Genomic DNA, 131,875 nt, shown 5'->3' with positions numbered 1-131,875 from the left:
CTTTTTTGCGACCGTTGGTAGCTGAGTTGCATTCACGTTTCCAGCGAAAGGTATGCTTCTCAGCAATTCGATATCAGCAATAAGCCCAGACGGAATCTTGTTAGGCCTTGGAAGGACAAACTGAATATATTCTGAGGTTTCATCACAATTCGAACATGTTCCTCAGGCGACTTGCTCAGGATACACCTGGGTCATTCTCTCATCGATCGTTGACCGTCTCCGATGTGACTTGAACGTCGAACCCCAAATCTTCGAACAATTTGGTTGACTTTGCCACCTGTTCCAGACTGTATGCTTCCGGATCTGTGCCTGCTCGACGCATTACACGCATCAAAGATCCCCAATACTGAAACACGAGATGGACGTGAATGGTGCACTTGAACTTGTTCTTCTGCTCGCCTTTGCCTCCATAGCCATAACCCAGTAATATTTCCGCCAAGTCCTGCCACTCTGAGTCGCCATCAAGACAACAATCAGAGTACTCCCCGCACACGATAAGCAAGTTTCGAATAGCTGCGCGGTTCTTCTCGGTTGAACATTCTAGCCATCGCTCAATCTCACACGATCGGTCGGTGATGTCGCATTCGGGGTCTCCCCAGCATTCCGCGGAAACAACCTCGAAGACAAAGTCGTTGCAGTGATAGAAAATTCCCAGACTCTCGTCGCGAATCTGGCGGCAAACGCGGGTAATCGGTGGTTGAATAGCTTTGTGGTATCCAGGGGACTGAGCGCAGACTGTGAGAGGTTTGTCGGCTGAGACTACTAATCGGTAGATCTCGTTTCGTAGCTCGGCGGGGAGCTTCTCGGGTGGTGAGTTTTCCATCGTGTTCGGAGGCAGTAGAAGTGACCGAGGAGGGAGAGGGTAGCGGAAGGATCGTGGGACTCGACTTGGTGTGCTGAGGCTCGAGAACGAGACGAATGACCCCTTGGACCTTTGCTCAGGATTAGCCCGTGGAGTACGAAGGTGTCAGTCGAAATGAAGTACAAGAAGAATTTTCGTGAATGTCTCTGTTTGATTTGGAAGATTCATGTCGCTAAAGGTGAATGGCCAGATAAGGCAGCACGATTCACTCACGTGCCTCAAGCAATTCTGCCGTGCCATGGCAGCTCCCTTTCTTGTGTCTGAATCGTCTTATACAGAATTTCAAGTCACCTCGTCCGAACCCCCAAGCCAAGCTATTCATAACTCCGCGTTGTAACAGTTGGCGAGGTCTCACATATGGAAGACGGCTCAATTCTCGTTCGCATTTCTGACACCCGTGGAACGTGAATGTTCAATATCATTCATATGATCGCTCCAGGTGCCTGAGCTGTCTGTTTGGGATGATTTTGGCGAGTTCATGATTGTATCATTCGCCTTCTGAGTTGCTCAGCTCTTCCACCATACCTTGGCAACTCAGGCAGTGCCCGAAGCGTAGAGTATGCAGCCAGGTCAGATTGACCTTGACATTCAGTCCTGATGCGTCAAAAAGCTCGCTCGCTTCATCTTTCATCTCTTGAATGAACTCGCGAACGCGACCATAAGTGACTCGATCGTAGGAATACGCGAAATTCTCACAGTTAGCCTCGTCGGAGATGATATGCACAGTGACCTTGAGCTTCTGCTCTTCCTCGCTGTTCCGACCGTAGCCACATGCCTTCAGCGCCTTCATTAGTGGCTCCCAGTCAACGTACTTGAGCCTTTCGCACACATGCACACAAATCATCAGTACTGGATGTTTGGTACTGTCGTGATTCTTCTGATTTGTACATTGCAGCCATGCCGTGACTTCCTTCGTTCTCTCGTGGATGTCGTCCCAGTCCGGGTGATGGCCCCAAAACGTGGTTGAGATGAGTTCCATGATGAAGATGTTGCCGTGATAGAACATTCCAAGCGATTCTTCGCGAATCTGGCGACAGACTCGAGTAATTGGTGGCTGTGTGGCGCTTGATTCGGGCGTGGAGTGGTTCTTGCAGACCGCGAGGGGCTTGTCGGCTAGCACTAGCAATTGGTAGATCTCGTTTCGCAGTTCGGCGGAGAGCCTTCCCAGGGGCGACTTGTCCATGCTGTCGAGCGGCCATAGGTTGGTTGGGGCAAGGAGAGGTTGATGGGGTGTGATTCGACGTGCTCAAAGCTGAGAGCAGCCGGGATGGTGTCTATAGTCTTTGCTGATACCTGTGGCGAGCTGTGGCGACAGTGATCTGGAGTTGTACTCGGCGATGAGGTTTGAAAGGCATGGTGTTGTTGCTGTTGTGGTGACGATGCGAAAGTGAAAAGGAAAGAGTTCAGTGCGAGAGAAAGTGCGCCCAAGCTTCGATATTTCATGTGACTAGAACTGCAGATACTCGCTACATGTCTCACTTCTCCTATCACGGCTTCGTCTATCTTTCCCATCACTGCAGTTTATCGAGACATGGTCTAAAAAGTTGTCTTCATCCTCTAACTAATCAAGACTCCCAATCAAACAACGATTGCCAAGACGCCTGGAGAACTACCAACCACCCCTGTCCGGCGCTGAGAATGTTAAAGCCAGGCTCAGTCACACTTGTCAAGTACACGACGACTTTCATGTTCCCTTTAACTATGATGCCCACCTTCGCACCAGCCCCAACGAGTCCCAGTTATCATACTGTTTGAATTGATAACATCCAGTTACTTCTACTGTGCGAATGATTCCAATCATTGGGCGAGACTGTCACGGGGCCCATATTTTGGTCAGTAAGTTCGAATCCATGCGGTGAGATCATTCTCCAATTGCACCGGGCTTGGGAGAGAACATCGATGTTACAACCACCGAACATGCTATCATTCAGCACCAGGTCCCGTCCATTTTCTCCCAAACGACCTCGACCTCAAACTCAAGGCTATCGAAGAACGCCTTCGTCTCCCTCTTGCGCCTCTCACGGAAGTCTTTGAAGTCACGGGATGTTGCGCGCAGGCATGCGATCACTTTCATCTTAGGGTTCGCGCCACCTCCAACCAGACCGAGTCGTGTCAGCTCCTGGTTCAAGCCTTCCCAATCATCCTCGGCGTCTTCGAAGTAGCAGTAGTCAGGTAGGGTCATCACAAGCCGCAGATCTTGGACATTGGCGAGGTTCTGGGCAGTCGTGCACTGGAGCCAATGCTCGATTTTGTCGATTTTGTCAATGACCCATCTGTCGGGGTCGGGAGTCCAGTTCGTGTGCGCCGATATTTCTGCGACAAAGGTGTTGCAGTGGTAGAACATTTGTAGGGTTTCTTCACGGATCTGGCTGCAGACTCGAGTTATTGGTGGCTGCCTGGCTTTACGGAGCTCGGAGGGCCCGGAGCAAATCGCCAGTGATCTGTCGGCTGAGAGTACGCGCTTGTAGATGTCGTTCCGTAGTTCTGCGGAGAGCTTGCCGAAGAGTGAGTTCTCCATGGCGGCGAGAAAAGCCGGCTTGATGAGGAGAGGTCTGCTGAGCTGGGTCGGATGGCTTGAACGCCTTTTCCTTAGATTGAGTGTTGATGGGCAGTGCTGCGATGGGTCGATACTATTGAGATGTTAGTGCGAAGGTATGCAAAGTGGAAGAGTAGTATTGAAGAAGGATATCAGTGCCTGGTGAAGCCTCAGAGCAAGTGATGTGCGAAAGTGAACGACCTTTCTTCGGCTGCATAATCTCTTTGTTACGACTTGGTGCAGTGTTCTGTAGAGAAGGTTTTCGTCTCTCAGTCGTTGACTCCACCAGCATGATCATCCACACAGCTCATCCAACCAGTCCTGGGGCCTACCTCTTTGACAGACCATACATTGTATTCGTGACACATTCATTGTGCCTCCTGCAAAGGGGCACGACAGTGTTTGCAGTTACTCACTTCGTGAGACCACATCTTCTTCCAAGTCACCTCGACCTCTAGACCCAGATCTTCGAAGAACTTTCTCGCCTTTGCCTTCATTTCGTCGGCAGACCCTCCGTATACCCATACCAGCTCATCATCAGTGGTATACTCAGAGACCAGGTGTACGGTCGCTTTGAGTTCCTGCTGCCCTTCAATTCCACCATAATCACATTCTCTCAACTTCTTCACCAGAGGTTCGATGCTGTATGTTCCGATGTCTTCCCCCTCATAGTTTCCCCAATCTTCTGCGTATGTAGAGACCATGACTTCTACGTTCTTGATGATGTCGTGGTGCTTTTGGGTGGTACATTCTAACCATTCTGAGACCTCATACGTTCTTCTTTCGAGTATTTCGCACTGGCTGCAAGGTACCGGCATGTGATATTCGCCCTGGGTCTCGTATTCGGGTTCTTAGGGAAAGTTCCACGATGTATAGTCGCTCCAGTCCCATAACCGGGACGAAATCATTTTCATCACAAAGGTGTTGCAGTGATAAAACATGCCGAGGGCTTCGTCGCGGATTTGCCGACAAACGCGGGTGAGTGGTGGTTGTACAGCCGTTGAGTCAGGATCTGGGTGTCCTTTACAGACTACTAGAGGATTTTCCTGTTGAAGCGCGAGTTCGTAGATCTTGTTACGCAGTTCGGCGGAAAGCTTGTTAAGTGGCGAGTTCTCCATTTCGCGAGACTCAGGCGCTGCGGCCGAGGAGGTTGTTCCAGGCGCGATTGAACGTGATGGTGGGGTGGCGTGGTGATGCCGGCTTGATGATGCGAGCGCGCATGCACGACGATCAGCTTCTGATGGGGCGGTGTTGTGTTGTGTTGGTAATGTCGAGGTACTGGCGAGAAGTCAAGTAGGGAGCTCAGCGACAAAGTGCGCACAAGCTTGAAATCTAGGAACTGCGACTCGCCACTGCAAACGCCCCCTCAATACAAACGCTTATTTTACTCAATAAAGTCAACAGTCGATCGAATGCGTAGAAGCACCTCGAGATCACCTCTCAGGATGCAGTCCTCTCGCGAAGCCCACGGCTATCCACTTCCCCATTTCTCGCCGTCCCTACGACTATTCGCCAATTGCACACCTTCAAGTCGTCATGCCCGATGCCCAAAACACATCAATCTCCAGACCTTCAGCTTCGAAGAACTCGAACGCATCCTTCTCCATTTGCTCAGCGTGCGCAGCAGCCTCATCCGCTGCACCCAAGCGTGACTTCCAATCAACTCCGTCTTTGTTCAAGCGCACAGTCACTCTCATTTTCTGCTCCTCCATATGCTTGCCATGATAGTGGAAGCTTTCCAGTACACCCATCAAACCTCGCCAGTCCGGCGAGTACCTGCTTGCGATCAAGGACATGTCGATTGTCAAATGCAGATTGCGAATCGATGCATGATGCTTGCGCTCCAGCCCAAAAAGCCAAGCCACTACTTCCTTCTGCTCGCGCGCGAGGTTTGGGCTTGCCCCGGTTGCGCGAGGTCCGCAGGCCTCGATGAGGAAAGTGTTGGTATGATAGAACATCGTGAGCGTTTCTTTGCGAACCTGACGGCAGACTTTGGTGAGAGCTGGTTGGACTCCTGTTGGCGCATGTCGAATTTCACCTGGGTGTGAAATCTTGGAGCAAATGGTGAGTGGCCCGTCAGCCGTGAGGGCTAACTCGTAGATCTCGTTGCGCAATTCGGACGAGAGTCTATCGAGGGGCGAGTTCTCCATTGGAACGGCTGCGTGCTGGAAGTGATCTGGTCGAGTCTGGTCTAGTGCGCTGGTGCTTATGCGAATGCTGATGTATGCCGAATTCTTTGTTCGGGTGAAGTGATAAATGGTTGACCGGTTGCCAGAACTTTGCTGTCGAGTATTGCCTGTGAATCAGCAAGGCAGTGTGTGACCAAGAGCGGAAAGTAGTGCACTGGTGAACAATAAGAAAAACACTTTTCCGAAAACCTGCCGCCGCACTTTAGTCTTGGCAGTGAGGCACGAAGTGAAGCAGACGCCGTAGCACTTCACGATCTACATGACTGTCGCTCAAAATTGCGTATCATTTGCTCACGGGCTGTGTCCAAGACACGTTTCCGACGACATACTGATTTCCCATGTGGTTGTACAGCACATCCTAGCTTTTCCAGGCGAACGCCAAAACTCCATCGCTAATCCCACACAGCGAGATTGTATCATCTCTTCAGCTATCCGTCTATTGTCCGAGCACAGTCTTATCTTCTGTTCCATTGTCAGCAGCGTCCTTTGTTGCTCCATCTCCTTTATTACTCACTCTGCTGGGTGAGGAGCAGACCGTATCGCTTCTTCAAAGTGACTCTGTGTCTATTTGATCGCATTAGCATCGCGTTCTATCCCATTGTTCTCGCACTCAAGCGCTTTCTTCATACCTCGAGTACTTGTCATCTGGCGAAAATCTGGCTGGGTGGGCAGACTTGGTGACTTCGCTGCCGACGACCTTCTTCAAGGTGTAGACGCGCTTGCCATTGGCATCGAGGGTGTACATAAGATGCATGGTGACTGATGTCGTAGATTTGTCCCGTGGAAATGTTCGTTCGGTCTGCGATTGTGAGGTGCTGTCGCCGTTGCTGTCGTCGCAAAAAGTCAGAAGTGAAGCTCAAGAAATCTCGAGGAGAGCTAGGATCTTGGCTCTGCATGTCGGCCCGACTATTCCTCCGGCGCTCATGAACAGCTCGCAACTACGCAACTTCACCCTGCGTTCGTTCCATTGCGCTGCACACGACACGCGCCGCTGAACAAGATGCACTTTCAATCGATCCTTGGAGCTCTCTTGCTCCTCGTTGCTCCGGGAATGTCGCAATTCTTCAACTTCGGCAACATGTTCGGCCAGCAACAACAACATCAAGAGCCACAGAATATGGGGAGCGACAGCGACTGGTACCAGCAGAACTATGAAGGAGGTAAGCGCATTCGAGACTGCACAGTTCGTTGTCGTCTCGCGGATTTTGAAAGCTGACCCCTTTCTGCCAGCCCGCTGCGACAAATACCTCTGCCCACACACCCTCTCTTGCGTCCACTTCCCACACCACTGTCCCTGCGCATTCCCCAAAACCGAAGACAAAATCGAGTTCGGAGAAGGCAGCATGGCGTGCGTTAGCAAAGGCGGATTCAAGGAAGGCGAGTCGCTGAGGAAGATCGAATTGGCGAGGAAAGGACTGTTATAATAGCGTGATTGAGCGAAGGCGTTTTGGAGAGCACTAGATGGGGAAGCATTGTGTCACGATACCCAGAATCTGAAATGATACGAGATTTTTGAATCTTTCGTCTCCAGCCAGCGCTGTGGTTCCAGGGGAAACCCACCTTACGCACATCATTCGCTTATGTGGCCGTACCGATACTGGGACATCCGCTGCGAACAAGGCTAGGAAGGGCATGAGTGACGTGCTAGTCGCATTCAACACTCTGGCGCAGGACGATATGGTCGTCCGCGGCTCGCTGGGCCTCTCGCGAGTCCACGCCGCTCTGGAAGTCAGGTGCAACAGCTAAGCCCAACTCGGCTTCCCACTGGACTGAAATACGTGCTTCTACCTGCATCATGAAAATGAATGTCATTACTGTGAATGACCGACCGATATTTCCCGACCCTTACGCCATGCTAGAACGCTCCTTATTCTCATTCAGACTCCATGTCTGCATCGACTTCGTGCCAAATGCAATTATTTTTGCCGTCCTTGCCTTCCTCACAACACGCGTTCAACCCCATCCGAAGCATTTCTTCGATGCCTTCAGAAGGCTGTTCGTTGCCGATTGGTACTCCGCCTTCGTGTTGCTCCTACTTCCACGGCTTGGCCTCCATACCATCGGGCGGAGTAGTCTCGACTGGGCCTTTGGACACTTCTTCCCAGTTAGTGGACAGCGCAGTGCCGTTGGACTCGGTGTATGACTTCATCATGGCACGCTGTGCCTCCGGACTGGCTCCCTTGAAGAGCTTCTTGAAGAAGTGGTTGGCCTCGTCTCCGCCTTCATAGTCGTCATCATCTTCGACCGCGCCAGGCTTCTCACTCTTCGGCATCGCCTCTTTCGCAACCTTGTCCCAGTCTTTCGGTCCTCTCTTTGACGAGGTCGGGTACGAAGGGCCCTTCGGAGGTTCCGACAAGACTGCGTGCCTAACTGCATCGTCGGCGTTATTATCGCCACCAGCGACACTGTCAGCCTTAGGAGCGTCCTTTTGTGGCTCATCGCTTTCCAGCTTCCGCCATTTAACACCGGGCTGTGCTTTGGTGAGAATGATTTCGACCTTGCTAGGGAGGACACGCGTTATGCACCTCTCTGGATCGACTGGTGCGAACAGTGGCTCAATATGAAGGTCATAGCTTGAATTCGAGCCTGTAGGGAAGGTCACACTGAAGGAGCGCTCCTCAAAATGAACGACACATTGATTTTTTGGGACACCCTTTGCCATAAGGGTGAAGTAGATGTTCTCCGTATTCTGATACCAGTCGTAGCGAATTTTGTCTGCTGGCGTCTGCTGGGGTGCGACAGCGGCTGCAGGAGGTACGGGTAGGCCAGCCGGTCTTGCTGCTGGCTTGCTAGGTATTTCAGCAATGGTAAGCTTCCGCTTGTCGTCGTGTTGGTCGAGCTTGGCCAGATCCATCTTGGTCTTGTTAATCCACATTTCGGCTTGCTTGTGCTTCTCATCACGCTGCTTGACCAGATCGAGGATGAACTGAGCGTCGCCGAGGCGCCCGAGTTTGTAGAGCGCTACTCCACGACGAAATTGAGCTTCTGTTATGAGCTCTTTCCTCGCACGTTCCACTGCGTTCAGTACTCCCTGCTCGGCATCCGCAAGAGCCGCGTCGAAGTTTCCCGCTCTCTGATAGGCCATGGAGCGTTGGATGTAGAAGTCTGGCGAAGTTGGGGATTCGTCGATCGCGGCAGTATAGTCCTTGATAGCTTCTTCATACTTTCCAGCTTCCAGGGCCTTTTTGCCACGCGCAGCACTGGCTGCCATGATTGCGCAAGTCTCTGCAAGGTCGATGAGGTATTCTCTCTCGAATGCAGCTTGATACTCCCTCTCCTCTTGTCTTAGTGCTTCAGCTTGCTCTCTGCGTTGCTGGTCTAGCTGGAACCGGTATCTTGCTCTGACCTTGCGTGCCTGCTGAAGCCAAGGCACAGGATTGATAAATAGATGTGCCCTAGGTGCGAGATTACACCTGATGCCCGCGTGTATGATTGCGAGCTGGTAGTCCTGCCGCTCTCGTTGCTGTCGAGCTCGCGTGACTGCGTAAATCCAGAGAGGGTGCTTTTCCGATCGCTCAGCCAGAGGATGCTCCTACGAAAACTCTATCTTGGCGTTGGAATTCTCTTTTGGATAAACGATGACTGAAAATGAATTGATCGTGAGGTGTGGGTCGTGAAAGATGTAGGTTAGGAAGATGGAATCGAAGTTGGACTTCTAGAAGCTAGAAGGTGCAGCCACAGGCGCCACTTCACAATCCCTGCAGGCGGCGCAGCTGCTGCCTCAGGTTTCACGTGCAACCAGTCACCTCACTTGCCAAATTCGTTCACATTCAATCGAGACAAGCCTTCAGCATGTCTCGCATGTCAATACGGACCTTTCTGGTCACAGCCAAGAGATGTTTACAGCAAGCAATCAAGGATCAAACGCCCACCTCATTCGTCATCGGCAATGAATCCGCAGATCTCGACTCCATCACCTCTGCCCTTGTATACGGTTACATACAATCAAGTCAACTCGAATCGAAACGCACTGGAAGGCTATGGATACCCGTGACCAACATTCCAGCCTCAGACCTCGCTCTCAGACCCGAGCTCACTGCTCTTCTCAAGCACGCAGACATCAAGCCATCCGAGCTTATCACTCTCGATGATCTAGGGCCTGAGCCACTCCCAGCAGAGAAGACCGAATGGACACTCGTCGACCACAATTCGTTCCTGGGTGATTTGGGCAAAATCTACTCTTCTCGCGTAGTCGCCGTAATCGACCACCACGAAGATGAGAGCAAAGTCCCGGCCAGCGCTTCCCCACGCGTGATAAACAAATCCGCCAGCTGCAATAGCCTCGTCATTAATCATCTCCGTCCCAGCTGGCAAAGTCTCGACTCCATGGTCTCATCCACGATCGGCTCCGCACAAGCAGACTCGCGCCTCATCGACGACTTTCCCTACGCCTCAACCTGGGACGCTCAAGTCGCCAAATTGGCTCTTGGCTCCATTCTCATCGACAGCATCAACATAAAAGCTAAAGAAAAGATTACTGAGCATGATACCAAAGCTGTGAGATTTCTGGAAGCGAAGATCAATATCTCGCATAAGTTTGGGAAGGACTATGATCGAGATCGGTTCTTTAATGAGATCAATGACGCCAAGTCGAATATTGATGAGCTGTCGCTGCGAGATATCCTTAGGAAGGATTATAAGCAGTGGCGAGAAGGTGATCTGGAGTTGGGTATCAGCAGTGTTGTACAAAACGTGCAGTATCTGTGGAAGCGAGACGAGGAGCTTGATGAGGTTGTGGAGAAGTGGGCGCAGGAAAGAAAACTCAATCTTTTCGCGATCATGACTGCATACAATAATGACGAAGGCTTCCATCGACAATTAGTCCTGTATGCGCTAGACGAGAAGGGAAAGGAGGCTGCTGAGAAGTTTGCGGACAGTGCGAAGGACCTGCAACTAGAGGACGCGAAGGATGGCGATGGGAAGCAGCCTAAGGAAGGCTTCGTGCACTGCCACCTTTGGGATCAGCACAATCTTGCAGCGAGCAGAAAGCAAGTCGCGCCGTTGCTACGACAGACTATGAGCTAGTTGGAGAAAAGCCAATGCTCAGACTAATTATTGCCACGCCTATCGATGGACATCGGCGGTATCAGAACACACAGTGTAGCTTGGGCGAAACAACAGCTGTGAATTTGATAGTTGATCAGTTTGTCCGATGTTTCCATCCACGCTCTCCCGCAAAGCTGATCGCGACATAGCCCGTCTTAGCCCTTGGGAGCATCGCTTTGAAGCGGCGAAGCAGCCTCGTCATCAATCTTGATCAGCACAGTCTTATGCTCCAAATGTTCTTCAATGCTGTAGCCATATCCTTCTCTACCTTGACCAGAGCCCTTGTAACCACCGAAAGGCATATCCATCGCCATTGTGGGGCTCGAACAGTTGATGCCAACGGTACCAGACTCGAAAGCTTTGGCCACGCGGAGTGCACGATTGATGTCTTTCGTGAACACTGCAGCATATAAACCGTACTCTGTCGCGTTGGCCTTCTCGAGAGCCTCGGACTCGGTCTTGAATGTGTTGATATTGACGAAGGGGCCGAAGACTTCTTCCTGCTGCATGTGTTAATTTTGAAACGGTTTGAGCTTTGTGTGGTAATGCTTACTTTTTGAGTCTTCTCGTTCTCGTCCACATTGGAGTAGACGGTGGGCTCAATGAAGTAGCCCTTCCCATCAACCTGTGCAGGTTTGCCTCCAGACTCCAGCTTACCCTTGCCCTCAGTCGCAGCCTGCAAGAATGTTTGTATCCTCTCATGTTGAAGCTGATCGGCTTGAGGACCTTGCTGAGTCTCCGGCAGGAGAGGGTCACCTTTCTTTGCAGCTTTGAACATGGCGATGAAAGCCTCCTTGAACTTATCTGCGACAGACTCTTGCACGTAAATTCTGCTGTTTGCGACACAAGCTTGGCCCATGAGCATTTGCATCGAAGCTGAAGTCGCCGTGGCGGCCTTAACGATGTCGGCATCTTCGAAGATGATGGCTGGTGACTTGCCACCCAGTTCGAGCACCACCTTCTTGAGGTTGCTACCTGCAGCCATTTGCTGAATCTTCTTGCCAGTCATGGTCGACCCTGTGAAGTTCACCATGCGGATGTCCATGTGGCTGGCCAGAGTGGCGCCGGAAGGTGTTCCGTGGCCGTTGAGAACATTGATCACGCCAGGTGGGAATCCAACCTCATGAGCGAACTTGGCGCACAGTGTGGGCTGTACACACGTTAACACTAACAAGTCATATTGGAAATAACGAGCCTACTGTAAGGGGAGCCTTCTCCGACGTCTTGAGCACAATTGTACAGCCTGCTGCTACAGCTGGTGCGATCTTCATGGCGAAAGACAGTGTTCTGTTGGAGGCATTAGAAGGCAGGTATGTCTTGTAAGAGCTTTCGAGTGCATTCTGATCAAGCAGCCGGAGAGAAAGTCTTACGGGATGTTCCATGGTATGATTGCCGCTACAGGACCGATTGGCTGCCTGAAGGTCATGTTGATATAGCCAGGCGAGTTCAGACTTGTCTCTCCCTTGGCCGTATAGGCTGACTCCGCGTAGTGCTCAAACAGTGACGCTGCAAAGTAGCCGTCGAAGTAGGTAGAAATCTGGCGAACTCCAGTCAGGCGTGTGCAACGATTCCCAAGTCAGTGAATTTACCGGACGTCCCATATCCATAGCATTGAGTTGTGCGAGCTCGTTGTGTGCTTCTCTGATCTTGCCAGCCAGTGCTTTCATAAGAGCGCCACGTTCGGCGGGGCTCTTTGCAGACCATGCTGGGAATGCTTCCTTGGCTGCTGCTACAGCACGATTTGTATCATCGACAGATGCCTCACAAATGTCGGTGATCTTTTCGTGGCTGTATGGCGACTTCAGCTCGAATTTGCCGCTGTCGGATGATTCGACAAATTCGCCATTGATGTAATGCCTGTATTCGATCTTTTCCGAGGGAATTGGGAAGCCCATGATGTGCGATGAGTAATACAGTGTTCAAAGGAGATTGATGATGAGATGGATGGGGAGCAAGGGTGGAAGTCGACGGGAAGAACATATACTTATGGATTGCTTATAATGGATGCGAGCTTCTGCAATCTTCAGGCCTGCCACTGCATGTAACATCAGCCCAGACTGGCATCCGGTACGACATATTCCTGCTAGCTTATGCACAAAGCCAGACCATCGGAGTTTCTGGTCAGCTAAAGGATCAATAGCCTCCGCTTTGCAATTGGTGTCGAGACCTGCCAGCCATACAGGCAGCAAATGCATGTACGCGTATTTGGCACTGCTAAGCTCGCTCATTGTTCCAGCGTTCAGACGTCCCATTCTGGGTTTGTTGTATCACATTGGCGTAGGCGAGGCCCTGCAGTGGTGCATTTCTTTAACCGTGAGTTCTCTCATTGCCCGCAGACGACAGCTGAAGGATTTTGCCTGGAGCTGAGTGGATCTTGCTTGTCACTTTGGAGGGGAACGGCCTTGCGAGATGCGTATATGCGGAGCCGGAAGATATGAAGTGCATGTGCTTGCGAGCTTGCCTGCTCGCAGCAGGATGAACGCACAGTTGCATTACCGATGGTGGGCACATTGTTTGAAAGAGAGGAGAAAGATCTTGGCTGGCGATGGAGTTGCAGGCGAGTGCCACGACTTTAGGCAACAATAGTTCACATCGACCTCGTCTGTACATCCACCGCCTTTGATCATTGTCACGACCCCGAGGTGTATTTCTTCCCAATGGCGAATGCATGCGGCCGCTTACATCGAGCGATTGGACCTGAGCCAGTATGACGGGCGCCAGCGGCCGAGCCTGGAACGCTCTCATCCGCACGCACCACATTCGATCTCAGAAGAAAGTTGCCAAACTCCGGCAGGCTGCATCAGCTGAAGATGTCTACGCCTTGATTCGCCCAGGCGCGCCTGGGATCATGTACGTGGAAGGCCATAGAGCCGGAGTCGAGAACTGGACAAGCGCTGTGTCTGTAGGTCAGACTCCTTCGCGTGGCTCCGGCTAGCTGCTCATCAATGCTGACTGATGTTTGTGCGTAGCGCCTTCGTTACAAAGACTTCCACTACGTTGCGAAACCTGCCGAGATGCGACATGAGAACGACGCTCCTGGCAGCATTTCCGGATCAACTGGTCTGCATGAAGCCGAGACGGTGAAAGAGTTCGCTGCTGAAATGCAAGCCCGTGGTGTGTTAAAGTGGTTCAGGAAGGGCATGGGCTATGATGAGGATCCCGATCGCTTATAAGAGCTTGGTTCCTGGCGCTTTCGACTCTGGCAAAAGTCTGGCCCGGCTTGAACATGTCGACATCCAGACAGCAAGAATTTCCCGCAACACAGCTCGATATCGACACCTGACGACAACCCAAAATATCCGCTGGTCCATATCCTCGAAGAGCCTTGCAGCGAAGGAGATATCGGGGCCTGAATTGATCGACGCCACGACCTGTCTACCTTGCGGTACGAACGCCCGGTAAAAAGAAGAAAAGAGAATACCCAGGGACAGAATCGAACTGTCGACCTACAGCTTATCAGACTGTCGCTCTTCCGCTGAGCTACCAAGGCTTGATGAGATTGATGGAGTGGTAGAGATATAATGGTATATGACTGTTGTGTTTGTCGAGGTGAGTCATATTGTGATGGGCCGCATGTCTGAGGCCACACAGCTCGCGCCAAGGGACCAATCCAGTATTACGCTGAATGACTACGGCCGGGCGACTTGCGGATCTGGATGAAAACGACTGGCCATGGCCAAGCGTATCCTTCACACAGGCCCCATGGTCGTCATCTGGACCTCGGTCCGTAAACGCGGAGACATGAACTGTCCCTTGCGAATGTTGACCTACCGTAATATAACGGCACTCCAATCGTCAGGATTGATTTCACGAAGTTGCCAGACTGCGATGATGCCAGAGTGCGACAATCCTTCAATGCTATCGATGACCAAAAATCCAGCATGTCGCTGCTGACATATTTGCGAAAGAGACGGCAAAAGAAATGGCAAAAGAAATGGCAAAAAATGAAGGCCACTTTAGCATCGGTAGGTTTCGATCCTACGCCCTCCGGGTTTCATTTTATTGCATTTGCAACGATATGAGCCCGGCGATCTTCCGCTGATCTACGAAGCTTTGTTTCTATTGGATGGCAGAAGACTGTCGCTGAAGCTTTATGAGTGTTCAAGTGAAGGATCCGTGAGTCACATGCGGTTCGCACGGTCTCTAGCCGGCACTCCACTATTCACGGCGGCGTATGCGGCATCCTATGAACAACGATGGCGTGGATTGGCCTTGTCGCAGGCCTCTTGAAAGCCGTTATGAAACTCATGAGCTGCGGGAGCATTGCCTGGCCAGCGGCTTTGTTCACTACAGCACTTGTAGGTACTCGACCTTCTAATTGATCATGTTCATACCGAGCTATCGATGACTCCCGAAGTCCCAGAACATCGTGAAGTGTCTCGATGGTATCCTTTCAGGAGTCCGGAGGACTTCATCCTGGACATATCGCTCCATTTGGTAAATTTATTAGAGCCTTGGGCTTGCAGCATGCAGCATGCAGCATACGCAATGGGCACTATATACATTTTCTGCATGCACTTCTTCTTCGCGTGCCATTTCCCAGCTTTCAATGTAGAACCAATTATTTTCTTCGCAGCACCTCCTGACGTCCCTTCGCCTTTCATGACGTGCATGTAAGCTCGGCATAAGCTTGCAGCTCATTGGCTGAAAAAGATGGCAGCTCTTCAAGCTCAAGATCTTCCTTGCTTGGAAAGATCGCGTGGCAGACATTGTCGCAGTAGGTAGAATAGCATTGTATCACGCGAATAGTCGTAAATAACACTCATCAACACATCGCCGTCGTGTTGTCGGCGACGTGCAATCAAAAGGCCGGAATCTAGCCGAGCGCCTTGGCAAGGACCAGCGGGAAGGTTAGGAGCAAGCTGGATTGAGAACGACGACACAGACTTTTGGTTGCCAGCGCCAGCAACATCACCACCACCACCGCCGTCAACACACTCAATCCCCTCTCCACTCCTCGCCGATACAATGTCTTCCGCCGTCCTCGCTCGTGTAGCGCGGGCATCGCGCTTCAGTGCGCAGTCCTGCCGCGTCCGCCCAATGCGCAGCTTCCAGGTCTCACAGTTCCGCCCTACCACCTCTGCCTTTTCCACCGCGACCACAAAATTCGCCGATCACGACGCGCATGACCCACACCACGAGGAGAGCTTCGAGGAGTTCACCGCCAGGTAAGATGCAGAGTTGCGGCCGGGGCCATTCCGGATGTCAATGGCTGGAGGGGAGTGGACAGAGCGTGGAAAACGCCCGCAAACTGCCTCATCCATCGGACCAGGTCATGAGATGCGATAGTTTGGGATACACACGTGCTAACCATGCATCTAATGCAGGTACGAGAAGGAGTTCGAGCAAGTCCAGGATGTTTTCGAGCTGCAGCGCAACCTCAACAATGCTTTCGCCTACGATTTGGTCCCATCGCCTTCCGTCATCACCGCTGCATTGAGGGCTGCGCGGAGGGTTGATGACTACCCAACTGCCGTGAGAATATTTGAGGGTAAATCATACCATATGCCGAGGGAATGCGAGGCGTGGAGCTGACTATGTTCGCTACAGGAATCAAGGCCAAGGTTGAGAACAAGGGACAGTATGATGAGTACATTCAGGAGCTCAGTGGTATCCGGGAAGAGCTTGGAATCAACCTTAAGGAGACCATGTACCCAGAGAGCTCGTGAAGAACACGATAAGATGAGAACTGGATAGAGTGGTGAGGATCACAGGATGGGGTGTGATGTGTGGAGAAAGCAATACAGAAGGGTGTTGGAGAGACGGAGGCGTGGTTCAGCGCGCTCTGGTATGCTACAATAGCCTCGCTCAGCAGATTTGTACAGGTTTTGCTCTACTCGGGTCTCGTTCACACGCGCAGGGGAGTGGTAAGCGGGTGGTACGAGGATTGTGAGAGAGTATGGCGTTTTCACTAATGATTGAGTACTGATCCATTCTGCGACTTACATTTTTAGCTGAAGGTCTCCGGACACGACCAACGCAGAGCGACCCTCGGAAGCACTTGGAAACCCCGTACACCTGAGATGCGGACCACGCCTTGAGAGAACCACTCCAGCGGACAGTACCGAGCAAGACGTGAATCACCAAGACGAATCGACAAGTGCAAGTAAAGCTTCAGGCAGCAACTCCGATACCTAGCGAACGTTTGCCCTTAGTCAAGTGGGGTTCTTCTAGGTCTTTTCGAATTCCTTCTTTCTGTTCTCAGCAATGATCGCTACCAGCTTCCAGAATCATCGCTTTTCGACCTAGTTAGTGAAGGTCGGCAGGTTCACGCAACGTCGAGAGGTGCAAACAGCCAATATCACCAGACTTCGCAGACCACGAGACAACTTACCCAGACTAACTCGCAGCCCACGTTCGTGGCCTGTTGACACAGCTCTCCTGATCGACCTGGCGAAGGCCAACTGCGCAACAAACCTCCCCAGAAACATCAAGGTGTACACTCCCTCGATTTGTCGCGCAACGATTGAATTTGAACGCCAGAAAGTACATCTTTCTCCAGAGGCTTACTTCCGCACAGCAAACAGAGACTCCGAGATCCTCCTCGCTGTGTGGTTTCTCGTCGCAAGCTTCGTGCTACGCTTGCGTCGCTTCTCGAGGCAGGGTGCCCCAGAGACGCTGCTCGAACCAGAGATACGAGGATCGGAAGAGCGTATCCCAGGCAGAGCACGGAGCGCACATCCATCTCAGACCCACGAAGCGAAGGCGAGACTATCATCATCCGGGAAAGACGCGCAGATATCCAGCCTCTAGCTCAGCGAAACGGCACGACACAGCGATACCTGGGCCACTCGTCCACGGAGCATCTGTCGACAACTCTGAGTGAAGTTCGCGAGAAGGAAAGGAACTTGCCACCAGGTGCATCAAGCCCTCATCCATGTCTTCCACTGCTGAACGCACTGTCCCATATGTTGTGGCGATGCACCTGGCGAATTGTGCTATGCAGCTACGAACGGACCATCAAAAAGCGAAAGATGCTTGGCAGCAAGAAAGAGAGGAATTGTTACACGAGCGAGCACGCCTCTTATCTGAGAACGTCGATCTCAAAGTAGAGCAAGTGCGCTTTCATAACTCTAGCGAGGAGTTGAAGATGGTTAACGGCGATCTCCAAGCTATTATCGAAGACCTGCAAGCGGAAATCAGATTTTTGCACCTTGAACGACCTCTGTGCAAAGAGCCTCTGCATACTTCAGCGGCTCATCGCGTATTCGCCATTCCGGAGCTGCTGGAACACATCCTGTTGCAGGTAACTCATACCTTGACGTTGCAAGACCAGACCGCTTACACCAATTTTCTCATCCCTGAACGGCCGGTCACGCAGCTTTTCCAACTACAACGAGTGAACCATGCATTTGCCGCGATGATCGCGACGTCGCCAGCATTGCAGAGGCGCATGGGACTGCTAGAACTTACCGAAAGAGATGACATTCTGGTCGCAACCCAAGCTGTCCCGCTCTTCGACGTTACTGGCTTCATATATGCGGAATCCTTGGGGTTCCTCGTTGATAGAGCCATTGAGAAGCCTTTAAGGAAGCTCGATATTCTATTGCACCATCGCAAATTGTGGCCGGGTAACATCGAAGTGGTCGGCTCTTGGACTCAGATCAAGGTGGCGTTGCAGGCGGATCGCTTGCCTTCTCGGCTCACAGAAGAACTTACCTTCATGGAATTCGGCAGCGCGTTCTTTCACCGCCCATTAAGGATTGCCGCCTTTCGCCGGGCATATGACTATGAGACTGGGCGAGAGACCACATGGGGAGAGCTGGTTCAGTGGATGTTGTTGGCGAGGAAAGATTTTCGGGAGCGTCGTATGTGCTGGCAGGCACTGAAGTCGATCTCGCCCGATGTCTTTGCTTGAAAGATGGCGCAAAGGGGAAAACATATGGTGAGGCTTGGTTGCCCCGAGAATGCAGCGCTCAGACTGACACATTTGCATAGCGCTTGAACAAGGACATGCTTTCAATGCTGAGATCGGACTCCAACATCAAGACCTCTACAGGCTGCACTCCATAGTGGCGACACGCATTTCCATTTTCGAGCAGCATCGGAACTCTGCAGTCGGAAAACAAGTTATCGGACGAATAGTCCGAACAGCAGCCTAGAGCAAGCACGAGAGGGCATCGTAGTGCTTTTTCTCGTCAATGACAATTTCGGAGCGATAGAAGATAGCATTTCCAGAAGTTCGCCTGAGCTCGTTGCAAACTACCCCTTTATCGACTGCCTTACAACAAGTCATTACCGCAGAGATACAGCACGCATGCAGTATGTCTCGGGCCGTCCGCTTGAGCCCAGTCCAGGCTATCGTTACGATGACTGCCTCGGAATCAGCTATTATTGCAGAGATACAGGAAGCACAGAGTGAGTCGTTGCATCTTCATTGTTCCGTTCCGTAGCTTACGTCACCCATACTTCGGAGGTGCAGTCTGAGAAGGAGAAAGGATTGAGCATAGCAATGCAGAGCGTCAGATACATGTATTGACAGCGAGGGCTCCAATTTCTACCAAAGCATGGAGGGTATCAGCACGCCGGCCTGGTCACGAACAAGAGCGCAACGCGGATAACCGCTTGAGACATAAGCACCTTCCGCCACCGACCATCACAGTATACGAAAAAAGAGAACGAAACAATCGCGCCAAATCACACCTATCTCCGGAGATTGGCTCTCGGCTCACTTGAGTGGCCCTGGGCGAGACGTTGCCTCGAAGAGTCGTCTTGAGGTGCACCCGAACTTTGCTATTAACGTTGGACAAGAGAAGAGCAATCGCACAGATATACCACAGTCTCCGAAGCCAAAGATGAGTCTCAGCTCGTCCACTTTCTTTTGGGCAAGAGTGTGCTGCAGGTGACCAGCTGGAGCAAGACTGTTGAGCGTCAGGTTAGTCAGCTGTCATGCAGTGTTTCTGGTGATCTTGCTGGACACTGTTCATATATCACACTGCCAGTACGTTCCTCGGTGAACGATCAAGATTATTGATTCCAATATGCTACAAGTCGCTTGTTGAAGCCACGTGCAGAGAAACGAGAATACAGCTTCATCCACGAGTTTCACAATGAGGATGTCGCACCGTTCTCTTCGAAAAGGAACGCAAGTCGAGGAGCGACCCTACAAAACCTTGCCGTGCTCCTCACTCACCACTGCTCACTGCGGTAACGCTGCTTCCTTGTTTGAAAGCATGATGAAGCCAACGAATGTCAACCAGCTGGAGAGTGTCCACACGTGGGCCATCGGAGAGCACATATAGTTCGACTCGGTCAAGACAGTGTCGAACCACGTGCACGAGGTTTCCAAACTACACACAGAAGAGCTTGCTCATAGTTTATCGGTGCACGAACGCCTCCGGCCGACCATTATTCCAACAGCCTCGCTTGACGAAAGTTGCTAAGGCACGGAAGCCGGACGAGAATTTGGAGTGGTATTATGTGCGTTGTTCTCTTCGAGCTCGAGGACCACTCACTGACGCACAAGCAGGTTGCAGTTGACGGAAACAACGCATTCAAAGACAACCTAGAACTGGCTCGACGCATCCGCGAGAAGATCGTGGAGATTACGGCGACTGAGGAAATCCCGAGGGATCGATCGAGCACGAGACCAGCCACGGAGTAGGATCCATGCAAGTTCATCCACAACGACCATTCTGCGTTTCAGGAAGCTGACCTTTCATCCAGCTTCTGCGTACCAGCCGGCCCAGATGTGCAGATGAGCGAGAACTGCGGCGACTTCGCCGGTCGCATCCTGCTCAAGAAACTCGTGCCCAGCACCACGATTCGCCCCGAGCCCCTGAAGCGCGATCGCCCAGCTGGCACGAGGAATAGAGGAGGTCTGGGCCGCGCACGCGACTGCCACATGCCTGCCTTTTCTCACCTGGGCACTGTGCTCGTTCCGGACCATTGTTACCCTTGTTGCCTTGCATTTGACAGATTGAAGAGAGATACAAGACATACCATGTACCTCTCGAATGTTTTGCTTGACCCCATTCCAGGCCATTGTCACTGGGATTGCCTCACAGATTTATTCGATGTTACAGAGATGCAGGAGGCACGCTACATATCTCCAGCGGGTCGTCCGAGTCTGTTCCAGACCATTCTTATACTGACCGCCTCGCATCCGGCCGGTGCTGTGGAGGTACAGGAGGAATACTGCTTGTCTCCGACACTTGGAATCAGCGCCGTCCAGCTTCATCGTCATTCTGACTGCCTTGCTACCAGCCAATGTGGCAGAGATACCAGCAGTCGATGGGTTTGGGAGCTGATCGATGAGGCCTTGGAGGTATCCATTTGCGATACGGATCGGAATCTCTTCGTAGTCTGTATTCGGTACGATTCAAGTGCGGTAGGCTACGTCCATGCCGTACGCCCAGTACTTCTTCACGAAGCGATATGGCAAATTACTGTTGTCTACGTTGTTTTCTTGGACCATGACGAGCATCGGGTCGACTGCCGGTCTCGACGGCGCCAGAACTGGTACCACATGTCTTCGAATTTCTCGTTCATGATGTCCTCACGCTCGTTTGGGTGTAGGTACTTCTATGGGAGCTTGATCGCACCAGGCTGCTCCCCAGCGGCAAGATGGCGGCAAGAGTCCGGTCGTGTGGAAAATCTGTCTTGAAGGAGCTGCAAGCGTGCCATCTCCTTGTTCGCGTGGATCTGGAATCTGTTGAAGTTGCCATCGAGGCGCGGTCGGTAGACAGCCACCGCTGCTCCGCCTTGTCGGTAGCTCTCAATGATGGCCTCAAACTTCGTGACCATGCGCTCAGTGCAATCGTCTATCGCGGCAAGCAACTGGGTGCTCTCAACCTCGAGTGCTGCTCGCTCGGCTTGGCTCTCGCCTTGGATTTGGAGGCCCTTGCGGGCAGCTTCACACCCGATATTCCAGACGTGCACATCATAGTCGTATACTTCCACATGCTCTCGGATCGCGCTGTAGGTAATGGAGTCTGGGTTGGTCACCTCCCACAACTGTCCAGAAAGTCGCGACGCCGTGTTCTCCATCTTGAGGAGGTCTTCCGCTTCCAGAGCCTAAGTCGCGAACTTGAACGGGACATCACGAGGGCCAGCATTGCTGTGAGTAACAGTAAGAGCTTTGATCTGGTTCATTATTTCGTCTGTAGATTGCTTCGTGCGCGGCAACCTGCTCCCATTGTACTGTCCACCTGCTTGCTGGTCGGTAGCGCGAACGCCGAGCACTGTTGGACGCACGAAGTTTAGGTCTGCGGTATGGTACCATGATCTCTGTGCGATGTGGGGCACTTCTTGGCTACGAAGCCCGTTCTGTGTGATTGCTCGGTTGTTCATGTTGACCCTTGGTGGTGTTGTGCAACTTGTCGGATATGGGGAAATCGAAAGCTCTCGTCCTGTCTCCACCTCAGACGCACCTTCCAAAGCCAATCGAATGCGTGGAAGGAGCAATGTAGGTAGCTACGTCTGAAAGGAGACAGTTCTTGCCGCGACAAATTCGTGAGGCACGTTCAGGTGAGAACGTCCTCCAGACATGGCGAAAACTTCTTCATGTCATTCTCATCGATCGTCGACTGTTCCTGTATATTAGCTGCTCGAACACTGCCACTCAACCTGAGTTATGGTCTGAAGCAGCGGAGAACTCCTATAGGTTAGTAGAACAACAAGGCGCACGTACATCACATCGAAACAACACTGACATCAACATAACACCAGACTCACACTTATGACAGGGACGGAGTCTCAAGACGACAGGATTTTCGAAGTTTTCATTTTCATTACTACTAGGAGGCTCACTGGCCTCGTCTGCGGTCGGAAGCTGGCGGTATCATCTGTCCTCGAAGGTCTGTGAATCCTCTTATCTAGTTGCTGCTGAGCATGTTCTCAAGCCAACTCTGGCATGCACAAGCTCAGATTATTCCGGCCCGTTGCCACTGATATCCCCTACTTGGTGGGGCGACTGTGTGGACCCTACGAAGTCTTGGTGGTGCATCTTGTCTCTTTACTGCAGCCTCTTCCGCACTCATTCCTCAAAACCTCTCTTTGCGCCCTGCTTGAATGGATGGGTACTCATGCCGTCAGATGACTTGCGCTGCTCTTGCTCTGGACGGGCACCGGTTCCTTGTGCCTGATACTTGGGCTCAGCCGCGAAAGACTCTGGAAATCGGCCAGTCTCCCGACGTGAGACCGGTTTGAGCATGTGTCGAGGTGGTAGTGGTCCATCAGTAGAATGATCAGCTCCCTAAGCTGCTACTCTACCAATCGGAGCACCCTGGAGAGCTGGAAGTTGAGACTGAGAAGCTGCACTTGCCACCGGCGATTGGCTGACATTTGACCCGCGATTTGCGGATGCATGTGCACGAGCGACAATAGGGGCCATGAACGCAGGCACTGAAGCGGGACCACGATCTGTTTGATAGGCTCGAGATGGAGGGAGAGGCTCAAGATCTGGGCCCTCGGTCAGGTCTTGCGGGACCGGAATCTGCAATTCTTCCATTTGCTCAACGATCTTGGAGACCACAGTCTTGTCATCAATCTCGATGTGTCCGTTATCATATGGTACTTGTCGCTCCCAGGTCCTCAACATCGTCCAGACTTCTCCATTCTTCTCTCCTGTGCCCGCTCGCGACACGGCACGAAACCACTTCTGCACTCTTGCCGTACCAGGTTCCTCTTGTGTCGTGATAGGCAGCTCTAGGCAGCAGATGTTCGGGTTGTTCACGAATTGGATGGCCGACGACATGTAGGTTGCGACTAGGGTACAGCACGGGTTGTCTGGATCTTGGAACTTCCTGAACCCATTGTCGCGAGGTGATTTGCCCTCCTCCGTGCCAGACACTAGGACGCCATACATTCTAGCCACAAAAGTTGCTGCATAGTTCTTGCTGTTCTTATGCTCCTGTAGAAGCTGTTTCAGCTCCCATGCGACGCTGTCGACCTGATTGTTGTTGGCGACGTATATGACCAGTTTCTTATTGCCGTGGTCGCTGAATGGGCCGGTCGCCATCCACTGGTCAAAGAATCGCTTCAAGGTAGCGGAGCCCTTCGTGTTTGGCGGCACATGGTCGAAATGGAAATTGATTCGGCGCAGTGCATGTTGCACGTTGACGGTTTGCGCGAGACGAAGACACTGATAGGGAATCATGTGCGTGGTGACAGTGTCTCTGAGAGCTTCGGTTGCTTCTCCCATCGTACATATCATGAAGCGCATCTCAGCTTCGTGCAAGCTTTGGGCGTCACCGACAAGAGGCCACAGCCCAGCTTGAAGGAGATCGTCGAATTTGTTTGTATTCAACATGCTGCCAGAGTCGTCTACGAAGACATACTTGAGCTGCGACCCCGAGACCACCCCTCTCTCGACAGCTCGCATTAGCCCGCGAGGAGTCGCGACGCAAAATTTGCCGCTCATTTTCTCCTCATCAGCTCTGGTGATCTCTTCGTGCAGGACTTCGAGGAGCTCTTCCTTATCGTCGAGCAGTGTGCGCAGCGTGGTGTTGATGTGACGAGTGAGGTCGCGCGTGTGCACAAGGATAAGAGCGTATGGAGTGTAGGGAGATGGCCGACCGTCTGCCGCAGTGATCGAGGTTGGATTTGCGAATGGCAAAAGGCCATTGCGAACATCACTCAGCACACGATGGGCAATGACTATGAGAGCGCCAGTGGTACGGCCTGCGGAATACACCGCTTTGTTGGCGCAAATGTTCACATTACCATCATTGAGACCAAGATCGATGATCTGTGCCTGAAGCGTCGTTGCTTTGGACCATCCGAGCTTCTCCACGAGCACAGAGCGCATCTTGTCACTCAACGCGTCAGGCCACTCACCGTTCGCAGCCATGGTCACGTCGAGCGCGACTTTGAATGTTTGAAAATGCTTGACGCGTGTCAAAGCATCAATGTTGGATTGGTTTTGAGAACTGCGGGACTGAGGTCCGACGCAGTGGGTGGTGGAGAGAATAAACCGTGGCACACGCCGCCGGCGAAGTGTAGTGATGAGGGAAGTGGTTGGAACCGCGGGACTTATCGTCGCCGGGCTTGGTTGGGAGTGCAGATAGCAGGGCGGCCTGCTTCGTTGAAAGTTTGGAAATTCGAGGGAACAATCGCCTCGTTGGTTTGGTTTGAAATCGCAGCGAGCGTTCACTTACGTTTGGTTGACATTGGGCAGAAGGTGTGGAGAGAAAGTGCACTGTGTTGTAGGGGATGAATTTCGGGATGCGCTAGTCAGCGGGCCGTACCGTGGTCTTGGCTTGACTTCGCACTCCATCCCGTCCACCCCTCCACGAAGTCGAGGTCACTGAAGGAGATCGGAGATCGGACCAGGAGGTTCATGCTTCGACCACACATGCTCGTCGCTTCGGCAAGCGGCAAGAAGAGACCAGGGATGTGACCTTGCATTCGAAGAAGCTCAGCCATACTCCACAGGACGTACTGCGACCTCTCTGCGAACGAAGTCCATTTCAGCGGGTCTGGAATGAAAATCGGGCGTTTTGAGGCCAGAGGCTGGACTGAGCAAAAGGCGATGCCGAGAAAAGGACTTTTTTTTGCATTGTGGAATGTTGGAGCTTCCAGGTGCAAGACCAAAGTGCTTGCTTCTATGGAGTTGACGTCTTGATCCTGGCCCGTACCCATCAAGATTAGGACCATTCGGTATGCGCTAAAGTGATGGACACCGATCAAGCATCTATTGCATCCCGGAGAAGCGAAACGGCAATCGTTGGCAACTACGTTTCCCAAGATAGGGATTGCTCGCAACTCCTTCAGCTCGTGATCCCCAAACATGAATGCTACAGGTGTCAGGGCATCGGCACTATCTGTAGAGCTGAGTTGTGACAAATCTTCGAATCGCAAACATGCTGGAATCAGAATTGCTCCAGGCGAACTCTTTCACCGCAGGTGGCACAGGGGCTGCAAGTGGTCACTTGCGCTCTGCCGCATGAACCTGTTTGCTGGAGCGTGCGTTCAGGACCGTTGTTGCCGCACTTGTTATAAGGTGTGCCTCATCTTCCGAGCGTTCTATTTATTCACTGGTGAATCGATGAACCGCTCCCTTAATGCAGGGACACCCATTCACTCCTTGGCAGGACCAGAAGCTGAAAGTCATCAGTACTTCAATCACTCGATCCCTTGCACTACTTGATAGCAGTCTACCACGACAGCAAAGCTCGAGTCGAGCTTCAAAGCCTCTAATCGGCAACTTACTGTGACAGGTATACTGCTCTGGTATCGAGTTCAGCGAGCAAGTCACCCCAAACAACCAAAACTGCCAACAAAGCTTGACGAACACAATGGCCGGAATCAGACCTGGTGCAGTCGTTGCAGCGAAAGCTGCCGTCGCCGCTATTCTTGCCTTGTTGCTTTCTCAGTCTCGGCCGACAACGGGCCCACGCTTCAAGCCCACGCCCCAGCCACGACCTTTGAAGGATGAAGTTGAAGAGCTAGTGCGACCATGGCGCCAAAGCAAGAATGAGCCGCCATTTACCACACAGGAGTTGATTGTCATCATTCTCGTCCTGAACGACCTCAAGCCTCAATATCTTTCGACGATCCATGACGAAATTCTGTCGGTCTTTCCATACTACAACCGCCAAGCTCTAATGGCATTCGTAGAGTGGCACGACGATCAAGCAAACCCGTACTTTGATTGGACTACCCTCACGCAAGTCCTTCCTGGCTTGTATGAGGCTGCGAGAGATTTCGAACATCCGTTGACGTGCATTCGGAGCTTTGATCCGTCTGATGACATAAACATCTGCGAAAACGAGTACACGGTTTGTGCCAAGGCTGCACACATCTATTTACGTGACAAACTCGAACGCCCGAGGCGAGGATCCTTCAATTTTATGGACTTGCCTGCTGAATTGCGCGAAAAGATCTACAAGATGCTCTTGGTGTATCCGAAACCCGGTCTGACACTTGCCAAGCGCGATCGCCAACCGGATGAATTCAAGGTTCGTTTTGGAGTCTGGTCTCGCACGGACCTGGAGGTTCCCACGTACAGCGAGGCTCAGGAGGTGCCGGAGAATGAGTTCGCCGTGGATAGCCTTACCAAGCTACTCGCGATCTTGAGTGTCTCGAAGCAGGTCCGTCACGAGGCACTCCCTGTGTTCTACGGCCGCAATGCCCTCAACTTCGGCTCGCTAGATGTCCTCGCTCGCGCTCTCGGACAGATCTCGTACGGGACTGCTCAACAAATACAAGTTCTTCGAGTCGTTGTGGACCGCAGCGACTCAAAGCTGGTAGGGAGCCCATTACCTGCACTGGCAAAATTGCGGGCCCTTGAGGCTCCCAGAAAGCTCATTCTGACTCTGCCACGCCACTCGGCCTTCTGGAGGCATTTCCGCTCCGACGACATCGAGAATCAGGCTTTGAAACCCAGCGAGCTGAGCAGAATCAACGACTTCCGCGAGCTGAGCGGGATCGTCTCTCTGGCGAAACGCGCGAAACATGTCGAGTTCGTGGGTAATGGGTTCTTGGGAGACTACATCCGCCAGCAGACCGAACAGACGAAGAAAGCGAAGTGAGTGGTCGAACATTATGGCAGAGGGAATAATGATGAACGCGGAGGCAATGAGACTATGGTTGCTGCGTTCATCGCAAGAAATATAATGCGTTATGGGATGCGAAAGCATGCCTCGTGCGTATGCTGTGTTTCCCGGATAACGTGTGCGCCCTCCATGGCAAATCACGATCCTCAAATACAACGGAGAAAGATGCTCCTTCTGTCATCAACAGTCTACTTGGATCCTGATACCACTATCAGATCTCACGCCCCCAGTCCTACGGTCTAAGTCGTTCGCTTTCACATCTCCTTGTGCCTGCTACCTTTTGCAAGACCAACATATCGCTTCCAGTGATCATTCGACTTCGAACCACTCCCAATCGTGACGTCCGGATCAATATTACCTCCTGTGTATCCAGTCTGTGGACCTCGATCAACGCCGCCATGTGGTCTTGGCGGATGGGGACGAGGATGTTTGCGGTAAGGCGAGGGATTGGCTCCGCCTCTCAGCCGAGGACGTCCTGGAGGCCCTTCTGGAGCATCTCTGTTGATTGGTCGAGCATTGGCTGCGACGGCGCAGACGCAAAAGACAAGGAGGGTGATGACGCCCGTTGTGAGGTGGGCGAGGACGGTGCTGGTGCTAGACATGATCAGTGCGTGATAGTGACTTCTTTACTGTGATACTGCGAAAACTACTGCTACTACTTCTTTTCTACTTCTGATGGTGAAGATTGATCGCAGAGGATCGCAAAGGATCTCGGATCTTGATCGGTGACCAGTTCATTCACGACGTGATCATCTACGAGGATCACAACCGATCGCCAATCCATCTTTAGGCCCGGTACCCGCCGTTCTAGCGAAGCGCGATCTTGCCTTTTGCAAGCAATTTCGTCGGTAATTCATCGACATTCGTCTTTGCGCAAACTGCCCTCGGAAGAGAAATCACGCGAACAGGTCAGGCGATATCTCTGAAAGTGCTTGCAGGGCCATCCATCGCTCGAAATAGTCCTTTCTGATCGATACCATCCACTGAACAACTTCTGCCCATGTGGTCTTTCGCTCTGTCCAAAACTCGTACCTACGGGTGATGTCCCATCGCCCGTCAAAGAAGCAAGTATCCCACAACACCTTCGGCGCTGCAGTTACCTTCAGATTGACCTTGGTGCGAGTCCAAGAGCCGAGCAAGCTGAGACGATCATGAGGCCATGTCTCAAGACTGGGCAGTCCGCTGTCGAGCTTCTGGAAAGGATCTGTAGCAGCCGATTTGAGTCTGAGACCAGAGCGATCAGCTTGGTAGCTGGGATGTTCAAGATAAGCATCATAGGAGTATTCAGCATCACGGCCGTTCAAAACCTCGATTAGACCCACGCGCCTCTGTACTGCGGATGAACCTTGGATCGTGGCCGCAAATTGATGATTGACGCGTTGCATTTCGAAAAGCTGTGGCACCGGTCTTTCCAAGAAATACCAGAGGTCGTCCGGCGCACAGTAGTGGTTCTCCTCTTGTAATGGATGCGGCACCTGCAACAAAATCTGCTCTAGCAGCTCGGGAACCGCAAAAACTCTGTGCGCGGCTGAAATGTGCAGCGGCTCTTTGCAGAGAGGTTCTTTGGTGCGTAAGTATATATTCTCTGCTCGCAGCTTCTCAACGATAGCTCGGAGGTCTGCTTTCTCCTTCTTGAGCTTCTCGTTAGCAGTATAGAGTACTGCTTTGTCGATCCCGAGATCGACTTTCTCGCACAGCAGACGTGTCCTCTCGTTAAGAAAATCTGATCTCTCCATTTCCCAGGCGGCCTCGGCACGATCTCTGTCGTTCAGGAAGTCCGACTTCTCTGTTGCCCAGGCGGCCTCCGCTCTCTGATGCTCCGCTTGCAGCTGAATGGCACGGTCCGCAAGCTGGACAGCAGCGAGATAAGGAACACTGTGCGCTGGAGTGGAAGTCATATTTGATGACTCTGTGCGCGTTGGCCAGGTGTGTCGATGTCCGCGGAGCTCTGGAAACTCAGGCGTTTGAGGACGGCCCTCGAGAGTGCGCCCCTGAACTTTTCGGAGGCAGTGGCGCCGCACCTCGAAGGCGGTATCACTAGAGGCGGAGGCGGAGGCGGAGGCGGAGACTGGTGAGGTCTTGAGGCGAGTCGCCTCGCGGATTGAAATTTTTTGATAATCAGGCGTCGCGTGACGGCTTGACAAAGTGCGCACTCAAGTGCACGCCAGTGAGGTGCGTGGGGAATGTCTCGCTTTGCGCGGACTTTGGTTCTAGCAGAGACCACACGGCGCTCTGGAGATGTGCACCTTTAGATGCGTCTTGCAAGGTGCAAGTTGATGTTGAGAAAAGGAAAAGGAGTTCGGTGGGGTTCGGAAGACTTCTGAGCGTTGCACAGCAAACAGTGCCAAGCTTTGCTGCCTCCCTCTCCCTATGCGGCCCGACATTATCCTCTGCATACTGTAACGATTGATCAAGCGGTCTTGCGGGCCTGTCCGCGAGTTAATAATCCTCCTGCTACTCCTCCTCCGCCGCCTCTACAGGAGGTGGTGGGTTGAAAGGCAAGCTCGTACGCGATTTCTACGTGTAAACACGGTGGTGAAAGTGGAAGTGACATCAAAAGTTTGGAATCAACGAACCTTTTTTTCCGAAGGAGCCTGAGAGGCAGCTCAATACATGTATCTCACGCTCTGCGTTGCTATGCTCAGACGTGCCAACCAAGTATGTGGTGCCTCAAGTTCTGATCTCTGCTCCTCTTGTCGCTCAGGACTGTCCAGAAGTTCTTCCTGCGGCTCCTCCTCCACTCGCACTCCAGAGTTCCCGTGCTGCTGCAATTGCGCGCTCTCAATCGCAACTTCGTCGCTAACAACCGCCTGTGGCTTCTCCAAGGTCATGCGGAGAGCCATCAGTGCATCTGGCTCCTTGCTGCGGTCACGTCGCTCGTCCTCAGAGTCCCACTCGTCACATGCGGCATGGTACTGGTCCTCCTCCATGCACTCCTCATCATCCTCATCATCGTATGGCCAGAGATCATGCTCCTCTCCTTCCTGGACTTCGTACTCTTGTTCTTCACTCTTCGGAGGTGGATTGCATTTCTCACGCTGCTGCTCCTGGTCTTCTTTCAGTCTCTCGAAACTGGAGCGGCAAGATGGTGGCCATTTGTCGATTTCTTCGCCAAGTTCAGCGCGAGCGGCCTCCCACAACTCCTCGGTGATATCAATGTAGGTCTGTCTGTCCGTCAGCGTCCTGCCATTCAAGTAGTAAGCGGCTCCAATAGCGCTCTTGAGCGCCCATACGTACCTGCGCCTCATTCCAATTATCCTCACTGCTGATGATGATGATGCAGTTCTTGATCTGCCAGAGGCGAGGCAACCAAAGGTCCATGAGATTGAGCTTTGCTTGGTATCCCGCTCGCGCCCATTTTTTCTCTCGCAGAAGATCTGCTGCCAAGCCAAACCTGCCACTGTACGTCTTAGGCTCTGGCGGGCCATCGAATTCCACGTCGTAGATCTCCAATTCTTCCGCCATGATTTTTAGTGGTCGAGTTCGGGTTGCAGGAGTTCGAATTCGCGGTGTTGGGTGGAAGAGCGGCGATAGCAGCGGATGCTCGCCTCGGAGCTTCACGCAAACACTGGCCTTGGCAAGCACTGGCCGGCCCTCACCAACACTGGCCCCACAGTAGAGGTACGTCCCAGCTCGATCACCTCTGCTCTCGTGCGCTCCGATCCCCTGCAGGATCTTTCAAATCTCGTTTCTCCTTCTACTTGCCCGTCTGCCGAAACGGGCAAGTCAGAAAATGCTTGTCGTACAACAACGCTCTTCCGGGGCGACATCGAGCGCTTGCGTATGCCTGTCTTGTGCAGCGCGGGAATACTCCCAGCGGAAGAGGAATCGCTTCATATGGCTTGCGTACAAGCAGTGTTCGACCTCTCATTTCGACCGAGGGCCACATATGGAGATCTCCTCGACATGCTGCACCAACAGCACGCTCTGCAGCAAGCGGTCACCATCATCGAATCCTGGCATGTTGAAGGACACCTACTCGTGCCATGTGCAGAGCGCCAGCCCTACTTTCTTCTTGACTCGACGTCTTCGTCATATGGATCCATGTCGTCCTCCGCGGTGTGCACTTGTCAAGCTGGTGGTATGAGGTTGGGGTGGGCCTGGTTGGGTCAGGTGTAAGTGCGCTGGTCCTCACAAACACCGGCGCTGCGGCATCAGCATTCACTCGATCGCTCATTCAGTCTCAGACTCACTGGCCTATTCCCTCACTTGCTCACACAATTGTTTGCAGCGACCTTCATTTGAAGGCTCCTATTTCCCGAGCCACGCAAAGTGGCCTCGCACGTCTCCCACGTACGCCATAGTAAGTCCTTCACAGTTGCTTCATTATGCTTCCGCGCCACCGGCCTTCGCCTTCCTATTTTGTTGGCATTGCACACAGATGGACACTGTCCATATATTGCACTGCCAAAACGTTACTCGCTAGCGGTCATTATCATTGCTCCTGGCATCCTCACAAGTGGTCTGCTGAAGCCATGTGTAGATGACTAAGGCCACTCTTCGAAAAGCATCCCAATTCTGGAAGGTCACGGAAGTTTTCAGCTCGTAGGCCTGTCTCCGGGCATGCTAACAACATCCGGCAGCATGCTTCCCATGTCCAGTTTCGTGCTTGGTAACATTATTGTATGGCTCTCGCAAAGAGTCTATTAGATAGGAGCATATCTTTCGTAGCCAAGTAGAGGTTCGGTATTTGTTTTGTGGTGATGCAAGTAGAATAGAACAAAAGTAGTCGTGGGTATGCGGTATGCGAATAGATGCAAATAGAGCGTGTAGTCAAGCCGAGAATGGCAATGCTAGGTAGTATTTCGGATGTTGTAGTGAAATTTGTCGTGAGTCGTATTGGTGCTGTGGCCAGAGTTCTCTAATGTCGACCGTACTGCTAGACGCAGGTGGGTCGTACTTCCACAGGCGAAGACACACGGCCTTACTCTCCAATATCTGGCTTCGTCGTCGTCGGAGTCATCCTCCACAACGGCACCTCGGGTGTGGAGGTTCTCGTTGAGTGTCTTGACACTACCAACGCCCTTATCACGGCTGAAGGGACGGACGTAGAGCCATCCCTCGTCTTGCACATCCCTGAGGGGCGTTGCTGGGTTGCTTTCGCGAAATTTGGCGATCTTCGAGTTGTATCTGTCGCGGAACAATTTAATGGACTTGCGGAACGCATCCGTAGATGGTTTGGGGAGCTGGCCGACGAGGCCTGGACGCAGCCGCTCACAATGAGGATCGGGATCTCCTTGTATTCCGTATCGGGCAAGCCACGTCCACCGGAGAATCAATCGTCTTGACATGCGACCAGAAAATTCTCAGCCGCGTTTCTGACCAGTCATCTGTGGCGAAATCTTGCCGGCTCCAAGTAAAGGAGCTGACAACCATCCTCGTCCTCGGAGCTAGTGCTGGGTGGAACTGGTTGCTCTATATCTCTTTCAATGTTGGCAAGTAAAAGATCGCCGTGCCTCAAGCCGAATCTCTGTCGGTCAGGTCTTGCTCATGGCCACAATCATGAGCTGGGAGGCCTTCCATGCTTTCGGAAATACAGACGCTGTGCCATTATTCAAAGAATTATCGTTCTTTCAGCTCTTTCAGCTGGTATGCATCAAACTGCGAACTCAGGCGATATTTGGCAGATCGGTAGGTACCAACCAAGTTAGAGTGTTGACGAGATGAGGTCAAAGCAGAATGCAAAGCCAAGATTTTGCGGCAAAAAAAGCCAAACTTCGAACCTTCGACCCGCGGACAACTTACAATCGCGAAATCTTGGCTTTGCATTCTGCTTTGACCTCAGAAAGTCCAAAAAATTTGAAGCACTCTTTGTTTGCATGTGTCATCCTTAGTCTGTTGATTTGTTAGTTGTTGTGATGATATCAAGGTGTAGGAAGATGCTTACGCAGGGGCCACTGTTGTATGTTAGTGGTGGTCGATTTGACGGAACGTCGATGAAGCTTACTGCTAATCTTCTCTGTATTGTTTCAAACTGTTGCGAATTAGTGGGAGCCACCAGTCAAATGTTAGAGTACACTTACTTGACCAAATGCCCCCTTGCGGGGGCGAAGGATAATATTTTGGAATACATTATATTCCTTCACCGACTTTCGGGCCACTCCCGCAGCATTGCCGAGGGCGACGACGTTGACCGCTGGTCCCCACTGTCCGTGTGCATGCTCTTTCATCATGGTACAATACATGATAGTCTTTGCATCTCGTTCCAGACGGCGATGAGCTCTTTGGTGATGACCTTTGAAATTCTTGGTGGCATCGAGTGTGTTCCAGCCAAGACTGGTGGACGACGATGAGATGGGTAAGATCAGGTGCGCAGGGCAAAGCCTCCAGCGTACAATCCGGAATGGTATGCCATTCGCCTGCATGTTTCGTGCATCTCACAGGCCTGAGAATGATTCAGCCGGCGACGATGGTGGCAGCAGCAGTATGGACCGAGTCCTTCAAGCGACGGCGACGAGGACGACCACGAGTTTGACATGATCCGGATCTGCCACAAGAGAGACTGCCGCCGAACACAGATAAGTCCGCAACCTCGACTATGGCTTGTCTTGTTTCCCAGTACGGCAATGCAAGGCCCGGACCTTGCACCATTCGAACCGGCTGCAGCGCGACGACCATGACTCCAGAACAGATCCCTCCAGACGTCCAGAAGAGGCGCTACAGTCAACAACGTATCAAGAACCTCACTCACGTTCAACAGGCATCAACAGCGCAATGCGACAGCAACACGCCCTTGCAAACCGACAGCATAACGGTATAGGACTCATACTTGAATCGCGACGAGAACAGGAAACTACCAATTGAAGCTGAGCATTTGCATACAAGTGGCTATATGTTCATACATGATCAACTTACTCTGTATCGCATCGCGACGACAGTCCAGCCGCGCAATGCCGTCCAAATATTGTAGGCGTAGCCGTGAGAGTGACGAAGTGGGATGTGAATTCAAAGTGCGCAACAAAGAGAGATGAGGGGTGAAATTGGGTAAGTCGCAATGCGAAAAGCCAACCCCACCATCCCAGTCCTAGAGCTCAATACAACGACGAGAGGAAAGAACCGGCACAAGTCAAAAATTCACATATTCTCATGCTCAATAGAATTCATACACAGCGTAAACATCGTAACAAGAAGCAGTCTCCCGCTCACAATGACCCAGCAAAGAAACGCGGGCCCTCAAAGTAGTGAAATCCTGACTGGCACAGAATCAAAAACAGAAAACCCGCCATCCAAGTCGACAACAACATCTCTCAAACAACATCCTCATTCTCCCACACAATGATCTCCCCCTTGACATCCCCCTTGACATCGACGACCGGTACGTCAACAACCTCCTCAGCCTCCACAGCAGCAGCAGCAACAACAGCCACCGTCTTCTCCTCATCAACAACCACAAAAGACTCCTTACTCAGCCCCTCCGGAAAGAAACCCTCCGTCTCCAAGTCCGAAAGCGGCGACCTCGACCCATCATCCATTTCATCCTTCGCCAGAACCTTCTTCCTCACAATCTCCGTCGTCGTCGTGACAGCAGCACGTGGCGAAGAAGAAGAAGCAGTAGGAGCATCATACCCCTCCGGCGGCGTATTCTCTTTCCCACGATAAACTTCCTTCTTCCCCATTTCCCCTTCATCATCACTCGACAAGTCCAAGGTAAGAGTACTGTGCTCCATCAAATTCGCGGCTTCTTCTTCGGGAGTATCTTCGTAGATTTCGAAGAACCAGTTTTTGGGCATGCTTTCTGCGATGGTCGCGCCTGTGGAAGGAGGTGCCGCGACAGACATTTTCGAACTCGAGTTTGGAAGTGATCCACTGAGCGCCGCGTCGAGACTGAAAGGTAGTGCAGAAGCCGAAGAACTTCCAAAAGAAGGCGGATCAATACGAGTAAAAGGCGCAGAAATCCGTCGTGAAGCACCGCCGACACCGAGAAGTTTCCTCTTCGGGGATCTTCCAGCAGGTGCAGTCAGAGGCGCGCGCGGCGAGGACATTTTCCGGCGGAGAGGAGTTGAGAGTGCGCGCGGTGAAGGAGAAGCTGAAGGTGGGGCCATAATTGTCGTCGCCGGCATGGGTTTAGAAGTAGTCAAGCTGAAAGTGAATGACTTCTGCTGCTTAAGATCAAACGCGTTTCCTTTCGTCTTCTTTGATGGCGAATCAAACATTGCCGGGTCGACATTTTCGCTGTCGAATTCATCGAATGTGCAAGGTTCGTATGCACGTTTGTTGCTTGTGCTGCTGATGGTTGTCTTCATGTTGTTCATGTTTGTTTTGCCCGACTTTTGCGCCGCAGCGAGGTTGACGCCTTTGTTCACACAGCCCTGTCAGCGACTCGAACGCGTCGCGTAGCTTCACCGTACACATACCATTTTGACGGTTCTTCGCGCTCGCGAGATGTTGTAGACGCGGGTTGTCGAGTGGTGCAAAAGGCACTCTTGCCATTGGGACGTGAGCCGTCATTTTGCCAGGTCTTCCAGTAGACGATGAAATACGCGTCTCGGTCGGATTGCTGAGGTGCGACAAGCGCGGAGCGAGCACCCTGGACTAGTTCGCGGGCACGGTAGTCAAGGACAACAGTGAGCTGCGACTTCACGTCTTCTCTGCTTTGCTCTTGCACACAATAATGAACGTAAAAGAATGTGTGCAGTGTGAGAAGAGAAGTGCAAACGCGAAGGAGATTCAGCTGCGCTCTCATTCCCTTAGGTTACACACAGACGCTGCGCTCCGCGTGAGAGAAGAGGGGCTAATGCAAGGTGTGCGTGCTCAAGTCGTGTGAAGTTCGCGAGGAGCCTGAACGTGTCCGACGTGTTGCGCCAATCAAACCGTGATTGTGGCGTTGGCTGTGCCTCGATGCAACTCCACTTTCCATCGGATGGACCAGGTTCTCGACGGCGCTATATGACGTTGAAACGGCAGCACGTTGTGCGACTGCGAGCAATATACCATGTTGAGATGGACAGCTATTCGCATGGAGAGATGCTACGCATGCTGATACCTTCTTCGACCATGTCGAGCAGAGCAAACGCGTAGCATGCCCAGACGCGTCTCCCAGTTCAGCTTCAGCCTTCGCCTATCTTTGGCACATCGTCCCGCGCCTCCGATCCGGAGCCAGATTGAGCAAGAGCACAGGCGTCGTTTCAAGACGCGTGCAGAGTGCTCCGAACGGCGAAGATCAGTGCTTTTCGCGTCAACGATGATGCGATTCTCGTCGAAGCACAGCACAAGCATTAAAGAGATGGCTGTACACTGCGTCTCATCCATCTATCAGCTGTCTAATCCCTGCCTGCCTCCGTTTCAAGCGTTCGGGGTCACGTGCGCGTCACTTCCACTGCCGCTGCGACTTCCGCTGCTACTTCCGCTGCGACGACATCACCTTCCACGCATGGCATTCAACGGCCTCGGTGTATTTCAGGCAGGCAGTGACTCTCTTGTGCATCGCCTGACGGCATCTCAGGACATTCGTCGATTCTTGCAGCCAGCAAAACTAGCACCAGCGAATACCACTACCATTCTCCGGCACATATGCACACAAGCGCTACGTAGGATCCTGAAAACTAGGAGCAAACACCAAATGATCTTCTCGCATCGTCGCGACAGGCACAGTCGCGAATGTCATCGTCGTCCAAAGGCCTCGATGAATAGTCGATCCTTGCACGCGATCAGACTGATCTACGACCACCCCTCTGGAATGGGTAAAAGCCTACATGTTCAGAACATCCCAACTTTACGCTGAGGATCAGAACCGCATCCTCCGACTCCTCCAAAGTGTCGCGAAAATCGTGCGTTGTGCTTGAGAGCCATCTTGGCGCTGTGAAAGCAAATCACGACAAGCCAGCGCCACAGCGACAGCGACAGCGACAGCGACACCCTCTGGTTATGTCGAATTCGCTGTCTCTCAATCACCCAAGACAATCGCTCGAAATTTGTGGCTTCTTCTTGGCCTCTTCTTGGCCAGCAGTCTCGCTGCCTTGCTGTGTGGCTTGTTGCAATTTGGACCGCGTCCAGGCCACAGTGCGACAACGCAATGTCGCATACAGTTGATTCTTGATTCTTCAAACTTAGAAATAACCGCTCCATCTCAGTCACAACATGCTCATACAGAGGGCCATCCTGAGAATGCTCCAAACCCGACCGATCAGCTGATGTCTCAATCAGGTAGAGTTCACTAACATGTGCGCCACATGCGGGCAATCGATCATCTACCAAATCAAGGCAAAGACGAGAGAAATCCCCCTACGGCCTGGCGGCGGCGGCGGATCATTCCTCCTCACAACGCCCCTGCGGCGCATCACACCACCTACAAAATAAAAGCCCCCCAAGTACAGTCGCGCCATTCTCCTTCCACTTTCCTCCCCTCCCACCCTTCGCCCAACATGCAGAATCGCATCCTGCAAGCATTGCTATTACTTGGCATCGCCGCTGCACAAACCCCGGTGCAGCCTTGCGACGTGCAACAGTACTCTTTCGCTTATTGGTATTTGCACTTTCACGAGCAATGACCAACAACCAACGTGCCCCACTGACAGCAGTATAGTCTATCCGCTCAAGATCTTGGTCCTGGCAACATTGGTGGCGGGGCAAACTCCTTGGAAGAGTGTGCAAACAGGTGTCGCTTCCTAGGTATCTTTGTTGATGGCATGGATCGATATTTCTGGATTGGATCGCCCGCTGGCTCCTTCAATTGCGAATGCTCTCCAACTATTCGAGCAGGAGCTGATCCGGTGGATCCTGCACTCTGCAACAGGCCTTGCCCGGGCAATCATAATCAGATCTGCGGCGGCGTGGGTGTCGGTGTAGGTGACGACCCTATCGTTGCGTCGATCGTCTTTGCTAATCGAGGGTACAGTCGCTTTACGTGCAAAATTGCTTCAATCCCAACCCAAACCAAGCCCAAGTTCGTGGTGTTGGAGTCATATAGTGAGTCCGACTGAGTGTGGTTGAGGCAGCACTAACGTATCTGCACTAGCAACTATGCTGGCTGCTTTGAGGGACAATCCATTCCAGGACTCCAAAGACCGGAAACTGCATCAACACTGGAAGAATGTGCTAGCTTTTGCGGAAATTTCGGAGCCCCAGTATTCGGGATGGCCGTCGGGTCTACTGGTCCAGGTGTCTGCTCGTGCGGAGGTGTTCCCGGAGATAGGTATCAGGCTGCAGACGTACGATGCACAGCTCCGTGCACCAGCAATGACGAGCAGAGATGTGGAGGTACAAACGGCCTCAACTTGTACGCGCTACCCGGCGTGGCCGTTTCGACGGCAAGTCGGGTGTGTACGAGTGTAACCACCACGAGCACTACAACGGTCACGGACACCGCCACTGCCACGGCTACTGTACCAGAACGTACAGTCACCAGCGTCTGCACACAATCGACAATCACGGCCACTGGCAAAGCATCGACTACTACTATCACTGTCGTCCCTACGAAGCGTTATACTTCAACTTGCTACCGAACAACAACCAAGACCGTCTTATCGAAATGCCGTCCTCCAAAATCCCGCTACGCTCGGGAAACAGGACCTTTGGTGGCTCGCCAGGATCCTGAAACATGCACAGTACGTTAACCATATCCCTTCCCTGCTGAAAACATTCTAACTTTACCTACCATAGATTTCAAACGGTCAGGTCACTGTCACAACCACCACTACTACTGTGACTCCAATCACAGTAACTGCAACACCTCCTGATGTTACAGTGTGCTCTACTTCAACTGTGACTGTGACGAAGACGCCGACATCGACTGTGACGAAGACGAATACAAAAAGTCCGGTGAAGAAGTATTATACTACGACTTCTATGAAGACTGTTACGACGACGAAGTATCCGAAATATGCGCCGACGTGTAAGAAGAAGAGGTATTAAGCCGGCAGGAAACGCAGAACTGCGGAATGAGGTTCTTCTTTCTTGGCGCTAAGCATCGCATGTTATCGATGGGCCTAGATGATTCGGTGAACTACTGGCGGGAGGTTACAGTATCGTATCCTCCTCTCGAGCTACGCAACTGGTAGCTTCAGTGCTGTTTCCGACGGGAATGCCTACTGCTACGTACGTATGCTCTCTGATACGCTGATCAAATGCTAATGAGAGCTAAATAGTATCAGAGAGCTTGCTAGACAACGAGATCAAATCGCCAATGACCATTTCTTCCTACGCAAGGACTTTCTCGTCCGTATCTGCCGGACAGGCAGCTTCGAGCGATGCGCACTGAAGTCGTATCGATTTCCGGATCCGTTTAGCTGCTTGGTGTGCTAAAAAGCTCCTGTCGGCAGCTGTTTCTCGCCTTGGACTTCATGCTGCTAAGCTAAGACGTGGGCGCGTAGTGGGTTGTTGTCGGGAAATGGATGCCGGACAGTGTAGGTTAGCTGCTACTTGTTGCTGCTCGACCTGAGTTGAAGTTCTAGTTCGCTCGCTACTTCCTTTCGCTGGTTCTTTTTCTTGTCGTTGCTCTACGGATACTTAGCAAAGGATTCAAGGACAATCGTAGCAGTAGTAGGGAGATGTAGGCGGAAGAAAGGCTCTTGAACATCCTACAGACGAGATGGTGCGTCAATGTAATGACTTCAATCCGCCCAGTTCCTTAAGTGAATATGGAATAGATGAATTATGCGCTCTTCCGGGTCACATAGAGCCAAGATTTTCTATTTGGTGGGATACGATTGTGCAGCCCTCAAAGCGTCTCACTCATATGCCTCGCAATCCACTGCCCAGAAACAGGTTTCACCCAGCGTCTACACCACTTGACACAACCTTTCTTCGGATCCATAACACACGCGAAATGCGTTTCTTCATTCGTGGTGGGATACTTTTGCACTAATTCGACAATTTCTTCTTCTGTTACGAGGGGTTGGAAGGCTGCTTCCTCTGCTGTTGATGACCACCATCCACCTTTTTTCATTCGTATTCGTTGATAGTTGTCTTCTGCGCATTGTTGACGTTCGGTTGCTTCTTTTAAGAGTGCTGCCATGCCGGTTTGATCTGGGGGATGGCCGGGAGAGTTAGGTTTCTCTGTTGATACTTCTTGAGTTGTTGTTGTGCTGTTTTGGTGATTTCCAGCTCCGTTCAGTGGAGCTGTACTGTTCTGAGAGTCTGTACTGTCGGGCCTGTTCTGATCTGTATTCGTCACCACGATGATCTCTCTGCTGCTTCTCGAAACTGATGTCCTGTAGTCCTTCTCGATCACTGTTGTCTCGGTTCCATTACTGAAGCATAAATAACATGCCGTCGTCCTTTTCGGTTTCTGCTTCTTATCCATACATGACATCGTCCTCACAGTATCCTCATACGTCCATGATTCCCACTCTTCTCGCAGATTCGACCGCCAGCGATGCTTCTTCTTCCTCGGCAGCAGGAACTGTCGCAACTCACTCGATATGCTTCTCCTCTGCCCAATCAACACCATGAACAAATGCCAATAATACCTCGTATCCGGCCATAACTGCCCTTTCTCAACGCGATACGGCCGAAAATTCAAACTCATACTCAGCTCCTTCTTCACACCAGTCAACACACCCACATACCCAGCATACGTCAAACTCGAAGCCACAATCGGCCCACCCTTCTCCTTCTGAAAATCCAACTGCACAACAACTTTCCTCAAAGAAGGCATTCCCCAATCTAGTGTCCGAAAATGCAACATCTTACTTCCATCCCCGCTCTTCACCGCCGCTCCTCCACTACTACAACCCATGAACAAATCCAACAGCACATTGAAGCATACGAGCAAGTACATCGGCACACCAGCCGCCTGACTGATACCTTTTAATTCTCGATTCTCATCTTTCTCGTAGACTTTTCGCATTAATGTCCGGGAGACGAAGTGTACCCATTTCAGCGGTACACCGTAGAGGAAACCGCTAACTACTTCATCGAAAAGCGGTACGAGACCTTTCACTTCCTCTTCGAAAACTGCGCAGACTTCGAGATAGCGTTGTTCAGGCGGGAGCGATAAGTCGATGATGAATTTCGGGGGAGTATCCGGGTATCGTATTCGTAGCATGCGAATTGATTCGGTGCTCGATTTCGCACGACTTGTTTGAGAGGAAGTAGTTCGTTCGCGGATTGTGTCGTTGAGCTGTTGTGGGTCGGCGAGGTTGTGCTGTGGGAGATCAGTGCTTGTGGCGGCCGCTTCTCGCAGCGTTTGGCTGCGAGTTGCTGGCGCCATCGCGAGGCGAAGGTGAGAGTAGGAGAGAGAGTGAAGAGAGTGACGAAATCAGGATTGATGGTACTTGACCTGCGGGCCTGCAGAGGTGGATACCGATTGCTTTAGGCCCTGTTTACCTCGCGGGCATTATCGCAAGAATTATCAGAATTCTTGTCGTCTTGGCGATAATGGCATTCGATAATTCTGCTACTTACCTCGTAATAAGGCATTATTCGAAGGATTATTAAATTATCGCTAAGCGTAGCCGGAAGGCTTAAAAGAGTAAAGGAATCTATAATAATTATAAATTCCTATATTATAAGAATTATATCCGTATATAGCGGCTTAAACCGCTATTAAGCGCGTGTCGTAGAGTATAGCTATTCTAGTCGATTAGAGGTATATTCGCTATATATATTATTTATAATTAAAAAGTATTTCTCGTTTACTAATTAGCTACTATAGATATACTAGAAAAGATAGAGGAGGTAATTTTAACGGCCTACGAGATACTAGTTTATTAGGTAGTAGTAGAGTAGTAGTTAGTAGTAGCGAGTAATAATAACTATATTAAACGTATTCTTTATATATTTCTAAGTGTCGAATTATATTCTCGTAGGCACTCGTCGGATAGGTATAACGTAGTAGAAGTAGAGATAATAAGTAGGAACTAACCGAGTTAATTATATTAGTTAGTTATAGGTTGCATCTTACTCCTAAGATAGGCATCAGCTGGGTCATGTGACCTAGTGTCACATGACCTATGTCACCTGATCCTGATCCCTAAAGTGTCTCTTAGAATGTCTAACTAGACTGCACTTTCTAATACTAAGTATATTAATAACTTACTTAGATATCGGCCGAAGTAAATATATAACTACTAAACTACTAGAAAGCTATAATTAGTACTACCTCTATATATTATAAATAAACTAAGTTATCTTTAGAGCTTTAATCGATAAACTTATAGAAGTTAGCTTTAAGTATAGTAATATTAGAACTAGCTAGAAAGTATTAATATTCCTCTAGTAGATAGCTTAGAGGTCTTCTTATAGAGTAATAGAGTTCTAGTTTAGCTACTTTATTCGCTTAATTAGTTACTAGATCCGAGATATAACTATATATTTTTATTAACTATACTTATAGTATATTTGCTAGCTAGAAGTAGTAGCTAGTACTACTATATTACTAGAATATATAGATTAGAATCCGAAGATAGAACTATTCCTTTATAGTTACCTAGAAGCTCTTAATAGTATATATATACTAATTAAAGTAAAGAATAAAGTACTAGATTACTATTAGAATCGGAAGAGTAGTATTACTTAGAATATACTAGTAGCTATAGACTTTAACCTAAATATCGTATACGCGCTAGCTAGATTCGAAGATAGTACTAATAATAGTATAGTACTAAAGGTAGTACTAAAGAGTAAATTAAAAGTACTAGTAGAAAGATACTACTTTACTAATAGTAGTTACTTATAGAAAGTTCGAGAAGTATTAGTACTATTAGAAAGTATAGTCTAGTTTGTCGAATTATATTCTCGTAGGCACTCGTCGGATAGGTATAACGTAGTAGAAGTAGAGATAATAAGTAGGAACTAACCGAGTTAATTATATTAGTTAGTTATAGGTTATATCTTACTCCTAAGATAGGTATTAGCTAGGTTATATAACCTAGTATTATATAACCTATATTACCTAATTCTAATCCCTAAAGTATCTCTTAGAATATCTAACTAGACTATACTTTCTAATACTCCTACTTAGGCTAGATAGTCTTCTGCCTATATTCCTATATTCAAATCTATCTCTAAATTATAATAAGCTATTAGGTACTATAGTTATATAGTTAGAGCTATATACCTAATCTATCTTAGTTTAACTCCTTAGCCTAGTATCGTAGGTACTATAGTAACGTTAATACTAGAGTATATACCTTTTGTTTCTTCTCTAGGCTTTTCTTTTTTTAGACTATATATAAATTTCTAGATCCTAATTACTTATTATATATAGCAAGCTACTTCTCCTATAGTATAACTCCTAGGCTTAGTTTTATACTTACTATAATATCTCTAATATTATAGTACGTATCTTTTGTTAATTATCCTAAGGTCTAGAGTTTAATCTATAGTTAGAGTATAAATCTTTTGCTTTTCTCTATATAAGCTAGAGTTGTCTTATAAACTCCTAAAACTATAGCCTATTCTTTAGTTTAGTTAGGCTATTAGCAACTATCTCTTTTATTAGAATATATTCTACTATAACCTTTCTCTACTACTAGAGATATCTAATATAGTTATATATAATATTAATATATTTAGATCTCTTATAGATATATATATCCTTAATAAGAGTTAAAGCTACCTAATTATTTCCTATAATTTATACTAGGCTTAGTTCTCTTACTATATTAGGATATACTTTTATAGTTAGTTAGAATAGGTATTCTCCTACTAACTCTATATAGTCTATCTCTTTTAAGAGTACTACTAGGAACTAAGATTGCTTTATATATATATTTATAGCTATATACTTAGCTTCTATTATTAATATTATAATAGACTTTTACTTCCTACTTATCTAAGAAACTAGAGCTCTATAAAGGAAGAAGATACTCCTATAGATTAAAACTCTATCTACTTTGTCTATTATATAGTTAGAGTCTAAATATCCTATTAGGCTTCCTCTATTTCTTCTAAATATTAGTTCTAAGTCTTAGGATAACCTTAGGTATCTTACTAGTTTCTTTAGAGCTTATATATACTTCTTAGTTAGGTCTAAGATATATAAGCTTAACTTTCTAAGAAAGAAAGCAATATCTAGTCTTATTATAACTATAGGCTATATCTAGATACTAGTTTAGCTTTAGTACTCTATCTTATTCCCTCTCTTATTATATAAGCCTATTAGTTTTAGGCTATTATAACTATCTATTAGTAAGAGAGTTAGGTTAGCTATCTTCTTAGTTATTTCTAGTATTATAAGGTTCTCCTAGATAAAGTATTCTTAATTAAGCTTTAAAGTTCTAGCTTATCTATCTCTTATTAACTTTATTCTAAGAATCTTCTCTAGTTCTCTAAAATCTTTAATTTTAAATATCTTACCTAGCTATTCCTTAAACTAAAGTATATCTTCTAGCTTTAGTACTATAATTAGAATATTATCTATATAAGTTAGAATTAGAATATTCCTTTCTTAGTAGATAAGAAGGTATAGGTCTACTTCTAATTATATAAACCTAATCTATTTTAACTTTAAGATATAGAGTTTATTCTAGTCTCTTACTACTTACTTTAGTCTATATAAGCTTCTTAGGATTTATAGGATATAATAGCGAAATCCTAGAGCTTTGTTTCGTTACCTCTTAGCTAAAAAGGTATAATATCCGAGCTTAGTAAGTACGGACAGCTCTAGGTTATAAATCTTTAGTATATTACTACGTAACCTAGGCATCACGTGACCACCCACGTGACCCCGCTCTTATATAGGACTATATTAGAGAGAATCTTAACTCCTAGTAGTAGAATTATAAAGATTTCTTCTTAAAGTTTACTCTTAGTAAATATATTATTTATATCTACTTAGTAGAGTTCTAGATCCTTCTTATAAACTATAGCTATAAATACTCTTAAGGTATTATACCTAACTATTAGTATAAAGGTCTTTTAGAAATTAACTCTAAACTTCTAAAAGAAACTTTTTATAACTAGTTTTGTTTTAAACTTCTTAATAGCTCTACTAATTAATCTCTTTATATTAAATATCTACTTAGATATAATAAGGTTTGCTCTTTTAAGTAGAATAACTTTTATCTAGGTATTATTACTTCTTAATATAGTTAGTTCCTTTTAGACTATATTCTCCTATATATATTCCTATTTAGAATTCTAAATTGCCTCTTTATAGGACTTTAGAATAGGTATCTCTTATCTCTATATAGAGACTTAAGGAGCAATTACTATAAATATAGACTTCTAAATCTCTAATAGAGCTTCCTAAATCTACTTCTATTCTTAGCTTTAGACTTAGCTTAGGAATACTTTATAATACTTAGTACTAGGCTCCTCCTTCTATCTATATTCTCTCTATCTCTTCTAAAGTACTTATCTTATTACTATACTATAAGCTTTTAGTTCTAGGCCTAGTCCTTTATTTAAGATAGATCTCCTTCTCTTTTAGCTATAGGTTTAGTCTTAGTTCCCCTCCTAATCTCTATTTTCTTATAGGTCCTACTATATAATATTTAATCCTTTTGCTTTAGAATATAGTCTCCTACTAGTACTAGGATTAGCTTATCTATTAACTTCCTAGCTTAGCTTAGGTAGTTTAGTAGTTCTACTTTTCTCTTACTAGAGTTATAGTTCCTTAGAGTTTTCTTCTTCTAGATCCTCTATTCTCTAGTACTCCTTCTTATTCTTTAGTAGAGATAGTAACTATATAAAGAGTATTTAGCTAGGACCTATAGGTTTAGTTACTATAGCTATAAGTATAGTAGCTATAGAAGGTATAACTACTATTAGCTTCTTTAGAGATCTACTAACTAGGTTTCTAATAGGTATACTACTTACTTAATTAAGCTTAGGAATATTTAGCTCTATATCTCCTCCTTTCTTATACTTAAACTAAGTAGTAGTATTATAGGCTTTAATAGCTCTTATATTAGGCTCCTAGAAGAGCTATATTTTAGTAGTATTAGGAATATACCTAATAAATATAGTATCTTTGCTTCTATTTATTAGTTTATCTAATCTTATCTCTATTAGCTAGAACTTAGGATCTATATAGACTACTACTTTATAACTCTAAACTCTAAAGTATAATACTAAGAGTTAAATACCTAAAAAGGCTTTCTTAGGTAATACTTTAAATCTATTAATTTCTAGACTATTAGGAAGAGAATTTCTAATAACTATATAGGCTACTAAAGCTTCTAGCTAGAATTTAATAGGTATATAGGTATCTTCTAGTATTACTTTTATATAGTCTTTAGAGGTTTAGATTAACCTTTTAACTACTCTATTCTAGATAGAGTTATATACTTTAGTTATATAGAAGGAAATTCTATATTCCTTCTTCTACTACTTTAGTATAGTAAGAAGCTCTCTTACTCTATTACTCCTTATACTCTAGAGAGAGTTTTCTAATTATAGCTTAGCTTTTACTTTCTAGTTTTTAAGAATACTTAGTATATCTTCTCTAGACTTTATTAGGAAAGTCTATTTCTTTCTTAAGAAGTTATTAATAATCTTAAGCTACTATTTATATCCTAATCTTAAGATAGGTAAAGGACTATAGATATTAATAGAAACTAGAGATAACTTTTAGAGTTTCCTTTTAGTTTCTTTCCTTCTATATTTCTTTATTTTTACTAAGGAATATACTCTATAAGATTAGTATTTCTTTAGAATAGGAATCTAAGCCTTTAAGTTAGATACTTTATATAGGTTTCTAAGAAGACTCTTTTTAAAATATATAAGTCTCCTATACTAAAGCTCCTACTATTCTTAGATCTTTTCTTAGACTTTAAAAGTATAGACTTTATTCTCTTATTTTTAATTAAAATATAATATTATAAGCTCCTATAATATATTATTAATCTCTATTAGAAAGTGCAGTCTAGTTAGACATTCTAAGAGACACTTTAGGAATTAGGATTAGGTAATATAGGTTATATAATACTAGGTTATATAACCTAGCTAATGCCTATCTTAGGAGTAAGATATAACCTATAACTAACTAATATAATCAACTCGGTTAGTTCCTACTTATTATCTCTACTTCTACTATATTATACCTATCCGACGAGTGCCTACGAGAATATAATTCGACAGGTTATAAGCCCGGGTTTATAGAGAGGCCCTAAGTAGTAAGAGTTAGCCTTCTTATCCTTAAAGTAACACGTGTTACCTCTTATAGGACCTATAGTATTAATTAGGCAGAGAAGCAGGAAAAGAGTATAAGGGAGACTAGAGGCATATCCTATCTATACTACCTAGAAGCTTTAGAAGATCCTAGTTATAAGCTAGAAGTCTCTAAAGGGCAGGTAAGATAGAGAAAAGCCTAGTAAGGCATACTCTGCTTTAAAAGAGAGGCATACTAAAGGAGTATAAAAAGGAAAGGATTAGCCTTAGACTATAGTACCTAAGTAGATAAGACTAGGCCTAAGTACTAAGTACTACTAATACTTTAGAACTAGCTAGTAGTACCCTTCTAAGAAGGTAGATCTTTTAGAGGTTCTCTATCTAAGAACCTAACTAACTCCTATAAGAGAGAAGAGTCCTTAGATACCTTAGCTAAGAGAGAAGAGTCTTAGTAACTAGGGAAGGCAGAAATCTAGAAGCTGCTAATTAGATTAAAAGAGCTTATATTTCTAGAGTTTAGATTTGTTTATTTAATTTTATAGAAATAGATTTAATAAGTAAATTAGATAGGAGGAGAATACTAATCCTAATAAGGGAGAACTAGAAACTATAGTTTAAGCTATAGGAGAATATACTTAGAGAAAAAGAAATCTTCTAGATAATCTTAGACTTAAAGGGATTATTAGTACCTACCCTAGCTAAATCTAAAGCGTCTAAGGCTTTATTAAGTAAAGAGAAAGGCACTGCATTTTTAGAGTTTAGCCTAAAATAGTAGAAGGACAATATAAAGGTAATCTATATCCTAATAGAAAGTCTTTATATAGATAACTAAGATAAGGTAATAGATAAGACAAGAGTATATAATATCTAGACAAAGCTATATAGGAAATATAGCAAAGTCTAATAGGTATATATAATAGCTATTATCTAAGAATTTGTAACTTTTAAGATAGAACTAGGGGATATAATTAGGAAATTATAGGTCTACCTTAGCAATCTTAGAAGAAGGATTATAGAGATTAACTAGAGGGAGTTATACTATAAGACTCCTAATATAAGGATTAAGTATCTACTCTTTATACTTCTAGCTAAGTATAAGAGTATAAGGCAGACTATCTAAGCTTAGAAGGACTTAGACTCTAAAGAAATCCTCTAACTCCTTAAAGTAGAGGAGTTAATATAGTATAGACACTAGTTATAAGAAATAGCAATATTTGCTAAAGGAAGAGGGATCTAAAGTATAAAGCTAAAATACTATCTCTATAAGGAGGAGCATTTTAGAGGTATTACTAAGTATCTATACTTTAATAAAGCTAAGAGAACTATTAACTTAAGATAGGCTAGTAGAGTAGAGAAGAGAAGAATACTACCTAGAGAGAGCATATTTAGGAGGAGATCTTTACTAGATAGAGAAGTATTAAAAGAAATAGTAAAGAAACTTAACTTAAAAGTCTAATCTCTTAAGAAGAGACAAACCTTAAGGAAGTTTTCTAAGAAGGCATATACTACCTAAGAAGATATAGAACCTTCTATAGTATCTAATATATCTTAATCCCTATTAGAGGATAATAATATTAATAAAGTTATATACTTAACTATAGAAGCAAAAGGCAAGTATATACTATTAAGATAGCTACTTAACTCCTATACTTTATTATATATAACTAACTAAGAATTACTTTTTAGAGAACTAAAACCTCTTTAGAGGAAAAAGTAGATTAAGGTTAGGAGTAGCTATCTAATAGCTATATATATAGGAGATATAGTAATAGATAGGAAAAGAGGAAAACAGATTGTTCTTAAGAATATTCTCTTCGTACCTAGTCTAGGAGTAAATCTTGTTTCTTAGAGCTAATTTAGCTAGTAGTATAGTATTTAACTACTAAAATTTATACTTGTTTTATTATCTAGGAAACTAGTTATCTAGACAAAACTATTAGGAGGAGTACTATTTATTAAGGAGATTAATAATATATTATAGGAGCTTATAATGTTATACTTTAATCAAAAATAAGAGAATAAAGCCTATACCTTTAAAGCCTAGGAAAAGACCTAAGAATAGTAGGAGCTTTAGTATAGGAGACTTATATATTTTAGAGAGAGTCTTCTTAGAAACCTATATAAGGTATCTAACTTAAAGGCTTAGATTCCTATTCTAAAGGAATACTAACCTTATAGAGTATATTCCTTAGCAAAGATAAAGAAATATAGAGAGAAAGAAACCGAGAAGAAACTATAAAAGTTGTCTCTAGTTTCTATTAATATCTATAGTCCTTTGCCTATCTTAAGATTAGGATATAAATAGTAGCTTAAGATTATTAATAACTTCTTAAGAAAGAAATAGACTTTCCTAATAAAGTCTAGAGAAGATATACTAAGTATCCTTAGAGACTAGAAGGTAAAAGCTAAGCTATAATTAGGAAATCCCCTCTAGATTATAAGGAGTAATAGAGTAAGAGAGCTTCTTACTATACTAAAGTAGTAGAAGAAGGACTATAGAATTTCCTTCTATATAACTAAAGTATATAACTCTATCTAGAATAGAGTAGTTAAGAGGTTAATCTAAACCTCTAAAGACTATATAAGAGCAATACTAGAAGATGCCTATATACCTATTAAATTCTAGCTAGAAGCCTTAGCAGCCTATATAGTTATTAGAAATTCCCTTCCTAATAGCCTAGAAATTAATAGGTTTAAGGTATTACCTAAGGAAGCCTTTTTAAGCATTTAACTCTTAGTATTATACTTTAGAGTTTAGAGTTGCAAAGCAGTAGTCTATATAGATCCTAAGTCCTAGCTAGTAGAGATAAGATTAGATAAACTAATAAATAGAGGCAAAAATGCCGTATTTATTAGGTATATTCCTAATACTACTAAAATGTAGCTCTTCTAGGAGCCTAATATAAGGGCTATTAAAGCCTATAATACTGCTACTTAGTTTAAGTATAAGAAAGGAGGAGATATAGAGCTAAATGTTCCTAAGCTTAATTAAGCAAGTAGTATACCTATTAGAAACCTAGTTAGTAGACCTCTAAAGAAGCTAATAGTAGTTATACCTTCTATAGCTACTATATCTATAGCTATAGTAACTAAACCTATAGGTCCTAGCTAAACACTCTTTATATAGTTACTACCTCTACTAAAGGATAAGAAGGAGTACTAGAGGATAGAGGATCTAGAAGAAGAAAACTCTAGGGAACTATAACTCTAGTAGGAGAAAAGTAGAACTACTAAACTACCTAAGCTAAGCTAGGAAGTTAATAGACAAGCTAGTCCTAGTACTAGTAGGAGACTATATTCTAAAGTAAGAGTATTAAATATTATATAGCAGGACCTATAAGGAAACAGAGATTAGGAGAGGAACTAAAACTAAACCTATAGCTAAAAGAGAAGGAGATCTATCTTAGATAAAGGACTAGGCCTAGAGCTAAAAGCTTATAGTATAGTAATAAGATAAGTACTTTAGAAGAGACAGAGAGAATATAGATAGGAGGAGGAGCCTAGTACTAAGTATTATAAGGCATTCCTAAGCTAAGTCTAAGGCTAAGAATAGGAGTAGATTTAGGAAGCCCTATTAGAGGTCTAGGAGTCTATATTTGCAGCAATTGCTCCTTAAGTCTCTATATAGAGATAAGAGGTACCTATTCTAAAGTCCTATAAAGAGGCAATTTAGGATCCTAAATAGAGATATATATAGGAGGATATAGTCTAAAAGGAACTAACTATATTAAGAAGCAACAATACCTAGATAAAGGTTATTCTACCTAAAGGAGCAAACCTTATTATATCTAAGTAGGTATTTAATATAAAGAGATTAATTAGTAGAGCTATTAAGAAGTTTAAAGTAAGACTAGTTATAAGAGGTTTCTCTTAGAAGTTTAGAGTTAATTTCTAGGAGACCTTTATACTAATAGTTAGGTATAATACCTTAAGAGTATTTATAGCTATAGTTTATAAGAAGAATCTAGAACTCTACTAAGTAGATATAAACAATACATTTACTAAGAGTAAACTTTAAGAGGAAATCTTTATAATTCTATAACTAGGAGTTAAGATTCTACCTAATATAGTCCTACAAATCCTAAGAAGCTTATATAGACTAAAGTAAGTAGTAAGAGACTAGAACAAACTCTATATCTTAAAGTTGAAACAGATTAGGTTTATATAATTAGAAGTAGACCTATACCTTCTTATCTACTAGGAAAGGAACATTCTAATCCTAACCTATATAGATAATATTCTAATTATAGTACTAAAGCTAGAAGATATGCTTTAGTTTAAGGAATAGCTAGGTAAGGTATTCAAAATTAAAGATCTTAGAGAACTAGAGAAAATCCTTAGGATAAGGTTAATAAGAGATAGACAAGCTAGAACTCTAAAGCTTAATTAAGAATACTTTATCTAGGAGAACCTTATAAAGCTAGGAATAACTAAGGAGATAGCTAACCTAACTCTCTTACTAATAGACAGTTATAATAGCCTAAAACTAATAGGCTTATATAATAAGAGAGGGAACAAGACAGAGTACTAAAGCTAAACTAGTACCTAGATATAGCCTATAGTTATAATAAGACTAGACATTGCTTTCTCTCTTAGAAGGTTAAGCTTATACGTCTTAGACCTAACTAAGAGGTATATATAAGCTCTAAAGAAACTAGCAAGATACCTAAGGTTATCCTAAGACTTAGGACTAATATTTAGGAGAAATAGAGGAAGCCTAATAGGATATTTAGACTCTAACTATATAATAGACAAAGTAGATAGAGTCTTAATCCTTAGGAGCATCTTCTTCCTTTATAGAGCCCTAGTTTCTTAGATAAGCAGAAAGCAAAAGTCTATTATAATATTAATAATAGAAGCTAAGTATATAGCTATAAATGTATATATAAAGCAATCTTAGTTCCTAGTAGCACTCTTAAGGGAGATAGACTATATAGAGTTAGTAGGAGAATACCTATTCTAACTAACTATAAAAGTATATCCTAATATAGTAAGAGAACTAAGGCTAGTATAAATTATAGGAGACAATTAGGTAGCTTTAACTCTTATTAAGGATATATATACCTATAAGAGATCTAAACATATTAATATTATATACAACTATATTAGATATCTCTAGTAGCAGAGGAAGGTTATAGTAGAATATATTCTAATAAAAGAGATAGTTGCTAATAGCCTAACTAAACTAAAGAGTAGGCTATAGTTTTAGGAGTTTATAAGACAACTCTAGCTTATATAGAAAAGGGCAAAAGATTCTAGCTCTAACTATAGATTAAACCCTAGACCTAGAATTAACAAAAGAGGACACTTAATTAAGAGATATATAATATCCTTAATTAGGTAATATTAAGCCTAGGAGTTGCACTATAGGAGAAGTAGCTTGCTATACTTAATAAGTAATTAGGATCTAGGAATCTATATATAGTCTAAAAGGAAAAGCCTAGTAGAGAAGCAAAAACGAAGCTATCCCTCTTATAGTATATACTAGAAGAAGGCTTTGTCGATACTAAGCTAAGGAGTTAAACTAAGATAGATTAGGTATATAGCTCTAACTATATAACTATAGTACCTAATAACTTATTATAATTTAGGGATAGATTTGAATATAGGAATATAGGCAGAAGACTATCTAGCCTAAGTAGGAGTATTAGAAAGTATAGTCTAGTTAGTTATTCTAAGAGACACTTTAGGAATTAGGATTAGGTAATATAGGTTATATAATACTAGGTTACATAACCTAGCTAATGCCTATCTTAGGAGTAAGATGCAACCTATAACTAACTAATATAATTAACTCGGTTAGTTCCTACTTATTATCTCTACTTCTACTACATTATACCTATCCGACGAGTGCCTACGAGAATACAATTCGACAGAGCTAAGTATATATACTATCTAGGTACGACTAGAAGCTACCTATTATCTTAAGGTTTGTTTATACTATATACGTAATAGTAAGTAATAATAGTCGCTTTCCTCTCTACTTTTCTACTTTACTATAAGTAACTATAATATTACTAACTAAGTCCTATTAAAACTCTAGCGTATCTAAAACGCCTAAGACGTAATAGACGCTAGCGAGCAGAAATAAGAGACTTACGAGCGCGAGCGCTACGAGCGTATATTATAGTAATACTCGTAGACGTATACCGAAAGCCGAACCTAGTTATAGCTATAGCTGCTACCTAAAGTTACTACTATACTACTTATAGCTACTAATCTCGAGTCGTTCGTAACTCCCTCTAAGAACTATCTCGGTACGAACTAGCTACTAACGCTAGGTATAGGAGCGTACTTTATACTATAAGTACCTCTAGGTACGTTTAGTATAGGCCTTCTTAGTTAGCGTCGTATACTACCGAGATCGATCTATAGCTCTAATAACGCGATCTACGACTTACTATATAAGTATAATTATACTACGTTCGAGCTTCTAAAGAAGGCGCCGGAGTTTATCTCTATATCTCTAAAGCGAAAAGCCTCGATCTTAGAGGTCTTATTAGGTAGTTTATCTAAGCTACGCGATAACCTACTCTCTCGACTAATTAAAGAAGTAATAGCTAATACTCTTATCTCGATTAATATTCTACGTACCTAAGACAATAGCGCGATCGTCGACTTTAGAGGCTATATTAACTCTACGTTACTTCCTTCTAAGTTAGATACTATTAATTAAGATACTAGCGCTATAGACTTCGACGACTAATAGCTTTATATTTATAGCTCTAAGGAGTTTAAGGAAGCTATTAAGAAGAGACCTAAGCTTTTCTAGCTTATAGTTAAGCAGAACTTTAAAGCTAATAAAGCCTTACGTTACGAGCGTAATAGCCTATATAAGGAGATTAAGAAAGCCGAGAAGCGTTTAAGTAAGAAGACTAAGTACGCTACTAGTATTAAAGGTAACTTCGAGAAAGTATAAGTAGAAATTAAGGAGCTTTATAATAAACTCGTAAAGCTAGAAAATAAATAGAACGATAATATCTATACTAACTATCTTAATAAAGAAGCTATTAACGAGGAACTTATAAAGATAATATAGTAAGTCGACGCGACTAACCTCGAAAAGGATAAGGTTCGTAATAAGCTAAACTCGCGTATCGTATAGCTTAATAAAGATCTTAACTAAGTAGAAAGTAAGATTAGTAAGGTCTAAGAATAGCTCTCTGCTACTAATATATAACTTAACTTACTTCGTTAAACTTAGACGACTATAATACTTATAGCTTAACTAGGTTATAATAAAGAAGGCAACGTAGTACTATACTTATAATATACCGGCTCTACTATAGAAGTATACTATAATATAAATTAGTACGTAGTAGGTACCGGTACGTAAGTACTAATAGGTTAGTTTATAGTACCTCGCGTATCGGCTACCTCTACTACTTACTCGCAATATTCTATCTACTTCTACTCTAAAGTCGATAAGAAGTAGAAGGATCCTAATAAGTTTAAGAGTCGTACTAACTTCGGTAATACTATTAAGGATAGCTCTATCTATAAGATCTAGCGTAGCGATATAATAGCAAAATTAGCTACTAGCTTCTACTTCTAAACTCCTTTCTAAGAGATCGCCTCGTACGTTAAGAGCCGTACCGAAGGCTAGCCTTAGGACTATATTAACTAGTATATTAACCTACTTAACCCGATCGCCTAGTAGTTAACCGAAGATCTATAGTAAGGCCTCGATAGCGCCTACGCTAACGCAAACGATTAGTTTAAAGCTCGAGTCGAACTTAAGTCTCTAATATAGGCCTCTAACTAGCTCTTTAGCGACTTCTACTTAAAATACCTAGAATTAAGTACCTATGCTAGCGTCCTTAACTATACCTCTCTCGAGCTATAGAATATACTTACTATATAATATCGTAAGGTACTCGAAGACTTTATTAATACTCTATATAAAGAGTTCGTTTATAGAGCTCGTTATAAGTAGAATACTTAGGAAGCTAGCTATATAATTACCGGCTAACGCAAAGATTAATATAGTAGTAATAATAAGAATAGTTAGAACTAGAGTAGTAACGGCTACGCTAATAACGGGAACTAGAACTATAACTACGCCGGTTAGAATTCGAACTCGAATCGTAGCGATCGATACGACTATAGTAACCTCGCTACTATAACTATCGAGGAAGCTACTCGTATTATACCTATAAAGTATAAGAGCCTCTATAAACTCGATAAAGCTACCTATACCTAGGTCGCTATAAGTAACCTCTATACTCGCTACTACGACCTATAGTATATATACTTCTAAGACTATATCTTCGAGAAATTAAAAGGTAAGTTCCTATTCGGCTCTATCGATCGAGATACTCTAATAGCTAATTTCCTATATAATAGTAGTTAAGCTACTTAGCTTAGTATAATAAGTTAATAGGCTTAACTACTACCTAATAACCTACCTCTTATAATTACTACTACGCTAGAGTAAGGAAATAAGTAGCCTTAGAACTAAGTTACGTATCTAAGGCTCTAAACTTAATAAATAAAGGATATATAAATAAGGAAAGTATCTACGATAAATATCTCTATACTCTCGAGGACTTAAAGTATAGTAACTATATAGTGCTTACTAGCTATATTAGTAACGCTATAGTAATAAGTAGGACGAAACTAAAAGCAAAGACTCTTCTTAATACTAGTACTTTATTCTTATTCGTCTTACTCTCTTTTATTAAAGCGTATAAAATTAAAGATATATTCGCCCTATAGGCTCTAAAGCGACTCTGCCTCGCTAATAGCTATATTAAGATAATAATATATATAGCTCGCTTTAGCCTAACTATAGATACTTATATAGACGAAGAATACTACTATATTATAGAACTTAGAACCTATAATATAGTCCTAGGTATAATATAGTTCTATAATTATAACTCGGAACTAAAGTTCGGCGAGGATACGATAGCCTTTAACTCGTTAAACTATTATCTTAACTATAACTAAGGAGGTATAGTCTATAAACTCCTTATTAAAAATAGGAAGCTATACGACCTGCCTAACGTCTCTAGTATATTTACGAGTAATATTAAGCGAGTTAGCGTATAGGCCTTTCTTAAGATAGCAAAGCGTATACCTACTAACGAAGATATCTTCGTAATATAGCTATACGAGTTTCGAAGAAGAGAAGAATACCTCTTAGTAATAATAGTAGTACTACTAGAGGAGTTAAGAACTATAAACTCCGACGATATAGAGAAATTTATAAATAATAGTAGCAAAACCGATCCGAAGGACAAGCTATTGCCTATATATTACTAGTTCGTATACGTCTTCTACTATAAAGCAGACTTTAAGATACTAGAATATAGACCTTCTAACTACGCTATTTAATTATAAGAGAGTTCTAACCTACTATATAAGAAGGCTTACGCGATAAGCCTAGAATAGCTCGTAGTTATAAAGAAATATATTAATAACGAGCTAGCTAAAGGAATAATTAAAGAATTATTATCTAGTACCTCGTCGCCTCTACTAATCGTCCGTAAGCTAGGTAGAGGACTAAGAGTATACGTTAACTATAGAGCTCTTAACGCTCTAATAATTAAGAATAGATACCCGATACTATTAATCTACGAAATACTAGACCGATTAGTAAAGGCGCGTTAGTTTACTAAGCTCGATATTATTATAGTATTTAATAATATCTATATAAAGAAAGGAGATAAATAGATAATAGTATTTATTATACGATATAGTCTATACTAGTATAAGGTCCTACTATTCGGTTTATATAACGGCTCTAGTACTTTCTAGCGATACCTAAATAGTATCTTAAAGACGTTCCTAGACGAATTCGTTATTATATACCTCGATAATATCCTTATCTACTCTAAGGATAAGGAATTATATAAGTAATATATATCTAAGATACTTTAGGCTCTAAGTAATATAGGTCTACCTATCGATATTAATAAATACGAATTCTACGTATATTACGTTAAGTTCCTCGAGTTAATTATTACTACTAAGAGGATCGAGATAGACCTAGCTAAAGTAGAAGCTATTCTAAACTAGGAATAACTAAAGAACGCTAAAAACATCCTAGTATTCCTAGGATTTATAGGCTTCTACCGGAAATTTATCTATAACTTTATAGGTACTATTAAATACCTTATAGAGTTAACTAGGAAAGAAGTATTATAGATATAGATAGACGCTTACGCTACTACGTTTAATAGACTAAAGGCTAAGTTCGCCTCTATACTAATTCTATTATATTTTATCCTAAGCCTTCTAACTTAGGTCGAAATAGACGCCTCCGATTATATTACTATAGGTATATTATCGTAACTCTACTCTAATAGTATTCTTCGACTAGCCGCTTACTTCTCTAAGAAGATAACTCCGGAAGAGTATAATTACGATATCTATAATAAGGAGCTCTTAGTAGTAATTAAGACGTTTAAAGAATAGTAGCTAGAATTAATAGGTATCGACTATATTAAAGTACTCTTAGATTATAAGAATCTAGAATAGTTTATAACTACGAAGTAGCTAAACCGCCGATAAGCGCGATAGGCTAAATTCCTTTTATAGTTTAACTTTAAGATTACGTACTAACTCGGGAAATAAGGCGAGAAGCCTAATAGTTTAACGTAGCGTTCTTAGGATTTGCTAGAGAGCGTTAACGACCCTAGGCTATAATACTAGTTTTAGACTATACTTAAGCTAAGTAATCTCGATATTATTAAGAAAGTAGAAGAAAATAAAAATATAGTTATAGCGTTCGCTATTACGATTGCCTAGGACTATAACGACTATAAAGATCTTGCCGCTTATATACGAGCGTAGGCCTAAGTAGAGACCGACGAAGTTAACGAACCGATACTAGGCGATAGCCTACTTCTAGAAACCCCGCTTATAGATAGTCTAGTAGTTAAAGAGAATAACGACGACGATAATTATCTAGTCGCTAAGAACGACGACTACTTAGTAGTAGGAATAGAAGATATAGAAATTACTATACTATCTCTAAATAAAAGAGAAACGACTACTATATCTAATCTCTTATAGGAAGCTTACGATTCGAACGCTATTAAGAAATACCTTAATTAACTCCGAAGTAACTTAAACTCTAGCGCCTCTAACTAATAGATTAAATAATAGAAGATTATAGTATTAGAATATATAATCTAAGATAGGAAATTATATATAGGTAGTAACCTATATATCTCCGACTATAAGAATCTAAGAATATATATAGTTAAACTATATTACGATAGTCCTACGGCCGGTTATTAAGGTATCTACTATACCTTTAAACTCCTATAGAGATAGTATTACTATTAGCCGACTATAGTAAGAGATATAGCTGCCTTCCTTAGAGGTTATTATACCTATAAATATAGTAACTCTTCGAGACTCCTCTACTAAGAAATACTATCTACGATACGTACGCCTCTAGACGTTTAGAAGTAAGTTTTAGTAGATTTTATCGTAGAATTACTAAAGTCTAAAAGCCGTATCGACAAGGTTACCTATTAGTATATTATAATAGTAACCGATATACTCTTAAAATAGGTCTATTTTATCCTAACTAATAGCTTAGATAGCGACTATTCTACTTAGCTATTCTATCGCTATATATTTTTACTATATAGAGTACCTAAGGTTATCGTTTCGGACCGTAGTATATAGTAGGTTAGCGCGTTCTTCTACTACCTCTATATATAGCTTAGTATTATATAGAATATCTCTACTACTTTCTATTCTAAGACTAATAGCTAATCTAAGCGTACTAACTAGATACTCGAGTAGTACTTTCGCGTATACGTTAACTACTAGTAGGACGACTAGGTCGACTAGTTACCTAACGCCGAGTTCGTATTAAATAACTATATAAACGTAAGTATAGGTATAACTCCTTTCTTTACTAATACTAGTAGATATCTAAATATAACTATAGTAGTAGCTCCCTATCTATAGGTTATAGTATAATAAGTGCTTTAGCTTAATAATACTAACGAGTTCGCTAATACTCTTACTACGATTAACGACTTCCTCTAAGTAGTCCTAGAAGAACTTCGAGCTACTTATTAGTTCTCTTAGTAGCGAACGACTAAATACTCGAACGCGTACCGATTGCTATCCTCTTAGTATCGCCTAGGCGATAAAGTCTAGCTCGATACGCGATATATTAAGACTAAACGACTAAGTAAGAAGCTTAACTCGAAGTAGCTCGGCCTATTTAAGATAGTTATAAAGATCGAGTACTAGGTATACGAGCTTAAACTTACGTAAGGAATAAGGATATATAATATGTTCTATATAAGCCTATTACGGCCTACCTATAGAGGAATAGTAGGATAGTAGGCTCTACCTATATACTCGGTTATCGTCGAACGTAATAGCGATAGTTTAGAGGAATAGGAAGTTTAAGGAGTACTCGACGCGAAAGTTCGTTAGTATACGCTTAACTATAAGGTACTATAGATAGATAGTACGTCGTCTTAGATAAAATAGAGTTAGATCCTTTCTAGTAGTAAGGAGTTAGTATCGGCCTTTTATAATAGATATTCTAATAAACTACGACTACTTATATTACTTAATAGTCCGATAGAAACTAGCCTAGCGGTACTAATAATCTAATATAGTCCCTCTAACGAGCCGAGTACTATAAATTAATATAATAAGTCTCTAGTAATAATATTAAGGTAGCCTAGTAAACCGCTTTATAGGTCTATACTACTTTAAGAGCCTCTACGCGATACTACGAAGGTTACTACTATACTTACGATATAGGTTAGGCTTAGTAGTATATATAATAACTTTAGCTTAGTTACTATACGCTTCGGCGGTATCGTCTCTATAGATACTAATACGTTTACTATTATAAACTATAGATAGACGTACGTTATAACTACGCCGTATACTATTCTAAACGTCGTAGGAGCTTCTTCTTTTAGAGAGGAGAGTACTATTACGAAACGTAACCTATTTACTTAATACCTAAGGTATCTATTTACTTCTTAGCGCTTAGTACTCTCGTTTCTAGTATTTAGTCTCTCGCGCCTCTATACCTCTCTTAGATACCTCGTACGACTACTCGTCTCTCTATTTATATACCCGTTCTTATAGTTATAATATACTCCTCCTTATAGAAGTAGTAATTTAGCTTTATACTTTAGATCTCTCTTCTTTTAGCAAATATTACTATTTCTTATAACTAGTATCTATACTATATTAACTCCTCTACTTTAAGAAGTTAGAGGATTTCTTTAGAGTCTAAGTCCTTCTAAGCTTAGATAGTCTATCTTATACTCTTATACTTAGCTAGAAGTATAAAGAGTAGATACTTAATCTTTATATTAGAAGTCTTATAGTATAACTCCCTCTAGTTAATCTCTATAATCCTCCTTCTAAGATTACTAAAGTAGACCTATAATTTCCTAATTATATCCTCTAGTTCTATCTTAAAAGTTATAAATTCTTAGATAATAGCTATTATATATATCTATTAGACTTTACTATATTTCCTATATAGCTTTATCTAGATATTATATACTCTTATCTTATCTATTACCTTATTTTAGTTATCTATATAAAGACTTTCTATTAGGATATAGATTATCTTTATATTATTCTTCTACTATTTTAGGCTAAACTCTAAAAATATAGTATCTTTCCCTTTACTTAATAAAGCCTTAGATACTTTAGATTTAGCTAGAGTAGGTACTAATAATCTCTTTAAGTCTAAGATTATCTAGAAGATTTCTTTTCCTCTAAGTATATTCTCCTATAGCTTAAACTATAGTCTCTAGTTCTCTCTTATTAGGATTAGTATTCTCCTTCTATCTAATTTACTTATTAAATCTATTTCTATAAAATTAAATAAACAAATCTAAACTCTAGAAATATAAGCTCTTTTAATCTAATTAGTAGCTTCTAGATTTCTACCTTCTCTAGTTACTAAGACTCTTCTCTTTTAGCTAAAGTATCTAAGGACTCTTCTCTCTTATAAAAGTTAGTTAGGTTCTTAGATAGAGAACCTCTAAAAGATCTACTTTCTTAGAAGGGTACTACTAGCTAGTTCTAAGGTATTAGTAGTACTTAGTACTTAGGTCTAGTCTTATCTACTTAGATACTATAGTCTAAAGCTAATCCTTTCCTCTTTATACTTCTTTAGTATACTTCTCTTTTAAAGTAGAGTATACCTTACTAGGCTTTTCTCTATCTTACCTACTTTTTAGAGACTTCTAGCTTATAACTAGAATCTTCTAAAGCTTTAAGATAGTATAGATAGGATATACCTCTAGTCTCTCTTATACTCTTTTCCTACTTCTCTATCTAGTTAATACTATAGATCCTATAAGAGGTAATACGTATTACTTTAAGAATAAGAAGGCTAACTCTTTCTACTTAGAGCCTCTCTATAAACTCGGGCTTATAACCTATTAAATTATATTCTTATAGGTACTCGTCGGATAAGTATAATATAGTAGAAGTAGAGATAATAAGTAGGAACTAACCGAGTTAATTATATTAGTTAGTTATAAGTTATATCTTACTTCTAAGATAGGTATTAGCTAAGTTATATAACCTAGTATTATATAACCTATATTACCTAACTCTAATCTCTAAAGTATCTCTTAGAATATCTAACTAGACTATACTTCTAATATTATCTAGATATTATATACTTTTATTTTATCTATTACTTTATTTTAGTTATCTATATAAAGACTTTCTATTAGAATATAGATTGCCTTTATATTATTCTTCTATTATTTTAAGCTTAACTCTAAAAATATAGTATCTTTCCTTTTGCTTAATAAAGCTTTAGATACTTTAGCTTTAGCTAAAGTAGATACTAATAATCTTTTTAAGTCTAAGATTATCTAGAAGATTTCTTTTCCTCTAAGTATATTCTTCTATAGTTTAAACTATAGTCTTTAGTTCTCTCTTATTAGAATTAGTATTCTTCTTCTATCTAATTTACTTATTAAATCTATTTCTATAAAATTAAATAAATAAATCTAAACTCTAGAAATATAAGCTCTTTTAATCTAATTAGTAGATTCTAGATTTCTGCTTTCTCTAGTTACTAAGACTCTTCTTTTTTAGCTAAGATATCTAAGAACTCTTCTCTTTTATAGGAGTTAGTTAGGTTCTTAAATAGAGAACTTCTAAAAGATCTACTTTCTTAGAAAAGTACTACTAGCTAGTTCTAAGATATTAGTAGTACTTAGTACTTAGGTCTAGTCTTATCTACTTAGATACTATAGTCTAAAGCTAATTCTTTCCTTTTTATACTTCTTTATTATACTTCTCTTTTAAAGTAGAGTATATCTTACTAGGTTTTTCTTTATTTTACTTACTCTTTAGAGACTTCTAGCTTATAACTAGAATCTTCTAAAGCTTTAAGATAGTATAGATAGGATATACCTCTAGTCTCTCTTATACTCTTTTCCTACTTCTCTATCTAGTTAATACTATAGATCCTATAAGAGGTAATACGTATTACTTTAAGAATAAGAAGGCTAACTCTTACTACTTAGAGCCTCTTTATAAACCTAAGCTTATAACCTATTAAATTATATTCTTATAAGTACTTATTAGATAGATATAATATAATAGAAGTAGAGATAATAAGTAGGAACTAACTAAGTTAATTATATTAGTTAGTTATAAGTTATATCTTACTTCTAAAATAGATATTAGCTAGGTTATATAACCTAGTATTATATAACCTATATTACCTAATCCTAATCTCTAAAGTATCTCTTAGAATATCTAACTAGACTATACTTTCTAATAGTTATCTATATAAAGACTTTCTATTAGAATATAGATTACCTTTATATTATTCTTCTACTATTTTAAGCTAAACTCTAAAAAAGTAGTATCTTTTCTTTTACTTAATAAAGCTTTAGATACTTTAGCTAGAGTAGGTACTAATAATCTCTTTAAGTCTAAAATTATTTAGAAGATTTCTTTTCCTCGAAGTATATTTTTCTATAGCTTAAACTATAGTCTATAGTTCTCTTTTATTAGAATTAGTATTCTTCTTCTATCTAATTTACTTATTAAATCTATTTCTATAAAATTAAATAAATAAATCTAAACTTTAGAAATATAAGCTCTTTTAATCTAATTAGTAGCTTCTAGATTTCTACTTTCTTTAGTTATTAAAACTCTTCTCTTTTAGCTAAAATATCTAAGAACTCTTTTCTTTTAGAGAAGTTAGTTAAGTTCTTAAATAGAGAACTTCTAAAAGATCTATTTTCTTAGAAAAGTACTACTAGCTAGTTCTAAAGTATTAGTAGTACTTTAGTACTTAGGCCTAGTTTTATTCTTTTAAGTACTATAATCTAAAGCTTATCCTTTCCTTTTTATACTTCTTTAGTATACTTCTCTTTTAAAGTAGAGTATACTTTACTAGACTTTTCTCTATCTTATTTACTTTTTAGAGACTTCTAGCTTATAACTAGAATTTTCTAAAGCTTTAAAGTAGTATAAATAGGATATACTTCTAGTCTCTCTTATATTCTTTTCCTACTTTTCTATCTAGTTAATACTATAGGTCCTATAAGAGGTAATATATATTACTTTAAGAATAAGAAAACTAACTCTTACTACTTAGAGCTTCTCTATAAACTTAAGCTTATAACCTATTAAATTATATTCTCGTAGGTACTCGTTAGATAGGTATAACGTAGTAGAAGTAGAGATAATAAGTAGAAACTAACTAAGTTAATTATATTAGTTAGTTATAAGTTATATTTTACTTCTAAAATAGATATTAGCTAGGTTATATAACCTAGTATTATATAACCTATATTATCTAATCCTAATCTCTAAAGTATCTCTTAGAATATCTAACTAGACTATACTTTCTAATAAAAGATACTATATCTCTCTATCTAATAGTTAGACTTTAGATAAGTAGTACTTCGAGCTTTAGGAATTCTTAGTAGAAAGTATTTCTTTATAGGCTTATAGTAGATAGAAACCTAAGCCTTTCTAACTACTTATTATAGAGAGTTTTACTTTGCTTTATTCTACTATATCTAGATAAGTTAGACCTCTAAATTTAATATTTCTAAAAGTTAGTAGAATTAAATAAGTAGCTAAAGATACTAGAAGTACTATTTAATCTACGCTATAGTTAGTACTAGAATACTATTAAAAGAGTATTCGGAATTATAAAGATATAGTAGTACGTATTCTATAAAGAGCTATTAACTAGCTTTAGTATTAAGAGTAATACGTACCTAATATATACTATAGTCGTTCTTTATAACTTTATAAATCGATATAGAACTTATGCTTATAATAAGGAGTTCTATTTAGAGGCGCTAGCGCTAGAAGATCGCGTAGATTTAGATTCGTTTAGACTTAGTAATAGTAAAGAGTATAATATATTCTATAATAAGATAGTAGTAGTAATATAGATATAATATTAAGAAGTAGTAGTAGTTAGAAGTAAATTAAGAAAAGTAGAAGTATAGCGCTATTAAATATAGTTATATAAAGGTAATAGCTAGTAGTAAACTTTAATCTAGTACTTCTACTATTATAATAATAAACTAGCTAACTACTACCTACTATCTATTATACTTCTATTTATAATTAAATACTAGTAGCTACGTCTAAAAGTAATTTAAAAAGTTATAATAGCTATAATAATACTAACTAGATAATAACTCTATAAATAGTAACGTCGGTACTATAAGTACTAGAGATAATAGTAGTAGTAGCGTCGCTACTATTTCCTTCTATAATTTACTTCTCTTAGTAATAATCTAGAACTCTAGTACCTAATTAGATATACGAATTACTATCTCTTACTCGATAATATTATTCTTTAATACTTTCTAACCGAGTTCGTACTACTTATATTATAATAACTTTATAAATACCTTAAACGACTAGAGGCGCTCTATAGTATATATTAGTAGTATATTGCCTAAAGTAATTCGAGTAGTAGTAATTCGCTTAATTATTACTTATAACTTTATTACTTTAAGTACTAGCGCTAGTAACGAACTATTAACTTAGTACTACTACTTCTAAATACGTCTACTACCTCTATATAGCGCTAGCGACGAACTACTACTACGTACTAGTAACGACTAACTCTAAGCTAGTAGTACTAGTAACGATTCTACTTTATTATCCGACGACTTAACTTCTATACTTTTATTAGATAATTCTACGATATTATTACTTTCTACTATATTATTACTTATAGCTAAACGATTACTCTATAGCTCTTCTATATATTCGAATTAATTAGATAACTAGTAGTAGAATAGCTTATACTCTTTATATATAAAGTAGTATTTAGCTTCTACTTCGTTTATACTTAAAGGCGCCTTACTTTTAATATATATCTATCTACTAATATATTTTAGATACCTATTCTACTTCTATTAAATATACTTCTATTTAGTAACTCTATTTATAATAGGCTTCTATACTAGCGCTATTCTCTATTCTAATAATATATTATAAGCTAATTAATAGAGAAACGAGTACTTAAAACTACTATTATTAGTTATTATCTCCGGCGATTTAATAAGGCGATTAAAGAGTTCGTTACCTAGAGTAATACTCTTTTATTCTAGCTTCTAGTTAGTTAGTATAGTAGTAAATTAGAAGGCGAGAAATACCTTTTAATTATAGACGATAATAGAAGTAAAGAGTATACTAATCGACTAGATTCTACTCTATAATATACGCGATAATATAAAGTTAAATTTTAACTAGTTACTTAACTATCTTAGTAATAATTCTCTAGTAAAGTAAATAGATATAATTATCGAAAGCTAAGCTAGCAAAAAGCGGTAAGAATTCTTTCGCAATTCGGGAATTCTATAATCGCGAATAGCATTACGATAATGCTCGCGAGGTAAACAGGGCCTTATATACATAATGCAGGCAGGATTCCCGTCACAGGTAAGTTTGGGCTGCGTGCCGAGTGCCAGATTCTGCATGTGCAGCTGCCTGCCGACTCGTTGTGTTTGGTTCCGCGTCTCATGTAGGCGATGATGAGACTTCGGTGTCTGCATGTAAAGAGGAGAGGGATGTAAACATCAAATTGGAAGTGGATGCGGACAACATCATCATCGTGAAGTGATTGCTTGGCTGTCGATCTCAGATGGCGCCATGTGGGACCCCCCGACGTGCCTTCTCTTCGCACGCGTCCAAGGCACATCTCTTTTCTGCACAACATTGCTCGCCCAACTGAAGCCTTCGGGTCACTGAAATGCGGGCATCCCTGCAGCAGGATTCGCTAATGGATGTCGGCCTCTTATGCTCAACGTCGCATAGATCTACTACCATGCTGCTCCGCCTTCTCACCACGAGGCGCAGTTGCAGGCTGCAGAGAGTTGGAGACCAGACAGTACTCAACTCCATGGCCATCCTGCAATCTTCTAGGCTCCGAGTATTGCTGCTCGGAGCACTGGCTATAGACTGATTCGCACGTGGGCCACGCGACACAACTTCCCACAGAGCCTCCAGGTTGCATCGATAGAATGGAACCTCTACGAGACCCCAAGCGACAGATTCGGCTGCTGCATCTCTTTCCTGGGGCGGCAGACGATAGTATCTCATGCGAAGTGAGTGTCCGTGGCTTCGATAGATCGACCCACGAATATCTGGCGATATCATACACGTGGGGAGACACGGCGCATCCACGGGGAATTTTCATCGATAACGAGCTTCGAATGGTGCGTCAAAATTGCCACTACGCTTTATGGCAAGCACGGTATCACTATCCGGATGCTTATATCTGGATCGATGCCTTTTGCATTGACCAGGAGAATCTCGAAGAGAAGAGTCGTCAAGTGGCAATGATGAGCAAGATATTTGCCCAGGCAACCGAGGTGCTGGCTTGTGTTGGACCTGATCATGGTGACAGTGAGTTCTTGTGGAACTTCTCCCAGGACTTCTCGTACGAAGCTCTGTATCCAAAGCATAGAGAAGCTTTCACAGTCGGTTGCAATGGCGAACATCCAGAAGCAGCCATTAGCTGCGAAGAACTCTGGGATAATTGGGAAGCCAGCAACTCAGTAGAGGCTCTCGAAAGATTTCTCAAGGCTTGCCACAAGTTCATGAACCGGCCATATTGGGAACGCTTGTGGATCTTGCAGGAGGTCACCGTGGCTCGTAGAAAGGAGGTTCTCTGCGGCAGATTTCGCCTACCATGGACGGTGACACACAATTTGGCGTTGTTGCAAGATCTCAACAAAGCTCATGCCCTGCTTGCAATAAGCGGCTTTACATTTGTTATGATCTCCCGCTGGTCCCCGACTGAATGCGTCGATGAGTCTGTTATGTCCCTGTTTCGACATTATAAATGCCAAGATGCGCGAGATCGTATTTTCGGGACTCAAGCTTTCCTGCGTTTCAACGATATAAAGTTCCACATCGAACCAGACTATAGCAAGTGCGCTTTGGAGCTCGCAATGACAATCATGTCGCATTACACACCGTGGACCTTTCCTAGCAAGTTGCTCTGCTTGTTAGAGGTCAACATGCATTGTCCGCAACTTCAGGCTCTGATTGTCAGGAGATTGCATCAGGATGCCAGCATGGTCTCCGACGTCCCAGCTGGCTATCACATGGCATTTAATACTACGCGGCTACGCAGAGATGGAAAGGGCCGATTGACGTGCAGCCTTGGAAGCTTACAGGCTGCTCATAAAGATCTCGCAATGCTGGACTTCATCACATTTGCGAGCAACGACAGGACCTTCAATGAGATGCTCTCGGAATGCGTGAAAGTCTATGCGGGCGATGAGCCAGCTATGTTTCTGGGAAATGAGGCCCGGGAAGGCGACTATCTGGCGGAGTTGGAATGGGGCACAGGTCTCCTCTTCGTACTCCGCCCTCGTACGAAGAGAACTTTCAAGATCGTCAGCCAGGGATTTTCACTAATGTCACATGCCATCTGCTGGGACAAGTGCGATTGTGTGAACCAAGGCATCGTGCATGACGCCCTGATGCAATCGCTGTTCGCTACGAGTCTATCCATCGAGGATGTTGTCGTCTTCTTTGGCCAAGATCTACTCGGCCATGATGAAGAACGCGAGCTTCAGCATGACCCCACTGCCCGACTACGCCGACTTATCACCCCAGTCAGCTCTCAAACTAGACCCATCGCCATTATGGAGAGCGATGACCACGAGAATGACTGGGAAAGTGAGGATGACCCTTACGAGGGTGGGGACGAGGCAGAAAGCGATGATGCATCAGAGAGTGACGACACCCTGGAAAGTGACAATTGAACTGACGCCGCCAGGATATGAAGACCCCCTCCCCCGACTAGAGCCACACTACTCCTATCCGCAATAATGTCACGCCAACTCGTATGGCTGCGGCATATTCCAAGCACTGTGCAAACGGACAGAGCAAGGCATCGAGCACGAAATTCTTAGAATGCATGAATTCGCGATTGAATTGGCAGTCTTCGTCATCCTCATATGTCAGGATCTGCTCAACGATGGTCATGTATATGACTATGCCGCACTAATGAGCCGATTCACCACCAAAGTCGATGCTCGCCTTTGCTCGATAGCCATCCCGGAGGAAGATGACAGTACGACTGTCGAAGTCAATTGATTAGGTCATGTCGAATCAAGTGGCTCTGAAAGACTGGTGTCGGTGCAATGTTACGAACAGGATTGCAAGATCTCGACATCTCGTTCTTCAACGGAAGTACGTTGCTTTCGTGAACCCCCCTTCTTCACGGTGTTGCATCCCATTTCTCCTTCGATAACCTTACCACTCCATGCTACGCCAGTCCCACACTCTGCCAGAACCCCTCTCGAAGCCTCTTTCACGCACATTTTGCGACATCCCAAAACCTATCTCCATCCGAGTCGAATGGCTGACAAGGTCTGTGTTGGATTCGGCACTTCAAAACGCAATGGTAACTTGGATTCCCCTTTCCGGCACCACACGTGTTACTTTTGACGTCGCAGACCTAGCGAGTGTCAGAGATGGCGGAAAAATGGCGACAATATGACTGATTTGATTGTGGATTAAGTCACTGCGTACCCAGTCATTGCAGGTGACGGAGCCGGCGAGCAAGAATAGTAGGAAGTACTTCATCTTTTGGAAACTCGCTGGTTGGAGGATGTGGATTTTTTTTTTCGAGGCGCAAAGTTTGGAATATTATGTTTGGAACATATGAGCGGGGGTGGGCTACCATTTTTATGGGAAGTCAGTCTTTTGCTCCTCAGTCTGGTACCTGCATTTAGAGATTGGATCAGCAGGCAGGGTATTTCTCGCTCTCTGGACATCTGCAACCTTGTTGGACAGGCGATATAGGGCAGCGTATTGGCAGGAAGGCCTCGAAATCCGTTGAGCTTATATCCCGTGAATCTGTGCATGCAGTTGACAGATTTGTAAACTTGAGCAGATTTCTCTTTCGGACGCGAAATGAATTATAGGGCAAGTCCCTGGTTTTGTGGTAAGGCGCAACCTTGGGTACCCTCGAGCGGACGGAAAGGGCACGCGAGCTCTAAAGAGAGGTGAAGTTCAGATATAACACGCGTCTGGTCACTTTGCAGGACTCTCCTAAACATCCCATGAGCGCAATACTATCGACCAGCCTCATCAGCATATCGACGACGAGAGATCTATCCAGTGAACACCGAACAACACCATATCATCCCGCTCACCGAACCCAAGAACTCTTCTTCTCTTCTCTTCCACTCACAAATCCAACTTCCTCCTACTAATCCAAACCCTCGTATCCTCCGTCGTAGTATACGTCCCCGTAGCCTTCTTATGCTTCGGCATCTTCCACTTCCCCCCACCCTTCGGCTCAATCTCCCACAAAGAAATAATCGTCGCAGTAAACGTCATCGCCTCCTTCAACGCAAAAGCTCTACCTTTACACATACTTGCCCCACCACCATAAGGTCGAATACTACCCAAATCAGCCGTAGATTTTCCGTCCGAGTCTTTCTTGATATGACGATCGGGTTTGAAAGTCATGGGATCGTTCCAGTAGTTTGGATCGGTATTGTGAAGATCATGCGCGGCGTGAACGTATTCGCCTTTTCGAAGGAGGAGAGGTTCGGCGCCTTTTTCGCGGGATTGGAGGATGAAGTCTTGGTTTACGGCTTTGAAGGACCAGGGGGCTGTGTCGAGGCGTAAAGTTTCGACGTAGACGCTTTTGAGAAGAGGACAAGAATCACATAAACGATCGACATCGATTTTTGTGATTTGGGGTGAAGGCTCGATGGGTAGACCGGTGCGTTCTTGAGTTATTGTCACGTAGGGTGCAATTTCTTCTCGAAGTTGAGCGAGCAGGACGCGGTCATCGTAGATTCTGTTGATCATCCAGAAGACGAAGGAGTTAGAGTTTGCGTTCGCTGCCCACATCAGAGCCCAGTCGATTGCTGTTCGGGCGCGGATGGAGAAGTTGTGTTTGCGGTAGACTTCTGTGCGGGCGCGGATTAGGGTGCTGATGTCGTCGAGCGAAGACCATTTTGATTCGAGAGGTTGACCTTCGAAGTACTTTTCTAGGTTCTCGTGGAAGGTGTCTAATTTCTCAACGCAGGCCTTTCGGGCGATGTGTGCGCGAGTTAGAGCGGGAATGGGAAGCCATCGGGGGAGAGATGCGGCCATCATGAGGAAACCCATGTCGAAGGTCCAGACGTCTTGGATGAATTCTGGGTAGTTGGCGAGGAAGTCTGTACCCACGATCGAGGGGACCGCTGTCCAAGCGACGAAATCTCTAAGAAGAGGAAAGAGGCTAGCTTCAACGACTGAAGGAGGAGCTGATTTGCCGTCTGCTTCGTCGACCAGGAGAACAGTGTTGGCCTTCTTTTCCCATGGCATCTGGTCAACGGGACTTTCGAGGTAGGAGACCAAGTTGTTGATGTTGTCTTGTGCGCGACGTGCTGTGTTGTTCATCATGTGCTCCAATCCAGGATTGGTGAGGATCTCTCGATAACATTCGACCAGCTCCTTGTACGCTGCATCGTACTTGTCGAACTCGTTTTTCGGAAAGCAGAAGAGGTTGATCATCAATTTCTTGGCCACCGTTTCCGCGTCTGCGTTCTCCTTCTTCGCGTTTATCAGAGCAGTGACATGGCCTGGCGTGTACACAATATTGTGACGACTGCCGCCGAAGTTCAACGCGAATGCTCCGTTTCGGTAGATCGAGCGAAGTCCATTCAGGAATGACTCTCCATCCAAGCCCATTTGGGGAATATGGCCAAGGAGAGGGAGCCAGTATGGATGAGCCGGTACTGTGAGAGCGCCATTTTGATGTCTTGACTTGGTGTTGCTGCTGCTCGCGATTCTAGTGACGATGATGACAACGACAGTGGCCAAGAGTATTGTCGCCGTCATGTTCTGTAGCGGAAGTTGGTACCATGTCGGCGGCGAGACGTGCAGTTCCGGCGGCTGCCAGTCGGAGCTTCCATTGGAGGCCGCCATTGCTTTGCGACTTCCTTGCGAGCTGGTCCTGGTCTGTTGCACCGGTCTTTTCTCCCAGGCTTCTAGCACCACATGATATGGGCAGGAGTGAGGTTAAGTTGGACGTAGGATTGGGCTTGCTGACGCAGAGCAAAGTGGCGTCGCGTGCTTCGTATCGAGCCCGAGACGATTCCTCCGAGCATCCGCTTACTCCAAGGGTATATCACTTTCGCTGCAATTGCTCTCCGCTCACCTCATTTGTTGTTCGACCTCCAAACAGCGATTGTCTACCAATTCTGGCCAGTGTTGCGGTATACCAGCCACGCGAGGTGGAAAATAAGCTCTGTCATGATTGGCCAAAAATTGGCTGTCGTCTCCACCGACACTTTCGCTGGGTTGTGAATCCTGCAGAAGAAGCCCCAAGCCTGACACAAGACGCGTCGTGCATATCAACCACATCTCGACTCATCAGGTGCTCGGTGCCGACTTGGACCACGGCCGCTTTGCGTCTGCTGAAGAGGCATCCCGAACACAACGACCAGCGCGCGCAGGACGCGCCGATCCCTCCTTCGGCAAGACTGCGGCGACGGCGACTCCGCGACTAGTTAGGTTCTATGTCTCATCATCGAGCTACGGAGCTTGCCATGCGCTCTACAACTTCGACCTGCCTATACTCTTCAGTATAAGGTCTCGTGATGCCGCCACTTATCCTACGATGTCGAGAGCCTAGCGAGCTTTCACCAATAGCTTTCGATTGTTGGCTGATGCTTTCGGACCTGTTACTGCATGTAACATCACAGTCGCAAGCGGTTAAATCGTTGTCAAGTCAGCTCTCAGCTATTTCTTAACTTCTTGGCTCCAAGACGCGCCCTCCAGATCTTTGCATTCTTCGACGCCTCCGCCCCGCGGCCAAGCAGCACTAGTCACTAAATGGTTGCTCGCGTGCATACTGTTCGCGGAGGAGTGTCGAAGGAAGCGTACTGACAGCAGGTCGATCAAGACCTTGCGATGTGTTCCCAGTGGACAAGACTCCTGGCGCCAGAGTGCACTGGAGCATATTGAATTTCAAGACGCCCTTTCACCGGCGAACGTCTGACCCAAGCATTCCTCGAGGCGTACAAGCAAGCAAAGGCTTCAAAATCTAATCTACAATCAGGCAAACCCTAAGCAAAACCCATACCCTGGCGCAAACCTTGTCACGGGGATGTCGTTGTATCACAGGTGCAACGGCCTCACTGCCCAGAAAACACCAGACTCTTGGTCCGCTGTGACTTTCCCTCGGGAAGCTGTTTCGGGCAATGCTGTGCAACCAAAACCGCGACAAGAGCAGGGCCGACCGCAGGGACATCAATCGAAACCTTGTCGGCGTTGCCCATGGGGTGGAACATTCCTAGACTTGGAGCTTGTGCGGAGCTGTTGATCGAATTCATCAGAGAAGGATCGCGTCGCACATAAACAGTCGCAAAGACCCCGTACTCAGCTCTCTTTTGCTTGGAACTTTGCTTCGCCTTTTTGGCAGGACTGCTTGTCTACGACTGAAGGAACTTCACGGCGAACTTTGTTGCTTCGGCGCGACCTTTCTGAAGACATGGCGGACATCAAGGCCTTCGAGAAGGACGACTCTCCAGATGGGTCCGGAGAGGTCCGCCGAGTTTCTGTGGCATCGGTCGACTTGACGAACAACATCGACGCAAAGTACGTACTGTATATGCAGTCCCGTGTTTTGGGCTTGGGAGCTAACTTCACACAGAGTGAGCAACCCACTCGCGGGTATCTCGTATGACGACCTCATGAAAAATGTCGAGGACTTTGCGCAAGAGAAGGACCTGAGTGATCAACTGGATCTCCTCAAGAAAGGAGCCTTGATTGCCCAGGATCCAGCCAACTTCGAAAGTCTCGACCAACTTGATGAGCACGAAAAGGAGTTCTTGCGATACGAGGCCAGTCACAAGTGGCGACATCCATGGCAGCTGTGTACGTGACACATACGTGACCGTTCTCCTGACTGTGCTAACAAGACAGACATGACAATCATCACTTGCTCCATTGGTGCAGGTAAGTGCAACCACTTCTCTCAGACACTTTCGTACCTTCAACTGACCTCACTTTGCGCATAGCCGTGCAAGGTTGGGATCAGACTGGCTCAAACGGAGCGAATCTCAGCTTTCCAGTCGAATTCGGCATTGGCAATGGCGAGACTCCTGGCGCCCCAAACCAACTTCGCGACCAATGGCTCGTGGGAGTCGTGAACGCTGGACCGTATCTTGGATCTGCTTTCATCGGCTGCTGGCTCTCTGACCCTTGCAACTTCTACTTCGGGCGTCGTGGAACGATCTTCATCTCTGCCATCTTCTGCTTACTCACTCCAATCGGTGGCGCTGTCTCGCAGAATTGGGAACAGCTGTTCATCACTCGATTGCTTATGGGTATTGGAATGGGTCTGAAAGGATCCTCTGTGCCAATTTTTGCTGCTGAAAATTCCCCTGCTAAAATTCGTGGCGCTCTGGTCATGAGTTGGCAGATGTGGACTGCTTTCGGTGCGTTCTTTTCTTGTGAAATGTATTCTGCCAGCAGAGAGGATACTGATATCGAGCAGGAATTTTTCTCGGCTTCTGCGCCAATCTTGCTGTGTACCGTGTTGGCGACATTGCTTGGAGGCTGCAAATCGGATCTGCATTTATCCCAGCAGTGCCTCTCACTGCATTGATCTACTTTTGTCCGGAGTCACCTAGGTATGTTGACTACTAACCTTTCGTCTTCAAAATTGTGACTAACAGCGTTGAAGATGGTACATGAAGAAGAACAGATATCACAAGGCTTACAAGTCTTTGCTGCGACTACGATTCCATCCTCTGCAAGCAGCACGCGATCTGTACTACATTCACAGCCAACTTCAGGTCGAAGCCAGCATCATCGGAAAGAGCAACTACGTGACGCGATTTGTGCAGCTCTTCACGATCCCGCGTGTAAGACGCGCCACTCTTGCCAGTTTCACAGTCATGATTGCGCAGCAGGTACATCTCTCCCCTCAAAGCTCGCAAGCAAGAGCCAGAAACTAACATCAATCGCCAGATGTGCGGCATCAACATCATCGCCTTCTACTCCTCCACAATCTTCCGCGAAGCCGAAGCCTCCGAACGCGACGCCCTCATTGCCTCCTTCGGCTTCGGCCTCGTCAACTTCGTCTTCGCCTGGCCCGCAATTTGGACAATCGACACCTTCGGCCGCCGATCTCTCCTCCTCTTCACCTTCCCTCAAATGGCTTGGACCCTTCTCGCCGCAGGTCTCTGTTTCCTCATCCCAGGAAACGGCCCAGCGCGCCTCGGTGCAATTTCCCTCTTCATCTACCTCTTCGCCGCCTTTTACTCTCCAGGTGAAGGGCCTGTGCCTTTTACCTACTCCGCCGAAGTCTTCCCCCTCTCGCACAGAGAAGTCGGAATGGGATGGGCAGTCGCAACCTGTCTCTTCTGGGCTGCTGTGCTTTCGATTTCTTTCCCAGCTATCCTTGGCGCTTTCACGCCAACGGGAGCGTTTGGGTTCTATGCTGGATTGAACATTGTCGCATTCGTGATGATTTTCCTTTTCGTGCCCGAGACGAAACAGCGTACGCTCGAGGAATTGGATTATATCTTTGCTGTGCCTGGATCTCAGTTTATTCGGTACCAGACTACCAAGGCTCTTCCTTGGTGGTGGAATCGATGGGTGCTGCTCCGTAAAGGAACAAAGCTAGAACCGTTGTATAAATTTGATGAGACGATTGAGAGGTCGCAGAAGGTTGGTGTTGCTTAGACTCAGACAAGTGAACAGGATCCAGAGAATATCACGGGATGTTTGTGGGTATCACACGACGCGGAATGAAATGTTGGTCATTGTTGTCTTGCACGATGGGCTGGGAATAATGGGAAGGGGAAGTTGTTTGAGCTTTTATATACCCAAGTCGGCATTCTTTTCATGCCCTCAGCAGGACAATACAATCATCACGAGATCAAACAATGGATGGATGGACTTGTGTACTAATGCCAGAGAGATGGCGCTGTGCACCCACTGCGCTCTGTTCAACGAGATACTTCGCTGCTGTCTGAGATCGAGATATTGACAAATGTTAATCCTTTGGCTTCCTTGACTCCGTCTCAACAACACCTCTGCTTGAATTCCTGGCGATCAGCCGTATTCACTGTCGTTCTTCGTCTATCTTGCCGTCATGTTATATTCTCTATATGTGCAAACCATGCTAAGAAATGTCGCCACATTCACAACTTGCTCCTCGGCTCCAGCATTTTCTCCACCTCCGCAAACTGGTAGTAATAATTCAGACACTCCTTATTAGCTAAGGTATCCGAAGGCTTGATCTTCTTCCCGCTAACAATCTGCTTCACAGGCAACTCCACCTTTTTCAGATTAATCGTCGTTGGAATCTCCGGAGTCTCGAACACATATCGTGGTACACAACGTTTCCCGCAATCGCGGCCAATAGCTTCTTTGACTTTTCGTACCAGATCTTGCGTGAATTTCTTCCCAGGCTTCATGAGCAAGAATAACATGACGCTTTCGTCGTGATCTTGTGGCCGTCGCTGTCCTACGCAAATACTGTCTTGTAGCTCGTCAGGGAAGTTGTTGTCCAGGCAGTTGTAAATTTCCGCACTTCCGAATCGAACTCCGCTGGGGTTCAATACACCATCTGAACGGCCGAGGACCCAGACTTGTCCGGTCTTGGGATGGAACATGATGAAGTCGCCGTGCGTCCAGACGTTATCATACTTGCCAAAGTACGAATTGAAGTACTTCTCACCATTTTCGTCGCCCCAGAATTTGTTAGGTTGAGTTGGGAAACCTTTCGTACAGACGAGTTCACCAGGTTCACCCAGCGGCAAAGCCTTTCCTTGAACACCTTTCCCGCCTTCAATCTCTTGATCGTATGCCTCGACTTTCATGCCGAGTGCAGGACCAACACAACCACCGACATACACAGGTTGCATGAGATTCGCCATCGTGAAACAAGATGCGAGATCTGTGCCGCCGGAGATGTTGTCGAGCTGAACTTGAGGCGGAAAGGCTTGATCGTAGAACCATTCGAATTGTGCTTCTGATAACACCATTCCTGTGCTGGTGACACGTTTGAGACGACTGAGATCCACGACCTCACGTGGCAGGATGGGAGGTTTTGCTGTAGCCAACGTTTGCATCCATCGCGGAGAGACACCAAGATCAGTGACTTTTTGATCTTGCACGATTTTCAAAAATGTTGTCAAGTCTGGTTGGAACGGCGAGCCATCATAGAGAATCGCCTTGGCCGAGTTCGCAAGCGAGAGAACGCTCACCAGATACATGATCCAGCCAGTTGTTGTATATTGCAGGACGCAAAGATCATCTGGTGAGATTTGTGCCATGTCGCGGTGTAAATTCGCCTCTTTGCGATTGCTCAATAACACGCCGCCAACATTGTGGACGATGCATTTCGGTTGACCAGTTGTGCCAGAAGAATAGACGATGAGAAAAGGGTCTCCGAATTCGATACGTTCGAAGTGGAGTTCAGGATCGTTTTTGGCTGCCGAAAGGAAGAGCTCGAGAGATTCTGCTTCGCGCACTTTGGAGATGTCTTTCGGTTGACGTTGTGTACGAGGCATGCTGACGATGCTTTCGAATTCGGTTATACCAGTCATGCCATCTACGATTTCGTTCATTTTGGGCCGGAGGTCAATCGTCTTGCCATTGTATAATGCCCAATCGTCGACGAAGACGAACTTGGGCTTGATTTGGCGAAGTCGGTCGAGAATGCCTTTGGTTCCCATATCAGTCGAGCTGGAGCTGAAGATTGCACCGCGGGCTGTAGCAGCCAGGAAGACGACCAGTGTGTCAACGCTGTTCGATGCCACGACTGCAATACGATCGCCCTTGCCGACACCTCTGGCTCGCATGGCATTGGAAAGATAGCCCGTTCGAGCTCTCAGTTCTGCCCACGTAACATTGCGCACTTCTGTTCCGCCTTCACGAACCTCAACACAGGCAATTCGTTCATCTTCCTTTCGATCAGTCGACCATTTGCTCGCATCCTTGGCAGGTGAGTAGAGGATATTCTCAGCAAAATTGAGCTTGACTCCCTCGAACCACGGCGGAATCGTGTCCATACGAGCATTCTCATCCACAACACGCTCATATTTCCCCTCATGAATAAGAGGAAATTGCAAAAAGAGCTCCTCCCAAAACGCAGCCCGCTGGTCCACAGACCAGGCATGAAGCTGAGGCCATGTGTCAAGCCTCGTCCCACGCTTTCGGTTGACCTCTTGCATAAACTTATAAGCCAACGTGCCCTTGGGATTCGGAGGATCCCACAGCTTGCGAGGCACCGTCGTGGGGTCCGCCATGGCGTGTCCGTGAAGAGTAATGCGGAAGATCAGCTGCGAGGGGAAGAGAGAGAGCTCTTGACGTCAGAGTAACGAGAGAATTGGTGCCTGACAGTAGCGTGTAGATCGCAGAGACAGAGACGACTCTGAGCTTCGGCCAGGCGAGTAATCGGACCCAAGCAACAAGTATGGATCAAAACCAAGGTAGTTAACAAGAGCCTTTCAGCGCTCTTTACTCGTGAACCGCGTGTCAAACCAACCAGGTGGAGGTTGCAAGACACCACGCTAGTCCAACCTCGGTAAGAGACGGAGCTCTAGGTCGGCATGTGAGGGGACCAAAACATCGCCCAGCTTACGAACTACTGTAGGACCACGACTCATGGGCAACGAAAAATCGTCATGTCGCATCGGGCAGCCATCCTGTCATCGTGCATGCGGGCTGAAGATCGAAGTGGCAGTGAGTAATAATAAGAAAGCGAGGTGAGCTGCCTGGAGTTCGTGTTTCCCGGTTTCCATTGCTGTACAAAGCGTTGTTACACTACATTCTTCCCCCTGTCGTATCAGACTTCTTTCAGAGAAATTATTAAGCCATTGGGAGCGAAATCAACATGAACTCAAACAATAACAACAACTCATCCGGTGGCCGGAGCAGCCACGACTTTGCCCGAGGCGGCACGTCGAGCAACTCCAATGGCAATTCCGGCGGCTCCAGCACGGGATCTTCGAACAACAACAACACCAGCAGCAGCGGCGGCTTAGGAGGCAGCTCTGGTGGCTCCAGCGTGGGATCTTCCAACAATAACAACTCGAGCAGCAACAACAACTCCAGCGGCCACTCGAGAGGAGGAAGCAGCGGCGGCGGCTATGGAGGTGGTAGCTCCAACTCCAACTCTTCTTCTGGTGGCTATGGAAACAGCTCCTCTTCCGGTGGCGGCTATGGAGGAAGCTCAGGCGGCGGCGGCAATTCCTATGGCGGATCGAGTGGGGGCGGTTATGGCGGAGGCGGTCACAGCAGCAGCGGTGGCGGCGGTGGTTATGGCGGTGGTAGCTCTGGAGGCCGGTCCGGTGGTGGCTCGTCTGGTGGATCGCGATTCACGACCGACAAGAAAATGGATGTCGCATACGAAGCGGGGTACAAGGACGCCATGGACAAAGTGAAATCCGACATGATGCGAAACTTTGGCAACTAAAAATGGTATGTCTCTCTTGACTCTCTCAACGCATCCACTGTCGCCGCTGCACGAGCCTTTACTGACCTCGTCGTCGCAGTTTCTTACGAATAATGTTGACGACAGCACCGCCCGAAACCAGATCGGCTTGGGTTTGAGGATTTTTGAGCATGCAAGATGACGGGTGCTTTCCGATGTGGGGACCTTTGGCGATCGCGATGTGGATAGCTCTGGCGCTTGTTGGCCTGATCTGTCCATTGCGGTCATGCGTTCGGGCACATGTATAGGCGTTCAAATGTTTCATTGAGCTTCAAAAGATGCATTACTTCGACTTACCTTCATGCTGCTGATTCGAATAGGCCGATTCAAGCTCTGCCCAATGCGACGATGATGACTCACCTCCGAAGGACGATGTTTGCTGCAAGAATGCATCGCTTTGCCACCGTGCACACAAGAGCTGAGAGAGTGCGGTCGTCAAGCGGCTGAAAATACAACATGCAGCGTGCCGAGCGCCCGAAGCTGGGTATCCTGGTCGCCATTGTCATATGTGCCTTTTGATAAGGCTGTCACATTCTGCAGCAAATAAAGCACCAGCCGACAGCAGACGACTGCGGCAGAGGGTTGCTGCTCACGATCGCCACTCATCGCGCAGGTCCCGACAGGTCGCACGGCGTTTCCCTGCATGCATTCGTGAAGAGCGGCTATGGTCTTCCACTAGCTGTGCAACGACGCAGACGAGTCGCAGCGACGTTCGAAGCGACATTGCATTGGTCCGGTTCGGCTGTGCAGGACACATCCTGTGGGATGAGATGCGCGCCTATCGAGGTGCATTTACCTGCCAATGCAATCAGCCTTCATTCCAACACCGTGTGTGATGCAATGCGATGCCATATTCTCGATCATACAGGGTGCCTTCTCAGCATGAATGCACCGGTCAAAGTGCGCTATGAAAGCCATGCATGTGTAAAGCAACTAATCATATCGAAGTCGAAAAAAGCCTTCAAGAACCAAAATGATCGCTTACCTGATGCCAACATGTCCTCCGTCTTCTAAGGATCGTGTATTGAAAGCGGCTATTCCTGGCTCCTGCTTCCCTGCCATATGGCGGGTACGAAGAAGCAAAATGTTGTACCTGTGGACTGTGTTGAGTCGTTGTCATTTTCGTATTGCTACATATCAATCATTAGTCGCAAGCACTGCAAGAAGCTCAATCGCCGCCGAGACGTCTCCCGGAGCCGCTCCAAGCTGAGCCAGTAGCCCATGAGCTTGGGAGTGGTCCGTTGCCCTGTCCTCTTGCAGCCGCTGGTTGATTGGCTGGTCTGCCTGCGAACGCGGTCCCGTATGCACGATTCGTTTGTGGCTGGCCAGTGCCTGCAAACAGCTTCTGAATGAAGAGAGGTGTGTTTGTGTATTTCCCTCCAGCCCCATACTCTGGCCAGATGCGATCGAGGAAGTCGTAGAGGTGGGCTGCGAGAATGCCAGTCGCCTGGATCATGGTGTGGAAAGGCCCAGCCATGAGGTATGTGACAGCTAGCATCGCATAGGGCAGATACTTTGCTGGCATGTTGACGATGTAGAATTGAACTTGTCTGTTCGGATCTTCCAATGCGAACGTGTAGATCAGAGCCATGTTCAATGCCTGAAGAAGTACAACCCCGCCAAGGTAGACGCCTCCGGTGAGCTGCTTCGTTGTCAGCGCGCTGCACATCCAACAAGCGATAAAATCTACGAGAGTAAGACATCAAGGTAAAGGTATGTAGGGAGCAACAACCACCGCCTGCCCACAAGTTCAAGGCCGCCAGTATTTCTCAATAGGCATCCCACCATGCCCACACTGCGCGAACGCTCTATTGTTTATGCGAATGACGAACGCCGCACAGTGCAGGGGTAATCTTGCTCGGTTCCAGGAACCGTGACAGCTACGAGGAGCTGGCCGGGCAGATATTCCGAGCGTACATTGGTGAAAGAGAGGAGGAAAAGGTAAAGAAAGAAGACTGCGAGATAGGTAGTCGTGCTTACCAGAATGACAAGCGCCACGAACATGAGGTAGAAGGCGTATGCACCAGGAGCACTGAAGCGCGGCGCGCCAGTCTCGAGCATGTTGCTGTACTGGTAGAAGAAGAAGGGGTCCATGATCAGCCCCAACGAAGGGCCAGTGACGAGGAAGCACGTTATCGCGCGCCACAGCTCTGGCAGTTGGCGGATGGTGAAGACATAGTCTCGAAGGAAGACGACCCAAGAGAGGCTATACAGGCCGAGATGTCCGGGCACGCTGATGAGGACGGCTGCGGCTGTGATGGTTCTGCTTAGCATCAGAATCTGCGCCAGCTTGCGCGTGCAGCAAATTTCTTACCTGGTGACGGGCGGCGCCTGGAAGAAGGCTTCCTGGAACGACATCCTCACCGCGTTCAAGTGGTGTTGCGAAGCCGCCGCACTGCTGCAACTGAATGTGATGAAGGTGAGGAAGAAAAGAGAGTGGAAGCAAAGTGTTCTCTTGTTTTCGAAGAGTGTCGGCAAGCGCGTTGGTCCGTGGCACGTGCCAGAATAGGCGGCAGCTGCCGCGAAGGGCCACCACTAAATTTTGGCAGAATGCATTGATGCCAAGCACTCGCACGCAGTTTTGGTTTGGGCGGAACATTCGTCCTGACGACTTTGACGACACAGCCAGCCTACTAACCACCACAGCACCTGTTCTTTCACTCGACCGCGAATATGGCTGTCGGCAAGAACAAGAGACTGTCCAAGGGCAAGAAGGGCCTGAAGAAGCGTACCGACCCATTCGCCCGCAAGGACTGGTTCAGCGTCAAGGCTCCGTCGACGTTCAACATTCGCGAGTACGATCCCACCACCCACTCCCGCACACGAAATGCCTTTGCGCAGATGAGGAAAAGCGAGGATAGAGAGATGGATAACTAACGCTGGCTGCAGTGTCGGCAAGACCCTCGTGAACCGCTCCACTGGTCTCAAGAACGCCAACGATGCGCTCAAGGGCCGTATCTTCGAGGTCTCGCTCGCCGATCTCCAGAAGGATGAGGACCACGCTTTCCGCAAGGTTAAGCTGCGCGTCGACGAGGTCCAGGGCAAGAACTGCCTGACCAACTTCCACGGACTTGACTTCACTTCCGACAAGCTGCGCTCGCTCGTCCGCAAGTGGCAGACCCTCATCGAGGCCAACGTTGTCGTCAAGACCACCGATGACTACCTCCTCCGCCTCTTCTGCATTGCCTTCACCAAGCGGAGACCAAACCAGATCAAGAAGACCACCTACGCACGATCTTCGCAAATCCGCGCCATCAGGAAGAAGATGACGGATATCATGCAGCGCGAGGCCCAGAGCTGCACTCTCAGCCAGCTCACCACCAAGCTGATCCCAGAAGTGATCGGCCGTGAGATCGAGAAGAGCACTCAGGGCATCTACCCTCTCCAGAACGTATGTACATGGCGGGAATCAGGGTCGCGTGAAGCAGGATAAAATGCTAACAAGCGCAAAGGTCCACGTCCGCAAGGTCAAGCTCCTCAAGTCGCCTAAGTTCGATCTTGGTAACCTCCTCTCGCTCCACGGCGAGTCCTCCACCGATGACGCTGGCCAGAAGGTCGAGGGTGCACGCGACTTCAAGGAGACGGTCTTGGAGTCTGTTTAAAGAGGTTAAATGGGGCATATGATGCTTTACGGTAACACATGGGCATTGGGCAGTGTGGCGACTTCACTTGTTTGCGAGTAGAACGGCGTTTGAGAGCAAGAGGGCCATGGAGATGAAAGATGCATGGGACATCTATACCAGCGCCACGTTAGGTCCTTACGCAAAATCAGTGAAACGTTCAAAATGTTCAATGCCGATGACCCTTGTTCTCTTTTCTTTCTGTAAAGCGTCGTGACTGAGGACTGTGCCTACATGACTAGAGCTTGACCGTGGCATCTAACAGTGGCGCAACATCGTGCCCCGTCAGATGTGCAATGCTTAGCTCAGAGTTGTACTGCACGAATCCCACACCTTCCTATCTTTCACATCGAGACACCGCAATCGCACCTTCTCAGACTTAAACTCATGATCCAACTTCCAGTCCCATCTCACCTTACTTCTTCGTCCTGACGAACAACCTCATTTTCGCAAAACAGGACTGAAATTTCCGAGCCACAAGCGTTCGATTCCACCAACACCCACAATTGCAGCGCACCGCACTCGCCGCGATTCTTTCGAACAAGCCCTACAAGACTCAAGAAAGAAGAAATCAAAATGGCCCCACCCAAGCATCTCAACTTCATCACAGGCAATGCCAACAAACTCGCCGAAGTCCAAGCCATTCTCTCTTTCACGCCCGTCGAACTCCGATCGCAAAATGTCGATCTAGTAGAGATTCAAGGGACGATTGAGGAGATTTCCAAAGATAAGGCGAGCAGGGCTGCGGAGGCGGTAAGTGTCACCTCGTCTGTTCTTGAGGATACATAATACGAAGATACATAAGACTGACGTGGAAATTGTGTGATAGGTACAAGGACCTGTTTTGGTGGAAGATACGTGTTTGTGTTTCAATGCGTTCAAGGAGCTGCCGGGACCTTATGTGTATGTTGTTCCTCCATCGTTCAGTTTGATTCATTGTTTACTTTTCTGTGCTTTTCTTCTACATCACTTATCGCGATTTCATGGCTATGCACGCTGACTATCTTTACAGAAAGTGGTTCCTCAAGGCTCTCGGGGTGCAAGAATTCCACAAGCTGTTGGCGGGCTTCGAAGACAAGTCTGCTCAGGCTGTGTGTACGTTTGCGTACTGCGAGGGACCAGGCAAGGAGCCGATTGTGTTCCAGGGCCGGACAGCTGTGAGTGTTTCCATTTGTAGCAGATACTTCGCAATGTAGCTGTCGCTGACTGATTTGTTGTAGGGCAAGATTGTGCCTTGTCGTGGACCAACGGATTTCGGTAAGTTCCCGTGCCCTGTTGTCTTTTTCCTCGCGCAGTGCTGATTCTGATTTAGGCTGGGATGCGTGCTTCGAGTATGAAGGACAGACATATGCCGAAATGCCCAAAGTGGAGAAGAACAAGGTCTCGCATCGTGGAAAGGCTTTGGAGAAGCTGACGGAGTGGCTGAATCAGGAGCTTTGAAGAACACTTCCAGAACGTCCTGTCATGATGCAAGCGCTTCTTCCATAGAAATCATACAGATCTCCAACAAGTTCATCCATGCAAAAACATCGGATCATCCTCGTCCTTCTTTCCACTCGCCTGAGCCTCAACTTCCCCACCCTCTTTTCCGTGATCCTTCTTCCACTGCTTCACCCAACTTTCAATGCGATCCACATTCCCATCGATATCCTCCGCCTTCTCACTCTTCAATTCCACCACAATCTCCCCATCATACGCATCCCTCGCCTCCTGCAACAAAACCTCCATAATCTCACAATCCAGATTCTCCTGCAGCTTCTTTTCCTCGTATCCTCTTGCTTTCAAGCGATCATACAACGTCCCATTATCGCATCGCACAACAACGACCAAATCAATAAAACTCGGAGGAAAGAGATCGCAAGCATGCCAGTCGATGATTTGCCCGCCTTCTTCGAGATCATTTTCAATCACGTCCAGTAGTCGGTCCTCGTCGACGATTTGAAGATTTGGATCGGAAGGGTCATCGGATTTCTCGCCAATGTTGTGTTTCTTTACGACGTCGTTGACGCTGAGATGGTGTAAGGTGGGGATGCGGCGGGCGAGTTCTTCAGCGTGAGAGGTTTTGCCTACGCCTGGTGTGCCGGTGATGATGATGTTGGGATCTGTTCGTAGCATCGTCATGATTGTGCGCTTGGTGAGGAGTCGAGCGTGTTGGGAGAAGGGTGGCCTTGGGAAGAAAGCTGCGCGACGCCAACAGGTTTTGAGAATCATGGACGAGTGACTTGCGCGAAAGGTGGGAGCTGCGTGGTGACGTTTTTTGAGCTTGCGGAGCTTTGTTTCTTCACAGCCCTATCAAACTTTGGACGCGAACTATTCTCCTGTACAGCTCTGCACTCATCTTGCATCTGAGATTCTGCATTGTCGCGTGTTTAATTTCCTATCAGCGCAGAGACGAAAAGTTGAGAAGCGCGCCCAAGTCTGCACAATGCTCGCGCGAAGAGCTCTTCCACGCCTCCAGCAACCCTTCCGACGGTATGCGAGACGCCCATATTCGACGACGGAGCTCAGCAATGGCATCAAGATGACCTACGACCTGTACGAGCCCGAGCAACAAGCCCAGGGTGGCCCAATCATCTTCGTCCACGGTCTCTTCGGCTCCAAGAGAAATCACAGGAGCATGAGTAAGTACGATTGTCCTTCTATCATCCATGGCCAGAGATGGACCGCGACTGACAATGCTACAGAGTCCTCGTCCGCGACCTGAAGCGACCAGTCTACGCCGTGGACACTCGCAACCATGGCGACTCCTCTCACGATCCAAAGCACGACTACACAGCCCTGGCCGAAGACATAGAACTCTTCCTCCAACACCACAAATTGCAGGACACATGTTTGATTGGGCACTCAATGGGCGCAAAAGCAGTCATGGCAGTCGCTTTGCGCAAGCAAGTCAAGATCGGATCTCTCATCCCCGTGGACAACGCACCGGTAGACGCGGCACTCAAGAGCGACTTTGGCAAATACATTGTCGGGATGCGAAAGATTGAAGAATCCTCTGTCAAGACGATGAAGGAAGCGGACAAGATATTGCAAGGTTACGAGGAGTCTTTGCCTATACGACAGTTCCTCCTCACGAACCTTGTGAAGGGCCAGGATGGTACGCAGAAATTCAAGGTTCCGCTCAAGTTTTTGACTCCTGCACTGCATGGATTGGGAGACTTTCCATTCAAGAACCCGGATGAGACGAGATTCGAAGGCCCAACGTTGATCGTGCGGGGGACAAAGAGTCACTATGTTAGCGATGAGACACTGCCGATTTGCGGGAGGTTCTTTCCAAATTTCGAAAGAGCGGATATCGATGCTGGGCATTGGGTGATCAGCGAGAAGCCGGAGGAATTCAGACAAGGTGAGTCAAATGTGGTGTATGAGTGTATGTCGACCCTTCATTTGCTAACGAGAAGCAGCTGTCGTGGAGTTCCTCACCAAGCACCAAGATTGAACACAGTGCGCGACAATGCTGTAGAATCGCGGTCAGTGTAAAATGCGGTCAATGCTGTGCGTTGATCTGGACTGGATTGGACTGGGGTTCAACAAGTGCCCGCAGGCGACTATCCACGACACACAGTCATCCAGACATCATCCCGCAAAGCCCCCACACATCGGCATGCCTATATACGCTCTGCAATCGTCCGCCGCTTTCAAGACTGCAGACTGCGCGGCAGCTGCCACACGATCGTGTTCGGTATGCTTGGCCACCATCTCTGCGCCCGCGCAAGGCGTCGACAAAGACGTGCGGCTGTGACCTTCGCAAGCAAGCACCGGCGCAAGAAGCAACAATCTGACCGAACATATGTGATGCTGTTGTTATCAGCTCCTTGTTGCCGTAGGGATCCGCGGAAAACGGCAAAAAAGCAGCGAGCTAGACCTCGCTACTGGCAAACCTTTTCAAGCTAGTCCGAACTGAAAGCGAGACAAGTGGGGTGAGTGTGGGCCTTGCACGAGCTTGTGTGCGGGCAAGCATTGTCAATGGCTCGGCTCTGCTTGTTGTCCTGCCTGCCATGCTGTTACGGTGGCATTGGGAGTTATGGCTGCAGGTCCGATAGCGCTCTGGCGTGTTATGAGTGGGTAAGATGTAATAAAGTAGAAGAGAGCAACGCATATCGGCGACGAGCAGTGGTGGTGTTGGAGGTCCGATGCATGATACTCTTTATTAACCTCAGTCCTTCTACTTCAAGTTCCTTTCCCCTTCTTACCTGTCTTTCTGGGCAGATCGATTGTCGTCCAAGCGCGAATAGTCGGAGCAGCTCGATCCGTAACGTCCATTCCGATTCAACATGTGGTCCCTCTTAGCACTCGCCGCGCTGGCCTCAGCACAATCCAACGATGAGAGAGTCCTTGGAGTCTACATGTTCCATCGACATGGCGACAGAGTCAGTGCACTCCACGAATATCACACGATACCATCGATAGGAAATCACTAACCATCGATCACCAGACACCAAAAGCCCTCGCCCCAACCAACCTCACCTCTCTCGGCTACAACCAAGTCTACTCCTCGGGCGAATACTTCCGCTCCCGCTACATCTCCTCTGCCTCTTTCTCATCATCCTCCTCATCAAACAATTCCACCCTCATAACCTCCATCTCCCCCAACATCGTCTCCTACCAACAAGTCGTCGCCTCCGCCCCCTCCGATACAGTCCTCCACAACTCCGCCCAAGGTTTCCTCCAAGGCCTGTATCCACCTGTCGGTTCCTCCCTCGGCACTGAAACTCTCCGCAATGGTTCGGAAATCGAAGCACCTATGAATGGCTACCAACTCATTCCGATCAGTACTCCTTCGGGGTTTGGTTCGGCCGGTGCAGGAAGTGAAGATGCGGGTTGGTTGCAGAGTACGAGTAACTGCGCTCAGGCGAAGATTTCTTCGAATGAGTATTTTTCTTCGGAGGAGTATGAGGCTCTGTTGGAGGAGACGAGGGAGTTTTATGAGGGGTTGAGAGCGGCGGTGGAAGAGGTTGTTGGAGAAGGGAATGTTGAGAATGAGGTTGGGGAGTTGAGTTTTAAGAATGCTTATACGAGTGAGTCTTCCCAACCTTCCATTCTACGCTAATAGCGACATGCTGGTCATCCTGTTGACTGACCCTCGAAATCAGTCTACGACCTCCTCTCCCTCTCCCTCGAACAAAACACCACCCTCTCCAACACAAGCACAATCTCCTCTACCCTCGACACCTCAACTCTCGAACAACTCTCCTCCCTCGCCAACATCCACGAATGGAACCTCGCATACAACACTTCTTCCCCCATCCGCGCAGTCTCGGGTTCCATCCTCGCCTCCCAAGCCCTCTCGTTCCTCCAATCCACCATCTCCTCCCAAGGCCAGAAGAACCTCCTCGGAATCCAATTCGGCGCCTACGCAACTTTCGCTTCATTCTTCGGTCTCGCTCAATTGGAGAACGTGAACGAGGAATTCAAAGGTGTTGTGGGTTTCGCTAGTGCGATGGTATGGGAAATGGTCACCAACTCGTCTTCTGAAGGCTTTCCAAGTTCGGAAGATGATATCTATATTCGTTTCCGCTTCCATAATGGAACTACGACTTCTGATGATGAGCTCCTTACGTACCCGCTTTTTGGTTCGGGAGAAGATGTTGTGCCTTGGAATGAGTTTGTTGAGGGGATGCAGAAGATTAGTATTGGGAGTACGGAACAGTGGTGTACGGCTTGCGGGAACTTTACGGGAGAGTGTGCGGCTTATGGAGGTGATGCGCAGGGTTCTGCTTCTGCTGCTGGGAGCGGAAGTGGAAACGGGAATGGATTGAGTCCGGCTGTGAATGGAGTCATTGGAGCGATGGTGACTCTGGCTGTTGTGTTGGGGTTGGAAGCTTTGGTGCTCGCGCTTGGTGGATTGAGAGTTGTCAAGAAGAGGGGAGCAGCGCAGGAGAAGGTTGAGGAGGTGAGCGAGGGTGAGAAGGCTTAAGGTGGTAGAAGAGAACTGGAAATGATCTGGACTGGAATGTGATGAAGTGATATGCATGAGATTTTCGGGACAGGTAATGTGAATAGTGTTATGACACTTATGAAAATGATGTACAGCTTTGACGAGCTTCTTGCCGATGTAGTATGCTGATGATTATGATTTATTTGCTCAACTTTATCGCCTTGCCTTGGCTCTTCTCTTTTTGATCCCAGCCGCTTGCGCTCTCGTCCGCACTCCCGGCATACGATGCGGTGATTGACTAAGCTCGTCAGGCGAATTACTAGTCTGCCTCGTCGAGCGTCTCTCAGGCTTGTTGCTCTCGGCTCTGGACGCCGTCACACCAAGTGATTTAAGCACTCTTGTCACACCTTTCCTGAGTGCCTGATCGTTTAAGCATCGCTTATCGATTGTTTTCAAGAGCTGTGCTGGTAGAGGTTGGAACGCGTTATTTACCCGATATGCCTGAGCGGCGCGGACCAGATTTCGCATTGCCCTCCGGAGGTGGAAGTTTTGTGTAGGTACGTTGCCGGCCCCATTTGGGGCCAGCACATGCAATCTCCCTAAATCCTTGATGAGCTCTTGCAAAGTTCTGTCGCGGACACCGCTGAACCATGTGATAACACGGCCTAGATCCCGGCTGTCATCCTGCTGTGTACCCCAAAATTGGTGTTTGACGCCAGGAGTTGACCTATTCGGCAACTCTTGTGCACTTCCGAAATCAGTCAGCACGACGTCAGGATAGCGGTTGGCGTTGTCTGTCGAAGGTCTGAGCAGGATATTGCTCTTCTTTATATCACCATGATAGTATTTGGATCTGTTCCCGCCATCGAAGTGAATGAGGAGAAGGGCGGAGAAGAGCTGCTCAGCTATGTGCCAGCAGAAACCAATTGGTGCCCGTTTGTCGGCTGGGTCTTTTTCCTTCCCCAGGTGTCGGTCGAACTCTGTTAGGGTGCCACCAGTAACCACTTCAAAATCGACCCAAAACTCTCCACCGACGGCGGCACCTGGTTGCGTCCATTTGCTGCCAGGGTAGAAGTTCATGATACTAGTATTGGCATGTCGCGCAAGGTATGCTATGATCTCACATTCGTCAGTGATAGGTGCCGCAGCCTGATGTTGGAAAATCTTTGTGGCTCGTAGCTCGGGTGCGATCATCCGAGCTATTATATCGACAGGCTGCTGATAGTTGAGGTCTTGCGCTTGCTTTTGTGCGCCAGTGAACTCCTCAATTGTGATTGTCGCTTCCACCACAGAATACATCCCGTCCCCGAGCCGACCTATTAGGTGTTTCTGCTGTTCCACGTTGGCCAGATTCAAATTTAAGGCAGCAGGCGTTGGTGCTACTCCGGCCATGTTGTAAAATACTGCCTGCAGTGTTCGATAATATGCGATACAAGTGAATGAAAAGCACAGTGCCGGACTGTGCTGGTAGCCGCGATACGAAAGGAATGAGAAGATAGACGAACGTGGAGAACTTGCGTTTGCAAGAGCGCCTCGAGACCATATCCAGTATTCTCTGGTCTATTCTTGCCAATGTGTTCAAAGGCCTTTGTTGTGCCACGTGAGCACCATTTCCGGCAAAGGAAGGGGAGATGAGCGAGGCGATCATGTCTTTGTTAGTACGCAGTCACAAAGAGATGGCGATAGGCCGAGACCACAAGTCTTTCGCAATGGTGTCGGGCGGTCTGTGCAACTGTCCATGTAGAATGCAGGTTATGTGTAAGGTCTCAATTCGTGTAGTCGTAAAAGGGTATCTCGTTCTAAGTCGTCAGTCAATAAGTTCAGCATCAGTCCAACCCATCCCATTCAGTTCCGTACGGGCAATCTCCAACCTCGAAAATTCCGTCCGATCCTGAAACAAGGAACTGGTTTCGCCCAATCAACTCCCAGTCTTGCTCGACGTAAGTGCTCGGTTCAGAGGCCACGATCAGATGTTCTCCGTGTCGCTGCTCCGGGATACCGACATCTCTTTTTGGGTGAGGGATGCCATCAGCATTGTCAGGATATTTGCGGTTGAGTGTGACTCCTGCTTTCGTACTGTAGTACAAGCTGGGAGGCAGAGATGTCTTGTGATTTCGGAAGCGGCAAGCAACAAGGCTCACGCCATCTGTCGCACATAGGTTCAGCGAATTCGCTCTCTTTGCTACGCCAAGTATCTTTTGCTGCAGGCCTACAACAGTTGCAACTGCTTTGTGGAGTGCGGCTTTCATTTCCTGGGCCGAGTATGTGTAGTAGAAAGTCGTGGCATCGCCACCTCGGGTCAAATAAGTCATGTAGAGACCAGCAATATGCCTGGCAAACAAACGTTAGTATAAAAGACAGGCTGAGGGCGAGCGACAAGACACACTCGGAATCAGTTCCGCCATAGACATTTGCATAGGCAGCGTGGCTCATCTCATTGATGACCGCCCGCTTGATCTCGGAGAAGTCGCTCACGGCTCCATTGTGCATGAAAGTGTGCCTTCCGAACACGAATGGGTGATTGTTAACGTTTGCGACGGCCGTTCCTGATGAGGCGCGAATGTGACCGAAGAGGCAACGCGTTTCGGTGTTTTGGCATATGGACAGAAAGTTGGACTCATGCCGCGGAGGTTGAATGGTCTTGTACAAAGCTGGTCGCAGTCCCTTTGCGATGTCAGCCACATGCACATATGGCTGATCGTCTAAGAACGATACGTCTTTCTGCGCGCCATCTGCACTTTCTCCAGTCTCAGGAAGTTCGAAGTCCGAGTTGGCAGAAGTATACCAGGCTATGCCTAGCCCGTCGAAGTTGAAGACGACATTGCGTGCTTTGACATCGTCCTCGGCGCTCTGGTTGTGCTCGTGAGGGAGGAGCTTAGGGAGATAGTGATCCGAGACTTGCTTGACCAGGGAGTGCTTCGGCGTGATCAGGACATCTTCGAGAAGGCAAGGCTCGGTGGAAGAGATGTATGCTATCCAGCTGGAAGATGTCAGCTTGGCACTGATAAGGTTCACATGGGGGTTCGACGTACCGACACATATTGTTGTTTGCAGGTTCGCGATAGGAGTGAGAATAGAGAACAGTGAAGGGAGGGGCGTCACCTACCGTCAACGCTAGAACTGCTGCTCGAGGTCACGCCTTCCCTTTGACTGGTCGTGTGCCAGTCGCCGATAGGAAGGCGCTGTCGTTGGCCTTGGCGCTGGCCGGCGTCGGCGACGTCGGCCCGTGGTGACCGAGCTGGAGCTGGAGCTGTGTGCTGTGCATGCATCCACTCAAGAACGACTGCGTCCAGATAAGTTATCTGGCGACATCACCGACGAGATGGCCACTGTCCCGCCCAAGTTCCAGCAGTCCTCCGTACCTGCGCAGGAACTACTTCCCTTCGACGAGCGCCAGCCGCCCACGATTCGACTGTATCCTCTCAGCAACTACACGTTTGGCGTGAAGGAGACGCAGCCAGAGGAGGATCCGTCGGTTAAGGACCGCCTGCGACGCCTCGAGGAGCACTACGAGAAGCATGGCATGCGTCGGACATGCGAGGGCATCTTGGTCTGCCACGAGCACAACCATCCGCACGTGCTGATGCTGCAAATTGCCAATGCCTTCTTCAAGCTGTGAGCACTGCACACGTCGCTGTGCTGCTAGACTGGGCTAACTCTTCAGACCTGGGGACTACCTCCGCCACGATGTCGACGAGATCCAAGGCTTCAAAGACCGCCTGAACGAACGACTCGCACCCACGGGCTCCCTCGCCGAATCGACAACCGCCGCAGACCGAGATTGGAACATCGCCGATACCCTCGCGCAATGGTATAGGCCGAACTTCGAGACCTTCATGTATCCCTTCTTACCGCCTCATGTGACGCGCCCCAAAGAATGCAAGAAGCTGTATCTCATTCAACTGCCGGAAGGCAAAGTTCTGAGCGTACCCAAGAACATGAAGTTGTTGGCAGTCCCACTCTTCGAACTGTATGACAATAGCCAGAGATACGGTCCGCAGCTCAGTGCCATCCCGCATTACCTCAGCCGCTATCGCTTCGAGTTTGTCGATGAGCAAGGCGAAGTCGTGTCTTACACGCCGGGTGGCCCGATCAACGAGAACGTGAGGACGAAAATCTTGGCTGGAGGCCAGAACGGAGTTGCGGCCCAAGACGACGCCCCTAAGCAAGATGAGGAGATGGCGCAGGCAGCATGAGGTTGGAGTATATTGAAAGAACCCGACATGATTTGAGCAAGAGTTGTCTGCACAGAAATTGTACAGCTCATGCGGCCAGCTCGTGCATCTCAACCCGTCGCTTACAGCTCGCGGACGGGATTCAATCAGAGCGCACGCGCGTGGCACTCTTCCGCCAGCTTGCACACACCTGACTAGTGCACGCGAGGAAGTCAAGACTGGGGTTCAGAGCGAGACATGCGAGGCATGAACAGCTGCGACCCGTCCTGGTCCCGATGATCGGCATTGTCAAACTGCTCCAGGCAGGACAATATGCCGCATTCGATCCAGTATGGGCTTGGTATTACCTCTGTCGTCCTAGGGTACCGATCTCTTGCTAGCAGTGCCTTGTGTTACCATGCCGATCGACATCGAGCGTGCGCGAGCAACAAAGAAATCGATTGACGGCATTTCATTGGCATGTGCCGCTTCGACTCGATGCACGTCGATAACATGCTGCATTAGCTGCATGCCAAGAATCCTCAAAAATTATAGCAGACGGCTCGCGAATCACTAATCACCATATGGCGTCTGTTCTTCTTACATACGTGCAAACGAATTACGCCCAGACTATGAGACTGGAAATGCAAGAGCTATACAGTGCTGGTGCTCAATCGCCGTTCTGTACCTGTGCAACCAGCGACCGTTCAAGCTTGGCGTTTCCCGGTGTTGCTGAGAACACTGCTTCCGGCCACCTGCAGGTACTGCTATTTCATAACTCAGTGACCTAATGGAAACATGGATCATGCAGCAGCGGCTCTGTTCATGGTAAAGCAGCTCGAATAAATCTGGACACGCAAGCCACTGCGATATACTGATGTCGCCACTTCGGAAATTTCAACCAACCTCCAACGCAGGAACGAAAAGTCGCTCGTATTCTCGCTCTCTCGGAACGCGCCACGAGAATTCTTGAAGCCACTGTGCGATGCGTGCCTGCGACATCTAGGGTCACGAACAAGCATGACCGTGGCTTGCCAGGAACGATACGCACGTGTTCATGGAATCCTTCTGGAACTTATCCTTGACATCGTTGCAGCTCGTGCCGCAATCCCGTATTCCATAGCGTCGGTAGAGCGACGCACTCCGCAATTCACATCCTTCGCTGCTGGTCGGCTCGTCAGTGCCTTATTCTTGTGCAGATTTCAAGCGGAAGCAAGGTCTGTGCCGTACGACGTCCCTCAACATACGCAGATATCCGTCATAAGAGCGGAACAGCTCAGTCGCTTCGAGGTCGCCACCACCTTTTTGCATCATATCAGGCTGCACGCCACCTATTCTTGGAGCAGTGCTGTATTGCCTTACCGGTGTATGTCGAACTTGCATCCAGCTGCTCAACGTATGGGTCCAACGGAGCCTTTTCTGCCGTGCATATGCTACTTCGACTGCAACTGAAGATATGCCTTGACTTGCCAAATCGAGTAGTTTCACTTGCTTTGGTCCCGCATTGCCGGTAGAAGCGATGGACCTGAACAGCACTTACGATATTCGCATCACGATGTTGACCACGTTCAATGATGCACTGCAGCTCGGTTATGAGGCTGCGCTTCGCCTGGAGGATATCGAAGATGGGCAATACGAGGAATGCACCCGTTCTCCACAACGCACGAGTTCGTGCTGCAGCTCCGAGAGATCATACAGCTGAGCACGGGAGTAGAATCCTCCATGATTCTTCCGGTAAGGAAAGCGATTCAGAGGAACGAAGTATAGAGATGAGTGGAATGGCCTCTTCATTGCTTTCTCATCAGCAGCAGCATCTCGCCTTCAGATCAAAGCTCCAGATCGTTCACAGCCACATCTCGTTCATTCGCTTTACAAGCAATCCATTTCAATCGCTCAACAATCAACATGCAGTTCTCCCTCACCACCATCGCCTTTTTCGCCCTCAGTGGCATGGTGAACGCTTACCCAAGCCCAGCTGAGACAACTCCTGCTGGTTACGAGCCAGTCCCACCAAGCTACCCGGAGTACCCTGAGACCACCACAAAGAAAGAGGAGCCCACCACGACCAAGAAGGAGGAGACCACAACTAAGAAAGAGGAGACCTCCAAAACGCCTGAGACCACAACCAAGAAGGAGGAGACGACGAAGAAGCCTGAGACCACTACCAAGAAGGAGGAGACAACGAAGAAGCCTGAGACTACATCGAAGCCAGAGACAACCAAGAAAGAAGAGTCCACGACCAAGAAGGAGGAGACTACCAAGAAACCGGAGACTACCACTAAAAAGCAAGAGACTACAACCAAGAAAGAGGAGACTTGCACCAACTCCGTCGGCACCTCCTACAGCACTGGCTACACCACTTCCACTTCCATCAAGACGATAAAGGTGCCAGTTACGCAAACCAAAACCGTTACATCCACCGCTGTCAAGACCATCAAAACCACAATCGTCAAGCCGACCACTTCGTACCAAGAGGAAAAGGTAAGTGCAGTCGCTAGAAGGCATCTTCGATGCGTGAAAGACTCGTCTCAGGTGATATGGTACCTTCCACTGACTGCGTTTAAAAGACGACCACCAAGAAACCCGTCGTATCCACCGGCGTCAAGGAGAGCGTGATCACCATCACCACCAAGATGCCATTCACCACTACTACATTCGAGGACAAAGTCGAAACTATTACCAAGACGATTACTGGCGCAGAGACCAAGACTTCCGATGTTGTGACCACCAAGACTGAGGTCGAGACCAAACCTGTTGTCACCTCGACGACCTCTTTGTCGACTTCTTTGTCGACCAAAACAGTCACCAGCAAAGTTCCGTACACCACGTGCGTGTACGCCCCAAAGCCTTACTTCATGTAAACGTCTTCGACTCAAGACTTGGACTGTGACATTGAGCCGCAACGAACGAAGCGATGTCCCCGCTGAGGATGGTCAAATCATTGAGAGGTTGCGGGGGAAGGCAGGGGTAGCTGAACTGCGCATAGAAAACATTTTTACGAATGATGAAAGCTCTGGTCACTCTTTTTAGGAGGATGTAGATGGGGGTGAACAGGGCACCTTTTTGATCTGGAGTATACATATAGCATCGATACTCAAATCGATATTTTACTTCTCATGCTTGGACCCCAGTCGTACTGACATGCTTTTGAGCAAGGATGTGGCTGTTCCTTCCTAACAAACTGCCAAGCCCACTGCACTTCGTCTTTCGTCTCCTCTAGCAGTCTCGAATCTTCCCACTTACAACACCAAGATGCCAACAACACAGCTTGAACCCACACAAAATACCATGGAAACAAGATCAATGAAGAGACGACGTTTCCCCAGAAATCTCGGCTCCAATAACCCCAGAACCAGATGAGCGATCAGCACAACCAAGGACCGTTGCTCCACTCTCAGCAACGCCACATCCAGCGAAAACGACACATTGCGACAACCCTGATTCGTCCTAGCTGCCATGCCTCGGCTGGTTCGCACGAAACTATGTACCTGTCGTGGCTTTTGTGGCTGCCAAACGATCCAACGACAAACGAGCTCCATCTACCACTTATCCGCGTGCGCGTGCGCGTGCGTGGAGGAAGGAAGGGACGGGAGGGGTGTGAAATTCTGAACATGTCTTGACTTCTCGTCCTCATCATCACACTGTCTGTCTGGATATTGTTGATCTGAGTTGAGGTGCTGACCGCAAAGATGCCGGCCGTCCTCGGCGTGCGCAACATCGCGTTCGCGATTGTCGCGATTGTGTTTTTGATGTTGTTTTATCATACGTCTGGAGGCACGAGGGCACCTGTTAGTTGGTCACCGAAAGCACCGGAGTTCAAGGGTTTTGCGCCTCTGCCTGAGGGGATCACGGTGCCGCTTTCGACGCAGCAGCAGGAAGATGAGAAGTTGAGGCAGGAAGCCAATGCTTTGGGAGGTGGTGCTGGAGGTGCGGCGAATCCGGCGCATGTTTTGCCTGGTGGGGAGCAGGTTGCTGCAGATGGGAATTCTATGGGAGGACTTGGAGGAGCGAGTACTGAGGCCGGCCAGCTAGGTGGGTTGGGTGGTGGGAATGCATTGGGCGGAGGGTCTTTAGGAGGATTGGGAGATGGTGCTGCTGCTCCCCCTGCTGCTCCCTTTGCCCCAGCTGCTGATGCTGGCCCTTTTGCTGCTCCTGCTGCTGCTGGTGGCTCTCTGCCTGGCCCGGCGATCGATCAGGCTGGTCCCCCTCTCGCTCCACCTCCTCCTGCTGCTGCTCCAGGAATGCCTCCAGCACCCGCTCCGGGAATGGTGAACGCGCTTCCTGTGCCTCCTGTACCAGCTGCTCCAGGTCCGGAAGCAGCCCAAATGCCTCCTATGCCAGCTATGCCAGGACTTGGGAGTTCACCACAGATGCCACCTCTTCAGCCAAATCTTGGGAGCACGGTGGGCGGGACAGCACCTGCTGCACCACCAGTCTCAGATCCACACTTCCAAGGAGGCTTTGCAGATGCCCCATTTCAGCAGAACCTGGACTTGGAAACGCCCAAGATGGATATTCTGAAGCTTCGTCGCTATAAGCCGCACAATTACAAGGGCGAAGGGCACCCGACATATGCCACACACATTACGACCCCGGGAGGATCGCTGAACGACCCTTACTTCCTTGCAGCTCTACAGCTCATCTTTCGCGTTCTATGGGATATACGATCCGGATCCGCTCAATACCCATTCACGGCATTCGTCGCGCCACACATTACGGAAGAGCAGCGTAGCGTCCTCGCAGCCGCAGGTGCGATAGTCCGCGAACTCGACTCCATCGAATGGCACCCGGACAAGAACACACAGGGTCGCTGGCAATACAACTTCGCCCGTTTGAACCTCTGGCGTCAAACAGACTTCAGCAAAATCCTGTATCTCGACGCAGATGCCTTCCCAGTCCAGAACCTCGATGATCTCCTAGGAGCCGCTACCCGATCATGCAGGAGGGAATTACTGCCCTTAGAAGACCAGGCTTCCGGAGACGAGATCTGCCCGTACACATTCATGGCCGCTCAACAGAACCTCCTTGCAAACCCTACGGCCACGATAGAACTCAACACGGGAGTGATGCTTATCCAACCCAACCTCGCCATGCACCGACGTCTTACACGTGAACTCACAGCGAACAAAAATTGGGATACCGCGATGGCTGACAAGGCTTTCCTATCTGAGATGTTCAAAGCTTCTGGTCCGTTCCCAGTCGTGCAGTTAGCGAGGGAGTACAATGGCTTCTTCCCTGGTCCGTTAGACGAGGGGAAGCTGAAAGTGGTGCACGAGAAGCTTTGGGTTGAGTTGCAGGAATCTGCGCCTTGGACCAAAGGAATGTTCAGGGAGAAGCATGCGGAGATGAAGGTATTCTATGAGAGTCCCGCCTTCCAGGAAGTCCGGCTAAGAGATGGGGAGAGGGTATATTAATGCATCTGTGCGAAGTAATGTCTGTATAGAATTAATTGACGAATGAGATATGATAGCTGAGAATTCTGCTGATGTGTGATTCCGCACGACGTCTCGTGTCTTTGACGTGCGGTAGGAGATTTCAGGGCTGGCGATGTGGTATCATGAGAGCATTGATCGCGGAAGTGAAAGCCGAGTCGAAAGCCAAGATGAGTTTGCGAGACTGTTACAATAATCGCAGACGCACTAGTATATTAGGTCATGTCACATTGTCGGAAATCAGAGAAAAGAGAAACTGCTCAACATCACGACTTCATCTCTACCACCTCGACACGCTCGACCGAAGTATCCTTCTGCAGCTCAGTCATAGTAATCTTCTCTTGCTGCTCTTGCAAAGCCTTATCTTCGAACACTGTTCACAAATGTCAGCATCAGCACATCACAGAACGCCACAATAAATTTGTACTTACAGAAAGTCAACTCTTCCAAAGTCCTGCCATGTGTCTCCGGCCACAAGAAGTAAATGCAAACGACCTCGAATGCCAGCCAGACACAGTACATGATAAGGTACTTCCAAGTTGCATTTTTAAGTCCGATCGGGTTGACAAAAGTGCTGAAGAAGCCCGCACCTCTGCCGAAGAATTGAAAGAGGGCGATACCTCTAGTCCGAACCGCGAATGGGAAGAGCTCAACGAGGAATGCTGTGAGTATGGTTAGCCTTTTCAAGAAACCTTCTACTTACACTCGACACAGGATGACTTACTATACGTCAAAGCATTATACCCAATGTTATAACACGGCGAATACAAAAACATGAAGAAAATCACGGCATGTCCCGCCGCAATTGCTCCAGTAGTCAAGAACCTCTCTTGCGCGATTGTCCAGCCACAGTAGCAAACCAGCAAAGAGCTCGCGCAGAGGAGATACATTTTCCTCCTGGGGAACCTCCGCACAAGCAATGAGGCGCAAGTAGCATTCACCAGAGCCCAGCAATTAAGTCCAATGTTTAGCTTGGCTTTGAATGATGAATCTGTGTAGCCGATGCTTTCGAGGATCGAATTGAGGTAGTAGCTGATGAGGGTGTTGCCTGACCATTGCGTAAAGAGGCCGAGAAGAGACCCAATGAGGACACGCTTTCGCATACCGGGAGTAGCGAGCATATCGAGCCAGGATTGCTTTGAAGTTTGGAGTTCCATTTTGATTGTATTTTCGATTTGTGCCATTTCCGCGTGGACGAGGGCGGAGTCGCGGTTGCCTTCGGCGTGGTATTTGATGAGGATCTCGTACGCTTCTTCGCGGCGGTCTTGGGATATGAGCCAGCGAGGGGATTCGGGGACGAAGCTGGGGTCACCGGTTAGTCGAAATGCTCGGATATAGGAGACTTGAGACGCACAAAATCAAAGCAATCTGAACAAAACTCGGCAAAGCTTGCAGTAGAGATGGTACTCGCCACGACCAATCGCTGGGTGCCAGGCTTTGTGTTCCGAAAGTGATGCCAGCGGCTGTGATTGCTCCGATGAAGTAACTCGCGTTGAATAGACTTGTGAGAATCGGTCTTTCCTTTGGATAGCCTAGCTCTCCAAGCATGGCTGCTCCAGAAATGATACAGATCGGAATGCCAAAACCTAGGAGCCAGCGAGCGGCAAGGTACATTCCAACGTGTTGAGAAGCACTTTGAACGGCGGCTCCAAGGACCATGACCCAGGAGCCAAGGAAGATGGACCAACGACGACCGAATTTCTGTGTTACCCAAGGGATGAAAGGAAGAGAGCAGATTGCTCCCAGACTGTACATTGCTCCTATGATGCTGCACAAATCATGATTATTAGTGGTTGCTATAGTGAACGTATGCATACTCTCTTGCTGCTGCGTCGACTTACCCTAAAATCGCGCCCTCAGGATGATCAAAGTACTCTTGCCATGGATCGACAATCTGCACCGCATTGATGATTTGACTGTCGAAGCCAGAAGTGATTTCAATCCCCATGCCTGAGTACGGTTGTCAGCTCAAAGATCTCTGCATTTTGTATTCGCGTGTAAATCAGTCACGCACATGTTGGGAACAAGAACAGATACAGATATCTCAAGTTTGGTTTCTTCCACCACCGGACCTTGTCCTCTGCGATGGCACGCGTGAGAATCGGGTCAGCACCTTCTGCTTGCGATGTGAGCTTCATATTTCCGTTTGCAAAATCGTGTCTGCCGCACGAAGGGGCGAAAGTTCACGAAACCGCGCGAGCGGGCAAGGTTCTTCAGATTTCTATACAAGATGGTGTAGCTTCAGGCTCAGCTGGTCACACCTTGATCTCCATGTGGCCGAGATGGGGCTTGTACAACAGCTTTGGAGAACCCAGGTCCGGCGTCCCAGCCACATGGGTATGTCCACTCAGTCATGGAGCAACGACAATGACACTCAAGCCGGGCTTGGCAGCTGGATATACAACATCACAAGCGATGCAGTATGCAGTCAAGTTGGAGGCACTGTCTCGGCGCAGGTCCAGTCGACCAATAAATTGCAGAGTGGTTATTGTTCGACTGGGCATATGTTCGCTTAAGGTGAAGTCGAGGCTCAATGGCTGCTGAACCCTGTCCAACCCCGTGGGGAACCAGAGCCTTGGAGAAGTGTTTTAGCCTGTATCCGGATGAATTGCAGGTTTCACAACATTGAAGCCAATGGGGTCGAATGAACTGTGCTAAGCTCGAGACACTCGCAAACGCTTAAGCATGGCATGTCCTGATACATTGTACCACAACTTCAAGCTCAACTTCCCGCTCCGGACTCAATCTGGCTGCACTTGAGGCGGGGATCATCAGGAACTGGCGTTCGGTAAAAAATGAGGCACGAGTCTTCGCCTGAGCTGTGAGCTCTCTGGCACGCCTTTTCTGTGGCATTCACATCAAGTAGATGCACTCCCAACCACGCGAACCTGTTTTAGCGTTGACGCTATATAGTCGGGCTTGGCAAGTCTCTGTCTCTGCTCAGTACTTCTGCTCCTGCACCATATGCTTTCTGTCTGAGCACTCACCACGCTGAGATTTCTGACTGCCCAGTAGCGACGGCTCTATCGAAGCCTATTGCAGGATTCGAAACACACTCTCAGCAAACGAGCCTAGGTTGTGTCTCGCAAACGTCGTATCTCATCGGGCTCCCATGAGGTGGAAGAGCAGCTGCAAGGTGCCATAGCTGGGCATCTGGACGCAGCAGAGGCACAGAGCTGAATTTCTCTTCGAAGGACACCCCAGGATTTATCGGGAGAATCCATACGATCGAAAAAAAAAAATGGTACCGATAGCCCGGAGTGAATTGCTGACCCTTCAATGGCGAAGTCCTTTTGACTGGCGTAAGTCCTCCTGTGCCGATGGTAGTTGTTTCAAGGCCAACCACGAGCCAAATGCGGACAGCCCGATGCAGAGCTAGATGTACAGGTGTCTCAGTCCAGCTAGCAGTGACAAGAGTGGTGAAGTCCCGTGGTAATCGGATATGTGCAGGAAAGTGGAGTTCGTCGTCCTTCATGACACTCACTTCTTCGGCACCACTCCAGCACCTGTCGCTCCAGTGCCAGCAGCAGCGCCTGACGAAGCAGTCGCGGCCTTCTTACGCCACAACAGCTTGCTCATGAAATTTGTGACAGGCCGCAACCGCTTGCTCAAGAAATTCGTGACAGGCAGCATAGTCCGCGTCGCAAACCACGGTGTAGCCCAGACACTCACGATAAGCCTCAAGGGGATCAGAAGCTTCGTGATCGCATATGCCGTAGCAAGCTCCGCAACGAGTCTCGTGCCCTTCTCGCCCTTTCCAAACCACTTCCCGCTCCTTGTTTCGCCGCTCAGCCACCCTTTCTTCCGCATATAGTTCCCGAACTTTTGAACGCCATCGCTAAACCATTTTCCCTCGCTGATGAACGGCGGAAGCCAATTGGTGTAGTGGAAGACTGCTGCCAGTCCGAGCAGAGGTACGACTGCTGTGATCTCGTGGAGGATTAGGAAGGCAGATATGTGGGAGAACGGAGCATTGCGCAGTGGCTCCACGAATCTTCGTAAGAACTTGGGTAAACGTGATTCAATGCGCGCAACGCGTGCGGATTCTTTCGTGGTTGGTGGAGTGGACTGAGTAGATTCGAGACGGCGCGTCAATTGTCTAGAATTGAAGCGGAGAGACTGGCGACCAGCGGTCCATGCTGGCCGGAATAGTCGATTCATGGTGATGCAGATGAACAGCACAGTGGATGAGTTGTTGACGACGGGATGTGGTTTTATGTCCCTGCAATCCGCTACGGCATGACGTAGAACTAGTCCTCTAGCAGTCGTCACATTCCAACAACACTTTCAAGCCCGTATACATGTACTTCCGTTCACATTTTGCAACATGTCACACGAAATTGTCACGGAACGACTACTTCTCAGACCAGTCACAGAAGATGATCTGACTGCCTTTCACAAACTCCAATCCGACCCACAAGTAACAAGATGGACGTACGAAGCCCGCTTCTACGCACAAAGACTCTCCTGATGGTGATACAGCAAGCAAGGACCCAATGAGACGTTGCAGCGCTCGGAACAAATGCTCGATGATCTGCTCGTGCTAGTGAACGCCTCAGATCCGCAACAGCCTACTTTGATTCATGCCATCACAGCCCAGCCTTCGTCAGAGCTAGTCGGGCTCATAGGGACATTTCGTCCTCGAGAGATAGGCTTCTCTCTTCGTCCTGAATACTGGGGCAAAGGCTTTGCTCAAGAAGCCACGAAGGCCTTCTGCACATGGTATCTGGAACGCTTTCCGAATCATTCTCTCTTCGCCAAGGTCAACACTGGTAATGAAGCAAGTGTGAAATGTCTGCGCAGATGCGGGTTCTCACCTGCCACAGATTGGAAACTGGCTCACGACGAGGAACTGAGTAAAGACAAAGAGAGAGAAACATGGCTGCTCAGAGAGTTATCATGAGCTATTTTTTCCAGCTAACTTGCTTGGCACGCTTAAGTCGCAGGTTTACTACGGTACTGCACCTTTGCTCGCATCCTCCCGTACTCAGCCTGCGTCACAGGCACATACTTTGCTGGCCTTGCTGGCGAAGAGCATTCCGGCAGGCACTCTATCACCGCCTCTGGATCCGCGCTCACGAAGTATGGTATCGAGTACCGAGCCCTTGTCATCCTTTGCTCGTTGTCTGTGACAGAGTAACGGTCAGCCAAAGGCGGCAGTGTCACTCTGTGCAGCGTTGACTCGAGCATATCGTTCGTCCACCTCATCAACAGATCTCCTACATTCATCACGCAAGCATTCTTGAGTGGCGTTGCACGGATGTATTCTCCGGGCTTGAGAGGGTGCTCGACTTCCAGGCCGCCGCAGTCATCTTGAAACAGAAGAGTTATTATGCCCCAATCGCTGTGACTGGAGATTCTAGACGCTTTGCCCGATTCGATATCTGAAGCTGGGACTGGAGGGTAGTGCAGGAGCCTCAGTTGGTTGTTGTGTCCCGAGCAGTGTTTGACGAAGAATTCTTCATCGGGCAGGCCCAGGCCAGTGGCGATGCATCGCAATACCTCCTGCGCAGCAGAATTGCATGCCCAGTAGAAGGACGTCGTGCACCTCTTGAAATCCGTCAAGCTGGATTCTGGAAGCCAAACGTTCGGCTGAAGCTTGTTGTCTTCGGAACCAACTTCATACGATTCCTTGACATCCACGACTGCACGCAGCCTTTCCCCTTCTGCTTCGTCGCCACCGGAGTACTGGGAGACTTTTTCAAGGCCAGGAAAAGAGTAACCACGATGGACTTCAGGTCCGTCCGGATGCGGTGCCTTCATTTTCTCGGAGAGAGGTAAGTCAAATAGCCTTTGAGACATGGCGAATGCTTCATCGAGAAGATCCTGTGATAGCCCGTGGTTGGTGATATAGACGAAGCCCACAGATTGACAAGCTGCTATCAGATCTTTGGCAACTGCGAGTCGATCCTCGGCGGTCGTGGGTTGCATCCATCTCGAGAAGTCAATGATGGGAATTATTGCCTTTGCACTGGGCGCGGCTTCGCCGACTGATCCCATTTTTGGTATTGGTCGTGACTTCACGAGGCTGGCTTCTCTCGTTTACGCTCGTTGAAGAAGTCTCGCCTGTATCTTCTGCGCCTTCCACGAAACGATATGCACGAGATGCGCCTGAGACTAGCTTGTCCGCAGCTGTAAACAAATGCAAAGATGTATACCTCAAGCCTGCCGATAGCTATCAGAGTGATAGATAGAGCTCCACCAAGCTTCAGCTTCAACAGGGTTTCATCAGGGCTGGCCAGCTGTGAAAGCTTCAGCATCCTCCAGTTCAGCCCTGGTGTCGATCAGCTTCCGTGTGCAACGCGATCGCTCCAACTGGCAAGTTCTGCTTACAATACACTTTCAAGATGAGTGCGAAGATTGTTCTACTGAAAACAAACGCCACGTCTCTGTCGACCTACGCTCAATTCATTCGAGCTTCACATGCATGTCAAGACCAGGATTGATCGAAAGATAGGCCAAGCTGATGCATGCTGGCACTCGATATCCTCTCAGCAATACAAGATCAAGTCCAGCTTTCACAGCGCTCAAACGGCACTCACCACACAATCAACTTCCGCCTCACCTCTCACACATCAAGCCCAAACATGACCAAACGACCTCCCGAATCCAAACTCGCCCACTGGGCCCACCGCCTCGAATGCCCCATCGACCCAAACGCAAACTACCACAACACTTTCTGGTGCAACCGCGATCTAATCCCCATCCCCTCCTCCCGCCGAACCTCGACATGGCAAGGCTACGCCGGCTACTGGGTAATCGCAGGAATCAACACCACAGCCTGGACAAGCGGCTCCTCTCTCCTCGCTCTCGGCCTCTCCGTTCCCCAAGCCATGGGCATCATGGTCGGCGTAGCATTAATCTCCGCCATCATCGCCGTCCTAGCAGGATGGCCTGGAAGCCACGAATATCTTGGTTTCACTGTTCTGTGTCGAGCGAGTTGGGGCATGAGAGGTGGGTTTTGGCCGGTTCTGAATCGGATTGTGACGGCGATTGTGTGGTTGGGTATTCAGATGTATTGGGGTGGGCAGGCTGTGAAGATTATTTTGGGGGCGCTTGTGGGAAGGAGATGGATTGAGTTGAGGAATACTTTGCCAGAGAGCGCGAATGTTGATACGGCGAGTTTGATTAGTTTTTTCGTGTTTCTGGTCATTTTCATGCCGTGTTTGATGGTTCCACCGGAGAGGTTGCAGATGCCGTTTCGAGTGGGTGACTCAGATACTCTGGTGGGAAACGGGATGCTGATGAAATGCGTGACAGGTTACGTTCGTGATGATCACTTGCACCATGTTTGGTATGCTTGGGTGGGCGATTGCAACAAGCAATGGACCGGGTGAACTGCTGTACACTCCTTCAACAGCCAAAGGATCGGCTCTGTCGTGGGCTGCGCTATACGGATTGCAATCGATCATCGGGTCCCAAGCATCTGGCTGTCTTGGACAATCTGACTGGACTCGTTACGCAAAGACTCGTAAGTCCCTCTTCATCACTCTCTTCCTTGGGCTTATTCCGCACTTGCGCAGTCATCGATCTGAACCCGGGTCCCAAAAGGCCTCCTCTCCCACCTGCCAAACCATCAAATCAACTAATCCCTCCCAGCCAACGCCGCCCTCATCGGCCAACTGATCATGGCTCCCCTTACGATCTGTCTCACCGCCGTCTGCGGCCTTTTGATAACCTCCGCAACAGCCGAGATATACGGCGTCTACCTCTGGAACCCCTTCGAACTCCTCCTGCACATTCAACAGACGTCCCTCTCGCCAGCCACCCGAGCCGGAACATTCTTCGCTGGTCTAGGATTTCTCTGTAGTCAACTAGCCCTCTGCATCGTCCTCAATTGTGTTTCAGCAGGAATGGATCTCGCAGCACTCTGTCCCAAATGGATAAACATCCGACGAGGAGGGTATTTTGTCTCTGTGATCGCGATTGCGATTTGTCCTTGGAATTATGTGACGAAGCCGACGACGTTTATTACTGTCTTAAGTGGATGGTCTGTGTTCTTGAGTCCGATGACGGGGATTGTGATTGCGGATTACTTCTTGGTGAGGAGGAGAGGTTACTATGTGGGAGATCTGTATACGGGGAACAGCTCGAGTGCATATTGGGGAATCGCTGGCTTCAACTGGAGAGGCTTCGCGGCCTGGACGATGGGTATCTGGCCAGTTCTGCCAGGCTTTGCGAGATCAGTGCAAGGTACCGCAGCGGACAGCGGATGGGATCACATTTATCAGATGACTTACTTTTATGGCTTTTTCGCGGCTTTGGCAGTATACTGGGCTCTGCATACCGTCTTCCCACAACCGAGACAGACTGGACGTTCGCCGTTCGTGCTGCAGGAACACGCGAGGATGCTTGGGGCGGATGAAAGAACATTGTCGGGGGACTCGGAAACTGCCATCGTGGAGGCTTCAAAAGGCGAGGCGTAGGGATCGATGTTAGAAGCATCTATCTGTGAATTCTGCCATCGTTACATGCAGTGAGCTCGATCATAATAATGCTTCGTCAACCTGCCGCTCGCTCTGTCATTACCACATCCGTACATCGCTATTCGCCATGCTTTTCAGGAGTGTCCTGTACAATAAAGCAGAATGCATTATTCGGTCAAATGCAAATTCGTGCAGTCTGGCAGCTCACAAGTCTCCGATGTAAACCCAAGTCTTGTCTTTGCCAGAGCCCTTCTGTGCAAAGAGACTGCTCAGGTTCTCCTTGATAGCCTCGTTCGTCAATTTTGGAAATCTGTGATGTGGTCAGCGAAAGCAGTCGGTGCAACGAGGGACCAAATACGCACCTCGCCTTCAAACCCTTGTGAAGTTCAAGCTTGCCTAGCGGGCTGCCGACTACCGCCTCCTTCAGCTCCTCCAGATCTTCTTTGCTCAAAGTCTTTGGCTGTGGCTTGCGACCGCGCTTAACAGCCGGCGTCAGTGCAGTCGTGCTTGTGATAGGACCCTTCTCGCCCTCAGCGGCGCCAATCAAAGCGAATACAGCAGACTCGGCGGAGTGGTTGAAGTTAAGCCTGGGCTCAAGAGGCTTCCGAGAAGGTGCCATCGCAGTGCTTGCCGTTGGCTGCTTAGCAGATGCCGAAGGAGCAGCAGATACAGGTTTATCCCAGTAAGACGTGGAGAATGGATCGATGGTCATGCCGGTGAAGCCTGGGATCAGGAATCCCATGCGCATACCATCCATCACAGCTGGTTGCGTTGTCGCAGGAGCACCGTTCACAGTCAGTACCTTCCCATGCTCGTTGGCAAAGCAGAGTCCTGAACAGTCTGGAACAAGTTCTGTCGTGACCAGCTTGCGCTTTCCCTTTACTTTGTCGTCCTCATCGTCGAGGAAGTCGTCCATCTCGTCTGCATCGGCATTGCTGTCGGCCTCTTCATCATCGTCCGAGCCAAGCTCTTCACCTTCCTCGGGCTCTTCCCATTCTGCCTCGGAGTCGTAGTCGTAATCCGTGTCCGGTCGTGATCGGGCGAAGGGATTGCGCATTGTACGTCGAGTGGTCCTCGGTGAAGTAATCTTGGTATATGTTCCGCAGTATGCGGGTCGCACGTCCTCGCTGAAGTGCACATACTTGATGTCCACCTTGCGGAGGATTGCGTCTGGGGACTCGTTCGACGTCTCTTCAGTCAGATCTATCGGCTCTTTCAAGGTGCCTTGAGCTTTCTCAAAAACCTTCCGGACGTTGGGGTGACCTCTCCTGCCACGGCGAGACTTACGCAGCTCGCCAAAGTAGCTGTCGACGTTCGTGTACGAAGGTACCAGACCAAGATCATATTTCTCCTGAACCAGAGGATCTTTGAGCTCGTGATCGAAGCGATCTTGATCGGCTTCCTGGTTTCTTGACGATGCCTGGGCAAGGAAGGTGTGCTTCGGGGCCTCGAATGGCAGGAACGTCTTCTGGTAGTCGGAAAGCACGGGTTTCTTGGTCGATGGTGGTGCAGGGCTGCGTTTGACAGGCGATGCGGTCGACTTGATCTGATCTGCGACAGCATCGAAAGGCTCGAGAGACAACGACTTCCGCCTAGAACGAGGTGTGTTCTCTTCGCCATCTGCATTGCGCTTCGCTGGGGTACTCGGCTTGCCACCAAAGAAAGCACCCAGACGCATCTGCTTGCGCTCTTTGGCAAGCTTCTCCTCTTGTTTCTTGGCCTCCTCCAACTCCTTCTCGCGCTTCTTTGCCTCCTTCTCTTCAGCCTTTGCACGCTTCTCTTCAGCTTTGCGGGCTTTCTCCTCGTCTACCTGAGCTTTCTTCTCCTCCCGCTCAGCATCCTTCTTCGCCTTCTCGGCGTCGGCCTGTGCTTTCTTTTCCTCCGCTAGAGCCTTCTTTTCAGCACGCTCGCGGGCCTTTGCCTCTTTCGCCTGGGCTTGCTCCAGCTTCTCGGCAGGTGTGAGCTTTCTTCGCTTCGCTGGAGGAGGTCCGCTAGTGGAAGCTGAGGTAGATACGGGAGCGGTCGATTGAAGGGGTATTCCAGTCGAAGGCGGCAAGTCGCTGCTGGACGCGATATCTACGACGCTGCTCAATGCTGTGCTCGTGCTCAACGCGGGAGACGCAGCGCGTTCGTGGCGGTCCTGTCCGACGCTGCCACCAGGACTGGCATTGCTGGAACGCTCATTCTCTGTATCCGGCGGTGTCGGCATCATGAATTGGGTGCCCTTGAGGTTGATCGGTCTGTGATCGGGTGACTCGTCTTCCAGTGGGCGTTTTCGAATGTTGGGTGCAACTGGGGAAGACAGAACGTCCGCCATATGTACGAGCCTCGCAATGTATCCTCAGAAGAGATTGGAAGCAGAGACAGGACAAGATGCGGTGCGTGAGAAGTGTCTCAGTTGTTGACGGCTTCTCCAAAGTAACGCGCTCGGGAGCAGCAGGAGCGCACGCGTCGAGTGCCAAGACGAGTCACTAGCGCGTTCTGCCTACCCACCTGCCCGCTATGTTCATCACGGCTCCTTCTCTTCTCCACACGACGTACTGAAGATCATCACAATCACAATGGACAGTGAAGACTTCGACGACCTCTTCGGCGAGGAAGCCACGTTGCTCGAACCCTCATCTCAAGGGTCACTGACTGAAGCAGCAGCTAATTTAGCCATCGACCATGAAGATGACGCTCGCCAGCCATGTAATCCAATGGGCAAGGATGATGAAATGGAGGACGACGGTGCTACAGCATTTGACTTATTGCCTGTAAACACGGGCTCATTCGCAGATACTGTGCGGCAAAACGACTTCCGCCCTCCTCAACGACTCACACCAAGAGCATATCCGAAGTATGCATACCGAAATACGAGCGGAAGTGCAGTTCTAATCATTCATCAGTGCCGCCGTGATTGACAAAATTGAGGCTGTCTTTGAAGAGATTGTGGATGCTATGTTGCACGACAAGCTTGAGATCGGCATCACCTTGAAGACCCGGCCAAGAACAGCGCTCCTTCCACGATCTAACACCAGCTCAAATGGTGATGCTGCACCGACGAGACGTTTATGCTTCCCTGGAAAGACTGCTGATGAAGCATGGCGATTCTGTATGTGGTACACGGCGAATGTCACGTCGGCCTCTGACACCTCGCAGCCGTAGTCTTGCGGATCCTCGAACTCATGCACGAAGCTCTGCGAAATGATATTGTGATCTCGAAGAGGTATACCAACTCAGCCATCGTTGACCCGCGAGTCACCGACTACTGACATGCACAGGGACATCTACTACCGAGATCCGGCATTGTTCGGCAGTCAGACACAAGTAGACCGATATGTCGATGACATCGCATTCACATTCGGCATAACACGAGCAACCTTGAACGTTTCAGCAGCAGCAAAAGGCCTCGTAGCCGGTGCCATGACCATTTGTCGTCGACATGGCAGTACAACATTAGCATGGTCCGACCCAGAAGGCATCCTCGTCCCAACCCTCAAGGATGTCCTCTCCATCGACATGTCTTCCGTGAATTGGATCCTCGTCATCGAAAAGGAAGCAACTTTCCGCTCAATAGCGAGCTCAGCATTCTGGGAAAAGATCAAAGCCGAAGGCATAATTGTCACCGGGAAGGGTTACCCCGACCTCTCCACTCGTGCTCTACTGCGCTTTCTCAGCACAGCCTCGAGCAAAAATGGCTTCTCATCGCCTCCAGTCTTCGGCCTAGCAGATTTCGACCCTGACGGCATCGCAATATTGTCAGTGTACAAATACGGCTCCAAAGCCCTAGCTCATGAGAACGAAAATCTCGTCGTGACGCAGCTGCAGTGGCTCGGACTTCGTAGTGAACACCTTCGGATCGGCGACTCTGATCCGCACACGACGCAAGGCCTTCTCCCACTCACCAAGAGAGATAGGGCGAAAGCAGTCAAAATGCTTGAGCAAACAGGAGCAGCAGCAGACGAAGATTCTGCACTGCAGAGACGAGAGCTTCAGACTATGCTCATGCTGAATGTCAAAGCTGAATTGCAGTTGCTCGATGCTGTTCCCAATGGCATGACGGACTTGCTAGAGTCAACGCTGGGCAAATTTTGAGAGAAGTGTAAGTAGATTCATGCAGAAATATTCCGTCGCTGGTTGCACGCATATTGTACAGCCCTTATTCTATACATGTCCATACGTTGCAGCTTTGTATCTCTGATGCTTCCCGTCTGCTTTACGGCCTCGCTGTCGTGGTATCTCTTTAACGCAAGAACATAGAAATCCCCAAAATGAGCCCAGAACCCTCTTTCCACGCCTTTGGAAATGCCCTTCACATATACCTTGCAGTCCAACCCTGCACCACTTCAACATCTCCTCAGCACATCCAAAATCCAATCTTTCCCCTCCCTCCCCTCTCTCAACCCATACCGAAAAATCAACGGAAAAACATGCATCTGCTTGTCCCAATCCAACCACTCGCCTTCCACGCCCGCCTGACTCAACTTCTCCCGCATCAAAATCGCGTCCGGACCAAGGATATCATACCCCCCTGTTACGCCATGCACCTTCACTCCCCGCGTCTTCAAAACATCCACTGAAGAATGCAACGGACTGACTCTGATATCCGTGGGCGGCCAATTCCCGCACCATTTCTCCGCTGTAGATTTGACGAACGGTATTTTGAGGATCGGATCTTTCGAAGCGATGGTGTGCATATCTGGATTCGAGCGGCGGAGGTCCGTAGAAGGGGAAATAGCCATGACGGCTTTCGCTGTAGGACGTGCTGTCCTCTCTTCTGCGTCTTCGAGGAGAGCGGAGATGACGAGTGCGAGGACGATGTTCCCACCTGCTGAGTCTCCTGCAAGGATGACATCTTCATCCTCGTTTTGCGCCGTTTCCATTAGTGTGCGGTATTGTTTGAGCATGGCGGGGAAGGAGATCGGTGCAGCGCTGTTTGGGGCCAGCGGGTAGGAGACCAGTGTAATGGCAAAACCGTGCGGGTGCAGCTGTTGAGCGAGCTCGGCGACAAAGTACCAGTGTTCGCTGCTCGCGGGCATTTGCCAGCCTCCACCTGAGTAGTAATATATCCTGCGTTTGCGCTTCTTCTCTTCTGTGACAGAAATACTCCTGTCCTTTGTCACACCCGTTTTACGGTCTTTTGGGGTAAGATCGTACAGGTAAATGTCTTCGACCTTTCGCTCGCGAACGTCACATCTCTTTCTGGCTTGTGCATGTGGTGTCAACTGAGGTGACCCAGCGGGGTGCTCGGTGCTAGAGGAGATCAATCTCGAAGAGAAGGGCTTGATCAGGTGTTGAAGAAGGAACATCAGAGTACTTCGATCGTGTCGTTTCGTTACGCGTATTGTCGGCTGTACGGATGCTATATCGTGGTTTGTGTTGATGTGAGGAGCGGTCGCTGCTTGGGTCGCCATGCTGGCCGGCGTAGAGGACTTGTCTACAGACATGGTGAAGCCCGGTCTGTCTGTCTATTGTTCGGCGTGCATCTCTGTATACAGATTTCGGTGCGATGCTGCACTTCCTTCACTCGCTCCAGCAGAGACCGATGCTAGAAAGAGATCGTTGATGGCGGGAGAAGTATGGTGAAGCGCAACACCTACCGCGTAAGAGGACACTGACAGCCTTGGCCGCGAGCCATGGCGCCTCTTGTCGTACCCATAGTACGGTCTAACGAGGTCGCGACTTGCTTCTCTGTGGGAGGATCAAAGAGCCGCATCGTCATCGATCAATGGGGTCAAAGGATTTCAGCCTCCATCGGCCTCGTTGAGTTGCGATCGGAGCTGATCCCTGTCGTCGTTCGCGCATTGACCTCCGCGATCACCTCGCGTATCATCTGCACACTGCACTTCTTCTTCACACCCGCGTGTGCAGCCTCTGCGAGCGTGACAGAAGCGCAGCACTCTTCAACATTTCCTCGGGATTCGAAGGAAAGCTCCGTTCCTACCATCGCACTGACGATGGCGCAGGATCAAGCCCAAGTTGACGCGACTGCCAACGTCAACGACGCGTTCAGACACCAGGCTTGCGATGAGCCAGTCTACCTGAGCAGGAAAGAAATCTTTCCCGTTAACAGGAATGCAGCAATGTTGAAGATGCTGGCCGATGCCTGGACGACTGCGCGACGCTGCCGTCTCCGCAAATGTGCTGGTCGTTTCGGCTTGGCCCGGCAGTGTCTGTCAGAGACCTTGTGATACGACACTGTCGCTGTTCATACAGTAAGAGCGGTAATTGCGGCTTGCTGCCTCAAAAGTAGGTGGAAGTCAGCAAAACTGCTGGCAGTCGAATTGGTTGAAGACATGGCCTGGCAAGTCCAAAACCACGGTAGCTTCCCGTCCACCACCCGCCCGCGCCTTCTCTATTAATTCTTTCCACATTCTTCTTTTCTACATTCTGCAAAGATTTATTGGTGCTGGCAGTCTTCCTATCACGTTGGAGCGCAAGATGTTATCACGACCTCGCGGGAGTGATTTCATACGAGGTCTACCGCACTGTCAAACCAGCAGGCTGGCATTCACGAGCTACCTCCTTCGCACAATCTCGGACCATCGACTCGCCATCGACCTGATCTACCACAACTCCGACGAATTTGGCGACACAGGTACCTTCATTGTGCGGGGTTTCCAACTTTCCTCCATCGGCCGGTGGTGCGGTGCAGATCGCTCAGATCGGAGTCTTTGCTCTTTCATTGCCTCCCCGTTCCTCGCGATACCGCGGAAGTCTGCCGATGGCTGCGACACGACCGCCAAGAGCTGGTTGCGCGTGGTTCCGTTGGTGGCTGACGGTTGAGCGGGCAGAGATGGCTGTCGGTCGGGAAGATCGTGATGTGCCATCTCGGAGTCGGTGACCTGGACTTGGTCAAGCTTCGTCGAAGGAGAAGAGGAATCTGTGCAGGGGTCAGCCGCTGTGCCAACTGACCACCCACGCAGGTGTAGAAGGATATTCCCATGTGTGGTATTTCATCAACGCCGAAGCTCAGAAAACCATGAAGTGTTGTCAGGACATATATCTACACCTGCCTTCGTATGCTCAGCAAACTTGCTGTTGCCTCCGATGCAGCCGAGTGGGTCGGTTTCCGGGTCTGCAGAACGACTGTCGGCTTGGAACGTCGTGATGTGTTGTTCGAAGATCGGCCAGGGGCTCTGGTGTCTACCGTCGGCGAAGAGGACACTGGAAGAACTGCGCTGCATTCTGAAAGGGTCCTTGGAGCAGGCAACGCACCATGACCTTCGATATCCGTGGAGGGGGCGACAGACTTGTGTGGCTTTCGACTGGGAACGTCGTGATGTGTCGCCAGGTGATGTTGCTCCGCACATGGATGTTGAATCGGAACCTCTGCGCAGCCGACTCTTGAGTTCGCTGGGTGGTTGCAAGCTGGATGGCATGGTGGATCGATAATGCGGAGAGTCGCGCACCGCATATGCAACGGCTTTCGACTTGGTTGGGGTCGTGATGTGTCGTTGAAGGAGGTCATTCGACGCAGTGGCACTCCATCACCTGCAGAAAAAATCAGCTTACGCTGAATGAGTCGCCTATGTCGGCCGTTCGTCCGCGACCACTGGCACGGGCTGTTAGACAGGCCATGGTCGCATCGGAAACGACACGGCCTTTCGTTCTTGGACAGCCTGATGCCCTCAAGTCCATGGAGAGGGACAGGAGGGGTTCTTCCCAGGCGGCTGTCCATTGGGTTGGGCGACTCATCTTAAAAAGCAAAGAGACCATGTGGGGGTCTTTGGCTTATGGACAGATTGATAGCGTGTCTTCCTGTTGTCCATTTGGGGTCGGATCGTAGTGATGGCGAGCCAGCGTGGCTCAGACCTCCTGGTCGCTGATGAGAACGAGCGGGACTATCAAGCGTCGGGAAACTGGCGTTTGTTAGCATCTGTCTGCCAAAGGAACTCTGAGGCCAGGAGAAAAGATTACACTGCTTGTTATTGGAGATGGCGTCGAAGCCTCGGTGCTGGGTCGTTGGAGAAGCCAGGGCTGGTGGATCGCAGCGTGTAGAGATGGAGGGAAGATGCGAATCGAACGAAACGAAGATGGGTGGGATGGCACATACTTGATGAGAAAGGGCACAGCACAGCCTCCTGTTTACATGACAACGGGGGGCATACAGGTAAGGACGACGCTCTCAGCACGGCTGCTGACATATTTCTACAGGAACGAACCTCGATCAGCAAGCAAGTGCAGAGCACGTACTTCGATATTGCGAGCGGCTACATTCACGTACCCAGCGTTCAATCGTGAAGCCAGGGCGTTCAAAACAAGATCAGCACTTCTCTTTACAGAGCGTTCAGTATCGGGCAAGCCCTACAAATGACATAAATCACACCGATTCGTTCTGCGTCTAGCAGCATGGCCTACATATGCGTCGAGAAGGTGCCTCCACTGCGCGAAGGAAGTTTTGGACAGTGCGTGGCTGCCAGCTTGACCAAGCTCGTACGTCAAGCGACGAAAAGCAGCAAGGCAGGCTCTACCAGAAGTCCCAAGCCCTGGCGAAGCTGTAACCCACAGGAGCAGCAAGTACGAGATACTTTTTCGTAGAAAGTCAGACCTGGGTATCCACGATCGACGATAATTTCCGGTTCCAGGACTTCTACAGGTCGACGCTCCTACATTTCAAAGGCTGTTACGTGTTGGCATGCAATGAAAGCATAGAGTCAAAAACAGGTCGTTGATCATATATCTATTCCCCGGTAGCCACGCACAGGTCATACTCGCTATGCTATGCTCCCAAAAATGCCCATTTCCAAACGCCATTCCCTCATCAAAAGCCTCCAATCCTCGTAGTGCTGTCGTCAGGTTCATCCCCACAAACCCCTCCGCCAAACTCCAAATAACACCACCCATCCTCCTCTTCCATCACAACTCCCAACTCACCATCAATCCACCTACTCACACCATCCCATTCTTAATATTATCATACTGACTCTCCGGATACTCCAAAACATTCATCACCCCATCCAACGTCGCCAACCCCTTCACAGTCAACTGCACCAACCCTCTCGCCAAACCCTTCCCCACCTCCGTCGTAGCCCCGACCCCAACATCCGTAACATTACTATCCCCGTTCGCCTCCCACCACATCGCCCCACCCAAATTCTTCTCTTTGATATATTCCATTTTCTGCTGTGCCATTTCCGGCGTATCATAACTCACCATTGTTTTCGTAGCAGGATCATAACTCCACGAAGCACCAATCACAGGATCATAGAATTCTTTCGCGCCGGTTTGAGGGAGATCTTTGTAGTCCCATACGCCATTTTCCCAGCTGCCTTCTCCTACACCGGTATATGCTGTTCCTGGGCCGATGGTATTGGTGAAAGCTCGACCGTAGAGTGGTAGTCCAAGGACGATTTTACGGGAATCGATTCCGTTTTGGATGTACCAATTTACGGCTTGATCAGTGGAGAAAGGGGTGCTGTTCGTGTTGGAAGTATCTTTGAAAAGGTTGGCTTGGTGGCCTGCCATTGTATCCCAAGAGCCGGCGTAGTCGTATGCCATGAGATTCCAGAAATCGAGGACGGAGTCCATCCCTGCGATGTCGAGTTTCTCGTAATTTGCGGGGCCGGCGGCTGTGGCGACTGTGAGGAGGAAGTGGGGTTTGACTTTTAGTTTGAGGGTTGAGGCGTATTCGTCGAGGGCGGAGCGGATTGCCTGGAGGAGGAGGACGGCGTTGGTGGCTTCGGTGGCATCTTGGGGGTATTCCCAGTCGATGTCGAGACCGTCGAAGCCGAGGTCTTTGAGGAGTTTGACGGCGGAGGTTGCGAAGGTCTGGCGGCCTTCAGGGGTGGACGCGGGTTTCTGGTAGTCGGGTCAGATGAGGAATGCGGCGAAAAGGTGTCTGGAACACTTACCGGGAAGTTGGTGCTGTACGTCCACCCTCCGATACTGAGAAGTGTTTTCATGTAGCGGTTCTTCTTCTTCAGTAGGTAGAGTTGTTTGATGCAGCCATAGGCATTGTTGCCAGTTTCGCTCCAGCTGTCATCCGGGTAATGCTTCTCCAAATCTGCGTAGGTGTCACTGAGGTAGACTTCACCAGTTTCGGGTCGTACGTTTGCGAAGGAGTAGAGGACATGGGTCAGTTTATCTGCGGGTAAGTCGGCCGGCTGGTAGTTCCTTCCATAGATGTCCCAGTTTGGGAAGTACATCACAGACTTGTATGGTATCTTGCCCTTGAACGGCGGCTTGCTGGTTGTGTTCGTCGCGGATTGTGATGAGGCCGTGGAGTTCACAGAGGCAGTGGAGGCATAGCCAGCTTGCCTTCGCTCAACTCCATTCCCTTCTTCGTTCACTAGTATCGGCGTGGCAGCAGCAATGGTCGCCAAGACAGCCGTGATTGTAGTAAGCAGTCGCTTGGAGAACATTGTTCTTCTCGCCATGATGCTGGTCCGTACTTGAAAGGGTTCGAGGGAGGTCCAAGGAGATTTATACACGTACCGGGTTTTCAGATCAGGTCCGGAAAGTCAGCATCCATAGAAGACCCGCTTCTTCAAGTTCGTCGGTAGTCGCAGGAGAGTCTCCACCTACATAAAAATCTGGACCGCATTCTTATTCTATACCAGCCCAGCCCACGTCGTACCTTGATCCAGGAACAAACAATATGCATAATTCCTGGATTGCGATGGTCGTCAGGTGCGACTCCGTTTCTAGAAGTACTCAAATTCCGAGACGGTGGCAGCTGCATTGATGGGCGACGGGTGTACGCGTTTGTGCGACCACATTTCGTGCAACGCCCCCTCCACATTTGTACAGTGCGCACTTTGCGACGCGTAGAATTGCGGCTCATCGCATGTCATCACCGCTCGACTTCTTGGTTCGGACCGTTCGCGCTGCAACGTGTCGTAGGTTTTCGGCCGTTCCGCTGGCCGACCAACGGCTGCACTCCGAGCAACACCGCATCCTCTCGTGACGACCGATTGCGATCGCAAGGTCATGTTGCTACGCGCAGCCTTGTGTCAAGGACAAACCGGGTTGACAGATGCCACAAGGGATGTTGTCACCGGATGTCTCCCGACGGTCGTCTCAATTGTCATTCCTTGCTCGGACGGAGCACATACAGAGGAGTTCAAAGACCTCTCTCTTTCGAAGAACGGTCGAGATTCTGGTGTCCACCAACTTGAGAAGGCTGTGCATGCGGCATCTTGGCTCGGTGGCCAGAAGCCTCCCAGCTACCAGGTTCGTATGCGACGCAGACAGGAACACTCTGCAGGTACAAGCCGAAGTCGCACAACAGGGCCTGAGGAAGACCATCCGAGTATCACAATGCGGATAGTGACAGGAGTGATGCATTCGCATGTTCGACGAGGCCTGAAAGATGACCTGTTCTGTTCCAGTCTGCCTCGGACCATATGGCCGCATGCGAGTCGGCAGCATACAGCAGACGGATATCCTCGTGAATTGGAGCTCCACTCATGCCCACACTTCTCAGTGCGTGTCTCGTGGCCGGGTACTTGCTTCGATTGTTAATACATCTGGCCACGGGAGATTACAGCTTGCGGACCTGATCACACTGGGTGGGTGGAGTTCCTGGAAACACTTGTGAGTCGCAATCCCATGCGCTTGTCTCGTCCAGAGATGTGTCATGGCTTGTCCTCCTCATATCTCATTGTTCAATCGAACTTGCTACACAATCGTCTGATCATCGTGATCATGACAGCCACTGTTCGTTCGACGGGCAAATGCATGACCAGTATAATCCGGTTTCGCAATTTCGCAACACCGGGTGGACTTCTCTTCTCGCACCAGGTCTTATTTCAGGGCCGCCGGTCAACTGATTCAGCAGTTGAGCTGCACGCGACAGAGGCCTTTTCGTCTCGCGAGCATGGATCGCGGCATCTGCTCCCAATCTTCGAGCAAATTTGGAGCTCCGAAGACCCCGCAAGTCGAAACAAATCCAGGCTTTCCCTCTCAATTCCCAGCGCTCAACTTCCAGTGCCCGCAGAAATGGCAGCACTCGCGGCAGCCTCCACAGCGCCACCACTCGACCCAGCCCTCAAGATCTGCCAAATCCTCATCCCGCTCGACACAGCCATAATCTCAACAACCTCTCCCAACTCTCCCGTTCTCCCCGCGCCCAAGAACTCAAACTTGACCAACTTGTTCTTACTCCACTTCATATTATCAGCCCACACAGCCACAACCTCCTTCCCATCCGAACTCTCTCCCAGATCTCTCTCATATCTCTTACCTCCACCTTTACTCGAGCCTTCTCCACTGTTACGCGAACGCACGATGGTAGGATCCGCTTCCTCCCCAGCATCACCAACAGAACCCCCACCCGTCTCCGAATCCAACCTCACAAGTTTCCACCCCCACACATATTTATTCTTCGAAACATGCTTCACCTCCTGCCCATGACTCTGCCTCCACACAAACCTCTCCTGCACCACCTTCTCCCCTCCCGCCTTCTTCACCGGCGCCGAAAAACTATAACTCGGACTCTGAAACGAGAACTTCGTATGTAATTCTTCCAAAACATTATGTTTCGGTAAAGAAATCATGTTATGAATCGACATGTATCTTTTACTCCCAATCTCTGCCAAGACCGTATTCTCTCCATCCGACGAAGAAGAGGGGTCTTTCAAAGAGGAGGAGGTAATATCCCCTCGATGAAGAATGAATTTCGTGCCTTTCCAACCAGAAACTAAAACAATAGAAAACAGTGGTTGATTGTAATGTTCGCCGAGGATCCAGGTTGTTTTTCGCCAGGAGAGCTTTTTGTGATAAAGATTGAAACGACTGGGGAAGCGAATGATCTCATTCCCATGTTCGTCGCGAGAGTAGGCTGGGACGGAGTTCTCTTTTCCTGCGACTTCGTGGTAGGGTGGAGGGAGTTTGTCGTCGGAGTCTATGCTTGAAAGAGAGGAGCGAGGTGTTGAGGGAGCCCGCGAGAGGTTGTCGTCTGGGATGCGGTCTGGTTTTGTGTCTGTCGTTATTGCCATTGTGGGGCTGTCACTGTTCTTGATGAGGCTGTTGATGAGGCTTCTGTGAATTTGTGCTTGTGCAGTTGTTGAGGGTTTTGGATCAGCAGTACTATGGGTATGTGTTGAGAGCTTGAGGCGTGGTCCAAGTGGGCTGACATTGATCTGAACACTGCCACAGCTGCCTGATCCTTCGTGGATGAAGTGGTGGAGCTGATCCTTGGCTGTTGACGATGGCGTCGTTCGCGTGTGCAGCCGAGGCCGGTGCGAAGTCAATCCCAAGACGCGTTGTTTCTACGCCGCATCGGAAGAACAGCCCATAGTAATGGCCGGCCACATACTGCTACACCTGACGAGCTGCAAGTATTTTCGACCAGTTCCTTGAGAAGAGGACTGAGAGTGAACAGGTTCCGGCGATTAAGCAGCAACAATGCCGCATGCATTATGTAGATACTGTACAACATATTATCCTGTGGCATTATACAAGCTGTGAATTCCCGCTCCAACAAGGGAAGAACCTCCGTCTTCCAGTCTCTGGTATCTTCAATTATGCTCCAATCCTTGAAACGCCGCGCTCAAAAACATACCCACTGGCAGCCCGCATTAACGATGGCCTGGCCGAGAATCGCCATGTGATGCGATACCGTATGCCATTCCTTGTGACCCTCCGATAGACATACTATGTCTGTAATGCTGCTTGAATGCCAATTTTCTGCTCGCCTGCAACGGCATCTCGGTCTCCTTCTCCTTCTTCCTCATCGTCGCTCTCGGCAGCAATGTCAATGCCAGGATCAGGTATGACAAAATCCAGCGACATAAAGCCCGTTGTCCTCGGTCCAATGAGCTTCACTTGTCGCCCCTCCTTCTGCCTCTCTTCATTCCACATCGCGATCCAACCTTCGAGCAACTTCTCACCAGCTTTTGCACCCGTGAAGCCCAGATCATCCCAGAAATACCCCGTCGCGACACCGAGTATCGCATCTGCCCACGCGCGGAATGTGTACGGACTGAACGCTTTCAGTAATATCGCATTGATGTGGAGGATCAGATCTCTGAATTCGTCATCCGTGACCAGCGGGTCTAGAATCTCAGGATACAGATTCGCGAACTGCGGGTACAGATCTCCAGCGATGAGGTAGTCCCTCTTCACTCGTATCACCCTTGTCTCCTCATGTTCCTGGCTCTGAGGCGAGCAGTGGGCATTGGGATGAGGGAAGCAAGGGTGTTGTGGTCCCCATTCGAACTCGTCGTCTTCTTCCTCCAGGTCGCTCTCTGCGCCGTCTCCTTGTGTCTCGTCTCGTCGCGCTCGCCTCGAACTATGTATACTCGCGGCTCTGCTTGCAGTTGAAGGTGGCACTACTGGCTGCGCGGCTAGATCCCCGTACAGATTTCGTTCGGTCGTGGTGAGTTTCGGCGGCGGGGGCACTTCCCCATCGCGCAGTCCTAGACTCGTCCGCGAAGCATTTCGCGATTTAGTAGATTTACTGACTTTGGAGCGATTCGATCGGGCGGATTTGGCAGAGCGGAACGACTTTTGCGATTGTCGCCGCTTCAATGGTACGGAGGCTCGTCGGTCGCTTCTCGCATCGTCTTTGGGCGGCGGAGGAGGCGGTAGCGTGGTGGTGCTCTTGTTGCTCTGGAGGTTGACGACGTTGGGGGCGGGCGGAGGAGACGAGGCGTCGGAGCGCTGTGCCTCAGTCACGCCGGCGATCTTGTGCAGAGTGTCCATGTCCTACGGGCGCATTGATATGGGTAGGATAGGCTGTAGCAATCGCGTGTGGTCTGGGGAGGATGGGGCACTCATTCACATGAAACGAAGCGATGCAGGAGAAGGGCTTCGGCACATTGGCACTATCGAGGGATGATGATCGACGCTGCAAGGATCATGCATCAGCCAGCTTCACTTCACCCAATCTTTTACACTTCACGCCTACTTTCAGTTGTACATTACGATGGAGTTTTCGATTCGAAGAGCTACTATTGATGGCATATTCTGATGTGTAGAACAAATTCCACGACACGATTCGCGTCTTTCCTACTCAGCTGTGGCCCAGCACAAAACATCGCCGCCACCTCCTTTGGAACAGATTCAGCCGCATTGCAGCCACCGCTAACTTAAGGCCAGATCCCATGGATCCTGACCTCTTCATTGCTCTCCTCACCAGCTCCCCGAGAAAAGTCACAACGCCATGAAAGCTGCCAGGCTCGGATCTACTGGCTCGCACAGCCCTGTGCTCCTTCTTCAGCACGCCAGCTTTCACCTTTTTCGCACATCCGCTCCAGTAGCCGGGGTGTTGTATAAGCAGCGGTGGTTATAGTAAGTAAGAGGAAAGATGGAGGGAGCCACTGCGCACGATGACTCGCTCAGCTAAGCTCTCCCAGAAAGGTCCGAGAAGACGATTCGACCAATCTCTTTATCGGTTCTTCTCGGCCGTTGCATATCCCATCTTCAGCTTTCCACCGCGGTAGGCACCTACATGTTCCCAATCATATCTCTGGGGAACCGTGCAACGAGCTTTCACGTAGTCTTCACAACGATGCCACAGAATGCCATCAAGACCAGGGCCGTAAGCACTACCCATCCAAGCAGAGAGTGACACGAGTGTTGCTTCCGAGGCCGTGGTGTCTGTACAGCCTGGCAGAAATCGCCCCAGATCCGTTTCCAGATAGAAGCATTCTCAACTCGTTCCTCGCTTCCAGCCTCCAAGGACTCTTCGGTCACGAACGAATCGCCGTCATGACCGTCGAAGAAAGATGGAAGAATTGCCCTCTCGCTCGCCAACGAAGAAGCCCGACCCCTTGTACCCCGGAGAGGGAAGGATCTATCAGGTTGGCCATCATCGAAATCCAAAGCTTGTCTGCGCGACGCTGCGAAATATGTGAAATCCACCCTGCTTGCTGGCGGTGGCGGCATCACAAGTCCAGATCCTGCCCCTTCTTCGCGCTCGTAAGCTGGTGGAGGTTGATACTCGGGCGGGAAGCCCGCGATCTCATCTGCTCGGGCGCGGTGAGTATACACAGGAGGCGGCTCATCCAGTAGGGAATCGGATGAAAAGGTCCGTCGCACGTTGTGCGCGTGCTGAAGTGGCTCTTCTGCCTGGCGATGTACTGCTGGATTGATATCGGCGTCGCCGTGGCTGTACACCGAATCATGATCATCGTACAAAGTCGCTAAGGCATCGAAAACAGAGCGCGCCGACCGCTCATCCCGCTCCGACTCGGATCGAGCAACGAAGAAATTGAGCCGTGCTCCTCCTTCTCTAACGCCTGCACCCTCGTCATCTGCCGGTCCTCGTCGCATCACGCTCTCCTCGCTTGGCTGTTCGTCTCTCGCGGCCGAAGACATGGCGCAGTATGATCAAATGCGAGTTGTACTTGCGCGGGACCAAAGTGCGAATACAATGAGGAGATGAAGGTGATATAAGATCAAAAAAAATACATGCACTGACAGAATAAATGGCAGGTACCCACATACCTGGGGACTACCGTCCACAACACTGCCACAAGCAGGAAGCGCAGAAATATTTCACTACATTTTCTTGGTTCTCTGTCTTTCTACCACAACTTGAATCAATCTGCGCCTCACACGCAAAGCATCGGATTGCGGCCTCAAACTTAAACTTCCCGCCCCTCTACTATCCGCAATTCCAAATCTAGCACGAACGACATACATACGTAGGAAGGCTATCTAGCCCTCTGTCTTCGATATTGACCTTGGAACTTCTCAACGACACACCTCAAGCACCTTCGATGCGAGAAGCAAAAGAAGTGCAAAGTGATGCATTCCAATTCTGCAGAACAGGGACCACAACAAAACCAAGCTCTGTAGCTCTCCTCCGGCGCCATACCAAGCAAACCCCGTATCCGCCCATTTCCGGACCAGACCAACGCTGTTATAGTTCTACCCCACCGCTACCGGAACTTCTATACTCAGGAATCTGACCTGCTGGCAGGTGGATGGAGCAGAGATTCAGCCGACAGCCCACCAGCTGGTCCACTCAGTCCCACTCTCCAGTCTGCAAGAAGCATTGGTCTTCAAATACTAATGAGGCCAGGAAAGATGGGGGAGAAGATAAGATAGCCTGACCGCGTTATATAGCTACGCGGTCAGGTCAGAATTCACGCAGTCGAGCCAGCTCTACGCATCGCCAGAGAGTCGACTTCGAAATGCTTGGCCTGATCTCGTTTTTCAGTTACGCAGTCAGCTCAGATTTTACGCGGTCAGGTCAGAATTTACGCGGTCGAGCCAGCTCCAGGTCCACGTAAGCACCACCAATAAGACAACCTGAAGAAAGCTGGTTCGACCTAGAAACGCTTGGCCTGACCGCGTTATACTTGGCACGACCGCGTTATGTAGTCAGGTTAAAAATTACGCGGTCAGGTCAGAATTCACGCGGTTGAGCGAGCTCCAAGTTCACGTAAGCACTACCAATAAGACAACCCGAAAGACTTCGACGCAACCTCGAAATGCTTGGCCTGACCGCGTTATACTTGGCACGACCGCGTTATGCAGTCAGGTCAGAATTTACGCGGTCAAGCCAAGCAATTTAGTTTTACGCAGTCGAGCTATCTTCCAGGTTCTGTAAGCATCCACGCTCTGAATTTAAACACCATTCACTCAAGCAGACGACATTGAAAAGGTATCATTAATATAAATGTAACAATGAAAAGACTTCACAGTATAAATTAGGTTCGCCTTTCCATTCAGTTTCAGTACCTCTCCTTTCCCAAGAGGCAGTACTTTACTCGGCCTTGCTCTTGCTCTACCAAAAAGTACAGAACAGGATCCGATCTACCAAGGTACAGTAAGTAGGTCGCAGCAGCAGTGTGAACGCTCCACAGCAACACCAACAGATACTCAAATACTCAATACATGGCGCCGCCAGGACCGAGCGACCCACTTCCACTCCTTGCGCCTCCACCTCCACTTCGCAACTTTCTGATTGCCCTTCCCACAGAGCTCAAGCCATGTACTCCAAGCTCCAATTCATCGTCTTCCTCCCCATGTTGCAGCAGCTGATGATGATCGCTCATCGAATCCAGATTCTACCTGTAATCCGCATCATCACTCAATCCATCCTGATCATACTGCACTCCCAAGCCCGTGGCACTATGCCCATGCTTATCGACCCCATTCATCCCATGCCCATTACCCAAATGCCCATTCGGCACAGGCCACTGCCCATCATGCAAATCCATGCCATCCTCCTCGATCACCTTCCCCATTCCGTTGGCATCCATTTGCTGCTGCATAACAGCTTGCGCCGACACAATCTCCGCCAAGCGTTTCAGGCGCGGTGTCTGTAGCCAACTAGGCGTGTACGTTTCGAGCGCGGTGATAACGCGAGGTTCGGCGATTTCGTAGGGGCCCGAGTCTTCCATGTCGACGGCTTGGAGGAGAAGGACGTCGGACTTCGGGTCGGTGACTCGGGAGGCGACGGCCTTCATGATCTCGCCGTTGATTGGTTGCTCGTAATCGGCGACGAGGTATTGATTGAGGAGTTTCTGAATCTGGTTGGGTGAGAGCCTAGAATTTGGTCAGCAGTTGCTTGATGAGATAATGTTAGATGATACTCACATCCAGCAAATATCCTGAATGATCTCAATATCATTCAGGGTAGCCTTCTTGAGCTGCAAAAGCTTCGTAGCTTGCATCAAGTGCTCAAGCTGGAGAGTACCCTCAGGCATGTCATGGCTCTTACACCATTCTTCGATCCTGGTGATGTTGTAGTTGATCTGCAGACCACGCTTCCAAGACAGGAAATTTCTCCTCATGAGCAAGTCGTTGAAGGCGGTGACACCAACAAGTCGGAGCAGTTCCGTGACTGTCTGTGTGATGATGCTGTCCTCCAGGTAGAATGCCTTCATAGCCTTGAACACGTTGTTCAGCAGGCTCAGCAGGTTATCCATGCTGTAAGCTGGGGTGTTCGAGGACTGCAACAGCTTGCCGAGGAAGCGGTTGTTCTCGTTAGTAACGAAGCCGGGCAGCGATTGCGATTCAATAATGGCAGGCACGATCATCTTGTGGAGCTTCTTCTTCAAGACCTTCATCCAAGTGTGGTAGATGTTGAACTCCAAGCTCTCAAGATCGTGCTTGACGATCTCCAGAAGACGGTCGTACTCGAAGTTGTCGGTCTTCTGTGCCTCATACCAGTCCTCTGCCAGGAAGACAAAGGACAGCATCTCGTGCACGTTGGACAGCCAGAAAGCACCAGGGTTGATAGCCTCGTCACCGTCATGTTGCATGACTTCTTGCTGAATGGACTGCATGACATTCGCCAAGAACCGCTCAGACTCTTTCACGAAGCCATTGTTCCACATCTCGCTGGTGACCAAGTTGATGAGGTATGCGGGGAAGAGCACTTCCTTGTCTGTTGGAGGTGGGCTGCTGCCAGGTGCTGGGATCTTCAGGTTTCTGATGAGACCCATCGTAACCTCGTCATTGAGTCCATCTTCATCTGCAAGCAAGTTCTCCAGCTCCATCTCCACGTTCTCCAACCCAGGGTTGAACGTGGAGCCAGAAAGGTTTTGTGTATGCCCACTAGCCGTCGCACCAAACGCCATCGAGACTGGCCGCGGATTATAAGCGCCACTGAAACGGTCGGTCTGTATCGTCTCAGGACCGGCACTTCTCCTCTTCGGCTTCTTCGAGGCGACGAGATTGATGAGACCAGGCGCAGCGCCGGCAGCAGCGCCGTTGGTGAGCTCGCCGTTGCTGACGGGCACCGCCCTTTTGGCGAGTTCGAGCTGATCTTGCAGGTCTGTGAGTTGTTGACGCAGGCCGATCTTCTCGCTCTCGCTGGCAGTCTTGGCTGCTCGGGCTGATTCGAGCTCGAGAGTGGTGACACGCAGGTTCTCGCGGAGGCTCTTCTCCTCTTCTTGCAAGCGACGCATGTTCGCTGTGCTCTCTTCGTAGCTGGTCTGCAGGCGAGCCATGTCTGCCTCCATCTGTTCCAGCTTGGCGGATGTGATACCGGCCTGGTTGGCCTCTCGCTGCAAATCGTTCGTCCGGTGTTCCAGAGCATTGTACTTTTCTCTCGAGCTCTTGACCTGGCCTTCCAAGCTCTCGACTTGGCCCTTGAGGACCTTGTTCTCTTTTCGCATCGTGCCCAAGTTCTGAGTGAGCTCGACCACCTTGTTCTCGAGCTTGTAGGAGATCTGCTTGAGATCTCTGGCTTCCTCTCGCAGGCCTTTGTATGTCTTGCGTGCTGTCTTGCCGCGCCACAAACTCTGCACGAGGGTAACTTTCCGGCGGTAGTCGCGCCAGCCTTTGAGCTGTTTGTAGCTTCTCCAGTTTCGCTGAATGATGATTGCTGCATCCGAAAACTTCTTGTCCAGAATCATCTTTCGGCATAACCAACCCTTTGCCGCCGCTTCGAAGCGGATGAGATTGTTGCGCTGCTGTAGGTACTGTTTGCGTACCTTTTGCCCTCTCCAAACCCGCTGGATCGTGGTCGCGCTGTGGTTGCGCCGGATCTCTTCGACTTTTCTCCGTGCCAGATTTGCTCGTGCTCGGGCCTGAAAGGCCTTGATGCTGTCGATGGACTCAAGATACCGACGCCGATAATATTTCGCGCGCAGATTCTTTTGAATCATGATTGCGGCCGCATTCAATCTGTTTGTGCGCAGGTTCTCCAAGAAAGCAAGCATACCAGCACGGAAGAAGATCTTGGTCAGACCCAGCTGGTATTTGTCAGTCTTGTCATTGTTTGCAGCGCCCAGTGCCTTCCGGAGAATGGCGTTGGCCATGTCTCGGATTTCCGTCGTCCATTGCGCAGATGGGATCAACATGTAGTAGCGCAGCGCAAACTCCTCGTAGGTCCATCGGGTCGGGTAACCAGCACAGCTGATGCGGACAGTCTCGAGAACACCACAAGCACGAAGTTGACTCAGAACCATAGGTCCCTCGAACTTCCATGCTTCCTTCGCCTCGTTGGGCTTGATACATCTGATGTAATGGACCTCAGTGTTATTGATGGTCTCCATCAGCTGAATCAGCGAACTCTTGAAGATGCCGCCAAGCGTTGGCTTTCTTGCTGCTGCTGCGCCCTTTCGAGCGCCTACAGCACCATTCGCCTTGCCTGGAGCAACAGCAGCTGTTTCTCGTTCTCGCACCGCCGCACTTGATTCGAGAACCTCGACCAAGAATGTGTTTGAGCTGCTGCGCAGCACTTCGAGGTGCTCATCTGGAACAGTATCTCTGTTCTTCTCGATAAAACCATCGCTCTCGTACGTCACATCAATGGCGTAATGACAAACAGTGAATGCACTCTTGCCGAATCTGGGCTTCTTGTAGAACTTGTGCTTGTCCTGGGAGAAGTTGTGATGCAGCTTGTTGACAAAAGATTCGTCGGACCCCATAGGCAACCTACTTTCTTCGTCCAACAGAGCCAGGATACCCAACTTGCCTTCGATCAGGTCGATACATGGCTGGTTGTCACTGAAGTCGATGAACTTCCAGTCAATTTGCTCTCGCAGATATTCTTCCTGCTCCAGCTTAAAGACGTGCTGGTTGAACTCTTGCTGCAGCTTCTCGTTGGCGTAATTGATACAGAACTGTTCGAAGCTGTTCTTGGCGAAGTGCTCGAAACCGTAGATATCCAGGACACCAATGAAGGAGGTCACTTCCTTGACGACTTCCTCAGGGGCCAGGAAAGCATTCATAGTCTCGACAAGCCAGTCGAAAAGCGAGGAGTAGATGTATTTGGCCACAGAGTCTCGTACGACCGTAGCTTGCTGTGCAGTCAAGTTGGACATGATCTTCTCGCCTCGTGTGACGAGCTGTTTCTTGATCGTCCATTTGGCGAACTCGTCGGCATTGATACCGAGCAGCTGACACGCCTTTGCCAGCGATGGTTCAGAGGAAGCTAGCTGCGAATCCGTCCTTGTGGCAGTAATCTTAATATTACCAATGTGCAGCAGCGCAGCCAGCAGCTTCCACAGACCACCCTGCACCTCCAGCGAGACACCCAGCCGGTCGAGCGATTGCCGGGTCTCCTTGAAGTCCTTTGCATCGTCCACGCCATCAATTTGTGGTGCGGCACCCTGGTTCAAGTAGTCGAAGTGCTCTACAGGCACCAGGCCCAGCTGTTCCCGCTCTTCCTCTGTCGCTCCAGCAACGAGTTGGTAGAAGATGTGGTAATTCCGCTCCTTAAGCGGTTGGAAAACCAATCGTGATCGCTCGAGGAGGTAGGTTCGTATCCGCGCGCCAATAATGTCGGTGCTCTTGTTAAACATGATCTCAATGTACTTACCGAAACGCGAGGAGTTGTCGTTTCGGGTCGTCTTCGCGTTACCAAAGGCTTCCATGATAGGGTTCGTAGCAAGAATTTGCTCTTCCGTTTCACTCATCGTATCGGCTCGGCCGCGGCTGCGAGTGCCAGGCTGGTCGGGAGGTTCTCGTGTAGCAAAATATCGCATGATGTATTTGGCACTGACCGTTTTACCAGCTCCCGACTCTCCCGAAACCACAATGGTCTGGTTCTTCTCATTGCGAAGCATGTCCGCAAAAGACTCTTCTGCTATGGCGAACAGATGCGGCGCCTGCGAGGCTCGGTGCTTGCCGGCGTAGACTTGCACCATGCCCGGCACGTAGAGCGAGTCGACTCGAGCAAAGGGATTCGTAGCGATGAGGACAATACCAGAATAGGTGTAGATCTCCTTTTGCGCATATCGCAGCTTGATGGCCTGCAACACGGCAGGTTCGTTCAGATGTGAGAGATTCGTGAGATCGTCGCTGGCCTCGAGCATGGCCGGGTTCATCAGCGGTGGGAGGGTCGAGCTCAGAGCATCTTTGTTTAGCTCGTCTATGGTGGTCTCGATGGTTTTGTCCTGCACTCATTAGCACACTTGCCATGCTGCACTGCTACCCTCCAGCGCCGTCCGTACCTCAGGCGTCGGCTGGCCATCTCGCTCGTCGAAGGTGAAGACCAGTGTGACTTTGTCCCCATCGACGTTCTTGCTCTTTACGGTGCTGGCAACCCAGCCGTCGGCGGCATCAGGCTGCCAGCAGCGTGTCCCGACAGCATATTCGTGAGACATGGTGGCGGTGGGGTCGTGGGAGGAATAAAATTAAGTAGTAGTAGTGGTCGTCGTCGCGGCGCTCCTGCTGCTTCCACCGCTGGCCTCCCCCTTCTCTCCACAGCGGTCGAATGTCCTCCTCCTCACCGCGCTGGTGGTGCACAGCCGCTGTCAAAGCCGGTGAGGTGTGCAGCACTCGGGGCGGTGGTGTGCGGGTGAGTTGGATGCGGCCAGGCGCATCACTCTCGGTGGATTGTGGGATGGGTGTGGTGTTCGGCAAGAGGACAGATTATTTGTCGGCGTCTGGAGGCTGAGAGCTGGCGTCCCTGAGCGTCCAAACGCGCGATTGAGACCTGGCTTTGCACCCTGGCCGCTCCTTCGGCTAGCACCGAGCCCGCGCCATTCCCCTTCGATGTGGGCGCGCGCGGGACAGTTTCAGAACGTGCACATCGACCATCATCTCGTGTCACTCGCGCCTTGTGCAATGTGCACGCTGACGAGTCTTGTGTGTTGTCACTCACGCACGGGAGTCTCTTCATGTGATGCGGACATACTTACTCATTCGTAAAAATGGACGTTTTCACAAAACACCGCCCGCCAGCACTCGTGGATCGTCAGCGGGCATGTACGCAGCGCCGAAGCCCCTGTCATCAGCAGCGAGCGGCGGTGAAGAGTCGCGAAAAGGAAACGTCCTCCATTTGCCTCCCGCCCATTCGCCCAACTCCTGCACACCTCCTGATGCTTCTCCGCCCACCGCCGTAGTAGTCCCACTAACTTAGCACCACCTCCACCGCAAAATCTACCACGGCGGCAGCATAGCGGTGTTGTCACTACTGCACGCACACCTCACTCCCTCCATCATCTCCGATGGACAGCGAAACTTGGTTGTTGCAGCTGCCGAAACGAGCATCAGACGTGATTGCTGTTGTCAGAGCTCGCAGGCTTCCGCCATCTTCACGTGCGCCTGCGGAACTCACTCCACGAAAGTCTGGTGCACGGGCGTCGCGTTGTATAACTGTAGCAATTGCAGTGGCATGATCAAATTGCACTTCTGCGCATTAGTTAATAACCGGATCGGAAAGAGAGCTCGATTGCATCCTAACCCTCTGTCGATGTCCTTCTCCAACAATTCTCATCAATTGCCTCGCGGCCTATCTTTCGCCTCAGCGGCATTGCAATGCTCGAGTCCGCAGAAACACGCGCAAGACCCCTCATGTCTCAGCTCAACCCTCCAAGAATAATCGTGTCAACGCTCAGCATCATAACTCATGTCATCATCGGCCCAAACCCGCCCAGAGCGAAGCAATGCTCCTGGCACCTCACGCTCCAACTTCAAAGTCTGTCATCACAATCGCTCTCCTCATCTCTGCGCTTACGAAAGCCCTGCCCAATATCCTCACCAACCGCCACATCAATTCCATCCTTGTAGAACGCCTCATCAACATCAACGCCTTGCAACTTACGCTTCAGATTCTTCGTGCCGCTCGGTGGTGGCGTGGTCAGGCCAGCTGCCTTTTCTTTATCATCTTCATCCTCGGACTTCAAGAATGGCGAGAGCTCCTTCTTCACTGCTACAGCTCTGCCCTTCTTTCTCGGGGTTGACTTCTTGGTGATGCCAGTTGGACGAGAGCCGGTAGTGGCATTGGGCGTTCCTGCTGCTGCCTTGCGGATGGCTGCGATCTTGTGGGTGATGGCTTTGGCAGTGCAGTCTTGGAAATGAGGTCAGTCATGTCTCCTGTGTCCAGTGTCCACGCCGCCGCCGCCGCTGCAAGCTCAAGTGAACGACTAGGGAACAGCTTGAACGAGACTCACCTGGACCCATGCGGGAAGCGATCTCGACCTTCTGAGCCTCACTTGGCTTGACGTCGCAGACTTGAAGAATGATGGCGTAGAGCTGTCGGCCAAGTCAGTCAAACTGCTGAGGCACGTGAGGGCAAAAGCTCTCAGCTCTCACCTTGGCCTGAGCCTCGTCGTTCCAAGTCATAGGCATTTTGGCTGAATTTGCTGCGTGACTGTGCTGTTGTTTGAAAGGATGGTACAATCTTGCTGTCCTGCAGCTTGAGAAGAGAGATGAAAGTTCGTGAAAGCGAGGTGGTGTGTGTGGAAGTGTGGAAGTGTGGAAGAGAAGAAGTGGTCAAGAGGATGAGGAGGGCGGACGTCCACCTCTAGTACCCACATTGCAGCGGAAGTGAGGTATTGTGATTCTAATATGGCCATTGACAATTGACAATTCACGGAAGGTATGCTATTGTCGTTGTGCGGCAAGAGCCGTTGCGGCAGGTGCATGTGGGGCCAAGTGAGTGAAGAAGCGGACAATAGGTACTTATTTCCAAACAATCTGAAAGCTGCTGTGCGTCTGCTTGACTGAGAGATC

The 131,875-nt window shown here is 48.1% G+C and overlaps 55 protein-coding genes and 2 non-coding genes across 57 annotated transcripts; 21 read left to right on the top strand and 36 right to left on the bottom strand.

The window, feature by feature from the left end:
• Positions 1–199: 199 nt before the first annotated feature.
• Positions 200–823, bottom strand: RHO25_011309 (uncharacterized protein; the record flags this gene model as incomplete). Its single annotated transcript, XM_065603396.1, has 1 exon — positions 200–823. The coding sequence occupies one exon, from the start codon at positions 821–823 to the stop codon at positions 200–202; it is 624 nt and encodes a 207-aa protein (XP_065459468.1).
• A 526-nt stretch (positions 824–1,349) lies between these two features.
• RHO25_011308 (uncharacterized protein) lies at positions 1,350–2,045 on the bottom strand (the record flags this gene model as incomplete). Its single annotated transcript, XM_023601845.1, has 1 exon — positions 1,350–2,045. The coding sequence occupies one exon, from the start codon at positions 2,043–2,045 to the stop codon at positions 1,350–1,352; it is 696 nt and encodes a 231-aa protein (XP_023451204.1).
• Positions 2,046–2,789: 744 nt separating this feature from the next.
• Positions 2,790–3,380, bottom strand: RHO25_011307 (uncharacterized protein; the record flags this gene model as incomplete). Its single annotated transcript, XM_023601846.1, has 1 exon — positions 2,790–3,380. The coding sequence occupies one exon, from the start codon at positions 3,378–3,380 to the stop codon at positions 2,790–2,792; it is 591 nt and encodes a 196-aa protein (XP_023451212.1).
• Positions 3,381–3,766: 386 nt separating this feature from the next.
• RHO25_011306 (uncharacterized protein) lies at positions 3,767–4,102 on the bottom strand (the record flags this gene model as incomplete). The annotated part of the gene is made up of 1 exon (XM_023601847.1): positions 3,767–4,102. One exon carries the CDS (start codon positions 4,100–4,102, stop codon positions 3,767–3,769), a length of 336 nt encoding a protein of 111 aa, XP_023451211.1.
• An 822-nt stretch (positions 4,103–4,924) lies between these two features.
• RHO25_011305 (uncharacterized protein) lies at positions 4,925–5,548 on the bottom strand (the record flags this gene model as incomplete). Its single annotated transcript, XM_065603395.1, has 1 exon — positions 4,925–5,548. The coding sequence occupies one exon, from the start codon at positions 5,546–5,548 to the stop codon at positions 4,925–4,927; it is 624 nt and encodes a 207-aa protein (XP_065459467.1).
• Positions 5,549–6,023: 475 nt separating this feature from the next.
• Positions 6,024–6,341, bottom strand: NOP10 (snoRNP complex protein; the record flags this gene model as incomplete). Its single annotated transcript, XM_023601848.2, has 3 exons — positions 6,024–6,049; positions 6,102–6,151; positions 6,217–6,341. 3 exons carry the CDS (start codon positions 6,339–6,341, stop codon positions 6,024–6,026), a joined length of 201 nt encoding a protein of 66 aa, XP_023451210.1.
• A 246-nt stretch (positions 6,342–6,587) lies between these two features.
• Positions 6,588–7,011, top strand: LCL2 (Long chronological lifespan protein 2; the record flags this gene model as incomplete). The annotated part of the gene is made up of 2 exons (XM_023601849.2): positions 6,588–6,747; positions 6,818–7,011. 2 exons carry the CDS (start codon positions 6,588–6,590, stop codon positions 7,009–7,011), a joined length of 354 nt encoding a protein of 117 aa, XP_023451209.1.
• Positions 7,012–7,619: 608 nt separating this feature from the next.
• Positions 7,620–8,798, bottom strand: RHO25_011302 (uncharacterized protein; the record flags this gene model as incomplete). Its single annotated transcript, XM_023601850.2, has 1 exon — positions 7,620–8,798. One exon carries the CDS (start codon positions 8,796–8,798, stop codon positions 7,620–7,622), a length of 1,179 nt encoding a protein of 392 aa, XP_023451214.1.
• A 581-nt stretch (positions 8,799–9,379) lies between these two features.
• Positions 9,380–10,612, top strand: RHO25_011301 (uncharacterized protein; the record flags this gene model as incomplete). The annotated part of the gene is made up of 1 exon (XM_023601851.2): positions 9,380–10,612. One exon carries the CDS (start codon positions 9,380–9,382, stop codon positions 10,610–10,612), a length of 1,233 nt encoding a protein of 410 aa, XP_023451213.1.
• Positions 10,613–10,788: 176 nt separating this feature from the next.
• RHO25_011300 (uncharacterized protein) lies at positions 10,789–12,528 on the bottom strand (the record flags this gene model as incomplete). Its single annotated transcript, XM_023601852.2, has 5 exons — positions 10,789–11,133; positions 11,187–11,783; positions 11,833–11,920; positions 12,004–12,170; positions 12,223–12,528. The coding sequence occupies 5 exons, from the start codon at positions 12,526–12,528 to the stop codon at positions 10,789–10,791; spliced, it is 1,503 nt and encodes a 500-aa protein (XP_023450700.1).
• An 812-nt stretch (positions 12,529–13,340) lies between these two features.
• RHO25_011299 (uncharacterized protein) lies at positions 13,341–13,806 on the top strand (the record flags this gene model as incomplete). Its single annotated transcript, XM_023601853.2, has 2 exons — positions 13,341–13,535; positions 13,603–13,806. The coding sequence occupies 2 exons, from the start codon at positions 13,341–13,343 to the stop codon at positions 13,804–13,806; spliced, it is 399 nt and encodes a 132-aa protein (XP_023451159.1).
• A 245-nt stretch (positions 13,807–14,051) lies between these two features.
• Positions 14,052–14,123, bottom strand: RHO25_011298. The gene has a single exon. It is a non-coding gene; the product is annotated as a tRNA-Ile (tRNA).
• Positions 14,124–14,590: 467 nt separating this feature from the next.
• Positions 14,591–14,686, bottom strand: RHO25_011297. Its single transcript has one exon. It is a non-coding gene; the product is annotated as a tRNA-Met (tRNA).
• Positions 14,687–15,601: 915 nt separating this feature from the next.
• On the top strand, positions 15,602–16,302 carry COX6 (Cytochrome c oxidase subunit 6; the record flags this gene model as incomplete). The annotated part of the gene is made up of 3 exons (XM_023601854.2): positions 15,602–15,801; positions 15,961–16,124; positions 16,184–16,302. The coding sequence occupies 3 exons, from the start codon at positions 15,602–15,604 to the stop codon at positions 16,300–16,302; spliced, it is 483 nt and encodes a 160-aa protein (XP_023450698.1).
• Positions 16,303–17,510: 1,208 nt separating this feature from the next.
• On the top strand, positions 17,511–18,491 carry RHO25_011295 (uncharacterized protein; the record flags this gene model as incomplete). The annotated part of the gene is made up of 1 exon (XM_065603394.1): positions 17,511–18,491. The coding sequence occupies one exon, from the start codon at positions 17,511–17,513 to the stop codon at positions 18,489–18,491; it is 981 nt and encodes a 326-aa protein (XP_065459466.1).
• Positions 18,492–21,157: 2,666 nt separating this feature from the next.
• On the bottom strand, positions 21,158–21,622 carry RHO25_011294 (uncharacterized protein; the record flags this gene model as incomplete). The annotated part of the gene is made up of 1 exon (XM_023601855.1): positions 21,158–21,622. The coding sequence occupies one exon, from the start codon at positions 21,620–21,622 to the stop codon at positions 21,158–21,160; it is 465 nt and encodes a 154-aa protein (XP_023450699.1).
• A 27-nt stretch (positions 21,623–21,649) lies between these two features.
• On the bottom strand, positions 21,650–21,925 carry RHO25_011293 (uncharacterized protein; the record flags this gene model as incomplete). The annotated part of the gene is made up of 1 exon (XM_065603393.1): positions 21,650–21,925. One exon carries the CDS (start codon positions 21,923–21,925, stop codon positions 21,650–21,652), a length of 276 nt encoding a protein of 91 aa, XP_065459465.1.
• Positions 21,926–22,829: 904 nt separating this feature from the next.
• RHO25_011292 (uncharacterized protein) lies at positions 22,830–24,425 on the bottom strand (the record flags this gene model as incomplete). Its single annotated transcript, XM_023601856.1, has 1 exon — positions 22,830–24,425. The coding sequence occupies one exon, from the start codon at positions 24,423–24,425 to the stop codon at positions 22,830–22,832; it is 1,596 nt and encodes a 531-aa protein (XP_023450696.1).
• A 1,447-nt stretch (positions 24,426–25,872) lies between these two features.
• On the top strand, positions 25,873–27,108 carry RHO25_011291 (uncharacterized protein; the record flags this gene model as incomplete). The annotated part of the gene is made up of 1 exon (XM_023601857.1): positions 25,873–27,108. The coding sequence occupies one exon, from the start codon at positions 25,873–25,875 to the stop codon at positions 27,106–27,108; it is 1,236 nt and encodes a 411-aa protein (XP_023450697.1).
• Positions 27,109–28,028: 920 nt separating this feature from the next.
• RHO25_011290 (uncharacterized protein) lies at positions 28,029–29,030 on the bottom strand (the record flags this gene model as incomplete). Its single annotated transcript, XM_023601858.1, has 1 exon — positions 28,029–29,030. The coding sequence occupies one exon, from the start codon at positions 29,028–29,030 to the stop codon at positions 28,029–28,031; it is 1,002 nt and encodes a 333-aa protein (XP_023450695.1).
• A 708-nt stretch (positions 29,031–29,738) lies between these two features.
• RHO25_011289 (uncharacterized protein) lies at positions 29,739–30,597 on the bottom strand (the record flags this gene model as incomplete). Its single annotated transcript, XM_023601859.1, has 2 exons — positions 29,739–30,296; positions 30,370–30,597. The coding sequence occupies 2 exons, from the start codon at positions 30,595–30,597 to the stop codon at positions 29,739–29,741; spliced, it is 786 nt and encodes a 261-aa protein (XP_023451158.1).
• A 957-nt stretch (positions 30,598–31,554) lies between these two features.
• RHO25_011288 (uncharacterized protein) lies at positions 31,555–32,423 on the bottom strand (the record flags this gene model as incomplete). Its single annotated transcript, XM_065603392.1, has 2 exons — positions 31,555–31,698; positions 32,061–32,423. 2 exons carry the CDS (start codon positions 32,421–32,423, stop codon positions 31,555–31,557), a joined length of 507 nt encoding a protein of 168 aa, XP_065459464.1.
• A 490-nt stretch (positions 32,424–32,913) lies between these two features.
• On the bottom strand, positions 32,914–33,305 carry RHO25_011287 (uncharacterized protein; the record flags this gene model as incomplete). Its single annotated transcript, XM_065603391.1, has 3 exons — positions 32,914–32,967; positions 33,020–33,106; positions 33,156–33,305. 3 exons carry the CDS (start codon positions 33,303–33,305, stop codon positions 32,914–32,916), a joined length of 291 nt encoding a protein of 96 aa, XP_065459463.1.
• Positions 33,306–34,379: 1,074 nt separating this feature from the next.
• RHO25_011286 (uncharacterized protein) lies at positions 34,380–35,562 on the bottom strand (the record flags this gene model as incomplete). Its single annotated transcript, XM_023601861.2, has 2 exons — positions 34,380–35,425; positions 35,487–35,562. The coding sequence occupies 2 exons, from the start codon at positions 35,560–35,562 to the stop codon at positions 34,380–34,382; spliced, it is 1,122 nt and encodes a 373-aa protein (XP_023450694.2).
• A 1,931-nt stretch (positions 35,563–37,493) lies between these two features.
• On the top strand, positions 37,494–38,982 carry RHO25_011285 (uncharacterized protein; the record flags this gene model as incomplete). Its single annotated transcript, XM_023601862.1, has 5 exons — positions 37,494–37,594; positions 37,655–37,913; positions 37,967–38,037; positions 38,087–38,675; positions 38,731–38,982. The coding sequence occupies 5 exons, from the start codon at positions 37,494–37,496 to the stop codon at positions 38,980–38,982; spliced, it is 1,272 nt and encodes a 423-aa protein (XP_023451181.1).
• Positions 38,983–39,787: 805 nt separating this feature from the next.
• On the bottom strand, positions 39,788–41,281 carry RHO25_011284 (uncharacterized protein; the record flags this gene model as incomplete). The annotated part of the gene is made up of 1 exon (XM_023601863.2): positions 39,788–41,281. One exon carries the CDS (start codon positions 41,279–41,281, stop codon positions 39,788–39,790), a length of 1,494 nt encoding a protein of 497 aa, XP_023451180.1.
• A 25,528-nt stretch (positions 41,282–66,809) lies between these two features.
• Positions 66,810–68,372, top strand: RHO25_011283 (uncharacterized protein; the record flags this gene model as incomplete). The annotated part of the gene is made up of 1 exon (XM_023601864.2): positions 66,810–68,372. One exon carries the CDS (start codon positions 66,810–66,812, stop codon positions 68,370–68,372), a length of 1,563 nt encoding a protein of 520 aa, XP_023451183.2.
• A 1,432-nt stretch (positions 68,373–69,804) lies between these two features.
• Positions 69,805–71,541, bottom strand: RHO25_011282 (uncharacterized protein; the record flags this gene model as incomplete). The annotated part of the gene is made up of 1 exon (XM_023601865.2): positions 69,805–71,541. The coding sequence occupies one exon, from the start codon at positions 71,539–71,541 to the stop codon at positions 69,805–69,807; it is 1,737 nt and encodes a 578-aa protein (XP_023451182.1).
• A 1,567-nt stretch (positions 71,542–73,108) lies between these two features.
• On the top strand, positions 73,109–75,309 carry RHO25_011281 (uncharacterized protein; the record flags this gene model as incomplete). The annotated part of the gene is made up of 7 exons (XM_023601866.2): positions 73,109–73,215; positions 73,271–73,494; positions 73,543–73,575; positions 73,638–74,057; positions 74,117–74,252; positions 74,306–74,534; positions 74,593–75,309. The coding sequence occupies 7 exons, from the start codon at positions 73,109–73,111 to the stop codon at positions 75,307–75,309; spliced, it is 1,866 nt and encodes a 621-aa protein (XP_023451342.1).
• Positions 75,310–75,770: 461 nt separating this feature from the next.
• RHO25_011280 (uncharacterized protein) lies at positions 75,771–77,882 on the bottom strand (the record flags this gene model as incomplete). The annotated part of the gene is made up of 1 exon (XM_023601867.2): positions 75,771–77,882. One exon carries the CDS (start codon positions 77,880–77,882, stop codon positions 75,771–75,773), a length of 2,112 nt encoding a protein of 703 aa, XP_023451184.1.
• A 587-nt stretch (positions 77,883–78,469) lies between these two features.
• On the top strand, positions 78,470–79,051 carry RHO25_011279 (uncharacterized protein; the record flags this gene model as incomplete). The annotated part of the gene is made up of 1 exon (XM_023601868.2): positions 78,470–79,051. One exon carries the CDS (start codon positions 78,470–78,472, stop codon positions 79,049–79,051), a length of 582 nt encoding a protein of 193 aa, XP_023451186.1.
• A 1,186-nt stretch (positions 79,052–80,237) lies between these two features.
• Positions 80,238–81,427, bottom strand: RHO25_011278 (uncharacterized protein; the record flags this gene model as incomplete). Its single annotated transcript, XM_023601869.2, has 3 exons — positions 80,238–80,711; positions 81,050–81,332; positions 81,384–81,427. 3 exons carry the CDS (start codon positions 81,425–81,427, stop codon positions 80,238–80,240), a joined length of 801 nt encoding a protein of 266 aa, XP_023451185.1.
• Positions 81,428–81,742: 315 nt separating this feature from the next.
• RPS1 (40S ribosomal protein eS1) lies at positions 81,743–82,671 on the top strand (the record flags this gene model as incomplete). Its single annotated transcript, XM_023601870.2, has 3 exons — positions 81,743–81,864; positions 81,959–82,460; positions 82,522–82,671. The coding sequence occupies 3 exons, from the start codon at positions 81,743–81,745 to the stop codon at positions 82,669–82,671; spliced, it is 774 nt and encodes a 257-aa protein (XP_023451179.1).
• Positions 82,672–83,265: 594 nt separating this feature from the next.
• RHO25_011276 (uncharacterized protein) lies at positions 83,266–84,129 on the top strand (the record flags this gene model as incomplete). Its single annotated transcript, XM_023601871.2, has 5 exons — positions 83,266–83,442; positions 83,519–83,592; positions 83,702–83,846; positions 83,910–83,946; positions 84,002–84,129. The coding sequence occupies 5 exons, from the start codon at positions 83,266–83,268 to the stop codon at positions 84,127–84,129; spliced, it is 561 nt and encodes a 186-aa protein (XP_023451178.1).
• Positions 84,130–84,201: 72 nt separating this feature from the next.
• On the bottom strand, positions 84,202–84,810 carry RHO25_011275 (uncharacterized protein; the record flags this gene model as incomplete). Its single annotated transcript, XM_023601872.2, has 1 exon — positions 84,202–84,810. One exon carries the CDS (start codon positions 84,808–84,810, stop codon positions 84,202–84,204), a length of 609 nt encoding a protein of 202 aa, XP_023450986.2.
• A 304-nt stretch (positions 84,811–85,114) lies between these two features.
• On the top strand, positions 85,115–86,128 carry RHO25_011274 (uncharacterized protein; the record flags this gene model as incomplete). Its single annotated transcript, XM_023601873.2, has 3 exons — positions 85,115–85,314; positions 85,374–86,035; positions 86,094–86,128. 3 exons carry the CDS (start codon positions 85,115–85,117, stop codon positions 86,126–86,128), a joined length of 897 nt encoding a protein of 298 aa, XP_023450588.1.
• An 835-nt stretch (positions 86,129–86,963) lies between these two features.
• Positions 86,964–88,606, top strand: RHO25_011273 (uncharacterized protein; the record flags this gene model as incomplete). The annotated part of the gene is made up of 3 exons (XM_023601874.2): positions 86,964–87,059; positions 87,125–87,707; positions 87,783–88,606. The coding sequence occupies 3 exons, from the start codon at positions 86,964–86,966 to the stop codon at positions 88,604–88,606; spliced, it is 1,503 nt and encodes a 500-aa protein (XP_023450587.1).
• Positions 88,607–88,780: 174 nt separating this feature from the next.
• RHO25_011272 (uncharacterized protein) lies at positions 88,781–89,959 on the bottom strand (the record flags this gene model as incomplete). The annotated part of the gene is made up of 1 exon (XM_023601875.1): positions 88,781–89,959. One exon carries the CDS (start codon positions 89,957–89,959, stop codon positions 88,781–88,783), a length of 1,179 nt encoding a protein of 392 aa, XP_023450586.1.
• A 434-nt stretch (positions 89,960–90,393) lies between these two features.
• RHO25_011271 (uncharacterized protein) lies at positions 90,394–91,607 on the bottom strand (the record flags this gene model as incomplete). Its single annotated transcript, XM_023601877.2, has 3 exons — positions 90,394–90,898; positions 90,954–91,547; positions 91,600–91,607. 3 exons carry the CDS (start codon positions 91,605–91,607, stop codon positions 90,394–90,396), a joined length of 1,107 nt encoding a protein of 368 aa, XP_023450585.1.
• A 282-nt stretch (positions 91,608–91,889) lies between these two features.
• Positions 91,890–92,763, top strand: RHO25_011270 (uncharacterized protein; the record flags this gene model as incomplete). Its single annotated transcript, XM_023601878.2, has 2 exons — positions 91,890–92,182; positions 92,232–92,763. The coding sequence occupies 2 exons, from the start codon at positions 91,890–91,892 to the stop codon at positions 92,761–92,763; spliced, it is 825 nt and encodes a 274-aa protein (XP_023450583.1).
• Positions 92,764–94,626: 1,863 nt separating this feature from the next.
• Positions 94,627–95,582, top strand: RHO25_011269 (uncharacterized protein; the record flags this gene model as incomplete). Its single annotated transcript, XM_023601879.2, has 2 exons — positions 94,627–95,202; positions 95,289–95,582. 2 exons carry the CDS (start codon positions 94,627–94,629, stop codon positions 95,580–95,582), a joined length of 870 nt encoding a protein of 289 aa, XP_023450594.1.
• An 828-nt stretch (positions 95,583–96,410) lies between these two features.
• Positions 96,411–98,135, top strand: RHO25_011268 (uncharacterized protein; the record flags this gene model as incomplete). The annotated part of the gene is made up of 1 exon (XM_023601880.1): positions 96,411–98,135. The coding sequence occupies one exon, from the start codon at positions 96,411–96,413 to the stop codon at positions 98,133–98,135; it is 1,725 nt and encodes a 574-aa protein (XP_023450582.1).
• A 284-nt stretch (positions 98,136–98,419) lies between these two features.
• Positions 98,420–100,291, bottom strand: RHO25_011267 (uncharacterized protein; the record flags this gene model as incomplete). The annotated part of the gene is made up of 6 exons (XM_023601881.1): positions 98,420–98,526; positions 98,585–98,815; positions 98,878–99,455; positions 99,508–99,921; positions 99,995–100,103; positions 100,168–100,291. 6 exons carry the CDS (start codon positions 100,289–100,291, stop codon positions 98,420–98,422), a joined length of 1,563 nt encoding a protein of 520 aa, XP_023450581.1.
• Positions 100,292–101,633: 1,342 nt separating this feature from the next.
• RHO25_011266 (uncharacterized protein) lies at positions 101,634–102,314 on the bottom strand (the record flags this gene model as incomplete). Its single annotated transcript, XM_023601882.2, has 1 exon — positions 101,634–102,314. One exon carries the CDS (start codon positions 102,312–102,314, stop codon positions 101,634–101,636), a length of 681 nt encoding a protein of 226 aa, XP_023450580.1.
• Positions 102,315–102,480: 166 nt separating this feature from the next.
• Positions 102,481–103,056, top strand: RHO25_011265 (uncharacterized protein; the record flags this gene model as incomplete). Its single annotated transcript, XM_065603390.1, has 2 exons — positions 102,481–102,587; positions 102,636–103,056. The coding sequence occupies 2 exons, from the start codon at positions 102,481–102,483 to the stop codon at positions 103,054–103,056; spliced, it is 528 nt and encodes a 175-aa protein (XP_065459462.1).
• A 32-nt stretch (positions 103,057–103,088) lies between these two features.
• Positions 103,089–104,153, bottom strand: RHO25_011264 (uncharacterized protein; the record flags this gene model as incomplete). The annotated part of the gene is made up of 1 exon (XM_023601883.1): positions 103,089–104,153. One exon carries the CDS (start codon positions 104,151–104,153, stop codon positions 103,089–103,091), a length of 1,065 nt encoding a protein of 354 aa, XP_023451130.1.
• A 587-nt stretch (positions 104,154–104,740) lies between these two features.
• RHO25_011263 (uncharacterized protein) lies at positions 104,741–106,579 on the top strand (the record flags this gene model as incomplete). Its single annotated transcript, XM_023601884.1, has 3 exons — positions 104,741–105,358; positions 105,414–105,624; positions 105,753–106,579. 3 exons carry the CDS (start codon positions 104,741–104,743, stop codon positions 106,577–106,579), a joined length of 1,656 nt encoding a protein of 551 aa, XP_023451131.1.
• Positions 106,580–106,783: 204 nt separating this feature from the next.
• RHO25_011262 (uncharacterized protein) lies at positions 106,784–108,896 on the bottom strand (the record flags this gene model as incomplete). The annotated part of the gene is made up of 2 exons (XM_023601885.2): positions 106,784–106,889; positions 106,942–108,896. 2 exons carry the CDS (start codon positions 108,894–108,896, stop codon positions 106,784–106,786), a joined length of 2,061 nt encoding a protein of 686 aa, XP_023451132.1.
• A 244-nt stretch (positions 108,897–109,140) lies between these two features.
• RHO25_011261 (uncharacterized protein) lies at positions 109,141–110,656 on the top strand (the record flags this gene model as incomplete). The annotated part of the gene is made up of 4 exons (XM_023601886.1): positions 109,141–109,418; positions 109,468–109,673; positions 109,727–109,787; positions 109,843–110,656. The coding sequence occupies 4 exons, from the start codon at positions 109,141–109,143 to the stop codon at positions 110,654–110,656; spliced, it is 1,359 nt and encodes a 452-aa protein (XP_023451133.1).
• A 251-nt stretch (positions 110,657–110,907) lies between these two features.
• On the bottom strand, positions 110,908–112,008 carry RHO25_011260 (uncharacterized protein; the record flags this gene model as incomplete). The annotated part of the gene is made up of 1 exon (XM_023601887.2): positions 110,908–112,008. One exon carries the CDS (start codon positions 112,006–112,008, stop codon positions 110,908–110,910), a length of 1,101 nt encoding a protein of 366 aa, XP_023450707.1.
• Positions 112,009–114,575: 2,567 nt separating this feature from the next.
• RHO25_011259 (uncharacterized protein) lies at positions 114,576–114,805 on the top strand (the record flags this gene model as incomplete). The annotated part of the gene is made up of 2 exons (XM_065603389.1): positions 114,576–114,674; positions 114,719–114,805. 2 exons carry the CDS (start codon positions 114,576–114,578, stop codon positions 114,803–114,805), a joined length of 186 nt encoding a protein of 61 aa, XP_065459461.1.
• A 648-nt stretch (positions 114,806–115,453) lies between these two features.
• On the bottom strand, positions 115,454–116,940 carry RHO25_011258 (uncharacterized protein; the record flags this gene model as incomplete). The annotated part of the gene is made up of 2 exons (XM_023601888.2): positions 115,454–116,362; positions 116,416–116,940. The coding sequence occupies 2 exons, from the start codon at positions 116,938–116,940 to the stop codon at positions 115,454–115,456; spliced, it is 1,434 nt and encodes a 477-aa protein (XP_023451127.1).
• Positions 116,941–118,482: 1,542 nt separating this feature from the next.
• RHO25_011257 (uncharacterized protein) lies at positions 118,483–119,502 on the bottom strand (the record flags this gene model as incomplete). The annotated part of the gene is made up of 1 exon (XM_023601889.2): positions 118,483–119,502. The coding sequence occupies one exon, from the start codon at positions 119,500–119,502 to the stop codon at positions 118,483–118,485; it is 1,020 nt and encodes a 339-aa protein (XP_023451128.1).
• Positions 119,503–120,160: 658 nt separating this feature from the next.
• RHO25_011256 (uncharacterized protein) lies at positions 120,161–121,210 on the bottom strand (the record flags this gene model as incomplete). The annotated part of the gene is made up of 1 exon (XM_023601890.2): positions 120,161–121,210. The coding sequence occupies one exon, from the start codon at positions 121,208–121,210 to the stop codon at positions 120,161–120,163; it is 1,050 nt and encodes a 349-aa protein (XP_023451129.1).
• Positions 121,211–121,999: 789 nt separating this feature from the next.
• Positions 122,000–122,827, bottom strand: RHO25_011255 (uncharacterized protein; the record flags this gene model as incomplete). Its single annotated transcript, XM_065603388.1, has 1 exon — positions 122,000–122,827. One exon carries the CDS (start codon positions 122,825–122,827, stop codon positions 122,000–122,002), a length of 828 nt encoding a protein of 275 aa, XP_065459460.1.
• Positions 122,828–124,527: 1,700 nt separating this feature from the next.
• Positions 124,528–129,522, bottom strand: RHO25_011254 (uncharacterized protein; the record flags this gene model as incomplete). Its single annotated transcript, XM_023601891.2, has 3 exons — positions 124,528–125,008; positions 125,060–129,312; positions 129,370–129,522. The coding sequence occupies 3 exons, from the start codon at positions 129,520–129,522 to the stop codon at positions 124,528–124,530; spliced, it is 4,887 nt and encodes a 1,628-aa protein (XP_023451125.1).
• Positions 129,523–130,833: 1,311 nt separating this feature from the next.
• RHO25_011253 (uncharacterized protein) lies at positions 130,834–131,491 on the bottom strand (the record flags this gene model as incomplete). The annotated part of the gene is made up of 3 exons (XM_023601892.1): positions 130,834–131,210; positions 131,314–131,395; positions 131,456–131,491. The coding sequence occupies 3 exons, from the start codon at positions 131,489–131,491 to the stop codon at positions 130,834–130,836; spliced, it is 495 nt and encodes a 164-aa protein (XP_023451126.1).
• Positions 131,492–131,875: the final 384 nt, after the last annotated feature.

This window comes from Cercospora beticola, chromosome 7 (assembly GCF_033473495.1).
Source record: "Cercospora beticola chromosome 7, complete sequence".
NCBI lineage: Eukaryota > Fungi > Ascomycota > Dothideomycetes > Mycosphaerellales > Mycosphaerellaceae > Cercospora > Cercospora beticola.
Note: the sequence above shows the minus strand (reverse complement) of the source record. Positions and strands in the feature narration are given on the sequence as shown.